This window comes from Scyliorhinus torazame, unplaced genomic scaffold, assembly GCF_047496885.1.
Source record: "Scyliorhinus torazame isolate Kashiwa2021f unplaced genomic scaffold, sScyTor2.1 scaffold_347, whole genome shotgun sequence".
Classification (NCBI taxonomy): Eukaryota; Metazoa; Chordata; class Chondrichthyes; order Carcharhiniformes; family Scyliorhinidae; genus Scyliorhinus; species Scyliorhinus torazame.
Window position 1 is genome coordinate 1,044 of NW_027308074.1, and position 144,179 is coordinate 145,222.

Here is a 144,179-nt window from a genome sequence, read left to right on the forward strand (position 1 = left end):
CAGCCGACGGAGCAGAAACCACTCCGGCGCAGGCCGAGCCCCTTAGGTGAGGGCTTGGCCCCTAAAGGTGCGGAGACTTCCGCATCTTTGGGGCGGGCCGACACCGGAGTGGTTCCCGCCACTCCATTATGCCGGAACCCCCCGCCCCGCCGGGTAGGGGAGAATCCCGCCCATGTTGTTGAAACTTTTTGTCTTGCATTCATCAGCACAAATGTAAGAATTCCAAATTTCAAATAAGTTGCACTACAGGAGAAAAGGGTGCTGATTGGTTGAGATGACGACTCTGATTGGCCAAGGCGCTGTCATGGAGAAAGCAATGGGGAACTATAGGCTCCCCAAATTCCCGGGTAATTCAAAAAAGACACATGCCTGAACATGATTATTTCTGTTTGAAGAGAAAGGGTCCCTGTGAATGAATGTGTGTCATTTCTAGCAAGCATAAATTAATCATGTTACGAGCTTGAGTGATTTTCTTAAATTGGTTGTTAGTATAGCTATTCGCACGCTCAGGGTTGTTCAGCAATTGCTGCCCAATCACAATCACATCCAACAGTTGATATATTGCAAGTGTGAGCTGGTTGAGTAAAGTCTCTGCTGATTATAAGTAGGCCCAGTCAGCGCCTGCAAAGAGAATAGGCAAGAGTGTTGTTTCAGGTTAAGAACTGAAGAAATATCTTTCGCTGAACATTTAACTCTTCACTTTACAAAACACTGCTTATCCTTGCTTGTCCATTGGCATCAATTTTGAGTTTAATTCCACATTTACAATATTTCAAGTTTCCCTGTAATTCTGTGATGGATAGAGATATGAAATGTTCGACCGTGTGTGCAGGGATGCACCAACACAAACTGAAAGCTGATTTTCTAGATTTAGCCGACATTTGCATTTGTCTGAATTCTGCTGGTGAACTGCGCATCCACCTTCCAACTGATTCCAAAGACTTCCACGTCATTGACCGCCAGATGCAACCTCAAAAGGCTGTTGTAATTAGAAGATCCAAACAAATTTTTTAATAGAAATCCTGCCTTTTGTACTTTTTGATTAATTAGACTCAAGGAAGCTGGTCCATTTCAAAGGCCTGCAAATGTAATGATGTCCATTAAGCATGTCTTGGAGTCTGAAATGAATCACAGACCGGTGATCCTGATAATATAAAGTGCAAATTCAGCTGTTAGGATCCAATGCCCTTTGCTAGTATTTTTTTAGTTGCTTATTCCCATTTTTCTTAAGGTATTGTGCAATATCAGACAGTCTGAATACCTTATTCTGAGATAGGTTCTCTTTTCATCATCGGAATGTGAAGATTCCACTCCATAAAGCTGATGAAAATAACCACCGTCTTTAGTTCTTTAAAAAATTAACACATTTCTTTGCATTTACGTGGGTGCTATGCTCTGATGTCTCCACTTACTGTGCACTTTTAATAAGAAAATAAGTAAGCCATATGTTTTCAAGCTGAGATCAAAAGCAGCAGAAAATGGTGTTGATGGTAATATTAAATGACTAAATTGGAACAAACTAATGGAGAGACCAAACGCAGATTGTGTGACCACTTTACAGAATATGTCCATTCAGTCCGCAAGCTACTCGTGGCCTGTCATTTTAATTCTCCCCCTTGCGCTGCAATGTTCCAGTGAAGCTCAGCGTAATCTTGAGGAACAGCGCCTCACCTTTCAGTTAGGCACTTACCAGCCTTCTGGACTCAACACCGAGTTCCACAATTTCAGGTCATCACCTCTACTCCATTATGTTCCTATTCCTTTTTTAAAAAAATGTTTTCTTTCAGACGACAAAGCACATCTGCTCCCGGCATCACCATTCCCTTTGACTTGGGAAAATTAACACCCGTTATTCGACTCTCCTGATTTCCCCCCCAATCAAGGACCTTCCGTTTCCCAGCCACCCCTTGCACAGAAACGATTATCCAATCCTGACTGACCTGAAATGCTAACTCTGTTTCACCCTCCACAGGTGCTGCCATAGCCTACAAAGTATTTCCAGAATTTTCTGGGGGTTTTATCTCAAGATATCCAGCATTTGCAGAATTATGCCTTCCTTTTACATAGCAAGCATCCCAGGTACTTTTAAATAAAGTCAGTGTTCCTTAAAATTCAAATGCAGTAACAGGTTTAGGAATATGCGAAGGTCACATCAACACCAACCAATTCTAAGGATGAAACCCATCTTCTAACCATGTCCCTCAATCACCCCAGAAACACAAATGTTTGTTTCACTATATTTCCCTGTATAACCATAACCATAACTTCTGTCCCTTTGTGAACAATTTACCTGAATAAATGTCATTGGTTCCCTTGCATTTAAACTCTGGCTCTGATTCCAGACACAGAACCCTGTTTACACTGCTTGTTCTCACCAGAGTGGGACTCTCTAGGAGACAAGTTGTGTGTGTATGTGTTTGGGGGAGATGTATGCTGGGATACACATATGGTTAAAAGTTAGAAATGTAGCAGTTAGAGAGCACTTAAGTTGATGGACATCCATGTAGCACCACACTGCATTTCCATTCCTTACGGTGTCAACATGAAGCTGTGAGAATACTGCATCCAAGGAGTCCCACTCCCCTCAGCTTCAGATCGGGAACAGGTCCTGACTACAGATTTAGCCTGGTAACTTCGGTGCAAAGAGGAAATCACTTCACGTCACTCTGCTGGATTTGTAAATAAACCCCAAATATCGCATCATTTTTTTGTTATTTAAAATCATCATTGTTGTTCAATTCTACTTTATCATAGGATCTCCTGCCTACGAATCGGAGTCCTGACTGTTGCATTGCTGCTCTTTGGAAAACTTTCAGAACCCTTGTTTGAATTGTACTGTCTCCGTCTGCAAAGAAAAGTGGTTTCATTGATTAGACCATAAAGCCACAGGACGCAGGAGCAGAAATAGGCCATTCAGCCCATCGGGTCTCCTCATCACCTCAAACCTGGCCTGATCAACATGCTACACCATTGTTTAACAAATACTCTGATTCTTTGCTCTCATGTTAATTATTTTACACTTAGCCACATTGCACCTGCTGTATGTTAGTTCAGTTACATAAAAGATTTAAACGCTACTGAATCTGGTGATTGTTACTGGACTAGTAATCCTGAGAGTGTCAGTTCAAAAACTACCATGGCGCCATGACAATTTGAATTTGGGTTTAAAAAGAATCTGGAAATAAAGGATGGGATTGGTAAAATTGGCCATGAAGTGGGCAGAGTGTCATAAAATCCTTGAGGGAGGGAAATCTGCCATCATTACCCGGTCTGGCCCTCAGTGTAACTCCAGTCCCACACCAACACGATTGACTTTTAAATGCCCTCTGAAGTGGCTCCCCTTTGATTTATGAAACCACTAGTGGTGATCCAAGAAGAAGTCCCATCAACATTTTCTCAGCGCAAGTTGAGATGGCAAATCCTGAGAATGACATTTTTTTAATGGTCCTGTCTTCGATTTGTTACAACCTGAAAATCAGTCCTCAATACTTTGCCTGTTAATTTAAGGACAAGACTGGTTTGTACACATGAGAAAATAATTTACATAGCGAGCATTATGATCTGGAGGGTGCTGCCCGAAAGGGCCGTAGGAACAGATTCAATATTAACTTTGTAAAGGGAATTGGATAAACACTTGGAATGGAAAAAGTCACAGGGCTTTGGGGTAAGAGCAGGGAAGTGGGATTAATTGGGTTGCTCCTTCGAAAAACAGATACAAGCATGATGGGCCAAACGGCCTCCTTCTACACTGAACACATGAAGACAAGAAGTGCGTGCAGCAGTAGATCATTCAGCCCCTCAAGCATGCTCCACCATTCAATAAGATCATGGCTGATTCTATGATTACATGTGATACAAAGCTTTGGTGAGTGGATGGCATGGTGGCACAGTGGTTGCACTGCTGCCTCGCAGACCAGGGACCAGGGTTCAATTCCGGCCTTGGGTGACTGTGTGGAGTTTGCACTTTCTCCTTGTGCCTGCGTGGGTTTCCTCCGGGTACTCCGGTTTTCTCCCACAGTCCAAAGATGTGCAGTGGATTGGCCACAATAAATTTCCCCTTAGTGTCCAAAGATATGCAGGTTAGGTGGGGTTATGGGGTTTCTGGGATAGGGTGGGGGAGTGGATCTCGGTAAGGTGTTCTTTCAGAGGGTCGGTGCAGACTCAATGGGCCAAATGGCCTCCTTCTACACTGTAGGTACTCTAAAGTGCTGTCTTATATCCAGGAGAAATCTGAAAATATATAAAATGTGATAATTGTGTCACTGAACACAGAAGGTTGATAAATGAATGAATGAAGCTCAATCATTTTAAAAATAAATAAATTTAGAGTACCCAATTCATTTTTTCCAATTAAGGGCCAATCCACCTACCCTGCACATCTTTGGGTTGTGGGGGCGAAACCCACGCAGACACGGGGAGAATGTGCAAACTCCACATGGACAGTGACCCAGAGCTGGGATCGAACCTGGGACCTCGGCGCCGTGAGGCAGCAGTGCTACTCACTGCGCCACCATGCTGCCCTGAAACTCAATCATAATGGGAGTGCTACAATCAGACTGAATCCCTCGAACTTGCTACCCCTTGCACTCCCACCCTACTGTTTAGGTAGGATTTCAAGGCTTTGGAGAAGGTGCAAGAAGAGATTTACCAGAATAATACCGGGGTGAGACACTTGTGTTCAGGGGGGAATCTAGCGAAGTTGGGGCTTTTCTTCTCAGAAGAGAGAAGGTCTAGAGTGGACTTTATAAAGATGTTCACAATTACGAAAGGTTTTGATAGACTAAATAACGAGAAGCTGTTTCCAATGACAGAATGGTCAGTGGTAACCAGAGGCACAGATTTAAGATAATCAGCAAAAGAACCAGAGGGGAGATGAGGAGAATTTATTTTACGATGTGTGTTACGCATCTTCCGTTCTATTGAAAGATAATCATGATTGCCAGTGAAATGCTGTAAGCGTATCCGGAATTACATTATGAAATGCTTCTCCATTTAGTAACTGTGTCAACAACTTTGAAAGATGCTGTACCCCGATACACCTCTCCCAGGAGAATGGAAATATAGTTTGTGAACCAGTAGCGCCTGTTCGTCAACATAAGGACCATCAAATCCCCAGTTATGAAGGTGAGAGTACAGATGCTGATTAATCATGATTGTATTGATGGGGAGAAGATTGGGTTACAGCTAAGTACAAATGTGCAAACTGTATTTAAGAAATCTCTGTCTCCTGCAGCCCAGCCTGTTCTATAACTGCAGTATCCCATTCACCTGTATAATCTTGGAATCTATTTCCGGCACAAGCATTGAGAGAACAGTGTTAATATTAAGAACAGTAAAGGCTGGACATTTTTTTAAAAATGTATTTGCATTTTGAGAATGTATTGCCTTCATATATCTTGCACATCTGTACAAATAATACTATGAACTTCAGATTTCTCCACATCCATAGTTACCACACTCGGTGCTATCAGTGCATTTATTTACAAAGAAAATGCCTAGAGTTTCTTGTGTTATTCTTTCAATTATTCACCTTACCCATAGGGTAATATGTCCATATAATCTGCTGAGTGCATCTTGTAATTGCAAAACAGTACAGGTAAAAATACTATGTTAATTAACCATAATGGAAACAGTATACAGAGACACACTAGAGACGGGGTAGAGAGAAATTACTTCTACAAAATAGTCTGTCAAAAATACAATAGAAAAGTAGATAAGCATTTTCACACGTACATAACATAGCTTCTAAGGCACAGCTTTAAGTATCTTAAGGGTTTCTGTGGCTATACACAAAGAACAAGCGAATGAAGTTGCCCAGATGTCCATAGTACTGTACCTCTTCTTGCTGTGCGGTGTGGAGCAGGATCAGATCCAAGTGTAAAATCTTTCTGGCCTTCAGTGTAGAAAGGCAGGTGCACCAATATGCAATAATCCTTGTATTCAGCAAGGCCTGTAGAGCATCAGGCAAAACTGAGGTGTCCTAAAAGTTGCCATCATCACACCAGCCCAGCCAAAAGGCAATACAGGGAGAGAGAGATAAGTCTATCTTGATGATTGGAACTGAGGGGCTTAAAAGTTTAATGGCATTGGATGGCGAGGCAGCTAATGGATCACACTCCCTGCCTGTGGTAAACAGCACCTCCTGTTATTCGGCTGAGAGTTGACGGGGTTACTCCACAGAACGTCCACGGTAGCTTTAACTTCAGACAAGTTGCATATGTTAAATCCCAAAGAGGAGTCAAAAAGAGCATGACACGTGTTAAAGGAATAGGCAACGTTTACATGTGCAGATCTCCACATTGCAGGCAGTGCTACTGCCGAATTTACTGAAAGAAATAATTGTAGTCTCCCCCTCACCCCTCCCCCACCCCCCATTCCCAGGTTTGTTTCTGATCCAACGGATCAGTGACACCATTATGAGCTTTACAGAGATGCTAGTGTCACAAAGGGTTTCTTCAAATCCATAGCGGCAGAAAATAAAAGGTCTTGTTTTCTTCGTGCATTGCTTTCGATAGCAATACATAATCGACCAGGTATATGCGGAATTGTACTTCCACCCTCTGGGTACGGTCATAATTGTGGTAAAGAATTATTTGGCCCACCCAGTGGTCGCTTCCCCGTTGATGTAGGCAAAACCAGGAAAATGCTGGGCATGTTCGTACTCGGCACTCCTCCGCGGGACCAGGGGCGTGTACATCTCATTTGAGTTCCCATACCGTGCCGAGTGCACGGTGGGATTGCTGTAGCAGCTATTGGCTGAAGGCACGTCAGGCCAGCGGGGTGTCACTGCTGTAGAGTGCAGCCGTGGGGCACTGCTCATCAAGCACGGTTCCATCCTCGGGGCCTGGCTGTTGAAAGGATACTGAGAAATACAAAAACAGTGTTAGCTGGCCACCTCCTTGGGAAAATACATCTCTCTTCAAGAATTATTAAATACCTTGACTGGAGCAAAACCAGCAATTAGGAATCGCAGAGTCACAGAATTGTGGCTGCATCTAGGAGGCCATTCAGCCCACAGCTCTCTGTACGAACCAATTTGCCTAGCCCACAATTAATGTCTCCTTTTCAGATACCAATCCAATTCTCCCTCCGTCACACTCTCGGGTCGCCATTGCTTCTTTTGTCAGTTACCTTAAATTTATGTCCTCTGGGTCTCGGTCCTTCCATCAATGGGAACAGTTTCTCCCCATCTGCTCTGTCCAGACCCCTCATGATTTTGAATACCTCTATCTAATCTGATCTCAACCTTCTCTTCTCCAAAGAAAGCAGTCCCAACTTCTCGAATGTATCTATGTAACTGGTGAGGAAGTCAAGTAACGTTTGGGTCAATAAGAGCACCCAAAACAGGTTATGGTAGCACAGGCATTTTGCTACTGTACTAGTATTCTAGAGGGCTGGACTAATGATCCATAAAACATGAACTGAAGTCCCACCATGAGAGTTGGGAAATGTAAATTCAATTAATTAAATCTGGTCTGAAGAGCTATCAATAATGGTCAGGGGTTGCGGGGGATAACCAAACACAAAAATCAAACCATAAATGAATCACCCGGCAAACATTTCACATTCAAGCACGACGGCGCAAATTCTCCACACTTCCGGGGGCTAGGCTGGCGGCGGAGGGGTTGGCGCTACGCCAACCGGCGCCGAAGGACCGCTGTGGGCCGGCACAAGTCGGCGCATGTGCAGAACCACCGGCGTATTTCCTGCGCAGGGGGTTTCTTCTCCGCGCCGGCCATGGCGGAGACTTACAGTGACCGGCGCGGAGGGAAAGAGTGCCCCCACGACACAGGCCCACCCGCAGATCAGTGGGCCCCGATAGCGGGCCAGGCCACCGTGGGGGCCTCCCCCCATGGCCGGATCCCCCGTGCCCCCCCCGAGGACTCCACTAGCCACCCTCTAAGCCAGGTCCCGCCGGGATGTGCCGCCGTGTCCATTTCACGGCGGTGGGATTGGCCGAAAATGGGTGGCCGCTCGGCCCATCGGGACCCGGAAAATTGCCGGGGGGGCTGCTGCCAACGGCCCCCGACCGGCGCGCCGTGATCCCTGCCCATGCCCGAAAACCGGCGCTGGAGAATTCAGCAGCAGGCGTCGGAGCGGCGGGGCGGGATTTACGCCGCCCCCCCCCCCGGCGATTCTCCGATCCGGCGGGAGGTCGGAGAATCCCGCCCGAGATGTAATGGGATGAATTCTCCCCTCCAAATATTTGTCAGAAGCATTCAAACACCAGGGGCTGGATTTTGCCCTTCCTGCCGGCAGCATTGTAGGTAGCGGGAGACAGTGGGCAGGATTCTCCAACCCCCCACTGGGTCAGGGAATCGCCGGGGGGCGGCGTGAATTCTCCGGAGCCGGGGATTTGGCGGTGCCGGGAATCGCGCCGGTCTGCGGCCTCTGGCAGCGGCCCCCAGATTCTCCGGCCCGCGATGGGCCGAGTGGCCACCCGTTTCCGGCGGGTCCCGCTGGCATATGTTACGACAGGTATTTGCCGGCGGGACCTGGCTCCGCGGGCGGCCTCTGGGGTCCTCGGGGGGGGGGGGGGGGGCGTGGGGGGATCTGGCCCCGGGGGGTGCCCCCATGGTGGCCTGGCCCGCGATCGGAACCCACCGATCCGCGGGCGGGCCTGTGCCTTTGGGGCACTCTATTCCTCCGTGCCGGCTGGTGTACCGATCCGCAATGGCCGGCGCGGAGATGGATCCCCTGCGCATGCGCTGGTATGGCGCCAGTAGACGCTGGCGCTCCTGCGCATGCGGCAACTCGCGGCGTCCGGTGTAGGCCCTTCGGCACCGGTTGGCGTGGCGCCAAGCCCCTTACGTGCCGGCTGGCGCGGCGCAAACCACTCCTGCGCCAGCCTAGCCCCTGAAGGTATGGAGGATTCCGCACCTTTGGGGCGGCCCGACGCCGGAGTGATTCACGCCACTCCTTCGCGCCAGAGTTGCCCACCCTGCCGGTTTCCGAAGGATCCCAAACATTAAATCCAGTGGTAGCTTGACCATCACCTACCTACCTACCCCTCCTCCTACTGTAGTTTTACCAATGGCAGGGTGGCATTGGGCAGCGAACGAGCCAATAGAGGCCGTTAAATGGGTAATTCATATCCACTTAAGGGGCTCATCCTGCTGCTGATAGGGCTAAGCTAATGGTGAGAGAGGCACATGCTAAGCACCAGGCCTAACAGCTTGCTCTGTATGGTTTGGTGGTGGATTGCCCGAGGTCCCTCGTTAACAGCCATGCTGGACACACCGAAGGGCACCCTCCCCACCTTCCCCTCCCCCCCCAGTCCCCCCCCCCCCTTCCATGGCCTCTCAAACCCCAACTCCCACCCCTCCCATAATTGGGGCCCATAATTGCAGCAGGGCTCCAATGTACCTTCCAACACTTAACAAGTCCCAATACTGTGCTAAATGTCTCCTCAAGCCCAAGTGCGTTACCAATAGCGGCCAGCACTCCCAATAGCGCTGCAGTTACTGCGGAGTTAACAGCCTCTGACTGACCAGCAGCTCCTTGAGGCAGCTGTCAAATGGCTGCGGGACAACTATTTTTCTGCTGGAAAAGGCTTCCCTTTCCCCCCCTGACCTTTCAGCTGCAGGGAGCGGGAATTACGGTGTCCATTAAATCAAGCCCATGGCGTCCATAAAGATTCAGAAACGATGGGAAAAATGCACGTGTGTGGTACATATAGACCAAATGCTAATGGTGCTTTCATTATTTTTGACTGCTTTGCTTCTTAACTGATGGTCCCCATGCAACCCCAGGTCACATGGACATTTTTTTTGGAACCTTACGATGTAATAATCAAGAAACCAATTAACACACTTTCAGAAAATTCCCTGACCCACTTTGGTCTTAACGGGATAATAGGAAATGTATGCTTCCCGAAGCACATGTGTCATCACATTATATAAATACTGTAGCACAAGTACAGCTCAAAGGCTGGGAACTTAGCAAAGAATAACACACCTCCTGACTACTTAAAGCCAGTCCATCATCTCGGAGGCACAAGTCAAGAATGTGATGGAATACTCTCCCCTTGGATGCACTGGATGAGTCCAGCTCCAACAATGCTCAAGAAGCTCGACACCATCACAAGGTGCACTGCAGAAACTCACCGAGCCTCCTTCAACAGAATCGTCCAAACTCGCAAAATCTATCATCTAGAAGGGCAAGGACAGCAGATGCATGGGAACACCACCAAATGGAGATTCCTCTCCAAGCCACACACCACCCTCATTTGGAAATATATTGCTGTTCCTTCACTGTCACTGGGTCAAAATCTTGGAACTCCCTTCTTAACAACATTGTGGGTGTACCTACACTTTATGGACTGCTGCGGTTCAAGAAGGTGGCTCACCAGCACCTTGTCAAGTGTTAATTAGGCATGGGCAATAAATACTGGCCTAACCAGCAATGCCCACACCACAGGAATCAATGCTTAAAAATCCATCACAGATCCCCAGATGTTCATAAGAACATAAGAACTAGGAACAGGAGTAGGCCACCTGGCCCCTCGAGCCTGCTCCGCCATTCAATGAGATGATGGCTGATCTTTGTGGACTCAGCTCCACTCTCCGGCCCGTACACCATATCCCCGAATCCCTTTATTCTTTAGAAAGGCATCTATCTTTTTCTTAAAAACATTTAAAGAAGGAGCCTCAACTGCTTCACTGGGCAAGGAATTCCAGAAATTCACAACCCTTTGGGTGAAAAAGTTCCTCCTACACTCCATCCTAAATCTACCTCCCCTTATTTTGAGGCTATGCCCCCTAGTTCTGCTTTCCTTGACCAGTGGAAACAACCTGCCCGCATCTATCCTATCTATTCCCTTCATAATTTCATATGTCTCAATAAGATCCCCCCGCATCCTTCTAAACTCCAATGAGTACAGTCCCAGTCTACTCAACCTCTCGTCATAATCTAATCCCCTCAACTCTGGGATCAACCTAGTGAATCTCCTCTGCACTCCCTCCAGTGCCAATATGTCCTTTCTCAGGTAAGGAGACCAAAACTGAACACAATACTCCAGATGCGGCCTCACCAACACCCTATACAATTGCAGCATAACCTCACTAGTCTTGAACTCCATCCCTCTAGCAATGAAAGACAAAACTCGATTAGCCTTCTTAATCACCTCTTGCACCTGCACACCAACTTTTTGCGACTCGTGCACCAGCACACCCAGGTCCCTCAGCACAGCAGCATGTTTTAACATCTTACCGTTTAAATAATAATCCATTCTGCTTTTATTCCTCCCAAAATGGCTAGCCTCACACTTGGCAACATTGAATTCCATCTGCCAGACCCTAGCCCATTCACCTAACCTATCCAAATCCTTCTGCAGGCTTCCGGTATCCTCTGCCCTTTTTGACTTTACCACTCATCTTAGTGTCGTCTGCAAACTTTGACACATTGCACTTGGTCCCCAACTCCAAATCGTCTATGTAAATTGTGAACAACTGCGGGCCCAACACTGATCCTTGAGGGACCCCACTAGTTATAGGTTGCCAACCAAAGAAACACCCATTTATCCCCACTCTCTGCTTCCTGTTAGTTAACCAATCCTCTATCCATGCTACCACTTTACCCTCAATGCCATGCATCTTTAGTTAATGCAGCAACCTTTTGTGTGGCACCTTGTCAAAAGCTTTCTGGAAATCCAGATATACCACATCCATTGGCTCCCCGTTATCTACTGCACTGGTAACGTCCTCAAAAAATTCTACCAAATTAGTCAGACACGACCTACCCTTTGTGAACCCATGCTGCGTCTGCCCAATGGGACAATTTCCCTCCAGGTGCCCCGCTATTTCCTCCTTAATGATAGATTCCAGCATTTTCCCTACAACCGAAGTTAAGCTTACCGGCCTATAATTACCCGCTTTCTGCCGACCTCCTTTTTTAAACAGTGGTGTCACGTTTGCTACTTTCCAATCCTCTGCGACCACCCCAGAGTCTAGTGAATTTTGATAAATTATCACTAGTGCGTTTACAATTTCCCTAGCCATCTCTTTTAACACTCTGGGATGCATCCCATCAGGGCCAGGAGGCTTGTCTACCTTTTGCCCCATTAGCTTGCCCAATACTGCCTCCTTAGTGATTACAATCATCTCAAGGTCCTCACCTATCATATCTTTATTTCCATCAGTCACTGGCATGTTATTTGTGTCCTCCACTGTGAAGACTGACCCAAAAAAACCTGTTCAGCTCCTCAGCCATTTCCCCATCTCCTATTATTAAATCTCCCTTCTCATCTTCCAAAGGACCAATATTTACCTTAGCCACTCTTTTTTGTCTTATATATTTGTAGAAGCTTTTACTATCTGCTTTTATGTTCTGAGCCAGTTTACTTTCATAGTCTACCTTACTCTTCTTTATGGCTTTTTTAGTAGCTTTCTGTTGTCCCCTAAAGACTCCCCAGTCCTCTAGTCTCCCACTAATTTTTGCCACTTTGTATGTTTTTTCCTTCAATTTGATACTCTCCCTCACCTCCTTAGATATCCACGGTCGATTTTTCCCCTTTCTACCGTCTTTCTTTTTTGTCGGTATGAACCTTTTCTGAACACTGTGAAAGATCGCTCGGAAGGTTCTCCACTGTTCCTCAACTGCTTCACCATGAAGTCTTTGCTCCCAGTCTACCTTAGCTAGTTCTTCACTCATCCCATTGTAATCGCCTTTGTTTAAGCACAAAACACTAATGTTTGATTTTACCTTGTCATCCTCCAACTGTATTTTAAATTCCACCATATTGTGGTCGCTCCTTCCAAGAGGATCCCGAACTATGAGATCATTAATCAATCCTGCCTCATGACACAGGACCAGATCTAGGACCGCTTGTTCTCTTGTAGGTTCCATTACATACTGTTCCAGGAAATTATCCCGGGCACATTCTATAAACTCCTCCTCAAGGTTGCCTTTACCAACCTGGTTAAACAAATCGATATGCAGATTAAAATCTCCCATGATAACCACTGTACCATTTCTACATGCATCCATTATTTCTTTGCTTATTGCCTGCCCTACCATCCTGTTACCATTTGGTGGCCTATAGACTACTCCTATCAGTGACCTTTTCGCCTTACTATTCCTGATTTCCACCCAAATTGATTCAACCTTGTCCTCCATAGCACCAATATCATCCCTTACTATTGCCCGGATGCCATCCTTAAACAACAACACAGACTGACAACCTCACAATTTGATTCAACACTATACTGGTCTTAATCTCCCACATCCCCAGACTGAATTGATTTGCAGGGTCCTAATCTTTGTCTTCATTTCCTTCCAGAGCTTTGTTTGTCCATGTTTGAGCAGTCCCCTTCAGCTGTTCGTCCCAGTATCTAACCTCTGTCTGTTTAACTCATGGTTTACCGTGTGCTGTATACGGCCTCAAGAGGTCTTGTGGTGCAGTGGGTAGTGCCCTTGTCTCAGAGACAAAAATTCTGAGTTCAATTCCCATCCTGGGACTTGATGACCAAGGAAGGTGTATTCATGATGCGGCCAAATCGGGTGGTGTGGTAGCTTGACCACATAAAAGTGCGTTGTAAATAAAGTTAATAAGTAAAGTTGATTTCCTTTAATATATGTTGTAATAGTGCTCCTCTGCCTGCTCTGAGCTTTCCAAGTGATGAGCTGTCGACTGAGGCTTCCTTACATTTGAGGTTCTCTGCTCAGCCTTCGACTTTTTCTTAGCACCCCAGCACACCTTCGCTAAGCGCCACTTTTTGTTGCATTGGTGACAAACAGTGTCCATAAACTTGCAATGATTCCCATGGTGTGACCCTCCACACCTAAAACACTCCACTGTTTTCACCTTTTTACTTGCAGCTCCCTTTTCTACTGATGCTGTGCACCTGCCTGCATGCTGCCATTGTCCTTCTGGATGTCTTTTGCATTATTGGCAACCATTTCCATGCCCTGAGAAACATCAAGGGCTGTCTTCAAAGTAAATGTGGCTTCTCGCAACAAACGCCGCTGAATGCTGTCCTCGCTAATGCTACAGACTAGTCTGTCCCAAAGCATGTCTTCCAAAATGCCCCAAACTTGCAATGTTCAGAGAGCTGGTGCAATTCAGCAACAAAGTTAGCAAGAGACTGTCCTGTCTTCTGAAAATCACTATGGAATTTGAAACATTGTACAATTATTGAAGGTTTAGGATTATGATGATTCTGAATGAGTGTAAGTAACTAAATCTGCAAATGAAATATCCCCCCGTTTCCATGATGTAGCTGATTTTCTCACTAGCTTGTCTTTCCACCACACACACTCAGGAGAATTGGGTGCTTTCTAGTCCTATCTGCGATCCCATTTACCAAGAACAAGTATTCCTATCTTTCCATATATTCAGTTTAGTTCTCGTTCTCTTCCACAAACACACTAATAGACCCAAACATAGCCACGATGCTGCTAACTTAGCAAAACCTAGCTTTCAGTGTGCTGAAACTCAAATTTTTAAATTCTCATCATCAAAAGGCATGTCAACTTGACCACAAAAAGATAGTTGAAACACATTGTTAATAAAGTTAATACATAAAGTTAATCCTCTTTAATATATAAAAATAACAAAGTTCAAAATACAGCAAAGTAACCATAGTCCCAGATGACCATACGCAGTGATTTAACCTAAGGATCACCACACCACAGGCAAGGGGCAAGGTTGAGAAGGCCTTGAATAACCTTCATGAATAACCTCAGCCAATACAGGAATTGAACCCCTGATGCTGGCCTTGCTCTGCATCACAAAGCTGTCTAGCCAACTGAGCTAAACCAGACCCCATACAGTATGGACTCAAAAACGGGAGCAGCTAGCTAAATATCGAAATAACAGTAACAGAATAGAATCAGAACTAATGACAGTTAAATACCAATATACTCAGGTAACAACAATAACTAATGATGTCATAGCACTTACTGATAGCATCTGCAATAGTTTTAATTAGAAGATACATAATAATTACACTATAGCAGGCTGATTAGCAACTAGCAAATTCATCTTGTATGCCAATGGCAGGTGGTAAGAGAGGGAGAGGTCAGCAATGTGATAGAAAGAAGTTTGGCACCTCTGCCATCACTATCCATAGCTCCAGACTGCAACATGCATGTATAAGTGCATGTTGACATAGCAACCTGGACTCCCCGAGTGAACTGTAACGCACACGGCGGCATGGTGGCACAGTGGTCAGCACTGCTGCCTCACAGCTCCAAGGTCTCGGGTTCAATTCTGCCCTCGGGTGACTGTCTGTATGGAGTTTGCACTTTCTCCCTGTGGATTTCCTCCGGGTGCCCTGGTTTCCTCCCACAGTCCAAAGATGTGCAGGCTAGGTGGACTGGCCATGCTAAATTGCCCCTTAGTGAACAAAAGGTTAGGTGGGTTACGGGGTTCTGGGGGTCGGGTGGAGGCATGGGCTTAAGTAGGGTGCTCTTCCAAGGGCTGGTGCAGTTGCGATGGGCAAAATGGTCTCCTTCTACACTGTAAATTCTATGATAACATGGCCATACTCCTTCCAGCTTATTATTACTGATAGCCTATCCTTCAGTAACTATACTGCTGCTCCACACAGGTCTCTTTGCAAATAATTTCCTACACTATCCTTCATTATCTCTTTGGGCGGGATTCTCCGGTATCCGGCGGGCGGGCTGTACTGACGCCAAAGAGTGGTGTGAACAACTCCGGCCCGGAAGGTGCGGAATCCTCCACACTCTCGGGGGCTAGGCCAGCGTTGGAGTGATTGGCGCCGCGCTAAACGGCGCCGAAGGGCCTCCGCTGGCCGGCACGAGTTGGCGCATATGCAGGAGCACCAGTGTGCTCCCAGAACCGCTGCCGTGATTCCTGAGCATGCGCAGTGGGTTTCTTCTCCGCGCCGGCCATGACGGAGCTTTACAGCGGCCGGCGCGAAGGGAAAGAGTGCTCCCACGGCACAGGCCCACCCGCAGATCGGTGGGCCCCGATCGCAGGCTGGGCCACCGTGGGCCCCCCCGCCGGGGCCAGTTCCCCCCCGCCCCGAGGACTCCGCAGGCCGCCCGCAGAGCCAGGTCCCGCCGGTTCAGACCTTGTGTAATTTACGCCGGCGGGACAGGCCGAAAATGGCCTGCCTAGCTGAAGGCCACTTCCATCTCTAGGCCAAGTTTGGCCTTTAGATGGCTTCAGTGTCTTAATAGGCTACTTGCCACCAGAAGGGGGGGGGGGTAGCTGTCAAACCCCACCTTTGCAAACCCCCCGCCCCTCCCCACTCCCCCACTCTCCCCCTCACTTCTTTATCCCAGAACGCGAAATCAGAAAACTTTGGAGCTCGAGTTGGCCATTCAACCCCTTGCACTGAACAAACATGCCAGAAATCTGGCACGCCACTCTCTGATGCTAATTTTCACACCCTTCCCGTCTCTGGTTCCTTCTTTTAGGGGAAATTGAAAATCCAGCCCACAATATTAGATATGGAAGCTCAGAATAAAGGCAAACGGAAAGCACCAGCCTGCGTCGGAGTTTCAGTCCAGCTCATTGTGTTTGTGTTTAACTTTTCTGGCACGGCAGCAAGAAAGAAAAGCGGCGCACACTTTTAATCATGAAGGAGGCCAGAGCTGACCCCTCCTGTAAACTCAGCCTAACACTGGCAACTGTGTTGTCGAATGACGCTGACTGGATGTAGACCTTTTCTGTTCCCCAGATCACTGGAAAACATTTCCTAAACACTCCACTCCCCAGCCCCACCATTGCATCAGCTGGTGAAGCAGCTATGTAACCCCACTGAAGTGCACAGAGCATGGCCATCTGTGCGGATGTCTGCCCGCACCGTCACAATTGCCCTTCACACTCTGCATCCGGTTTCATGAAAGAGTTCTTGAACACATTGGGTGTTAAACACTGAGTCCCAGTGATCTTCAGCAAACACAAAGGCAATGGTTGTTGGAGGGCCCTTCACAGGAAGTTACCATTAGACGGGTCAACTCACGATGTGGGCACAAAGTTCGGACGATCTGGCGTTTCAGCTTTCAGTTTGATTGTATCTGGAAACCCATTGAGGAACGGGAAAGATTTGAGGGATGTGTATGGACAAAAGCATAGTAGCAAATGGAGATTATTATAGCTACACGCAGTGTAATGTAAATCTGCACTCCTTCTCCAGAAGTCGGCAATTCCCCAGAACTGAAGTTCATGAGAAAAGAATAAAGTCTCTTATTCAAATTTGCTGGGCCACTCATTATGCAAAGTGTGAATGAGGGCTCTGTTTAAGCAGCAAAACATTTGCCTTCATAGTGCGTCGCTGGGTTCACAGACTCTGAGGCTGTCCTTTCAGAGAGAAGAAAAATGAACTCAGTTGGCTAAATCCCGATTTAACCATTTCCCATTTAATCCCATTCCCCATCACACAGAACAATCCTCTGATAAGAACAATAGTGTTTCTGCACTGACCCAGCACGTAAAGTAGGATTTATAATCTGAACATTTTCAGCTTGGGTGTTTTAACATAATACCAATCTTCCAATATACAGTGGTAATGTTGGAAATGAATTTAATAAAGCCAAACACTTTCACTTTTACCCAGCATTGGCCTCATCAAACATTTTGTTGTAATTTTTTTTGTCTGAATTCAGGGAACAATAGTTTATTTGATGCACCATTTGTCTGTGATGAGCTTTGCACCTATTAATATCTATTCCCTTAACTTGCTTGTCACAAACTGTGCCATCTTAAATACCTCTGATTTACAGATTGCAGGAACATACAGTAACACAGGCTTGAATTAAATAATCTCCAATGTTCCCACAGTCAATTTGCTGCTGACATTGAGTACCCAGGGTCCTAGCGGAAGCATTGATAAATAGGGGCCCACTACAGAAGGATTAGGGTGAAACCTGGAGCAGAAAATATACACAATGACCAATTGTCTGTTTCCACCTTTTATGTTCAATTAGCAATTCATTTACATCTCATTTGAATGCTAACATTAATTTATATTTATATAGCACTTTTAACATAATAAAACATCCTAAGGTGCTTCTGAGGAGCATTATAAAACAAAATATGACGTACAGAGAGATGTTGTGGCTACAAGAGTAGGTCAGATGTTGGGAATTCTGCAGAGAGTAACTCACCTCCTGACTCCCCAAGGCCTGTCCGCCATCTACAAGGCACAAGTCAGGAGTGTGCCTGGATGAGTACAGCTCCAAAACAGCTCAAGAAGTTTGACAACATCCAGGACAAAGCAGCCCACTTTATTGACACACCATCCACCACCTTCAGCATGATGCATAGTGGGAGCAGTGTGTACCATCTACAAGATGTACCACAGCAACTCACCAAGGCTCCTTCCAAACTACTTTCCAAACCTGTGACCTCTACCATCTAGAAGGGCAAGGGCAGCAGACCCATGGGAACACCACCACCTGGAGATTCCCCTCCAAGCTGCACACCACTATGACTTGGAAATATATTGCCATTCCTTCACTGGGAAAAAACCCTCTCGAACAGAAGATGGGCATACCTATACCACTTGGTCTGCATCCGCTCCATAAGGCAGCTCACCATCTTCTCAAGGGAAATTAGCAATGGACAATAAATGTTGGCCTAGCCAGTGATGTCCACATCCCGTGAAAGAATGAAATAGATTAGGTGACAAAAGCTTGGTCAAAGAGGTAGTTTTAAGGAGCATCTTAAAGGAGGAGTGAGAAGCAGAGAGTTTTAGAAAGAGAACTCTGTTAGGAAAGAGTTAAAATACCCTGGTACTTAAGTTTGAATTGGGGATTAATAAATTACACTTATTGTTTAAGCGATTATACCAATATATAAAGGGGCTGCAGATGGCTCTGTTTTGTTGTGGGAAAGTGATTAGTGAATACAGTAAACGTGGAGTCAAAGAAGTCTTATTTCTTCTTATAGAGTTGCTATCGGAGTTTAACAAACTCCAACGGTTCAAGCCTAGGCACGAAGGCACGGCCAGGCATAGTGGAGCAATTAAAATCTTTATATCCAAGAGGCCAGAATTTGAAGGGCACAGAGATTTCAAAGAGATTTGGAGATGGAGGAGGTGACAAGAGATAGGGAGCAGTGAGGCCATGGAGGGATTTGAAAAGAAAGATGAGAATTTTCAAATCATGGAATTGTTTGACTGGAAGCCAAGTTATGTGAGCAAGCACTGGACCAGCCATATAAACACAGCTGAGGAAACAAGGCTTGTGCACCTGAATTTGACAGATTCGAAGTTGCCATTGACTGCTGTCATGTGAGAGTACCTTTAAGAAATGGGTGTTTATAAATGGGTGTGTATATAAATATCTGTAGTGAGAATACCTTTAAGAAATGGGTGTTTACTACTGCAGTGATGTCAGAGTGTGGGTGGAGCTGGGCTGTTTGTCAGCTTTTTACTTTTATTTTTGAGCAGGCTGCAGGGTGTGTTTTAGTTTCGTTTTCCGTGTTGGAGCTGAAGCCAGACCAAGCAGATGTACTGCTGTTCTCTCTGCCATCAAAAGACTATCTCTTGCTCATTTGGTGAATTCAGAATTATAAATGTTTTCAGTAGTGACTTTAACCTGATGTGCTTCTGATAAAGGTTTTGTTTTTAAGTCGTATGGATGTTAAAAAGGAAAGCTTAAAGGTTTACTTAGTGTTGTAGTCTTTGGGGGTTGTATTTAATTAATGGTTGCTAAGAAATGTATGTTTTAAAAAGGTTAACTTGAGTTCATAGAATAATCATTGCTTTGCTTGAAAAAATACTTTTCCATTTCTGCTGTACCACACCTGTAGAGTGGGCCGTGTGCTCCTCATACCACAATCTATTAAAAAGTTGTGGGTCAGGTGAATTCCATGATACACTTTGGGGTTCTCTAAACCCTGGCCCATAACAAATTGGGGGCTCGAGGGGGATAAAAGTCTATCTATTGGATTGGCTTAGTGAACCTAAAGACAGTGAGGGGTGAGCATATTGTGGGTTCTTTTCAGGTGTGGTATTTTAGTTTAAGTAGGGAGTGTGTTGTGGACAATGGTTCTTTCAGAGGCTCTGAAGTTTATGGGGGTGGAGACGGTCACACGCTGTACCTTACGGACAGAGACTAAAAGCAGACTGTTAGATTTGGCAAAAATACTGCAGTTAACATTACGTGACAAAATGCGAAAAGATGAGGTAATTATAGCAGTGGCTAAGCATTTAAAGTTGCCTGAGGTTGACTCATTGGAAATAGCAAAAATTCAGTTGCAAATTAAACAAATGGAACATGAGAAAGAATTAAAGCAGCTTGAATACGAAAGAGAGAGAGGAGAAAGAGAAAGAGAGAGAGAGAAAAAAGAAAGAGAAAGAGAAAGAGAGAGAAAGAGGAAAAAGAGAGAGAAGAAAGGAAAACAGAAAGAATAGCCCGAGCAGAACAAAAAGAAAGAGAAAGGCAGATCCAGATCAGGGAAAAAGATAAAGAGAGAGAGTTTGAACTTCAGAAAATGGCCATGAAACATGACAGTGAGTTAAAATTGGCAGGCATAAAGGGAAATAGGGGATGTTTAGCACAGGGCTAAATCGCTGGCTTTGATAGCAGACCAAGGCAGACCAGCAGCATGGTTCGATTCCCGTAACAGCCTCCCCGAACAGGCACTGGAATGTGGCGACTAGGGGCTTTTCACAGTAACTTCATCTGAAGCCTACTTGTGACAATAAGCGATTTTCATTTCATTCCATTTCATTTTCATTTCAAATGTACAGTTGGATGATAGTGATGAGGATAGTGATAAAGAGCGTCATAGTCGAAGGCTTGGTTGGGATCTATTTAAATATGTCCAAGCATTGTCAAGGTTTGACGAGGAGATAGAAGCCTTTTTCATTTCATTTGAGAAGGTGGCTAAACAAATGAAATGGCCACAGGGCATGTGGGTATTACTGATTCAAACAAAGCTGTAGGTAGGGCTAGTGAAGTGTTTGCATCACCAAAGGGGGAGATATCTGGGATGTATGAGGAGGTGAAAAAAATCTTAGGTGCATATGAACTGGTGCCTGAAGCTTACAGACAAAGGTTTAGAAATTTAAGGAAAGGATTTGGTCAAACATACATGGAGTTTGAAAGGCTCAAACAGAGTAATTTTGATAGGTGGATAAGGGCTTTGAAAATAGACCAAACGTATGAAGCTCTCAGAGAAATTATACTTTTGCAGGAGTTTAAAAATTCAATTCCTGATGTAGTGAGAATTCAGTTGGAAGAGCAGAGGGTTAAAACTGCGAGATTAGCAGCAGAAATGGCAGATGATTATGAATTAGTTTATAAATCAAAGCTTGGTTTCCGACATCAGTTTCAGCCTGTGAGGGATAGAAACTGGGGACATGAGAAATACTCAAGTGGTAAAGGTAAAGGTGATCTGATGGGAGATAATAAGGAGAGTGTACCTCAGATTAAAAAAGAAATCCAGGAGGGTGGAAGAGACATGAAAAGTATCAAATGTTTTCACTGTAATAAACTAGGTCATGTAAAGTCACAGTGTTGGTGGTTGAAGAAAAGCACTGGGAAGGCTGATGTGGTAAAACAGGATAAGACAGTGGGGTTTGTTAAAGGGGTAAAGGAAAGCCCAAGTGAAGCGAAGGAGGTGCAAAAGATTGTACAGCCTGATCAAGAGGTGATTGATAAGAAGGTGCCAGATCTCTTTAAAGAATTTACTTGTGTGGGTAAAGTTTAGTCATGTGTATCAGGAGGAACAGGTAAAGAAGTCACAATTTTAAGAGATACGGAAGCTAGTCAATCTTTTTTTAAATATAAATTTAGAGTGCCCAATTCATTTTTTCCAATTAAGGGGCAATTTAGTGTGTTCAATCCACCTATCCTACACATCTTTGGGTTGTGGGTGCGAAACCCACGCAAACACGGGGAGAATGTGCAAACTCCACAGACAGTGACTCAGAGCTGGGATCGAACTTGGGACCTCAGCGCCGTGACACTGCAGGGCTAACCCACTGCGCCACCATGCTGCCCCTCAATCTTTAATGGTAATAGATGAGGAGTTATATAGTTTGGGAAGAATGTTGCCAGAAAAGATGGTAATCTGTGGAATTCAGGGTGAGAGGAGTATTATTGAATTATATAAGGTAAGGTTGGAAAGTCCAGTGAAGAGTGGTGAAGTGGTAGTAGGAGTAATAGAGAAACTATCTTGTCCAGGAATACAGTTCATCTTGTGTAATGATAAAGCTGGATCGCAGGTGGGATTGATAAGCCAGTGGAAAATCAGACAACTGAAGTGTTGAAGGATGAATATCCTGGGATTTTTCCGGATTGTGTAGTAACAAGGTCGCAAAGTCACAGGTTAAGACAAGAGGAGAAATCAGAGTGAAGGTGAAGTTGAACTGCAATTATCAGAAACGATTTTTGATCAGATGGTTGAAAAAGAACAAGAACAGGTGGAGGGTGAGGCGGATATTTTTAGTTCAGGAAAATTGGCGGAGTTACAACAAAAAGATATAGAAATAAAACGGATGTATCAGAAAACATACACAGAAGAGGAATCTGAGTGTATACCAGTGTTATTACCGTAAAAGTAATGTCTTGATGAGAAAATGGAGACCCTTACATATGCAGGCGGATGAAAAGTGGGCAGAAGTTCATCAAGTAGTATTGCCAGTAGCGTATAGAAAGGAGGTGTTGCGAGTTGCACATGAGGTACCAGTGGGAGGTCATTTGGAAATATGGAAAACTCAAGCTAAAATACAAAAACATTTCTATTGTCCTGGACTACATAAAGATGCAGTTAAATTTTGTCAATCATGTCACACATGTCAAGTGATAGGGAAACCTCAAGCAGTGATAAAACCAGTGCCCTTAAGACCCATTCCAGCATTTGAGGAACCTTTTACAAGGGTCCTAATTGATTGCATAGGATCGCTTCCTAAAACAAAAAGTGGGAATCAATATCTTTTGACAATAATGGATGTGTCTACTAGGTTTCCAGAGGCCATTCCAGTACATAATATTACAGCTAAAAAGATTGTGGAGGAGTTACTTAAATTCTTTACTAGATATAGACTACCCACAGAAATACAATCGGATCAAGGATCACATTTTACCTCAAGGTTATTCAAAGAAGTTATGGATAGCTAAGGAATAAAACAATTTAAATCAACTGCGTACCATCCAGAATCGCAGGGAGCATTAGAAAGGTGGCATCAGACATTAAAGACAATGTTGAGGGCTTATTGTCACGATTATCCAGAGGATTGGGATAAAGGAATTCCATTCGTACTGTTTGCAATTAGGGATGCACCTAATGAGTCAACCAAATTTAGTCCTTTTGAACTAATTTTTGGTCATTCATAGAATTTAGAGTGCAGAAGGAGGCCATTCGGCCCATCAAGTCATAAGGTAAGAGGACCACTTAAAATGATTAAGAAAAAATTGGTGAGTGAGAAATCGGAAATTACATTATTGGATTACGTGTCAAATTTTAGGGAACAATTAAATAGAGCAGGTGAATTGGCAAGACAACATTTAAAAGTTGCACAAATGTGATGAAACGGGTAGCGGACAAGAAATCCAAAGTTCGTAGTTTTGCCAGTGGAGATAAAGTTTTAGTGTTGTTAACAGTGGTAGGTGAACCTTTAAAAGCAAGGTTTTGTGGACCTTATCAGATTGAAAGGAAATTAAGTGAGGTGAATTATGTGGTAAAAACACCAGATAGAAGGAAGACTCACCGAATGTGTCATGTGAATATGCTTAAAAGGTACTTTGAAAGCGAAGGAAAGAAAAAGGAGGAGGTTTTAATGATTCTAACTCAAAGTGACGAACCAAATCCAGATGACTGTGAATTTGACATACCTCAAATTAAATTGGAAAACGACGATGTTCTTAATAATTGGGATGAATTGTTGCGTTAGCTTCCAGAGGAAAAATGGACTAACCTGAAAGAGGTATTGATATCACATGGGCATATTTGTGGCGATAAATTGGGAAGTACTAAAATGGCTATACATGATGTAGATGTGGGGAATGCTGCTCCAATCAAACAACATCCATACAGACTTAACCCTTTAAAATTGGCAGAGGTTAACAAAGAGATTGAGAGTATGCTTAAAAATGGCATAATTGAAGTGGGTTGCAGCCAATGGAGCTCACCCATAGTGATGGTACCAAAACCAGACGGTACCCAACGGTTGGGTATGGACTATAGAAAGGTTAATGCAGTTACAAGAATGGACTCTTACCCTATTTCACGTTTGGAGGATTGCATTGAGAAAGTGGGACAATCAGCTTTTATTTCCGAACTGGATTTACTTAAAGGTTATTGGCAGGTACCTATATCCGAAAGGACGAAGGAGATTTCAACTTTTGTGACTCCAGATGGTATATACCAATTCAAAGTTATGCCATTTGGCATGAAAAACACCCCAGCTACATTTCAACGGTTAACTAACACAGTCGTTTCAGGATTACCCAATTGTGCGGCATACATCGACGATCTGGTAATTTTCAGCCAGACATGGACAGAACATTTGAAACATCTGATGGAGTTATTCGATCGACTTCAGGAGGCGGGTTTGGTGATAAACCTAGCCAAAAGTGAATTTGGAAAAGCCCAAGTCACTTTCCTTGGCCATACAATCGGACAGGGTCGAATGGTCACACGGGATGTGAAACCAACAGTTATTGAGGAGTTTTCAGTACCCTCAAGTCGAAGGGAAATAATGCAATTTCTTGGTATGAGTAGATTTTACCGGAAATTTGTACCCAATTTTAGCAGTGTGATCGCTCCACTGACGGACTTGCTCAAGAAGCGTAACAAATTCCAGTGGACAGCGGAGTGTCAACAGACATTTGACGGCCTGAAGGCTGTGTTAACCACTGCTCCTGAGTTAGCCATCCCAAATTATACCAAACCATTCAAAGTGGCGCTTGATGCGAGTGATGTGGGTGTAGGTGCGTTGCTTCTACAAGACAACGGTGAAGGGCTAGAGCGGCCTATTGGTTATTTTTCAAAGAAATTGAATTCTCACCAGAAAAAGTATTCCGCGATTGAGAAGGAGAGTTTGAGTTTGGTGCTGGCTTTGCAACATTTTCACATTTATGTGACCAGCAATCTGTCTGACACCGTTATATATACTGATCATAATCCATTGACATTTTTGGAGAGATTCCGGAATAACAATGCAAGGCTGTTTCGCTGGATTTTATTGTTGCAGCCATTTCATTTAAAAATAGTACATGTGGCAGGACGGGAAAATGTGATAGCCGATGCTTTGTCACGAATATGATGAATGGAAGCAATTTCAGTTGGAGGAAGTAAAACAAAAAAAAATGAACTATATTATTATACCTGTTTGTGTGTGTTGTTTTTGGAACGATAAAGTATATTTACTGTGTGCATTTCTTAAAGGATAGTGAAAAGGTGAGATATGAAACCATATTGAAGATGATGGTTTATTCTTTTTTTCTTGGGGGGAGGTGTCATGTGAGAGTACCTTTCAGAAATGGGTGTTTATAACTGGGTGTGTATATAAATATCTGTAGTGAGAATACCTTTAAGAAATGGGTGTTTACTACTGCAGTGATGTCAGAGAGTGGATGGAGCTGGGCTGTCTGTCAGCTTTTAACTTTCATTTTTGAGCAGGCTGCAGGGTGTGCTTTAGTTTTGTTTTCAGTGTTGGAGCTGGAGCCAGACCAAGCAGGTGTACTGCTGTTCTCTCTGCTCCTATTCCACGTTTGGAGGATTGCATTGAGAAAGTGGGACAATCAGCTTTTATTTCCGAACTGGATCATTTGGTGAATTCAGAATTATAAATGTTTTCAGTAGTGACTTTAACCAGATGTGCTTCTGATAAAGGTTTTGTTTTTAAGTCGTATGGATGTTAAAAAGGAAAGCTTGAAGCTTTACTTAGTGTTGTAGTCTTTGGGGGTTGTATTTGAATTAATGGTTGCTAAGAAATGTATGTTTTAAAAAGGTTAACTTGAGTTCATAGAATAAACATTGTTTTGCTTTAAAAAATACTTTTCCATTTCTGCAGTACCACACCTGTAGAGTGGGCCGTGTGCTCCCCATACCACAATCAATTAAAAGTTGTGGGTCAGGTGAATTACATGATACACTTTGGGGCTCTCTAAACCCTGGCCCATAACACTGCTGATGAGGAAATCGCCAAAGATGTTCCGATGTGGGGGACAGAGGAAGGATGCACAAGGATGATGGAAACTGAAGCAAAGCAACATTGCAAATGTGGTGGTATTATTGTCTTGGAAGGTTTGCTGCCCACTCCAGTACGATAAGAGAAAGTGAAGGGAAACATCAATCCATCAAAATAATTGAAGATTTTAACAGAATAAATAAAGAGAAACAGGAGGGTCAGTAACCAGACGACACAGTTTTCAAGATAATTAGCAAAATAATCAGGGGTGACTTGATGAGAATTTTTTTTTTTTTACACGGGTTGTTGTGATCTGGAAGGCACTGCAACAGATTTAATAGAAACTTTTAAAAGGGAAGTGGGTATTTGGAGAGAAAACTATTTTTTTATTTATTCTTTCATGGGATGTCACTGGCTAGGCCAGCATGTATTGCCCATCCCTAATTGCCCTTGAGAAGATGATGGTGAGCTTCCTTCTTGTTGTAGGAACATTTGAACAGATATGAGTAAGGAGGATGGGACTAATTGGACAGATTTTTCAAAGAGCCAGTATAGGTGCAATGGCCTCGTCCTATGCTGTATTGCTTTATGATTCAAATAACTATGCTAATCACGCGATGTCAAATGGAGGTGTGCGAAGCTGCTGCCCTGTCAGATTGGACGATTGACGCTTCTGAAGTACAGGTGCATTAGCTGAGAGGAGACATTTTTACGGGCAGAGTATGCATAGCATTGGATGAAGATTCGATCCTTCAGAAGGTGATTGGAACATCCAAACTGCAATGGTAAAACTGAGCAGAGGAATGACAATGGCTGGCAGAGGCATGAAGGCAAGCTCTTGTATCATAGTGATAGCGAGTGACTGATTGAAGATGAGGGGTTGTACATGGGGGAAGAATAAAATAGATATTCTAATTGGTGAACAATTAAACAGACCATTTATAAATGCGTTTATCATCAATGAACTTTGTGTGTGTCTTAAAAATAGTTGCAAGTCTGATAGTTTCAACATTTTGTTCCTTCCTTCAGTTCATAAACCAACCATCAAATTGGCAAGACACTGTACATGCTTGTTCATTATTGCTTAAATAACACATGCCAAGAATAGTTTAGGAATGAGTGATAGCCAAAGTTCCAAGTTGTAATTTAATACACCAGTCTTCATTGTTACATCTATTACTGGTCATGGAAAATCAGTTTTGGAAAATAAAAGGTCCCATTTTGTCTCCTCTCCCTAAACCAGAGGACTTCACAGATATAGCATGCTGTGGGACCAGCAATTGTTGGACACTTCCTGAAATAGATTTTTTTTTGTTCCACATAAATATTCTGATGGTCTCTTTAATCAAAAGACTGATTATTAATTTGACTCAATCCATGTTTTATAAATATAGTACAACAGTGAAAGAACTTTTAACCACAGCCTTATTAAATTGGGTGCCCAGTACATGCCTCTGAACCATGCCACCATGCCAGCAAAGCACATTTCTCCTACATCTGCCGATAGGTGGTTACTTGGAGGTTGTAATTCATGGCGTAACTCTGAATCAACTCAAGTGCTCCTGGTGGGATATGTGGGACCCACCAGTAAGGGTCCAGGGTGTGATCTGAATCCCTGACCATTCAGGTAATACCTGAAAATTCTTTGGTCCACATTAAAAGAGGCTGATGGATTGAAATGTTTTCAGGGAAGCTCCTTCTTCCCACACCCAGTAACCCCACTCCCCCGCAGAGTGATCAGCGCCCTGCCAGAACACCTGGCCTCACCAGATGTGCAGTCCTAATGGCACTTGGCATTGACATTGAAACAGAATGATCTCTCATCAGTTCTGTTTAGTTTTGGTGGGGACAGCACAAAACATCACAGGGATTTACCGAAGGATATCAGTTCCACAGATCTGCATAAAGTTTTAAAGTCTAAACTACAGTGATAAATATTTGGGATCTGTTTTAAATTAACCTTTTTCACATAATAAATCGAAGCAGAAGGAGGCTCCAGTATTCAATACGAACTCCACTTTCAACTCAACTCCACATTCCTGCCAAATCCCTATATCCCTTGATTCCCAAAGTCCTTGGTTAATGAGCAGCAAGTAACATTCATGCCACATACATGCCAGGCAATGACCAACTCCAACAAGAGAGAATCTAACCATCTCTCCATGATATTCAATGGCATTACCATTGCTGAATACCCCACTATCAACAGCCTGAGGGGTTACCATTGACTAGAAATTGAACTGGACCAGCCATATAACCACTGTGGCTGCAAGAGCAAGTCAGAGGCTGGTAATTCTATGGTGAGTAACTCACTTCCTGACTCTCCAAAGCCTGTCCACCATCTACATGGCACAAGTCAGATGTGTGATGGAAAACCTTCCACCTGCCTGGATGAGTGCAACTCTAACAACAATCAAGAAGCTCAATACCTTTGAGGACAAAGCAGTCCCACTTAATTGGCATCACATCCACCATCTTCAATGTTCACTCCCTCCACCCCTGACGCACAGTGGCAGCCATGTGTACCATCTCCAAGAAGCACTGCAGGAACTCACCAAGGCTCCTTCAACGGCATCTTCCAAACTCGTCACCCCTACCATCTAGAAGGACAAGAGCAGCAGATTCATGGGATCCCCGCCACCTGGAGGTTCCTCTTCAAGTCACTCACCATCCTGACTTGGAAATATACCGCCGTTCCTTCACTGCCGTTGGGTCAAAATCCTGGAACTCCCTCCCTAACAGCACTGTCAGTGTACCTACACCACCTAGACTGCAGTGGTTCAAGAAGACGGCTCACCATCACCTTCTCAAGGGAAACTAGGGATGAGCAATAAATGCTGGCCTAACCAACGGTGCCCACATCCCTTAAATGAATGAACAAAATTATCCAAAGATCAACCAACCTCTGTTTTGCATACTCTCAACAAACCTCAACAAGCATCCACAAACATCTTGGATAGAGAATTTCCAAACATTTACAACCTTCTGAGTGTTGAAATGTCTCCTCATCTCAGTTTTAAATGGATGACCCCTTATCCTGAGATTACGTCCCCTAGATCTAGACTCTCCAGTCTGGGGAAACAGCTTCCCAGCATCGACCATCAAGTCCAGTAAAAACGTTACCTGTTTCACTGGCATCTCCTCTCATTCTTCAAAATTCCGGATAATATAGGTTCATTCTACTCAATCTCTCCTCATAACACTTCCTCATACCATGAATCAATCTGCTGAACTTCACATTTACATCAAAGTTATTCGTTCTCTCTGGGTTATTGTTGTTAAGGGATGCTTTATTACATTAAAGGCACCATATTAACGCAATTTGTAGTTGTTAGAGGGGGAAAGGAAGCTTTTTGTTCGGAACAGTAATTGTTATTTGCTTGTCCTGAATTTCAGCTCTGTTGGCATCTCTTCCATGGATACTTTCTTTCTTGTGTAAAATGGGGAAGATTCATGCAGGTGAGAGGATGGATTTCCATGGAGCTGTCCCGAAAGCTCTGCCAGATATGCGTCGTATACCCTGTTTATGCACATTAACAGGATTTCATTCCACCTCCAACCGTGTTACAACACATTGGGAGCAGCTCCCAGGGAACCCACAGCCTTATTGTTATACTGTGCTTGTCCTGAGCATGCAAAGAAAGGCTTCGCTTCCACTGAGGAATTTTTATTGCAATCCTTTTCTTTTTACAGACCAATTCTGCTTCGTCCTTTTCATAGTCCACTTATTAAAAAACTCCCCAAAGCTGAAGAGACTGAAATTCTGAGCAGGTTCATTTACATTCATTTCACATCTGGGACCTGGGTTTCAGTTCAACCAGGAGTAATGAGGCAGCAATAATCTCTCTCTCTCTTTGTCTCTCTTCCTCTCTCTTGTCGCTTTCTTTCTCTACCTTTGTGTATCTGTCTCTCTCTATTTTCGTCTGTCTGTTTCTCGCTGCATCTGTTCCTCTCTTTCCTTCCCTCTCACTGTCTGTCCATCTCACTTTCTCTCTGTCTGTCACTTTCTCTCCCCCTCTTTGTTTGTCTCTTCCTCACTTTCTCAGTTTCTCTGAAGCTGTTAGTTTCTCTCTCCCTCTCCTTTTCTCTGTCATTCTCTGTCCCTCTCTTCCTTTCTCTTTCTTTCCTCTGTCTATCTCTCTTGCTCTGTCTGTCTGTCTTCCTCCAAGTGAAATGAGTTTGGTTAATCTTGATCCATGGATCTAAGTTAATAGCATAAACCAGACTGGATCAATTTATGTGTGTTTAAAGAGCACCTTGTTATAATTGCAAAGTTCTTCATATCCAATGAATCATTTCTGAAATTCAGTATTCTTGTTTTGTAAAGTTGATATTTCCTTTCCATTGTTCATTATAAAACACATTATTACAGACAGATTCATTATCAACAGGGTATTTGCGAAATACGATAATACAAGCCAAAGCAAAGAGAGACAAACCTGTGAGGTACTCCTGTGATAAGCAGGATACGGCAACGGAGAGGAAAGGCTGTCGTGTGTTAGAGCTGGGTACTGACTCTGAATGGGAAGGGGGGGCTGATTGCTGTAACTACCATAGCTGTACCCTCCTGTGTACCTATAAGAAAACAGATTGTCAAAATGATTGCATAATTTGTTGCCATAAACATAAAATTTAAATTGTATGACAGTGCCTGCTTTGGCTCATCAGTTGAGATATCGGCTCTTCATTGAAAGAGCAACACCAAAATCAATTAAATGAAAATTATTACTCATTCCAATTCACATCATGGGGTTGTGTTTGTAACCAAGCTCATCCACTGGAAATGGGCAATGCAATCAGTGTTGGGGCCCCTGCTTTTTCTGATTTATACGAACGGTTTAGAGATGGGTGTTGAGGGCAAAATCTCTAAATTTGCAGATGATACAAAGCTAGGGAGAATAGTGAATTATGAGGATGACACTGAGCGACTTCACAGGGACATTTACAAGTTGGCCAAATAGGTAGACACATGGCAGATGCATTTTAATGTAGAGAAATGTGAGGTAATGCATTTTGGGAGAATAAACACGGGGCGACAATACAGGCTCAATGGTGCAACTTTGAGGGGAGTACAGCAGCAGAGGGACCTCAGGGTTCAAGTGCATAATTTTCTGAAGGTGGCTAGCCAAGTTGAAATAGTTGTTAAAAGCCTGATTGATTCCTTGGGTTTATAAATAGAGGCATAGCATATAAAAGCAGCACCTCTACAATTCAGACCACATTTGGAGTGTTGTGTTCAGTTCTGTGCACCTTATTTAAGGAAGGATGTTAAAGCCCTAGAGAGAGAGTGCAGAGGAGATTTACTAGGGTGACACCAGCAATGAGGAATTTAGAAAGAAGGAAAGATTAGAGAAATTGGGCTTGTTCTTCTTGGAGCAGAGAAGATTAAGAGGTGACCATATTGAGGCATTCAAAATTATGAACAATTTTGACAGGGTAAAGAAGGATATTCCATTTCCACTCGTTGGTAAGTTAGTGACCAGCGGGGGGGGGAGGGGGGGGGGGCTCACAATTTCAAGATGGTCAGCAAGAGAGCTAGGAGTGAGATGAGGAGAAACTTCTTTACTCAGAGTTGTTGGGATTTGGAATGCCCTGCCTGGGAGAATGGTGGAGGTGGCTTCCAATGGAGGTTTCAAAAGAGAGCCAGCTATATATTTGATGAATTTAGAGGGCTATGGAGATGGGGCTGGGGAAAGAGACTAGCTAGGTAGCTCCTTCAGGAGCTGGTGCAGACACGATGGGCTGAATGGCCTCCTTTTGTGCTGTAAAATTCTATGGTTCTATTCTATTAATTCAGTTTTCCATCCTCAATATCCATGCACGTAGGCCAGGGAGGGGTTCCCACTGCCACTTTTTATCGAAGGTCCCCTGTAGGAACACATGCACCAGGAACAACAGGACTAAATGGCCTGCCACTGGTGAACAAAGCCAGTGAGGTGAGACCAAAATGCTGGCGACAGGTGTGAAACTGTCTCTTGACATGAATCTGTAACCTCGGGAGAGGAAGGAAAGTCACTGGAGTTAAATGTTCAAAAGCCACATAATGAAACTGTGTATTACCCATCAACAATTGTAACCTCGTGTTTCTTTTTGTGACCTTAGCACAAGTTTTAAACCTTAGGAATATTCAGCAGCTGACTTTATTTCTAGTATATCGGCTGATGGTACACACAGGACAGAATGTGTACATGCATCAAAAGAATCTATTCCATTCAACGGAAACATGTATCAGCAGCAGTAGCAGGTACACAGGTGTACCAGTGGAGGGAGATACACAGGTTTGCGAGGAGAGGTAACTCTACAGCTATTACAGTGAAGGGAGGTACACAGCTGTTACAGTACAGGGATGTACACAGCCGTTACAGTACAGGGAGGTACACAGCTGTTACAGTACAGGGAGGTACAGAGCTGTTACAGTACAGGGAAGTACACAGCTGTTACAGTACAGGGATGTACACAGCCGTTACAGTACAGGGAGGTACACAGCCGTTACAGTACAGGGATGTACACAGCCGTTTCAGTACAGGGAGGTACACAGCTGTTACAGTACAGGGATGTACACAGCTGTTACAGTGCAGGGAGGTACACAGTTGTTACAGTACAGGGAAGTACACAGCTGTTACAGTACAGGGATGTACACAGCCGTTACAGTACAGGGAGGTACACAGCTGTTACAGTACAGGGATGTACACAGCTGTTACAGTACAGGGAGGTACAGAGCCGTTACAGTACAGGGAAGTACACAGCTGTTACAGTACAGGGAGGTACACAGCCGTTACAGTACAGGGAGGTACAGAGCTGTTACAGTACAGGGAAGTACACAGCTGTTACAGTGAAGGGAGGTACACAGCTGTTACAGTGCAGGGAGGTAAACAGCTGTTACAGTACAGGGAGGTACACAGCTGTTACAGTACAGGGATGTACACAGCTGTTACAGTACAGGGAGGTACAGAGCTGTTACAGTACAGGGAAGTACACAGCTGTTACAGTACAGGGATGTACACAGCTGTTACAGTGCAGGGAGGTACAGAGCTGTTACAGTACAGGGAAGTACACAGCTGTTACAGTACAGGGATGTACACAGCTGTTACAGTACAGGGAAGTACACAGCTGTTACAGTACAAGGAGGTACACAGCTGTTACAGTACAGGGAGGTACACACTGTTACAGTACAGGGAGGTACACAGCTGTTACAGTACAGGGATGTACACAGCTGTTACAGTACAGGGAGGTACACACTGTTACAGTACAGGGAGGTACACAGCTGTTACAGTACAGGGAGGTACAGAGATGTAACAATAGAGGGAGGATATTGTGATATTGAGAGAAAGTCAACTTTATATAGATAAACCAACTATAAAATATCTAAATGGAGGGAGATTGCAAAGGGATTTGGATGTCTAATACAGGGAGTGCAAAAGGTTAGTCTGCAGGGACAACTAGTGATTAGGAAGGTGTTATGACGCCCTGGGCTAGTGCGCGGTCAATTCCAGTCCCAAGTGCCCTGGAGTCATAACACAAGTGAATTAACCAATAATTCTTATCAAAATGCCCAAAGTGTTTGGCCCTTGGCTGCCTAATTATCACAATCACCATGTTTGTAAATGTAAGCATGATTATTGTTTATTTATAAAAAGAACTCAAATGAAATATGCAGTGAACACAACTGGTTAATGACAAGTTAATACCTAATACCCACGCTACCTTGCCCCACCCTCTATACTCACACACAAGACAGGCAAACACAGATAGGTGGAAAGGGCGAAACATCATAATTGGAGGAAAAAAAGAGTCTTTGTTCCAGATGATGGTTTTTAACACACTTTTCTTCACAGAAAGCTTACTGATTAAAGGCCTTGGTTACACAGCCTGTAATGATCTTCTTTGTAGATTCATTCATTCAGCTACTCTGTAGTTCAAAAATGCAGTACTCACAACATTCCTGGATAGGCACCTTACTTCACATCAAACTATCCTTTCAGCTCGTGGTCTGTCTTCTGTAGTCCCAGAAAAACAGCACCCAGAGGCTTTCTGGAGAGAGAGTCATTCCTCACAGTAGCCTTCTGGAGAGAGTTAGCTGGATCTTTCTAGAGAGCGTTAGCTGAATCCTTCTGGAGACAGTTAGCCGGATGCCTTCACTAAGCCAGAATCAAAACTGAAACCTCGGGACTCTCAACAGAATTCCAGTGGAATAATATCCAATCACCACCTGTTACCAGGCAGGGCACAGCTTTTTAGGCCAATTCATTAGCCACCAGCCAAATTAATTAACCGAGTCCCAACCCAGCTCTCTCACTGGTGCCAGCCAGTCTAGAATCTCTGTTTAAACCAGCACAGCCTTTGGATTCTTCTGTTTGAATTAAACATACAGGCTGCTTGGCTTAAAGTCAGATGTCCATTAATCATCCATTGATCAAAATGGCAAAAATAAAGAAAGGATAAACGAATAAACGGAATAAACAGAAAGGACCCATACAAAGGGAAATGGCATGTTGTCATTTCTTACAAGGGGAATGGAATATAAAAGCAGGGATATTTTGCTACACTGTTTGGGTGAGACCACATGTGGAATACCATATATAGTTCTGTTCCCCTTATTTAAGAAAGGACATAATTGGAATAGAAACAGTTCAGAGAAGGTTCACTTGACTGATTCCTGAGATGAACGGGTTACCTTATGATGAAAGGATGGACAGGTTGGGCCTGTATCCATTGGAGTTTAGAAGCATGAGACGTGATCTTAATGAAATATATAAAATCCTGAAGGGCATAGACAGGGTGGATGCTGAATGGATGTCTTACCTTGTAGAGGGAATAGAGCGAAGGAACACTGATTTAAAATTAAGGGGTCTCCCATTTATGACGGAGATGAGAAGAGACCTTTTCGCTCAGAGGGTCATTAGTCTGTGGAATTCCCATCTCCAGAGAGTGGTGGAGGCAGGATCAATTAATATTTTTAAGGCAAAAGTAGATTGACTCCCTTGTTAGCTGATATTGGAAGTAAGCAGGAAAGTGATGTTGAGGCCACAATCAGATCATCCATGATCCTAATGGATGGGGGAGCAGGCCCGAGAGGCCAAATGGCCTATTCTGGCTCCCAATTTGTATGTTCGTATAGTCATACTGCACATCGATTTAGTTCACAATTTCATGTCCAGTTACAAGTCTGCTCCACCATGTTAAGGAACCCAACCAACACCAGAAACCTAATTGAATAAACCATTGGGTGACTAAGAAGTGAAAGACCTACCCATGTTCCTCTCTGTGTGGGTAGACTGGCATTCTGTGAGTTGAGGACACTGCGGGCACATTATTGCTTCTCATACAGGGTAGCGGCTGCGGGCTGTCAGGTGGTGCAGAGCCTGTTGTAACAGTATACGTCAGAGACCAAGTGTATGATTGGACTGCTCCTGGCAAAACAAAGATTCATAAACACCTCGGGACAGCAGACTAAACCATCATACAATTCCTTAAATTTAACGTAATTGCAACAAGAGCAGACGTTTTAACTGGGCACACAATCAGTCCTATTGAAAGAATATTTTTAGAATAACTTAAAAATATACATATGTTTGCTCATGACATTCGGGAGTTCAATACAATTAATTTGTGTGGGGAAATATATAAAGCTGCAACAATCTAATTGGAGATTCTTTGCAATGCAGCTTAATAAAGGAAGGAATATTACTTTTATGGGTTGGACTGTAATCTGGTTAACAATGATAAACAAGAGATGAAGAATATCAACTTGAGTATAAGGTCAAAGGGAAGATTTTCATTTAAAAAGTTTCTTATCATCTCCTCTGTCTGCTCATTCTCATGGTGCACTGCCTCAAACACTAGTGGATGAGGGTGTTCCAAAGCTTTGCTTGACAGACAATCAAGCACTTTTGCAGGGCAGTCATTGTTGCAATGGAGAAAACATGGCAACCAATTTGTTCACAGGAAACTCCCACAAACAGCAAAGACATCATGAGAAGATCATTCGTTTAAGTGTTTGAGGGATAAACATTGTCCAGGACACGTGGAAGAAATCCCCTGCTCTTCTTCGAAATTGTACCGTGGGACCTTTGACGTTCATCTGCGAGAGCAGAAAGAGCCTCATTTTAAATTCTCACCTAAATGACAGCACCTCCAATGGTGCATCAGCTGAGATTATTGTGCTCAGGCCTTTGGAGTAGGGACTTCAACCAAAGAACAAAGAAAAGTACAGCACAGGAACAGGCCTTTCAGCCCTCCAAGCCTGTGCCGACCATGCTGCCCGTCTAAACTAAAATCTTCTGAATTTCCGGGATCCCTATCCCTTTATTCCCATCCTATTCATGTATTTGTCAAGATGCCCCTTAAACATCACTATCATCCCTGCTTCCACCACCTCCTTCGGCAGTGAGTTCCAGGCACCCATTACCCTCTGTGTAAAAACCTTGCCTCGTACATCTAAACCTTGCCTCTCGCACCTTAAACCTATGCCCCCTAGTAATTGACCCCTCTACCCTGGGAAAAAGCCTCTGACTATCCACCCTGTCTATGCCCCTCATAATTTTGTAGACCTCCATCAGGTCGCCTCTCAACCTTCTTCGTTCCAGTGAGAACAAACCGAGTTTATTCAACCTCACCTCACAGCTAATGCCCTCCATCCCAGGCAACATCCTGGTAAATCTCTTCTGCACCCTCTCTAAAGCCTCCACATCCTTCTGGTAATGTGGCGACCAGAATTGAGCACTATACTCCAAGTGTGGCCTAACTAAGGTTCTATACAGCTGCAACATGACTTGCCAATTTTTATATTCAATTCCCTGGCCAATGAAGGCAAGCATGCCGTATGCCTTCTTGACTACCTTCTCCACCTGTGTTGCCCCTTTCAGTGACCCGTGGACCTGTACACCTAGATCTCTCTGACTGTCAATACTGTTGAAGTTTCTACCATTCACTGTATATTCCCTACCGGCATTAGACCTTTCCAAAATGCATTACCTCACATTTGTCCGGATTAAACTCCATCTGTCATCTCTCCGCCCAAGTCTCCAAACAATCTAAATCCTGCTGTATCCTCTGACAGTCCTCATCGCTATCCGCAATTCCACCAACCTTTGTGTCGTCTGCAAACTTACTAATCAGACCAGTTACATTTTCCTCCAAATCATTTATATATACTACGAACAGCAAAGGTCCCAGCACTGATCCCTGCGGAACACCACTAGTCACTGCCCTCCAATCAGAAAGCATCCTTCCATTGCTACTCTCTGCCTTCTATAACCTAGCCAGTTCTTCCATCTTGCCAGCTCACCCCGATCCCATGTGACTTCACCTTTTGTACCAGTCTGCCATGAGGGACCTTGTCAAAGGCTTTACTGAAGTCCATATAGACAACATCCATTGCCCTACCTGCATCAATCATCTTTGTGACCTCCTCAAAAAACTCTATAAAGTTAGTGAGACACGACCTCCCCTTCACAAAACCGTGCTGCCTCTCACTAATACGTCCATTTGCTTCCAAATGGGAGTAGATCCTGTCTCGAAGAATTCTCTCCAGTAATTTCCCCTACCACTGACGTATGGCTCACCGGCCTGTAGTTCCCTGGATTATCCTTGCTACCCTTCTTAAACAAAGGAACAACATTGGCTATTCTCCAGTCCTCCGGGACATCACCTGAAGACAGTGAGGATCCAAAGATTTCTGTCAAGGCCTCAGCAATTTCATCTCTAGCCTCCTTCAGTATTCTGGGGTAGATCCCATCAGGCCCTGGGGACTTATCTACCTTAATATTTTTCAGATGCCCAACACCTCATCTTTTTGAATCTCAATGTGACCCAGGCTATTTACACACCCTTCTCCAGACTCAACATCCACCAATTCCTTCTCTTTGGTGAATACTGATACCACAGCCTTCTGATTCAGAGGCAGGGATACTTCTCACTGAACCACAGCAGGGAGGGCTAAATTGAATTAGATGAGCACTTGAAAAGAAAAGGTTTGTAGGACTCTGGGGAAAGAGCAGCTGAGTGGGTCTGATGGAAAGCTCTGTCAGAGAGCAGACACAATGGGTCACACCAATGCGCAGTAGCTGCAGCATATCTGATCGACAGTCCATGAAAGCCAAGAGCAGCATTTGGCATCTGGTTCTCCTCATCGTCATACATAAGGTACTCGTGTTCTTTCACCATCATTGAGTCACAGAGTCATTACAGCAGAAGAGGGTCCATTTGGACCATCAAGTTCATGCTCCAGCCACTAACATTCCTGCCCCACCCCCTCCCCACGCCTTGCTCCCGCTCTCTACCCCTCCAACCCTACTAGTTTATTTCCCTCAAGAGCCCCTCCAACTCCCTTTTGAAATCACTCACCGTCTCTGCTTCCACCATCCTCAATGGCTTCCCGGTCATTCTCAGTCACTGCGTAAAGTTCTTTCCCACATCCCCTGTATCTCTTGCCCAAAACCTTAAATCTGCATCTTTTTATAATCAGCTGATGGGTACACCTTTTCCTTTGGCTTCCTTATCTAAATCTATCATAATCTTGCCCACCTCTAGCCCGTCAAGCTCCTTTGCTCGAAGGAGAACAACACCAGCTTCTCCAATCTAATCTTGTATTTAAATCCCTCATCCTTGTAAGCATTCTAGTAAAGCTTCTCTGCAACCTCTCAAGGATCCCTCACATCCTTCCTACATATCAGAATTGGATTCAATGCTCTAGTTGTGGAATAACCAGAGCTTTATACAGATTCAGGATGACTTCCCAAGATCGTAAGTAAGTAAGAGGAGGAGGATGCCATTCAGCCCCTCGAGCCTGCTCTGCCAGTCAACAAGATCATGGTTGATCTTCTAACGCAATGTCATTTTCCCACATTATCCCCATATCCCTTGATATCTTTAATATCTACTCAATGCCTTATGCTTTGCTAATTAATCAAATTTACTGTTTGCAACCCCTGGTAAGTCTGTTTCCTGAAATTGCCTATTTAACAGCACTCTGGGAGCTCTGTCAGCAAGAGGCTGCAATGGTCCAGAAGGCCCATGCCCTCCTTTGCAAGGGATTTTAGAGTCACAGAATGCTACAGCACCGAAGAAGACATTCAGCCCATTGTATCTCCGCCAGTTCTTTGGTACAACTACTGCTCATTCTCCATAGCCCTGCAAAAAGGTAAGACTCTTACATCTTCCAAAATGCACGCCCAACCCATGTGTAAATTTGCCCAGGATATTTTACCACAGGTGTGTGAGGACTGTGTGTGCAGAGGTGGGCTGGTTAAAAGGATCGCCTCAGTTCTCTAACACTGCAGCCCCAGTTCCCAAGATTGTTTAAAAGGCCCCTAAACCTCACCCCTCACCCTCCTATCCACCCCAATGCCATCCTATGCCACTTCAGATCATCCATGCAACCCCATGACAGCTCTATGCCTCCATGCCCCCATGAATCTTTTATTTCCACTCACCCATTATGCACCATGTACATGTCCTCAGGGGTCATACAATTGCAATGGGAATTATTTTAAAATATTTTTAAAAAACTAACAATTTAATAAAACTCTGAATTCAAACACACTAACATTGCTGCTAGAAAGAGAAAAATACTACTACCTCCCCCCTAAAAGTTGTAATCCTTTAAGTTCTCATTAGATTTGTAAATAAATAAGAAACAACATCAAAAGCATATTTTATTATTACAGCCTCTTCAAAAAGTCCCAAGTGTTTTTGGTCCAATAGATCACCCGCTGAGCTGAAGCCATTATTGGCTTTTGAAAGCCAGCCAAGCATTCATTAATGCTACAGCTGTCAAAGCAAAAGCTTCCAGCTATATTGCCTGAATATAACAGAACTGAATGGTGTCCCATTCCATTTGCAAAGTTTTTTTCTTTTTTTCATAAATTTAGTGTACCCAATTAATTTTTTCCAATTAAAGGGCAATTTAGCGTGGCCAATTCATCTACCCTGCATATCTTTGGGTTGTGGGGGCGAAACCCATGCAAACACGGGGAGAATGTGCAAACTCCACACGGACAGTGACCCAGAGCCGGGATCGTCCATTTCCAAAGTTGAGTGCCTGTCAATCAATGCAGGGGAGCAAGTGCAGAGATTGTTATCAACTTTTCAAAAGTAGGGTTTTTTAATAGCCAGAGCCGCCAGTCAATTTAAATCATAGCATAAGATGCAACCAGATCATGGTTGATCTTCTACCTCAATGTCATTTTCCCGCATTATCCCCATATACCTTGATATCTTTAATATCTACTCAATACCTCTGACATGACTTGTTTCACGTCACTTTACATTTTAATTCATTATGACACTTTCTTCAAAGGAAAAAGCACTGTTATGAATGACAACACATGCAATGATGGTTAACTTACCTTTGATGAAGAGATCTCTATAATGAATCACTGTACTTAAACACATTTACATGACAATACAGTATCCAATAGTGGCATCCAAAGATGTCAAAACATTTTACATTTACCTTTCAGAGTGTTCCCAACTCCTGAGCAAGCTTCCCTCACAAACCCTCCAAGGAGGTCAGATTTTTTTTTTACAAATGTCATGTGGTGCTCACCTTGGAAGACCCGCAAAAAGGCCACGCCGATAATGACGTGGTGTCGGGAAGGCAGAGGAAAATTGGTTTTCCAGCAAAAAAACGAAATCAACTTTCACAACCCGATTCATATCTCCATTGGGGAGACAGAAATCCGGCCCATTCTCTTCACTATTCATTAATCCCACACTTACGCACTTTCCCTCCCATATTTCCTCGGGACTGTAGCATTCTATTGCTCACCTGGTGCTGTTAATCCAGTGTATTCGGGAGACTGGCTGCTGACAGGTGAGGCCGGTTGAATTTCCGCAGTGACAGATTTTGCAGGAGAGAAAGGGCCTGGTGATTGTGTTTGAGGGCTCTGATCTGACTGTCCCGCATCTTCCCTTCTGTCTCCTGCACATTGATATAAAGATCCAGAGTGTTCATCAGTGATTGGTCAGTGCTGATGGTTAGCCATTGGCATAAACACCTCGCCATGTTTACAGATACAATGGTAACTGTGCAGTGTGCTATACTACAGCGAGGGAATCTAAAGAACTAGGAATGGCAGCAACTTTTACTTGTATAGAGCATAGTAAAATATCTCAAGGAGCTTCTTGGGGATGTTATAATGTGGGGGGAAATGAGTATGTCCACTTGACAGAAAGAATAGAAAAGCAGAAAGCTATTTAAATTGAAAGGAGCTGCAGAATGCTATGGTTCGGAGGGACCTGGGTGTCCTTGTTAATGAATCATAAAAGGTTATCCGGCAGGAAGAACAAGTAATTAAGAAGGCAAATGGAATGTTGGCCTTTGTTTCAAGAGGTTGGAGTATGAAGTAGGGAAGCTTTGCAGCAACTCTGATGGGCAGTGGTGGGACTGCACCTGGAGTACTGTGTATAATTCTGCACTCCTTACTTAAGGAAGGATTGCATTGGAAGCAGTTTAGGGAAGGTTCACTAGGCTGATTCCAGGGATACATAGTTTCTTGTTCGAGGAAAGGTTGGGCTGTTCAGATGAATGAGAGATGGTTTTATTGAAACATTTACAATTCTGAGGGGGGCTTGAAGGGTAGGTAATGATAAGATGGTTCTCCTTGTGGGGGAGTCTAGAATTTGGGGCACAGTTTGAAAATATTGGGTCTCTCATTTAAGAGGGAGATGAGGAGGAATTTCTTCTCTCAGGGGATCATTACTGTGTGGAATTCTCTTCCCCAGTGGGCAGTGGAGTCTGGCCCAGTGAATTTACTCAAGGGTGAGTCAGACAGCTTTTTGATTGACAAGGGAGTCATTGAGGGGAGGGGGGGGGGGAGGCAGTGGTGTAGTGGTATTGTTGGGGAGGAGTAAACTGAGCACCATGGTTATACTCTGGGGACTTGTTTCAAATCCCACCACTGCAGATGGTGAAATTTTGAATTCAATAAAAATCTGAAAATAAAAGTCTAATGCTGACCATGAAACCATTGTCGATTGTTGTAAAAACCCATCTTGTTCACTAATGTCCTTTAGGGAAGAAAATCTTCCATCTTTACCCGGTCTGGCCTACATATGACTCCAGACCCGAAGCAATGTGGTTGACTCCAAGTGCCTCTGAAATTACCCAGAATGCCACTCAGTTCAAGAGCAAGGGCAATTGGGGATGGGACAAAAATGCTGGCCCGCATCCAACGAATAAATCAAAGTCAGGATGGTGGAATTGAGGCCACAATCAGATCAGCCATGATCTTATTGGATGGCGGAGCAGGCTTGAGGAATTCAATGGACGACTCCTGCTCCTCATTTCTATGTTCATATGTTCAAACATAATTTGTCACCAAGAGGATAGATGCCCAAAGATTTGATCAAAGAAATGGGAGAGTTTTAGGACCATAGAGCTATGCAGCACGAAGGAGCCATTCAGCCCATTGTCCCTGTGCCAGCTCTGAAAAAACTATCGAATTAGTCCCATTCTTGCTTTATCCTCAAAGCTGGATAATATCTTTCCTTCAAGTATTTGAAAATTACAATGTGCATTCAACTCACAATATGAAAAAAACATTTCCTCATATTGTTTTTGGTTCTATTGTCTATCACTCTGGTTATTGACCCTTCTGCCACTGAAGGTTTCTCCTTATATGTACTCTATGAAAATAATTCATGACTACCTACAGTTAATCTCCTTTTAGTCTTTTCTACTTCAGATCCCAGCTAGTCCACTCGCTCAATGTAACTGAAATCTCTCATCCCTGCTGCCATTCTATTAAATCTCCTCCGCACCCTCTCCAAGATCTTCACATACTTCTTGAAGGCTGAGACTGAGCCAGTGCTTTATAAAGGTTTAAAATCACTTCCTTGTTTCTGTACTCTCTGCAGCTATTAGTAAAACCAAGTTTTGTGTCATCTACAATCTCTGAAATTTGTGCCCTGTACACCCAAGTCCAGGCCATTTGTAGATAACTTAAAGGAGGTGGAGAGGTTAGGGGAGAAGATTTCAGAGCTTAGGTCCCAGGTAGCTGAAGGTACAGCCGCCAATGGTGGAGCGATGACCATGAAATTCGTAGTAATTTTCAGTCTTTACCTGAACTGCCTTCTCCTTTCATTGCCCTCATTAGTTCGTTCGCTCTCTCCTGACAGTGCAGAGATTCCAGAAGATAAAGTACGTAGTCATCAAATGTCAAGTGGATTAGATGGAACGAGCCTGAAGCAGGTGAAAGACATTTATTGAAACATTTATGATGCACCACCATTTAGCTCAATAATTCTTTGCTGATGGTTCAGTGAAGGCTGTTTTTATTATCCATCTCCAGATGTTCTGAGGGTATTGAGTCATTGGGTTGATTTTGATATTGGACGAACGTGATTCACTCTTAAATGTCTTTTGAAATGGCCTAGCAACCCATTCAGTTCAAGGTAATTACTGAAGGGCAATAAATGCTGGCCCAGCCAGCGATAACCACATCCCACGAATGAATGAAAAAGAAATCATTAATAGCGAGCAGGTGACCCATTTTACATCCCTTCCCATTTTTAGTCTCAGTAACTCAACGGAGAAATATTGAACAGGAAGTCAAGTCATTATTACACTATCACACAATACGAAGACTGACCTGAAATAGCCGAGCTGATAACGGGGTACCCAATTCTGGACAGTAGGTGTGAGCAGGTATAAAGTGTTTTGATTTCTGCATTAAAATTGTTTCAGTCTGTTCCTATTTTCTTGTCTGGGGAGGTGGTGTCATGGGGTAGGTGGGGGGGGGGGGGGAAAGAGGGCAGTGCATGACCCTCCCCCACCTTGGGGCTGTACATACCTGTGTGCCCCTGGCTGGTTCTGCTCAGCAGTTCCCTGTTTTTAAAACCTGTTGTAAACCCCACTGACGTGGCCACACTCCGCCAGTGAGGGGACTTTCCAGCGTGTGGGTGTTGTTTCAGTGGTGTGGCCCACTAATCATATGCAATTGCAGTAAAATGAGGTTTTTGTCGTTGCATGGTAGAACCCTGTTACGTCACTGGTGAAGGGAGTGGGGGCAATCGAGCAGGGGAATTCCACCTGCTTAAATTGTGTTTTGGGACACCCGCTTGAATCTCCCTTCCTTCTGCCATTCTCACCAGCTATAAATTAGGGGGGGTGGAGGCGGAAAATCCCCCCCCCCCACCCCAAAGTATGACACTGAAGCATTGTTTGACCAGGAGCTGAGCAATTACATTTGGATGAAGTCCCAATTCCGCTATTACCCTTGTGCTCACTGATTTATATTGCCTCCTGAACAAGCAGCGGCTTGACAAGCAGCGGTCTCTCCTCATCTCAATGTTAAAGGCCTGTCCCTTATTCTAAGACTGCACCCCTGGTTTTAGATTCACCATTCGATCCACATCTACCCTGTCACGCCCTGTAAAAATGTTGAGTGTTTCAAGAAGATCACCTCTCATTCCTTCAAACTCTAGAGAACACAGGCCCAGTTTCCTCATAAAACAATCTCATCACCCCGCGGATTAGTCTGGTGAACGTTCAGCGCACTTCCTCCATGGCAATTATATCCTCCCTTAGATAAGGAGACCAATGCTGCACCCAATACCCCAGGTGTGGTCTCACCAAGGCTTTATACAATTGCAGCAAGAAATCTTTACTCCTGCACTGAAATCCCCTTGCAATTAAGGGCAACATACCATTTATCTTCTTAATTGCTTGCTGAACCTGCATGCTAGCTTTTAGCAACTCATGAACAAAGATACCCAGGCCTCTTTGGACATCAACATGTCCCAATCTTTCACCATTTAAGAAATACTTTCTGATTTTCCTACTAAAGTGGATCATTTCACACTTATTCACACTATCTTCCATCTTGCCCATTCACTTAGCCCAAGAAGTCCTGAGTTGTAGCTTTGCCAGTTTGAAACTTCATTTTTAGGTATGCCTGGTGTTGCTCCTGACATGCTCTCCTGTTCTCTTCATTGAACCAGGGTTGATCCCCTGGCTCAGTGGTAATCGTAGATTGGGGGATATGCCTGGCCATGAGGTTACAGATTATGGTCGAGTGCAATTCTGCTGCTGGTGATGGGCCACAGAGTCTCATAGATGCCCAGTTTTGCGTGCCTAGATCTGTTTTATATCTATCCCACTTAGCACGGTGGTCGTGTCACATAACACGATGGATGGTGCCCTCAATGTGAAGATGGGACTTTGTGGTGGTCACTCTTACTGCCATGGACATGTGTCCGTGACAGGTAGATTGGTGAGAACGAGGCCAAGTAGTTTTGTACCTCTTGTTGGCTCCCTGATCACCTGCTGCAGACCCAGTAAAGCAGCTGTGTCCTTTAGGACTCGGCCAGCTCGGTCAGCAGGGATGCTACATGATGGACATTGAAGCCCTCCACCCAGAGTAATTATCACTGAGACTAGCCTTGCCACCCTCAGTCATTTCTCCAAGTGGTGTTCAGCACAGAGGAGTACTGATTCATCAACTGAGGGGCAGGGGGATTGATAAGTGGCAACCAGCAGGAGGTTTCCTTGCTCATGTTTGATGTCATGAGATCCAGAGTTGGTGCTGAGGCAACTCCCCCATGACTGTAAACCACTGTGCTGCCCACCACCTCTGGTGAGTCTGTCCTGGTGTGGGGGCAGCACATACCCAAGGATGGTGAGAGTGGTGTCTGGGACATTATATGTAAGGTATGGTTCCATGAGTATGACTATTTCAGGCTGTTGCTTGACTAGTCTGTGAGACAACATTCCCATTTTTGGCACATGCCCCCAGAGGTTAGTGAGGGGAACTTGGCAGGGTCGACAGGGCTGCATTTGCCATTGTCATTTCCGATGCCTAGGTCAATGCCAGATGATCTGCCCGGTTTCATTCCTTACACAATTGAATGACTTGCTCGGCCATTTCAGAGAGCAGTTGAGTCAAACTCATTGCTGTGGATGTAGAGTCACATGTAGGCCAGACAAGGTAAGGACGTCAGATTTCCTTCCCTAAAGGGCGTTAGGGAACCAGATGGTTTTTACGACAATCTACAATGATTTCACGGTCATCATTAATAAGACTAGCTTTATATTCCAGATTAATTCATTGAATTTGAATTCCACCATCTGCCTTGGTGGGATGCTGCCAAGTTGAGCCCTTCTCTTGTTATTCCTGCAAGGCTAGGTGCCTGCTCACCATAGAATCCATACAGTACAGAAGGCATACAGTACAGAAGGAGACCATTCAATCTACAGCAACCCTCCGAAAGAACGCCCTAACCTAGGTCCACGGCCCCAACCTATCCCCATAACCTTGCGCATTAATCATGCCCAATCCACCTAACTGCACATCTTTGGACAGTGGGAGGAAAGTGGAGCACCTGGAGGGAAACCCACACAAACACGGGGATTACGCACAAACTCCACACAGACAGTGATCCAAGGCTGGAATTGAACCCGGGTTCCTAGTGCTGTGAGGCAGCAGTGCTAACCACTATGTCACGGTGCCACCCCATGTAGTTCCTTTAAAATTCCCATTTACTCCTTTGTTTCTTGGGACTTTTACTGGGGCCTATCTTTACTGTTGGTTTTCCCAGCCTCAAAATTATCAGAATAAAGCATTATTATTCATAATCTTTCCCTTGGCGCCAATAGGTGTTTTCTTGTGACAAAGGAATTCCCGTGGATTTTGTTTCAATTGAAATATGAATGCGATAAGTTGCATTAAACCAGTCACTTTTAATTAAAATGCACAGGCTAATGTATTAAAAATGACGGATTGACTGAATAGAACAGCAAGAAAGGGCTTGAGCAACACTAAACGAGAAAGGTTCTTAACCAGATGGGACCAGGGAATTGGATCTGAAAGGGACTTCATGCTATTAAGTTGCACTGGATAATACAATTTCCATATATGGGTTACCAACTGTAAACATCAGTGACAACTCACAAAGAGAGCGACACGCAGCCCCATAAAACACCAACATGCAGCGATTCTTGGAGGGTGGCTATTGTCAATTAGTCATTTCTGAAGGAGGAGACCTTTATCAAAATACTCCCCCAACCCCGACTGTGCCTTTGAAATGCCGAGACGGAGGGGGCAGCCCTTTGTTGGAAACTGGCTGCCTTCACTGCTGCAGCCACCATAAGAACAAAGTCAGCAAGATTTGACAAGGTTTACCAGCTTGTATGCAAAACAGATTTTTCGTTCAAAAGAAATGGCAATTTTTAAAACTGCGCACAAAACCCCAAAGTCTGAAGGGGGAAGAAAATGCAAAGATGTTGAAAGACGGCATCAAATTCAATTACGTAGATAGACTGGTGAAGTTGGGATGGTTCTCTTGGAGAAGAGTAGGTTGTGAGGAGATTTGATGGTCATTCAGAATCATGAGGGGCCTGGACAGAGTGGATAGGGGTAAAGCTATTCCCATTGGTGGAAGGGTCGAGCATGTGAGGGCGCAGATTTAAGGTGATTGGCAAAAGAAGCAACAGAGACAGGGGGAGAATCTTCTTCACACAGCAAATAGCTAGGATCTGGACTGCGCTGCCTGAGAATGTGGTGGAGGAAGGTTCAATGGGGGTATTCAAGAGGGAACTGGATTATTATCTGAAAAGGAGGACTGTGGAGGGTTACAAGGCGAATCCAAAGGAATGGCACTTGGTGAATTGCTCATTCAGAGGGCCTGTGCACTGAAGATGGGTTGAATGGACTCGGTCTGTGCTTTCACAATTCTGTGAGTCTAGAGGTCCAACAAGATTGTGGTGTAAAGTACCGTCGCACATCATCAGGGCAAAGAATGGTTTTAGAAGGAATATAGAATATAGAACATACAGTGCAGAAGGAGGCCATTTGGTCCATCGAGTCTGCATCAACCCACTTAAGCCCTCACTTCCACCCTATAATCGTAGCCCAAGAACTCCTCCTAACCTTTTTGGCCTCTAAGGGCAATTTAGCATGGCCAATCCACCTAACCTGCACGTATTTGGAATGTGGGAGGAAACCGGAGCACCCGGAGGAAACCCATGCAGACACGGTGAGGACGTGCACACACCGCACAGACAGTGACCCAGCGGGGAATTGAACCTGGGACCCTGGCGCTGTGAAGCCACAGTGCTAGCCACTTGTGCTACCGTGAAGGAGGTTATATAATTACCTTTTATACACCATGATTTAAAATTTATTTTAGAATACCCAATTATTTTTTTCCAATCAAGGGGCAATTTAGCGTGGCCAATCCACCTAACCTGCACATCTTTGGGTTGTGGGGGTGAAACCCACGCAGACATGGGGAGAATGGTAAACCATGATTGAATCTGCCTCCACCACACTCTCAGGCAGTGCATTCCATTCACTGCGAATAAACATTTTTCCTCATGTTGCCTTTGGTTCATTTGCCAGTCATTTTAAATTTTTGTCCTTTGGTTTTTGACCTTTGCACCAATGGGAACAGTTTCTCTTTATCTAGCCTGCCCAGACCTCTCATGATTCTATAAATAGCACTTCTATAAAATCACCTCTCAAACTTCTCTCCTCCAAGGAGAACAGCCTCAACTTCTCCACTCTATCTACATGACTCAAGTCCCTTTTTCCTGGAACCATTTTTGTAAATCTTTTCTCTGCCCTATCGAAAGGCTACCCATCTTCCTAAAGTGTAGTGCCCAGAATTGGACATTTTATAAAGGATCACCATAACTTTCATGCTTATATACTCTTCGCCTCTATTTACAAAACCTAGGTTCCCACATCCTTTTTCAACCTTCCCCGCCACCTTCAATGATGTGTGCACATAATCCCCCTCCACCTCTGTTCCTGTAGCCCCTTTAGAGTTGTACCCCTCATTTTATGTTGTCTCTCCTCATTCTTCCTACCAAAATATATCACTTTACAGTTCTCGGTGTCAAATTTTATTTGCCACGTGTCTGCCCATTCCAGCTTGTCTATGCCCTCTTGAAGTTTATCACTCTCCTTCACACAGTTCACAATGAAGTTTTGTGCCGTCTGCAATCTTTGAACCTTGCAAATTTGTACCCTGCAGCCCAAGCCCAAGACATTAAGATAGATCAAGAAAAGCAGCGGTGGGCCTCAAACCGATGTATACCTTCCTCCATTCCCAAAAACTGTCCCCCACTATTCTGTTTCCTGTCACTCACCCAACTTCATATACATGCCCTCACTGTCCCGTTTGTTCCATGATCTTCAACTTTGCTGAAAAGCCTGTCATGTGAGACTTCATCAAATGTCTTTTGGAAGTTCATGTACGCCACATCAATCAAATTACCTCATCAATCCTGTGTTACCTCATCAGAAAACTCAGTTAAACACAATTTGCTCATAACATATCCATACTGAATCTCTTCTATGTTAGCTACCAGTTTTTGTACATGTTCCCTCTTTGTCCCTCTCATTTCCTTTTTTACTTCCGTTCTGAACATCACTTCAGGCAGATGATATGGGACAATGTTTCCCCAGCTGAAAACCCTAGAACATGGGGTCACAGTCTCAAAATAAGAGGTTGTCCATTTAGGACTGTGATGAGGAGAAATCTCTTCACCCAGTAGACTGAATCTTTGAAATCCTTTACCCCAGAAAGCTGTGAATGTTCAGACGTTGAATATATCAAGGCTGAGATCAATAGATTTTTGGACTTTAAAGGGATCAAGGTTTACGGGGATTGGGCAAGCAATGGACTTGAGGTTGAATATCAGCCATGACTTTATTAAATAGCGGAGTAGGCTTGAGGGGCTAAATCGCGTTTTCGTGTTCTTAATACCTACTTTGTTATGTTTGCTACCTTCCAACTCGTGAAAACGTTTCTACAATGTGGCAAATTCTGGAACATCAAAACCAATGCATCCATTTTCTCTGTAGTTAGCACCTCGGATGCACCTCATCTGGTCCAGGGGATTTGTCGATTTTTAGCCCCATTTACATCTCCAAAGCTATTTCTTTGCTAGTTTAAGTTCCTCATTCTCAACAACCCACGGTTTCCCATTATTTCTGGAAGTGTCTTTTGTTTCTGCTACCCTGAGGATAACCGACAAAGAATTTGTTTGATAGCTCTGCCATGTCCTTATTCCCTATTACCATTTCTCCAGTCTCTTTCTCAAAGGGAAATTGACTAAACTCTTCATTTCACATGTATACAGAAGTTTTTTTCAATTTGTTTTGATGTTTCTTGCTAGTTTACTCTATATTTTGTTTTCTCTTTTCCACTGGTAGAAGCCTGCAGTTGCGGTGAAATAAGAACATAAAAATCAGGCGCCATTTGGCCCATCGATCCTGCTCCCCCATTCAAAAAGATCACGGCAGATCTAATTGTGGCCTTAACTCCACTTTCCTGCCCCCCACCCCCGCCAACCTGACTTGCTCCTGGATCAGAAATCTGTCTAATTCAGCTTTTAAAGTATTCAGCGATTCAGCCTCTAGTGCACTCTGGGGGAAGATATTGACACGGCAATGAAGATCAAATTAGAAATGAGTTCCGCTCTGTGATGTAGTTTATTCTGCGTGAATGTACTGAAGGTCAGGGCTCTGTTAACTAGGATGAACCAACACAAAAGTGAACTCGGGGCAGCTTACCAAAACTCGGCGCGCTGTGCAAGGTCATGTCCCGAATAACTCTCGTCCCGAAGCAGGACCACATCAAGAGGAACTGCCGAGCCACTCTCTTCAGGCTCCCAGGCCTCAATGCTGCAACCTACAAAATAAACATTCTCTATTGGTTCATCGGAATGGAGGAGAGCGGGTCTTTGTGAATTATCTTGAAATCAAAAGTACTTCTTTCCCCCCTCCTCTTCAGTGATGACCTATAATTGGCAAATCACTTCATTCAGATTAACAAATCTATCCTCTCGCTGAAAAACATTTCTGGATGAAAACTGTCAGCAGTAAGTGCCTCTAGTGAAAACAGTCACCGACCTGCACTCTAATACATTCTATGAGAAGGCACTCTCTGAATATGAAATTTTCTTTCTCTCAAGAAAATCATAATGAGCAGCACAGAAGGAGGCCATTCAGCCGATTACATTTCTTCACTACAATTCCATCTGTGTGCATGACATCTTTCCCAAGACCCATTTATGTAGGGGCAAACCACAACTTGCAAAAGCACAATAGGAGCAAGAGTAGATCATAAAGCCCCTCGAGCCTGCTCCACCATTCAATGTGATCATGGGCTTCAACTCCACTTTCCTGCCCATTCCCCATGCCCATTGACCCCTGAAGGACCAATTCTCTGTCTATCTCAGCCTTAAATATAGTCAATTAATCTTGGATTAGAAAGTGAGGTCAACTTCTGTTTACCAACCTTGACAACACATCTGTCCACCATGGAATCCAGCCACTCAATGTAGGACTCAGTGGGTGACTGTTCCTCTAAAAGATTATCAAATTCCTGATACACTAGGGAGACAAAAAGGTACAGAATAGATGAGTGAGCCCGTGGTGATTAAAAAGCACAGGAACATCACTGTCAATTACACAGATATTCACAAAGCAAATACTGCAGAGAGTGATCCAGTCTCCCTGCAGGGGGAGATCCGGACTCGCTGCAGAGGGAGATCCAGACTCGCTACAGAGGGAGATCCGGACTCGCTGCAGGAGGAGATCCGGACTCGCTGCAGAGGGAGAACCGGACTCGCTGCAGGAGGAGATCCGGACTCGCTGCAGAGGGAGATCTGGACTGCTGCAGGGGGAGGTCCGGACGCGCTGCAGAGGGAGATCCGGACTCGATGCAGAGGGAGGTCCGGACGCGCTGCAGAGGGAGATCCGGACTCGATGCAGAGGGAGATCCGGACTCGCTGCAGAGGGAAATCCGGACTCGCTGCAGAGGGAGATCCGGACTGAGTGCAGAGGGAGATCCGGACTCGCTGCAGAGGGAGATCCGGACTCGCTGCAGGAGGAGATCCGGACTCGCTGCAGAGGGAGAACCGGACTCGCTGCAGGAGGAGATCCGGACTCGCTGCAGAGGGAGATCCGGACTCGCTGCAGAGGGAGAACCGGACTCACTGCAGGGGAGATCCGGACTCGCTGCAGAGGGAGATACGGACTCGCTGCAGAGGGAGATCCGGACTCGCTGCAGAGGAAGATCCGGACTCGCTGCAGAGGGAGATCCGGACTAGCTGCAGAGGGAGATCCGGACTAGCTGCAGAGGGAGATCCGGACTCACTGCAGGGGAGATCCGGACTCGCTGCAGAGGGAGATCGGGACTCGCAGCAGAGGGAGATCGGGACTCGCTGCAGAGGGAGATCCGGACTAGCTGCAGAGGGAGATCCGGACTAGCTGCAGAGGGAGATCCGGACTCACTGCAGGGGAGATCCGGACTCGCTGCAGAGGGAGATCGGGACTCGCAGCAGAGGGAGATCCGGACTCGCTGCAGAGGGAGATCCGGACTCGCAGCAGAGGGAGATCTGGACTAGCTGCAGAGGGAGATCCGGACTCACTGCAGGGGAGATCCGGACTCGCTGCAGAGGGAGATCGGGACTCGCAGCAGAGGGAGATCCGGACTCGCTGCAGAGGGAGATCCGGACTCGCAGCAGAGGGAGATCTGGACTAGCTGCAGAGGGAGATCCGGACTCGCAGCAGAGGGAGATCCGGACTCGCTGCAGAGGGAGATCCGGACTCGCAGCAGAGGGAGATCCGGACTCGCAGCAGAGGGAGATCCGGATTCGCTGCAGAGGGAGGTCCGGACTCGCAGCAGAGGGAGATCCGGACTCGCTGCAGAGGGAGATCCGGACTCGCGGCAGAGGGAGATCCGGACTCGCTGCAGAGGGAGATCCGGACTCGCAGCAGAGGGAGATCCGGACTACTGCAGAGGGAGGTCCGGACTCACTGCAGAGGGAGATCCGGACTCACTGCAGAGGGAGATCCGGACTCGCTGCAGAGGGAGATCCGGACTCACTGCAGGGGGTGATCCGGACTCGCTACAGGAGGAGGTCCGGACTGGCTGCAGAGGGAGATCCGGACTCGCTGCAGAGGGAGATACGGACTCGCTGCAAGGGGAGACCGCACTAGCTGCAGAGGGAGATCCGGACTCGCAGCAGAGGGAGATCCGGACTAGCTGCAGAGGGAGATCCGGACTCGCTGCAGAGGGAGATCCGGACTCGCAGCAGAGGGAGATACGGACTAGCTGCAGGTGGTGATCCGGACTCGCTGCAGAGGGAGATCCGGACTCGCTGCAGGGGAGATCCGGACTCGCTGCAGGGGAGATCCGGACTCGATGCAGAGGGAGATCCGGACTCGCTGCAGAGGGAGATCCGGACACGCTGCAGAGGGAGATCCGGACTCGCTGCAGAGGGAGATCCGGACTCGCTGCAGAGGGAGATCCGGACTCGCTGCAGAGGGAGATCCGGACTCGCTGCAGAGGGAGATCCGGACTCGCAGCAGAGGGAGACCCGGACTCGCTGCAGAGGGAGATCCGGACTCGCTGCAGAGGGAGATCCGGACTCGCAGCAGAGGGAGACCCGGACTCGCTGCAGAGGGAGATCCGGACTCGCTGCAGAGGGAGATCGGGACTCGCTGCAGGGGGAGATCCGGACTCGCAGCAGAGGGAGATCCGGTCTCGCTGCAGAGGGAGATCCGGACTCGCAGCAGAGGGAGATCCGGACTCGCTGCAGAGGGAGATCCGGAATCGCTGCAGAGGGAGATCCGGACTCGCTGCAGAGGGAGATCCGGACTAGATGCAGGGGAGGTCCGGACTCGCTGCAGGAGGAGATCCGGACTCGCAGCAGAGGGAGATCCGGACTCGCAGCAGAGGGAGATCTGGACTAGATGCAGGGGAGGTCCGGACTCGCTGCAGGAGGAGATCCGGACTCGCTGCAGAGGGAGATCCGGACTCGCTGCAGAGGGAGATCCGGACTCGCTGCAGAGGGAGATCCAGTCTCGCTGCAGGGGGAGATCCAGTCTCAATGCAGGGTGAGATCCAGACACACTGCAGGGGAGATCCAGTCTCACTGCGGGGAGATCCAGTCTCGCTGCGGGGGAATTCCAGTCTCACCACATAGGGGGGATCCAGTCTCAATGCAGAGAGAGATCCAGCCTCACTGTGGGGGGGTCCAGTCTCACTGCTGGGGAGAACCAGTCTCACTGCAGGGGGACCCAGTCTCGCTGCGGGGGGATCCAGTCTCACCACATAGTGGGGATCCAGTCTCAATACAGAGAGAGAGATCCAGCCTCACTGTGGGGATCCAGTCTCACTTTGGGGGGACCCAGTCTCGATGCGGGGGGAATCCAGTCTCGCCACATAGGGGGGATCCAGTCTCAATACAGAGAGAGATCCAGCCTCACCGTGGGGGACCCAGTCTTGCTGTGGGGGGATCCAGTCTTGCAGTGGGGGGATCCAGTCTCACCACATAGGGAGGTACAGTCTCAATGCAGAGAGAGATCCGGCCTCACTATGGGGGATCCAGTCTCACTGCAGGGGGATCCAGTCTCAATACAGAGAGAGAGATCCAGCCTCACTGTGGGGGATCCAGTCTCGCTGCGGGGGGATCCAGTCTCACCACATAGGGAGGTACAGTCTCAATGCAGAGAGAGATCCAGCCTCACTATGGGGGATCCAGTCTCACTGCAGGGGGATCCAGTCTCAATACAGAGAGAGAGATCCAGCCTCACTGTGGGGGATCCAGTCTCACTGCGGGGGATTCAGTCTCGCTGTGGGGGATCCAGTCTCACCACATAGGGAGATACAGTCTCAATGCAGAGAGAGATCCAGCCTCACTGTGGTGGGGGGGGGAGATCCAGCCTCACCACAGAGGGAGATCTGGTCTCACCACAGAGAGAGACCCAGTCTCACCACAGAGGTAGATACGGTCTTATAGCAGAGGGAGATCCAGTCTCACTGCGGGAGGATGTGCAGTCTCACCATAGAGAGAGATCCAGTCTCAATGCAGAGGGAGTTCCAGTCTCACTGCGGGGGGGGGGGGGGGGGGGCGGTCCAGTCTCACCAAAGAGGGAGTTCCAGTCTCACTGCGGGGGGCGGGGTCCAGTCTCACCACAGAGGGAGATCCAGTCTCAATGCAGAGGGAGTTCCAGTCTCACTGCGGGGGGAGATCCAGTCTTACCACAGAGGTTGATCCGGGCTCGCTCCGGGGGAGGGGGGGAGTCCAGTCTCACTGCAGGGGGAGATCCAGTCTCACTGTGAGGGGGAGATCCAGTCTCAATGCAGAGAGAAATCCAGTCTCAATGCAGAGAGATCCAGTCTCAATGCAGAGAGAGATCCAGTCTCACTGCAGAGAGAGATTCAGTCTCGTTGTGGGGGAGGTCCAGTCTTGCTGCGGGGGGTGATCCAGTCTCACCGCAGGGGGAGATCCAGTCTCAATGCAGAGGGAGATCCAGTCTCTCTCCGGGGGAAATCCAGTCTCACTACAGGGGAGATCCAGTCTTGCTGCGGGGGAGACCCAGTCTTGCTGCAGAGGGAGATCCAGTCTTGCTGCGGCGAGATGCAGTCTCAATGCAGGGGGAGATCCAGTATCAATGCAGAGGGAGACACAGTCGTGCTGCGGGGAGATGCAGTCTCGCTGCAGGGGAGATCCAGTCTCGCTGCAGGGGAGATCCAGTCTCAATGCAGGGGGAGATCCAGTCTCAATGCAGAGGGAGGCCCAGTCTTGCTGCGGGGAGATGCAGCCTCGCTGCAGGGGAGATCCGGGCTCACTGCTGGGGAGATCCGGGCTCGCTGCTGGGGGAGATCCAGTCTCAATGCAGAGGGAGGCACAGTCGTGCTGCGGGGAGATGCAGTCTCGCTGCAGGGGAGATCCAGTCTCGCTGCAGGGGGAGATCCAGTCTCAATGCAGGGGGAGATCCAGTCTCAATGCAGAGGGAGGCCCAGTCTTGCTGCGGGGAGATGCAGTCTCGCCGCAGGGGAGATCCGGGCTCACTGCTGGGGAGATCCGGGCTCGCTGCTGGGGGAGATCCAGTCTCACCGTGAGGGGAGATCCAGTCTCACTATGGGGAAGATCCAGTCTCACCACTGAGGGAGATCCAGTCTCACCACAGAGGGAGATCCAGGCTAGCTGCTGGGGAGATCCAGTCTCACTGTGGGGGAGATCAGTCTCAATGTGGGGGAGATCCAGTCTCACCACAGAGGGAGATCCGGGCTCGCTGCTGGGGGAGATCCAGTCTCAATGCAGAGGTATATCCAGTCTCACTGTGGGGGGAGATCCAGTCTCACTGCGGGGGGGTCCAGTCTCAATGCAGAGGGAGATCCAGTCTCACTGCAGAGGGAGATCCAGTCTTACCACAGAGATAGATACAGTCTTATAGCAGTGGGAGATCCAGTCTCGACACAGAGAGAGATCCAGTCTCACCACAGAGGGAGATCTAGTCTCACCACAGAGGGAGATCCGGTCTCACTTAAGACACCATTGCCGCAAATGTTTCTGGGCCTGTCTTCAAGTCTGGAATTGGTTACAACACAAAACTCAGCTATAGGGTTCCAGGCTGGCCTGTAATAGAGAATCTGTCTTCTCTGATGGAATCAACAGATCCCTGGGCACCGTTCACCATTTGGTAAGCCTTTGAAATTTGGGGCATTTGCTGCATTGTGTTTTTGGAGAAATGATCACACACACACTCTGTTTATCAATGCTGCTCAGTCTTTATGACAATGATTTAATAGAGAATGTTTCAGATAAAATTTCCCCCTTGTGGTTATTTCATTCTTACATTTCACGATGAGTTTCCTGTGCTCCTCTCGGGAATTTTCCATGGTGTACAGGGTCTGTTTGGTAATGCTGTTCAGGTCCACATTCCGCCAGTCTTCTAACATTTGGAAAGTGATATCCGCGCTGTGGATCACTGCCCGCGATGCCTACAGGGGTCAAAGAGCAGTCTTCTTTAGTCTGAGATGGTTATATCCTGGTCTTTTATACTAAAGGGAGACTTGTACAAAGCAAATATGATTAATATACATGTTAATATATTTATAAATGTTGCTGAAACATTTCATCTTGCACTGCTCAGGAAAAACACAAGGATGCCAAATTTCAAACAATCACAACAATTCATACAACAGGAGAAAAGGATGATGATTAGTTGGCAAGTCAACTCTGACTGGCTGAGATGTTACCATGGAGAAAATAATGAGGAACTATAGACTCCCCAAGTACAATACTCCCCGAGTATTGTGAAAAAGCAGAATGCTTGGACATATTCCTTTTGTTTGCAGAGAATAGATCCCTGTGTATCAATGTATGTCGCTTCCAGCAAGTATAAATGAGCCACATTATAAGCTTGATTGATTATTTTAGTGTAGCTATTAGCACACTCAGAGTTGTTCAGAAAGTGCTGCCCAATTACATAACCACACCTAGCAGTAGATGTTTTGTTTTGGGTTTTGAAAGCACAAGTGGGTTGAACACGGTCTGTACTCTGCTTATTATGAATAAAGAGTATCACTTTGGAATAATGGCAGCATCCTGTTAGCGGAAAATACCACTCGCATAGCCGTTGCATAGTAGCAGTGTGACATGGCTTGAACAACAGGTAAAGCTGATCAAGATGTCTACTGTGATTCTGCGATTGGGCAACAATTGTTGAACAATCCTGAGTGTGAAAATAACTGCACTAACAACCAATCACATCCAATTCATGCACCATTTTATATTTGTCTAAAATCATCACTGCTATATCCTCTATGCATCATCATGGAAGCATCATCGCTACACAACTCCAGTGATTCAAGAAGATGCATCATCACCTTCTCTAGGTGACTAGCGATGTCATATCCAGAGAATGAATAAAATAAATGCTGAATTTTCTAAAACAAAAATATTCAATTCAGAAACAAACATAGAAGGAGATGTGATTTTAGGAAAGACATACTAGCATTACATAGGATATGTGGTACAGAAACAGGCCATTTGGCCCAACCAGATTGTGCGGCATTTATGTTCCACTCAAGCCTCCTTATGTCTTTCCTCATCCAAATTGATCAGTGTAACCCTCTATTCCCTTCTCCTTCACATGCTTGTCTATCCTCCGCTTAAATGCATATATATTATTTGCTTCAACTACTCTCTGTGGGAACGAGTTCCACATTCTCACCACTCTCTGGGTAAAGAAGTTCCTTCTGAATTGCCTGTTGAATTTCTTGGTGACTATTTCATTTGACATGTTCTAGTTTCCCTCTTCCCCATATTCACTCCATCAAAACCCTTCAGATTTTTATTATGTCACCCATCAGCCTTTTTTCAAGAGAACGGAGATGCAGCCTGTTCTTCATTTCCTTACACACCCTTACATTTCTGGTATCATCCTTATAAAGGACCTGCATCCTCTCCAGGGCCTCCATATCCTTTTTATAATACGGAGACCAGAATTGCACGCAGTACTCTAAAGCATGACCTAACCAAGGTTCGATACAGGTTTAGCCTAACTTCACTACTTTGCAATTCTATTGTTCTAGAAATATACCCTCGTGCCTATTTTTGTTTACAGCCTTGCTAACCTATGGCACAACTTAAAGTGATTGGTAAATGTCCCTGTCACTTTATGCTTTATCATAATTTTAGATGCTCATTCTATAACTTTATTTACCCCCTTAATTGTCAGAATAATCTTTTGTGACTTCATTTTTCCAATGCATTCATTTTCATGTTTTGATCACGTGGCCTTCTTAAAACCTTGAGGATATCTCACATTTTTGCGATTTTCAGAACTGGTACAAGCCTCAAGGTGTTGCATCGTGATCCTTAATATTCAAACTGCTTCTTTTCAGTTTTATTTTATCATTAAGGGGAATAAAGTGATTCACAGTGCCAAAATCAGACAATGAACATTGGTGGGAGAACTGATGAAACAGACGGACTCTCTCCTCTCAAAAAAGGTTCACAAGTGGAAAATAAAGTTCGTAAAAATTCTGAAATTGTTTTGCAGGGTAGATGTAAGGATAATCTTTCCACCTGTTGGGGGAGTCCAAATTTGGAGGTCATAAATATAAGAGGGTCACTAATCAATTCATCAAGGAATTCATGAGGAGTTTCTTTACCCAGGGAGTGGTGAGATTGCAGGATTTGCTACCACATGGAATTGTTGAGGTGAATAGCAGAGATGTATTTCAGGGAAAGTTGAATAAACACATGAGGGACTAAAGAATGGAGTGATATGTTGATGGAGTGGGATGAAGCAAGGTGGGAGGAACATAGAGAGGGCAGCATGGTTGAATGATTTGTTTCTATACTGTACATTCTATGTAACCCTGTGTAAAATGATTATGTGACCAAAGCAGAAGGTTGTCAGGAAGCGAGGAAGTTAGTAAAGGGGGAGAGGTTCATGGTGGGGCATGGCCATGGAGGGTAACGTAGTGGTTGTGTTACTGGAATAGTAATGTAGAGGCCTAGACCATTAATCCAGAGAACAGGGTTCAAGTCCCATCATGAATTTGAATTGATTTTAACAAATCTGGAAGCAGAAAGCTGTTGTCAGAATGGCCATGAAATTGTTAGATTATCATAAAAACCCAACTGGTTTGTCTACATCCTTTCGGGAAATGAATATGGTAATCTGGTCCTATATTTGTCTCCAAATCCATACCAACCTGGTAGAACCTGGATTGTCTTCTGAAGCGGTGTTGCAAAGTTCTTAAGGGCAACTAAGAATGAGCAATAATTCCGACCTTGCCAGCAACAATCACAGCCAACAGCCACATATCAAATAACTTGTAGCTGAGAATTAGGATTCATAATCTATTGCTTTTGAGGTGGTGGTTGTAGTAAAGGCTGGGTGATGATGTGGGAAGTAGGGGTGTGGATGAGTTAGTGGACGAGTTACATTTCACTTAGGCTAAATGCCCACACATACAGCGACAAAATAGTTCATTTGAAAACTTCTCAATTACTTATTTTATAAGAAACCTGAAGTTAAAAACAGGAAATGCTGGAAATGCAGGTCAGCCAGCCACGGTGAAGGGTAAAGGCAGGTTCATGTTTCAATTGAATGCTTTACCTGACAGAGGTGATTTAATGAGGTCTGGCGTCTGAGAACCTGTGAAAATCTTCTTGCCACTGAAAGGGAAACGCAAAGAGACTTCAGATAAATACATAACTGCTACATGTGTAAAATTCCAATAGATCAATCCACTTATCATTCTCTCCAGTCGAGATCACAATAAATCAGTGCAGGAATAGACCATATGACCATCAGTAAGATCATGGTCAATCTCAGGCTCCAACTCCACTTTCCCATCCATTTCACGTATTCCTTGATTCTCTGAAAGACCAAAAATCAGCCTATCTCAGCCTTAAAGATATTGAACAAATACATTGCTCCACAGTTTAATGTAGATAATTATGAGGTTATTCATTGGCTGAAAAAATAGTCAGGCAAATTATTATCTAAATGGAAAGCAGATTCAAAATACATTTGGGCAGTGGGATTTGGGTCTCTTTGTTCATGAATCGCAAAAAGATGGTATGCAAGTACAGAATGTAATAAGAGAAGCAAATGGAATGTTAGCGTTTATTGCAAAAGGACTGCAGTATAAAAGTAGAGAAGTGTTGTTGCAATTGTATGTGGTGTTGGTGAGACCAAATCTGAAGTATTGTATCCAGTTTTGGTCTCGTTATTTGAGGCAGGATGTGGTGCATTGGAAGCAGCTCAGACGAGGTTCACAGTAGTGATTCCGGGGATGAAGGGGTTAACGTATGAGGAGAGATTAAATAGTTTGGGCTCATACTCGCTGGAGTTTCGAAGGATGAGAGGGGATCTGATCGAGGTATATAAAATACTAAAAGGGATTGATAAAGTAAATGTATACCAAATGGTCCCTCTTGTGGGGCAATCTAGAATAGATATAGGTTGAGAGGCGGTTAATTTAAAACTGAGATAAAGAGGAACGACTTCTCGCAGAGGGTGGTGAATTTGTGGAACTCACTGCCTCATAGTGCGGTGGTGTCCGAATCTATAAATAGTTTCAAGAGGGAGATAGATATATTTCTGATTTTAAAAACGGGTGAAAGGGAGGTGGATTTGAGATCAGGAAGAGATTGGCCATGATGTGATTGAATGCCGGAGCAGGCCCGATGGGCTGAATTGCCTATTTCTGCTCCTAATTCCTATATTCCTATATATCACTTCCAATGCAAGTATATCCATTCTTAAGCAATCTTAGAACTTCCTGGGCATCAGAAAATATCTCCTTAATTATCAGTTTCTTAATGCTCAGCACATTAAAGTGACCAATCAACCTTCGATTGTCACCCAGAGATAACAGCACTGCAACAAACCCCGAAATGGGTGGAGTAAGGATGAGAGCTCTTTGTGACTCCTTCCAGACAGTCACTGTTGTATTATGTTGTACACGGCCATTGTAACATTGTAACATGGTAACATGGTAACATAAAGGTGCTCGGCGGAGCAAAGGTTAATGTGTGACTGAAGAATAGTACCGCCCATGGTATGATGTATAACAGCATGTGGTAACAGACTCGTAGAATGCTCTAGAAGCAGCTTGCATGGAGAAGCAACATCATGCATGTCAGTAACTGGGATCTGTAAATACTTAAAGGTTAGCAATAAACCGTTAATGTTGAAACATACAAGTCTCAAGATCTCATCATTGAGACACCATAGCACAATATTGTGCTCAGCGGTGGCACCATAATACATACACGTGGGTTTCACCCCCCACAACCCAAAGATGTGCAGGGTAGGTGGATTGGCCATGCTAAATTGCCCCTTAACTGGAAAAAAATAATTGGGTACTCTAAATTTATTATAAAAAAGCAAGGCGAAAGCTGTATTACGTTGCATGTGCCTGCATGCCATTGTAATGTAATGGCGCTCAGCAGAGCAAGGATTAACATTCAGCCGGAGACTAACACTGCCCACGATATGATGTATAGAGTAACATAGTATTAGACTCATAGTACACTCTGAAAGAAACCTGCATGAAGACATTTATGGCAATATCTTGGATATTTAAATCATTAAAGATTAGCAATAAACGGTTCATGTTTAAACATACAAATCGAGGATCGCATCATTCCGATCATTTTGTTAAAGGTGGTCCGAGTTAACACGATTTGGCTTACTACAAGTCATTAATCTGCTTTATTCCACTGCATGTGAAAATACAGAGCAAAGGTTATGACTGGAATCGTGTTGGTCATTTTCCATTTCTGCTGCTGGCAAATTATGTGGCCAATTGAACAGCCTCCCATTATAGAAACCGCCCACTATTTATTCCATTGATTTCAATGGGTCGAGAAACGGACAAGTCTCTAAGTGTTGGGCAATCCCCCACAATCCCTTTGTACTATCCCACCTAGTTCAATCAGGCCTGTCCTTGAGCCACTGAGAACTTTCTTGGCTGTGGGTCATTGCTTTTCAGCGCAAAGTCCACATTCTTATTGGATCACGAGACCTGCCTCTTCCATGAGTTTTGCCCTCTGTGGTTGACTGGCTCCACTGATAATACTGCTGACAACACCTTCTGCTGGGTGCAATTAATTGAATAGATTTCATCTTCACGTTGCCTTGCGGAGGTCTTGTGTACAGTGGGTGGTCTGGGTTCTTCTTCCACTCCAGGGCTTGATGAAGGTGCGTTCATAGCATGGCCAAACAGATTGATTCTTCCACCTCATGCCAATGACAGTCAGCCATGTGATGGAAAGAGTTTTGGAACCTCTACCATTACTATCCATAGCTCCAGACTACAACATGCATGTAAAAGTGTATGTTTCCACAGCAACTCGGACTCTTGGGCCTCAATTGGCTGCTGCAGATCAAAATAGTACCAAGAGCAGCGAGTTTGATTCCCTGTTCCAGCTGGGGTGGATTAGGGGCCTGGTCTACCTTTGGTGTAGGTTGAGCCATCTGTGGGTTGGGCATGTCTTCAGACAGAGCAATAAAGGAAAGGAATATTGTAGATCACAATCTCCAAATGCTTCTTCAGGTCTGACTGCAAAGCTCCCATAGACGTGACAGGAACATTCATGAGAGATGCTCCAATTGTGTAACAGTGGTTATTGGTGCTGCCAGGTGTTCCATTGCCGACAAACTGCCCTCCATGTGAGGGGGCAAGTGAGTCATCACCCTCACAAACTCCTGTCTCTATACTGCTCCATTTTATTTATTCTTTCATGGAGTATGAGCATCACAGGCTAGGCCAACATTTATTGGGTGGTGGCGAGCTGCCTTCTTGAACTGCCATAGTCCATTTTGGGCAGGTACTGTCTCAGTGTGAGGACCTTTCTTGTATCAGAGTTAGGGTGGCAGATGGTTGTGTGAGTGGGTCAGGGATGAAATTGGTGGGTGAGGGTGCAGCAGTTTGGTACAACTGAGTGGCTCGCTCGGCAACTTAGAAGTGAAGTTAAGAATCAACCACATTGTTGTGGGTCGGGAACCACCCATAGGCCAAACAGCAGATTTCCTTCCCTAAAGGGATACTAGTGAAGCAGATGTTTTTTTCTTTGAAGCAACAATGGATGATAGTTTCATCATGACTGAGACTAACTTTTAATTACAGAATTGAATTTAAATTTTGCCAGCTGCTGTTCTGGGAGTTGAACCCTTGCTCCTCGCACATTAGCCTGTGAACCTGCATTATAGTCCATTGACATGATCACTTTGCCACCATATCCCCTGGATGTGACGATGTGACGAGGCGCTGGGGACTCCAAAGGACTTCCCTCATCCATTTCTTGTGAAAGGAATCTTCTCGCTCCTCCTGTGAAGGGAAGATATTGTGGGTTAATAGTGTACTTGTGGACATTATAACAAACATTATTGTGCTCAATCACTATAGGTAGATATGTCTGTCCAATTATAGAATGTTTGATCAATATGGTACATACCACACATTCTGCCCTGTCCTCCAATGTCTTCCAACCTTTTTTTCCAAAGGTTTAATGATCCCGCCGAAACAGAACTTTGCTTTGTTCCGTTGTGCGCTTGTTTTGCCTTTAAACATAAGAGCAGTGCAGATTGAGGCAGGGAGAATTGGATAATGTCGTTGGCTTCCTCCAGGAATTCTCTCTCCTATAATCATGTTATTCCTCCTTGCCTGCCAGTATGGTTCTTGTTTTATATGCCTTTTACAAGTGATATATCAGAGTGTGTATGCATGTAAAGTTGAGCTGCAAGTTTACTGTAATATTTAGGCATTACCTCAATGACAGAGAAGACTTGTGTTTATGTAAACCCAATCAATATCGTTCAGAAATAGCCCAAAACGTGGAGAGCTTTACAGTGTGCAGTTATATGAATAAGCATGCCATTCATTTTCCATGTGATGACTTCACATAATCAGCAAATTAATGAGTAACCAGTTCATTTCTGTCTTGTTACAGATTGACTACGGAAACAGCTTGTTACTGCAGCAGTGCCTCACCAGAGCGAGAGCAACAACATAACGTACAGAATGTCTGCACTTCTGACAATGTTGCTATCTCTGAGTACCGCACTGTGGTATCAGAGCCTGGATTGAGAGCTCAGATAGGGATTAAAGTGAAAGTGCACTTGCTGAGGAAGGCTCCTTCAAGTCTATCATTGTTTCTCTCACTTCCTGACAGGATACTGAGACAGTTTTCCTTGCCTACCAAAAAATATAATTCTGATGATTCCATTACGGTGCTAGCAGAAGCCAGTCGAACATGATTGTTGTAACAAAACAGATTGGTTGCCTTTAGGCCGTTCTCACAGTGCCTCAGCAGTTGGTTAAGGCAGGGTTTTTCAAAGTGTGGATCACGACCCGTTGCCGGCGAGTTTTGGGAGTGTCGAGGAGTGATGGGCTGCGCCGTTTCTGCGGTGGTCCCGATCACGTGAGACGCGCCCAATGGATACTACCGGCTTTTAATAATAATGATGTTTTATTGTCACAAGTAGGCTTACGTTAACACTGCAATGAGGTTATTGTGAAAAGCCCCTAGAATTGAACCCCTGCTGCCGGCCTTGATCTGCATTACAAACCAGCTGTCTAGCCCACTGAGCTAGAAGCTGCAGCAGAGTTAAGGAGGCAGTGGCATAGCGGTATTGTCGCAGTACTAGTAATCCAGAGACCCAGGGTAATGATCTGGGGACCCAGGTTCGAATCCAACCAGGGCAGGTTGTGGAATTTAAAACTCAATAAAGTATCTGTAATTAAAAGTCTAATGATTGCCCAGGATCGGACGATCCAGAAGCTGGGGAAGGAGCTGGAGGAGCAGGAGGATCACCAAATGGTGGTGGAGATGGAGATGGGGAGGCTGAAAGACCAACAAAAAAGGCTTCTGGAGAAGGTGGAGGACCTGGAAAATAGGTCCCGTCGGCAGAATTTAAGGATCGTTGGTCTCCCGGAGGGGGCTGAGGGAGTGGATGCTGCCGCGTATGTGGCAGACATGTTCCAGAAGCTGTTGGGGAATTATGTCTTCCCACGCCCGTTGGAGGTGGACAGGGCGCACAGGGCGCTGGCGAGGCAGTCGCGAGCAGGGCCCCCCCCGAGCGATGTGGGGCAATCGCACGGGGAGCTGCAATTGGCGCATCTGCCAGGACCTGAGCGTGGAGATGGCCAGTAGGAGGGCAGGCTACAGACAAGTCAAAGAGATTTTGTTTAAGAAGCAGGTGATGTTTGGGCTGCTATACCCGGCGCGCCTTTGGGTCACGCACGAGGGACAGCCCCATTATTTTGAGGAGCCCGAGGACGCGATGGACTTCGCCAAGAGAGAAGGGCTGGTGCCGAACTGAGGACTTTTGGACTTAAGTTAAAAAGTTATTGAGTGATGTTTTTATGTTTTTCTTGTTTGGTGTTTTTTTCTTCTATATTCGAGTTTTTGTTGGAAGGAGAGGGAAGTTAAGGTATTTGGTTCTGGGGCTTTTTGTGTTCTGATGGGGGTGGTTGGAAGTGCCTATTACTTACTTTGTATTACTTGAACTGCACTACTGTCGGGGTTTTCTTTGTTCCTTGCGATTTCTTTCAGAGCCATTGCTGAAGGATGGCTGGTTTGGGGCAGTGGTGTCGATGGGCGGGGGGGATGGGACAGAGGGAACAATAGGTGGGAGACTTGTTGGTGCCGGAGTCGAGAGTCACCAGGCTAGCTGGGTGAGCTGGTCTACGGAAGCCAGGTGGGGGGTGTGCATATAGCTAGTTTATGGCAGAGGTTAGGTTACAAGGTGTTGTTGCTGGGGGGGGGTGACTTGGGTTGAGTAACATGGAGGAGGTCGAAGGTGGGGGCTGCCAGGAGGTGGGCCAGGGAAGGCGTGACAAAGGGGCTAGGGGCGGGCCCAAGAAAGGAGATGGCTGATCGGTGGAGGGGGGGCACGGTGCCCCCAACCAGGCTGATCACCTGGAACGTTAGAGGGTTAAACGGGCCGGTAAAGAGGTCACGTGTGTTCGCGCATCTGAGGGCGCTGAAGGCGGACGTAATTATGCTACAGGAGACTCATCTGAAAGTAGCTGACCAGGTCAGATTAAGGAAGGGCTGGATTAGCCAGGTCTTCCACTCGGGGCTGGATACTAAGACCAGAGGGGTCGCGATTTTGGTTAACAAACGGGTGCAATTCGAGGTGGGTAGCACAATTTCAGATGGGGGAGGTAGATTTTTCATGGTGAGTGGCAAGCTCGAGGGGGTGAGGGTAGTTTTGGTCAATGTATATGCCCTAAATTGGGACGATGTGGATTTTATTAAGAGACTGCTGGGGAAGATACCTGATCTGGACTCGCACATGCTGATTATGGGAGGGGATTTTAACACAGTCCTTGACCCCGGCCTAGACCGGTCGTGTTCAAAAACGGGTAGAGTGCAGGCAATGGGTTGACCCATGGAGGGCTAGTCGGCTGACGGGGAAGAGTTTTTGTTCTATTCACATGTTCATAAGGTTTATTCCCGAATTGATCATGAGCAAGGATTTGTTGGCGGGGGTGATGGACGTAGAATACTCGGCGATCGCTATTTCGGACCATGCTCCACATTGGGTTGATCTGCAGGTCTGTAAGGAAAGCTTTCAGCGCCCTCAATGGAGGCTGGAGGTCGGTTTGTTGGCGGACGAGGCGGTGTGTGAGAGGGTGAGGGAATGTACGCAAAACTACCTGCAGGTCAATGACACAGGAGAAGTCTCAGCTGCGGTGCTCTGGGAGGCGCTGAAGGCAGTGGTGAGAGGGGAGCTGATCTCGATTCGAGCACATAGGGACAGGGCGGACAGAGCAGAAATGGACCGGCTGGTAAAGGAGATTACAGATAGACAGGAGCTATGCGGAGACCCCGAGGGCAGAGCTATTAAGGGACCGACGAAGGCTACAGTCGGAGTTTGGGGTGTTGTCCACAGGTAAGGCGGTGGAGCAGCTTAGGAAGGTGAGGGGCGCGATCTATGAGCATGGGGAGAAAGCCAGCAACTGAGGAAGAGGGAGGCGGCTAGGGAATCAGGGAAGGTAGTCGACGGGGGGGGGGGGGGGAGGGGGGTAAACTTGGTAGGAGATCCGGCAGGGCTGAACAAGGTGTTCAGGGACTTCGAATGTGTGCTTTATACCTCAGAACTCCCCGCGGGGCAGGAGGGGATGAGGCGCTTTTTGGACGGACTGACCTTCCCAAAAGTGGGTAGGGGGTTGGTAGATGGGCTGGGGGCCCCGATTAGGACCGAAGAAATATTGGAGGGCTTGAGGGCCATGCAATTGGGTAAAGCCCCGGGGCCGGATGGCTATCCGGTGGAGTTCTATAAAAAGTTCTCTGAGATAGTGGGGCCGGTGCTGGTTAGGGTTTTCAATGAGGCAAGAGACAGGGTGGTTTTACCCCCGATCATGGCGCAGGCCACCATCTCCCTGACAAAGACCCGGAGGCATGTGGGTCCTTTAGGCCAATCTGTCTGCTCAATGTAGATGCAAAATTACTGGCCAAGCTCTTGGCTGCTAGGATTGAGGACTGTGTGCCGGACGTTATTACGGAAGACCAAACCGGGTTCATCAAGGGCAGGCAGCTGGTGGCCAACCTAAGAAGGCTGCTGAATGTGATCATGATGCCCCCGGAGAGTAGGGAGGTAGAGGTCATTGCGGCAATGGATGCCGAGAAGGCTTTCGACCGGGTTGAGTGGGCCTATTTATGGGAGGTGTTGGGACGATTTGGGTTCGGTGAGGGCTTTATCGACTGGGTTAGGCTGCTGTACCAGGCTCCGGAGGCTAGTGTAAGGATGAACAGGATGACGTCTGACTATTTTAGACTGCACTGGGGGACAAGGCAGGGTTGCCCCCTCTCCCCACTGCTGTTTGCGCTAGCAATAGAGCTGCTGGCAATTGCCCTGATAGCTTCTAGGGGTTGGAAGGGGCTGGTACGGGAGGGGGGATAACAGAGTCTCGTTATATGCTGTCGACCTGCTCTTATACATCACGGATCCAGTGGCTGGGATGGATGAAATCATGGGAATCTTGTGGGAATTCGGCCGGTTCTCGGGGTATAAACTGAACATGGCAAAAAGTGAGTTGTTTGTAGTCCAGGCGAGGGGCCAGGAGGATCGGCTGAGGGGGCTGCCGTTTATGTTAGTAGGGGATAGTTTCAGATACTTAGGGATACAGGTGGTGCGGGACTGGGGCCGGTTGCACAAGTTGAACTTATCTCGGTTGGTGGAGCAAATGAGGGTCGAGTTCCGGAGGTGGGATGCACTCCCACTGACACTAGCGGGGAGAGTGCAGGCGGTTAAAATGACGATCCTCCCGAGATTCCTGTTCCAGTGTCTCCCCATTTTCAAGAAGGTTAATAAAATGATTATGGGATTTGTGTGGGTGGGTAAGTCCCCGCGGGTGAAGAGGGTGATGCTCGAGAGGAACCGAGGGGAAGGGGGACTGGCGCTGCCAAACTTTAGTAATTACTACTGGGCGACCAACATAGCTATGATAAGGAAGTGGATGGTGGGTGCGGGGTCGGTTTGGGGGCGGATGGAGGCCGCTTCATGCAGGGGCACCAGTTTGGCAGCCCTGGTTACGGCGCCCCTGCCGCTCCCTGGCGCCTGTATACAACACACCGACACATACACCCATACACACACACACACAAAGCCATACACAGACATACATAAACATACACACATATACACACAAAGACATATACAGACATACATAAACACACACAGACACATACACAGACACTCATACACACAGCCATACACTGACATACATAAACACAGACACGTACACACACAGACACTTACACACCCCGACACACACACAGACACATACACAGAGATACATATACAGTGGGGGATTCAAACATACACACACAAGGGGCTGTTTAGCACAGGGCTAAATCGCTGGCTTTGAAAGCAGACCAAGGCAGGCCAGCAGCACGGTTCAATTCCTGTAACAGCCTCCCCGAACAGGCGCCGGAGTGTGGCGACTAGGGGCTTTTCACAGTAACTTCATTGAAGCCTACTTGTGACAATAAGTGATTTTCATTTCATTTTTCATTCATACACACAAACACACACACAGGCACACAGACACATACACAGACATACATACACACAGACACACACACAGACATACATACAGACACCCACCCACACAAACATACATACACACACAGAGGCTCACACAGACACATGCAAACACACACACATACACACACAGATAAACACTACACACACATACATACATGCAGCATTGATACAATGAGCGCTATGCTGCCATGTGAAATGTGATAGATCACAGCAGCGGTGTGCTGAAACAGTGTTTCTGCTGCCTGGCCTCTCTGGATGACTGCAGAACCACAAGGAACCTCTGCTGCAGGCGACACAACCTTGCCAGTGGTGATGACTGGATGGGTAAGAGTGACGAGGGCAGTCCATTCAGCTGGAAAATGGGGAGGCAATTGGTAATTTATTTAATAGCTGCAGCCACACACATTCACATAGCTGGTGAAAGAGGCCCTGTCCATGGTGCTTACACAGAGAAATGGGCATTAATACAGCATCTTTCATAATCACCAGGCAGCTCAAATGCTTCTCAACCAATGAATTCCTTCTGATGTAAGAAACACAGCAGCTAATGTGCGCCCAGCAAGATCCTGCAAACAGCAATGTGTTCATGACCAGATGACCTGTTTTTGTGATGTTGATTGAGAGATAAACATTGAACAGAACACCAGGGATAACAGCCCGTCACATCTTCAAATAGCGCTCTGGGATCTTTTACTACCACCTGTTAGGGCAGACGGGATCCTGGTATAACAGCATCTCTCCCTCAGCACTGCAATTTCACCCTTGACTATAATGCTCAAATCATGGAGTGGGACTTGAACCTGGAACCTGCTGAGACAGAGGCAAGAATGCCACCCACTGAATCACAGCTAACAATGATCAAAGGACAACATATAACCAGCAGTGTAACTCCAGTCCACCAATTGTAAATGTATCAGAGACTGGACAATAAAAGGGAATTGATGATTTTTCTGGTGGGGATGGGGAGGGGGGGGGGGGGGGGGGGGGGGGGGGCGGGGGGGGGGGGGGGGGGGGGGAGAAGGGGGGGGGGGAGGGGGGGTAGATTTCTTTTGATAATCTTTAGGTTAAAGATTTGTGGTTTGTTCTCAGGAAATGAGATGGGTAGGTCAAAGTGCAAGATTGCGTATACATTTCTGAATGTATATATATTATTCACCTCTTACCATTCAATATGATGCAAGCTCACAGGGTGTTTGCGTTTACTTTAGTCAAGTCGCACAGTAACAAAGTGTTAACAGGTAAGTCATCCGGGCGTTTATTTCACACCTGTGTTGTGCAAGCATGTCCCAGGCAATATTTACTCTGATCTACAACTTACATTCAAATTTGATATTTCTTAAATTTTCAGGAAGTTCGTGAAGCGCAACTTTTAGCCACTCATCCAGCTGTTTAGCAAATTTGCGAATCACCTGTGTCAAACTGAAATGAGAGATAAAGTGAATGAATGAATCATGTCCTGTAGGGTATTCTTTCACGAAAACAACTTGCATTTATATAACACACCTATAACATACTGGAACATTCATATATTACACACTAGGCCTCACACATTGCTACAGATGTAAAAATAATCTTCTCTTTGCAAAAAGAGGAAGGCAGTCAGCCATTGAACTGAAAAGTCATATACAGACCTGGCCTTTGGAAGGGATAACCTCGTGTAAACCTAATCACTACCATTATCCACTAATATTGGAAATTAAGGCATTTGGTGAATTGTTAACCTGCCTCTTCTCTTTCTAAGTGCTGAGTAACCTGCAATGCGTTTCCAACATTTTCTGTACTCTCTACTCCATCGACAGTCAGGACTGTGCAGTGGCAAAGGACAGATTTTCATGTGTGACTTCTCATGTGGTGACTTCCTAATCTTGGTCATGCTGCAAGTGCATTGCTTTATTGGTGGTGGGTGTTTTCACAAAGGAAGGCCAGAATCTGATGATGGTTGCTGGAAGAGGACCCTAAGTTGTTGAGCACCTGATCTGACTATCCTGTTGACTTCATGAGTGTCAGGTCTAGTTCAATGCCTGGGAGTTAGAGTGTGCTGAGTTCAAGTTTCACTCCAGAGACCAGTTGACACTCCCAGTGCAGCACAAAGAAAGCACTGCATTATGGGATGGTCAGGACTGAGGGAGCACTACACCAATCTCCAATGGACGGTCAATACAGAGGGAGCGCTGCATTGTCAAAGAGTCAGTATTGAGGGAGTGCTGCACTGTTGGAGGGGCAACGCTGAGGGAGCGATGCACTGTTGAAGGGGCAGCATTGAGAGAGCACTGTACTGTCAGAGGAGTAGTAATGATGGAGTGTTGCTTTGTAGGAAGAGCAATACTGGGGGAACATTTCATTGTTGAGGGAATGTTGCACTTACAGAGGTGTAGTACTGGAGATACCGTCTTTCCAATGAGACATTAAATTGAGGTCTCATCTGAACTCTCAGGTAGATGTAAAGGTTTCTACAACTTTATTTTGAAGAGCGGGGTCATAAATTCGAACATTAAACTAATAATAAGCAGATTCATTTGCATCTATAGCAAAGTGTGACATGTGGAGTGCACTAGAAACAATTACACAAAGGAATATACAGTAATTAATTGCTCCCAGATTAATTTGGACATAAAACACTACCACAAATGAATCTTCATTCGTTGGTTTAGATTCAATAGTTACAAGAATTGCTGCTCTGTCTAACTCTCAAAAGGACCATTACAACCTGTTGGAAGGAATGGACCCTCCAGGCAGGAAACTCACAGTACATGAAGAATGGATTTCTAATATAAACTCACTAAAGTGTATACGCACTCCTGTGCAATCATGGTTTAGGAAAACAAGGTAGAAACATCACAGGATAACCGGAGTCCCGTTGGATTTTACCCACAATTGTTTCCAACTCTGGAAATAAATTAGGAATGAAAGTAAATACTTGCAGGAGTGTAAAACTGGTGACAGTGGGTTGATCATCCACCAGAGGCTGGTCCTGATTTTCCTGTCCATTGACTTCAATGGGAGCTCATGAGGGGGTGGATATATAATGGGCGAGTGCCTGGCAGGAAAGATGCCTGATTGGTAAAGTGTGTAATAGCCGACTGATCCACTGTCCCTTGTACACCCTGGCTGGAATTGGACTTTCCCCTGCTTGAAGTCTGGAATTGTGGATGCTGTAGATATGGACGATGGTTTGACCAACCTGTCTGGTAATGCCTGTAGAACAGTGGGCATCAAAACCCCGGAGATTGCCTTGTACAATATGGAGTCACAAACACCTACAATGTTCACGACAGTGGTAGAGCCCAGGACTGGGAGCATGTGTGGAGGCATTCCTTGCCAGAAATGTAGAAGAAAACTTTGAACCTGGTTCACACAGGGAAGGAAAAGAAAGGAGCTTATAAATGTGGCTTTAGCCCTGAGTGAGCAGATGAGAGTTGGGCTCAAAGAGAAGTGCTCACCTCATCGAAATTTGCCCTGATCACTGTGTCTAGGATTCTCTGACAGTGAGTTCGATACATCATAATAAAGGTGGAAACCTAGACGTTAAAAAAAGGCAGAATAATCTGGTAATATTCACAAACACCAAACTTTGTCCAACGCTACATCCTAGTTTGATATTATTTGCAACAATAAGGCAAACTTTTATATCAAGGGATTGTGTAAACCATGGATCATTAGATACCATTCTCACCACAAAGTCCGAAAGATTTAGGTTTTCAATTCTCATTCCAAAAACTTAAGTCCTTTGTCACGAAATGTATCATGACAGTATTATAAATCATGAAACGCCTATTTTTTAAAAAGATTATTTTTAAACGAATGTCAAAACGGCTCCAAGAACTGTCAACCAGGTTTGTGGATCAGACTATGGTTATTTTATGAGGGGACAAAGTCACTGTTTCTGATATTGACTCAATGTTCGTCAGACTGGAAGACGAACAAAACTCCACTGACACCTTCATTGTCAACAAAATACAAATTTACCTTTTCAAAAACAGATGTTTTTGGTGTACTGGACCACAAGTGAGAGAAAGAGTCTAACTACCTAATGGGATTAAAACAAGACCTATTTGGACCATGACTCGGCACTGATACTGGGTCACATGATATAGCGGCCATATTTACTCCCTGTTTAAAATATAGTGAACTGCGACAGACAGAACTCCAGGACGGAATTACATCACACAGGGAGAGAGGGACCAACAAGCACAGCTATCGAACTAATGGACTCAAGCTGGCTAAAAAAAGGGCCACACTGCAGTTCCCTGAAAGGGAAATAAAGAACTTCCTCTCTCCCCACCATCTCGTTCCATCTCCAAGCTTACCCGAAAAAACTAACCTCCTTCAGATATACTACAGCAGTCATTGCAACAGAATCACAGCATCTTTACAGTGCAGAAGGGGGCCATTGAGTCGGCACTGGCTCCCTCAAAGAGCATTCTACCTTGTCCCACTCCCCTCCCTGTCTTATCCCCGTAACCTTGCACATTCTTTCTTTTCAGATAGCAGTCCAACTCCCCTTTGAATACCTCGATGGAACCTGCTTTCTCCAGCCTCTCAGCAGGTTCAATTCCAGACTCCAACCACCCCAAAGTACATTTTTGTTACCTCCTCGCAACTTCTGAGACATCTCTGCAAATCCTTCACATCAGACAACTTAACAACGTAATTATAACAATCACAGGCCTACGTTGAAACAGAGCCTGAGATCCATTCTATTTTTGTAAGTATTGTTTTATCTTCATCTGTTTTGTGTGCATGTGTGAGAGTGCGAGTGGAAGAGTGAGGGAAACAAAGGTAGGGACTTTCCAGCCCCGCAGTGTGTCTTCCCTCAGCTCACCATTGACCAACGGCGTGATCTTCCGGATCCGCCAAAGTCTACGGCATTTTGCCCCGTTGATGTGGGGAGTCACCTTCGGCAAGGCCAGAAGATCCAGCTGGTTGAAAGGGCCGGAAAAGACGTCCATAGTTTTCCTTATTAACCTCCAGCCGACTGAAACAGCTTGCTGCTGGGTCATTTAAAATTGATGTTCTCATTCCAAGGGTTAGAAATACAAACACGCTCACAAACAGATATAAATAATCACAGGCGATAAAAGGTAACACCTTAATATTGTCCATGACACCATATTCCAGGCTGATAATTAGGGTTTCCAACCCTTTGGTATTGGCCTGGAGTTTCCAGGGGTTGAAGATCAATCTCCAGGGCACTGCTGTGTGTAACCCTGGAGAAAAATCATCAGGACAATTTTGTCATTTTGTTTGAACATTTCTCTTTACCAGATATAAAAATATTTAAAATGAGAGAAAAAAAAGGCCCTTTGGCTGACAGTAAAGCATCATCCCATTGGGTAATGAGTCTTTTTGCTTTTTAATTGGTGTAGGAAGACAGCGTGTCACAAGGATGGATATTTCATAGAATTTACAATGCAGAAGGAGGCCATTCGGCCCATCGAGTCTGCACCGGCTCTTGGAAAGAGCACCCCACCCTAGGTCCACACCTCCACCCTATCCCCATAACCCAGTAACCCCACCCAACACTAAGGGCAATTTGGACACTAAGGACAATTTATCATGGCCAATCCACCTAACCTGCACATCTTTGGACTGTGGGAGGAAACCGGAGCACCTGGAGGAAACCCACGCACACTCGGGGAGGATGAGCAGACTCCGCACAGACAGTGACCCAAGCCGGAATCGAACCTGGGACCCTGGAGCTGTGAAGCAATTGTGCTATCCACAATGCTACCGTGCTGCCAACTAATGGCTGGAGCTTGAGGGAAGGTCATGTGATGAAACCTCCAGGAATACATCGAATCACAATTGATAAGCCGACTGACAACCCTAGTGTAGAACTGAAGGAGCGCTGCGCCGTCCCTCAAATGCAATATTAAATTATGACTCCCTCAACTTGTTCAGGTGGCTGCAAACAATCCCATGACACCTGTAAAGAGCTGGAACTGACTTCTGGTATCCTGGCCAACTTTCCTGCTTCAATTATACTTATTATTGTCTGTGGAACCTTGACCATTGCACTTGCTAATGAGGATTTGCTAATGAGAGTGTAATAGTGGTAACCACTGTTGCTTCACAGCACCAGGGTCCGGGTCGATTCCCGGCTTGGGTCACTGTCTGTGCGGAGTCTGCACCTTCTCCCCGTGTCTGCGTGGGTCTCCTCTGAGTGCTCTAGTTTCCTCCCTCAAGTCTCGAAAGACATGCTGTTAGGTAATTTGGATATTCTGAATTCTCCCTCCGTATCCCTGAACAGGTGCCGGAATGTGGCCACTAGGGGCTTTTCACGGTAACTTCTTTGCAGTGTTAATGTAAGCCTACTTGTGACAATAAAGATTATTATTATTATTATTATTATTATTAAGTGGATTTACGCACGTGTGTGAAATGAATATTATTGTGAGGCAGTGGAAGGCAAACCACCACTGACAAAAATTGCCAAGAAAAATGGTTGAGAGTTCAGGATCAGGTCAACAGACTGCAAGCCAAGGAGCTACCTTCAGGCAGACACCTGTAGTATACCATATAATGGGATACCTGTATAAGGTAAAGTTGCCATAGTCTCAGATGACCATAAGCTGCTTTTCCCTTTGAGGGGGAGAGCTGACTGGTGGTGGTTTAACTTGAGGATCACCACACCTCCGGCAAGGAGCAAGGTTGAGAGAAGGGGGCCTTCATAGGTAATTGGACAATGTATCACTAACAATTTATGCTTGTATTTCTCAGGTCACACCAGTATAGTCCTCCCAGTCCTTTTACAGATGAGTTTAAACTTTTCCACCTTCTGGATACGGTGGGATTGGAATAACACTCGGAAGAAAACTGGAATCCCCTGTGCTAGACAAGGTGAAACAGCTTGACATGGTTGTCAGTCCCTTTACAATCCAAAATACAGCAAGCAGATCATTGCTCAATCTACACTCCCCCAATGCCTCACTTATATATTCGCTCCTGATAACCCAGTCTTCCGTTCCCTAAACCATCTGTTTTCTCTCCGCATCCATGATCGAATAGTCCCAGAATGTCACTGGACTAGCAATCCAGGTAGTTGGTGGAATTTAAATTAAATGAATAAATCTGGAACATCAATAGTCTCAGTAATGCTGGCCATGCAACTCTCATCGATTGTTGGAAAAACCCATCTGGTTGACTAATGTCCTTTAGGGAAGGACATTTTCCATCCTTACTGGTGACTCCAGATCCAAAGCAATGTGGTTGACTCTTAACTATCCTCTGAAATGGTTCCATTCAGGGCTGGATTCGAAGACCAGGGGGGTAGCAATTCCGATCAGCAAGGGTGTGGCATTCGAGGCTGGGAGAATTGTGGCAGATAAAGGGGCAGGTATATAATGGTGAGTGGAAAGTGGGAGAGGGTCCGGGTGGTGTTTGTGAACGTCTACGCTCCGAATTGGGATGATGTGGAATTTATGAGACGCATGCTCGACAAAATCCCGGACTTAGAGTCACACAACCTGATCATGGGGGGAGACTTTAACACAGTCATTGACCCCGAGCTGGACCGGTTGAAATCCAGGACAGGGAAGCGACCGGCAGTGGCTAAGGAACTGAAGGGTTTTATGGAGCAGATGGGGGGGGGGGGGGGGGGGGGGGGGGGATCCCTGGAGGTTCGCGCGGCCGAGAGCGAAGGAGTTCTCTTTTTTCTTCCACGTTCATAAGGTTTATTCCCGCATAGACTTCTTTGTCTTGAGCAGGGCGTTAATCCCAAAGGTGGCGGGGACAGAATACTCAGCAATCACAGTCTTGGACCATGTCCTGCACTGGGTGGACCTGCGGCTGAGTGAGGGGAGAGGGCGGCGCCCACTCTGCAGACTGGATGTGGGGCTGCTGGCGGACGAAGAGGTTTGAGGGGGGATTAGCAGGAACATCCAGGATTACCTGGAAACATATGATACGGGTGAGGTAGCAGCGGCAACGGTCTGGGAGGCTCTGAAGGCAGTTGTCAGAGGGGAGCTCATCTCAATTCGATCCCATAGGGAAAAGAGAGAAAGAGTGGAGAGGGAGAGACTGGTGGAGGAGATACTCCGAGTGGACAGGAGATACGCAGAGGCCCCCGAGGCGGGGCTACCGAGGGAGCGGCGGAGTCTGCACGCGGAGTTTGAACTGCTGACCATAGGGAAAGCGGTAGCACAGCTGAGGAAGGCAAGGGGGGCAGTCTGTGAGTACGGGGAGAAAGCGAGTAGAATGCTGGCACACCAACAGCGAAAGAGGGAGGCGGCCAGGGAAATCGGGGGAGTAAAGAATAAGGAGGGTAACATGGTCTTGGATCCAGGGGTGGTGAACGGAGGAGTCTTTAAGGAGTTCTATAGTAAACTATATGAGTCGGAGTCCCCGGCTGGAGCGGAAGGCATGAGGCAATTTTTGGACCAGTTGAGGTTTCCAAAGGTGGAAGAGGACCTGGTGTAGGGGCTGGGGCCCCCAATTGAATTGGAGGAGATTGTCAAGCGTATAGAGGGCATGCAATCGGGTAAAGCACCGGGGCCGGACGGTTACCAGGTAGAATTCCATAAGAAATTTTCGAAATATTGAGCCCACTCCTGATGAGGACCTTCAATGAGGCTAGAGCGAAAGGAACCCTCCTCCCAACAATGTCACAGGCCTTGATCTCACTCATTCTTAAACAAGGGAAGGACCCGGAACATTGCGGGTCATACAGGCCGATTTCGCTTTTAAACGTGGATGACAAATTGCTCGCTAAGATTCTGGCCACAAGAATTGAGGATTGCGTCCCATGGGTGATAGAGGAAGACCAGACTGGGTTTGTGAAAGGCAGCCAACTCAGTACCAATGTCCGGAGACTTTTGAATATTATTATGATGCCCTCAGAGGGAGGGGAGGCGGAGGTGGTAACAGCGATGGGCGCAGAGAAAGCCTTTGACCAGGTGGAGTGGGAGTACCTGTGGGAAACGCTGGAGAGGTTCGGGTTTGGTGACGGCTTTATTGGCTGGGTGAAATTGCTGTACCAGGCGCCTGTAGCAAGTGTTATGTACAAACCGGCTGAGGTCGTGGTACTTCGAACTTCACCGGAGAACGAGGCAGGGGTGTCCCCTCTCCCCGTTACGATTTGCCCTAGCTATAGAACCACTAGCTATGGCGCTGAGAGCCTTGAAGAACTGGCAGAGACTGGTTCGGAGGGGGGGTGGAACATCGGGTCTCACTATACGCGGGTGATTTGCTCCTGTACATCTCGGACCCTGTGAAGGGGATGGGGGAGGTTCTGCAGATCCTGAGGGATTTTGGTAGTTTTTCAGGGTACAAATTGAACATGGGAAAGAGCGAGTTGTTTGTGATCCAGGCCAAGGGGCAGGAGGAGAGACTGAAAGAGCTGCCGCTCAGGGTGGTAGAGAAAGGTTTTCGTTACCTGGGTATACAGGTGGTCAGGAAATGGGAGGCCCTGCACAGGCTCAACCTGACCCGGTTGGTGGAGCAAATGGAAGGGGACTTTAAAAGGTGGGACATGCTCCCGCTGTCACTGGCAGGGGGGGTGCAGACCGTGAATATGACTGTCCTCCCCAGATTTTTGTTTGTCTTTCAGTGCCTCCCCATCTTCATCCCTAAGGCCTTTTTTAAGCGGGTGAGTAGGATCATTACGGGCTTTGTGTGGGCAAATAAGACCCCACGAGTAAGGAGATCGCTGTTGGAACGCAGTCGGGGGTTGGGTGGGTTGGCGCTGCCGAACATTCGCAACTACTACTGGGCGGCCAATATAGCTATGATTAGGAAGTGGGCGATGGGGGGCGCGGCGTGGGAGCAGCTGGAAATGGCGTCATGTAAAGGTACTAGTCTGGGAGTTTCGATAACGGCTTCTTTGCCGTTCTCGCCGACCCGTTACTCCACAAGTCCGGTGGTGGTGGCGACACTGCGGATCTGGGGACAGTGGAGGAGGTACAAGAAGGTGGAGGGAGCGTCGGTCTGGACCCCGATATGTGACAACCACAGGTTTGTCCCGGGTAGGATGGATGGTGGGTTCCAGAGTTGGCAGAGGGCAGGCATCAGAAGGATGGGAGATCTGTTCATAGACGGAAGCTTTCCCAGTTTGAAGGCGCTAGAGGACAAATTTAATCTGCCTCCAGGAAACGCCTTTAAATATCTGCAAGTACGAGCCTTCCTGAAAAAACAGGTAGTGGCCTTTCCAACGCTGCCGCCACTGAGAATACAGGACAGGGTGGTCTCCGGCACGTGGGTGGGGGAGGGGAAGGTGTCGGTTATCTACCAGGAACTACAGAAGGTGGAGGAAACCTCGGTGGAGGAGCTCAAGGGCAAGTGGGAGGAGGAGCTAGGTGAGGAGTTGGAAGCGGGTCTGTGGGCAGAGGTCCTGGGCAGGGTTAATTCCTACTCATCATGTGCCAGGCTCAGTCTAATTCAATTTAAGGTGGTCCACCGGGCACACATGACGGCAGCGAGAATGAGCAAGTTTTTTGGGGTAGAAGACAGTTGTATGAGGTGCAAGGGTAGCCCTGCAAACCATGTCCACATGTTATGGGCATGCCCGGAGCTTAGAGAGTTCTGGCAAGGGTTTGCGAGGGCAATGTCCAAGGTGCTTAACACACAGGTGGTGCCGAGTCCAGAGATAGCGATCTTTAGAGTGTCAGAAGACTCGGGAGTTCAGGGGCGAAAGAGGCCGATGTCTTGGCCTTTGCCTCCCTAGTAGCCCGGAGACGGATTTTATTAATGTGGAAGGACTCGAAGCCCCCCGAGTGTAGAGACTTGGGTTAACGACATGGCTGGGTTTCTCAGCCTCGAGAAAATAAAGTTTGCCTTAAGAGGGTCTACGCGAGGGTTCTCTCGGAGGTGGCAGCCGTTCGTCGACTTTCTCGGGGAAAATTAAAATTACAGCAGCAGCAGCATTCTGAGGGGGGGGGGGGTGGAGGTGAGTGCTTCATTGGGATGGTGTGGGATGATTGAGTCGCATGGGGTAATGTCTATTTAATTGTTATTGTATATTCGCTTTTTGCACTGTGTTAATATTCACTCTAATTTGTTTTGTTATTATTGTTACTACTGTTTTATTGTGAAAAATTCTGCAAAACCTTAATAAAAATACTTTAAAAAAAAACTATCCTCTGAAATGGCCGAGCGAGCCACTCAGTTCAAGGGCAATTAGGGATGAGCAAGGAATGCTGCTCTTGCCAATGTCACCCACATCCCATGAAAGATTAATTTTAAAAAAGCAATGACTAGCAAGGCTGAGCAGGACATGGTACAGGGGCAGCTGAATATTCTTGGGAATAAGGCAGTAAATTAAACTAAATGTAGAGAAATACATCACACAAAGCCAAAAATATCCAAGAAGGTACAGTGACTTAACTGGAACGTGGGCAGCACAGTAGCCTAGTGGTTAGCACAATTGCTTCACAGCTCCAGGGTCCCAGGTTCGATTCCCGGCTTGGGTCACTGTCTGTGCGGAGTCTGCACGTTCTCCCTGTGTCTGCGTAGGTTTCCTCCGGGTGTTCCTGTTTCCTCCCACAGTCCAAAGATGTGCAGGTTAGGTGGATTGGCCATGATAAATTGCCCTTAGTGTCCAAAATTGCCCTTAGTGTTGGGTGGGGTTACTGGGTTATGGGGATAGGGTGGGTGTGTGGGCCTGGGAAGGGAGGCCGAATGGCCTCCTTCTGCACTGTAAATTCTATCTATAAAATAATGTGAGTGGGAAGCGAACGACATCTGCTCATCCTGATTGATCGAAGCAACCACAAAATTGCTCCACATTGAGTAAAGCAAATCAGATTTCAGGAAATGGTCACCATTGAGTTGAGAAAGTTAAGCCATCCTGCCCACTTTATAAATCATTGGGGTGTACAGTTCTGGTCACCGCAGTGCAAAAGGGATAACGGAGCTATTGAAACGATACAGAGGGTCACCCAAGGTGGTTGAGGAGATGGAGGGAGTGGAAAAAAGATATAAATTGAGTATGTTGTCACTGGAAAAGGGGGTAAGACATGATACAATTGCTGTATTTAGGATTATAAAGTGATTAGATAGTATTGGTCATCATGAACTGGTTCACCTTGTCCAGAACAATAGATCCAGAGGCCTGCACCAGAAGGGAGTGAAATTCAAAACCAATCTTATGAAGGAGAGAGAGTAGTATGCTGTTGTTGGTTGTCATGTACTGTTGCCGTCTGAGATATAGATATTTGTATGATTTTTTATTTAGGGTACCCAATTATTTTTTTTTCCAATTAAGGGGCAATTTAACGTGGTCAATCCACCTAACCTGCACATATTTGGGCTGTGGGGGTGAGACCCATGCAGACGTGGAGAGAATGTGCAAACTCCACAGACACTGACTCGGAGCCAGGATCGAACCCAGGTCCTCAGCACCATGGGCAGCAGTGCTAACCACTGCGCCACCGTGCCGCCCTGCCACCATCTACAAGGCGCAAGTCAGGATTGTGATGGAATGCTCTCCACTTGCCTGGATGAGCGCAGCTGCAAAAACACTCTGGAAGCTGGACACAATCCCGGACACACCACCCCATTTGATTTGCACCCCTTCCACAAACATTCACTCCCTCCATAGTGACCACAGTGTGTAGGATCTCACCAACTCTCCTCCAATGGCACCTTCCAAACCCACAACCACTAATATGGAAAGACAAGAGCAGCAGATACCTGGAAACTCCACCACCTGGAGGTTCCCATCCAAGTCACACATCATCTTGACTTGCAAATATCTCGCTGTTCCTTTACTGTCGCTGGGTCAAAATCCTGGAACCCCTCCCTAACAAAACTGTGGGTGCATCTACACTACATGGACTGCAGTGGTTCAAGAAGGCAGCTCGTCACACTTTCCCGAGGGAAATCCCGACAGTGCAGAAGGAGGCCATTCAGCCCATTGAGTCTGCATTGACCCTTTGAAAGAGCACTCCACCCAAGCCCACTCCCCTGCCCTATCGCTAAATTCCTTAACCTAACCTGCACATCTTTGGACAGTGGGAGGAAACCAGAGCACCCGGAGGAAACCCACGCAGACACGGGGAGAAAGTGCAAACTTCACACAGTCAACCAAGGCCAGAATTGAACCTGTGTCCCTGGCGCTGTGAGGCAGCAATGCTAATCACTGTGCCACCGTGCGCCGGACCAGCAGTCAGCAATAAATGCTGGCCTAACGAGCAACACCCACATCACATGAATGAATAAAAAAAGCATGAGGTCTTTCTTTGTGATACATTTCCCAAAGACAGGTACGTTTGCAGATACTTCATCATGGACAAAACCATTTGATGTTCATTCCAAAAATCCAAATCAGCTACTTATTAGTAGATTGGGACATACAGATTGCGTCACTGTAACTTTGCTCGTGAGGTCAGAAATCAGATCACCTCCTGACCTCCTGAAGACTCCAATCTTCATGGCCAATAAGGTGAGCTCATTCTGAACTCCTTTTGCCATTGGTTAGCACCAAAATAGGAGTCACACATTGACGTATTGGGAACTTGAGGGGAGAGGAATTACTTAGTGGAAATGCAAAATGGGTGAGCCTTGTTTGAGCCCTTTCCCAGATCCTCAACATAAAGCCTTGTTTCTTTTCCAAGACATGGGCAGGATTCTCCATTAGGGAGACCATCTTCTCCCACCGGAGCTGAATCGCACCTGCGCGAGGATCGGCACCCAGAGGCGATACGCTATCCCTTGCCATGCAATTGTATGCATGGTGGGGATTGTGAGGGATTCCATCGCAAAACACGCTATCGGCCCGCCATTTTGAGCGGGTGGCCCGATAGCAAGGTCTGGTGGATGGCTCCCCTCCCCCCTCAACATAAGCCCTGCCACCCCACCACAGGAATTCGAACATAGAACATTACAGCGCAGTACAGGCCCTTCGGCCCTCGATGTTGCGCCGACCTGTGAAACCACTCTAAAACCCATCTACACTATTCCCTTATCGTCCATATGTCTATCCAATGACCATTTGAATGCCCTTAGTGTTGGCGAGTCCACTACTGTTGCAAGCAGGGCATTCCACGCCCTTACTACTCTCTGAGTAAAGAACCTATCTCTGACATTTGTCCTATATCTATCTCCCCTCAATTAAAGCTATGTCCCCTCGTACTAGACATCACCATCCGAGGAAAAAGGCTCTCATTGTCCACCCTATCTGGATCCACCCTTGCTGGGTAACCCCCCCCCCCCACACAGTACACATGCATGGGAATGACTCATCCCCCCCCCCAGAGACCCCCACCAGAGGTTCCCATCAGACTCCTGAACAAAAGACCACCACCAGAGACCCGCAGCAGGGACTTGCACCACAGACCACCAATAGACCCCCACCAAAAACCCCTATCAGAGACCATCCACAGACCCCCCGCACCAGATACCCTCATCAGAGACCCCCACCAGACACCCCCATCAGAGACTTCCCTCAGAGGCCCCCACCAAAGACCCCCACCAGAGATCCCCACGAGAGTCGCCCACCATAACAAGGAATCCTCCATAACAGGGAATCCCCATATCAGAGAACCCCCCCCCCCCCCAACCATATCAGTTACTCCTGCCTGGAAGTTGCAGAGCAGTCCAGTTGGCGAAAACAGTGAAAACAATAATTGCTTTAAAACTAACCTATCCCTAAACTTGCTTCCACAGGCAGCGAAAGCAGCAGCTGTAACTTCATGGAAAACAAAAAATCACATCACCATGGTGTAAAGCCTCTCAGATCCTTTGATCTGCATGACTTCTATTCACTTCCAAGATAAATTGCTTTTACTAGACTGTAATTAACAGCTTCCACACAGCCCGATGTCTGGATTGTTTAATTTAGTTTCCCTTCACGCTTAAATGGATCACAAGTACCCTGCTGTGAAATGAACCGCAATGTTTATAAACATCATGCCATGATTGACAGCTCACGACCACATCAAAAGCATTTAAGTTTTGTCTGCTGAGAAAAAGATGAAGTGAAAGCACTGAATTCTTAGATGTTTGCAAACATTGTGGTCAGGTTCAAAGCAGGGTACTTGAGAGCCATTCAAGCATGAAGGAAAATGAAATTAAACAATCCAGACATCTGAACCTCCACTGATCCGTTTTTTTCCAGACATTGGATTCTCCGCTGCATCAGGAACTCCACTACTCGTGGCGACCGGCTGAGAATCCAGCCCATGTTCTTATACCAGAACAATTCCCCTTATCTGGCTATAATACATCCCATCTATTTATTCTGCACTTCAAACAAAACAGAAATGACTAATGCATTGCCACAATTACTAACACAATGCTACAATTACTAACACAATACTACAATGACCAATGCAATGTTACAATGCCCAATGCAATACTACAATGACCAATGCAATGCTACAATGACTAATGCATTGTTAAAATGACCAATGCAATAGTACAATGACTAATGCAATACTACAATGACCAATGCAATGCTACAATGACTAATACAATGATGCAATGATTAATGCAATGCTGTACTTACAAATGCAATGCTACAAAGACTAATGTTGTGCTACAATTACTAATACAATACTACAATGACTAATTCAATGATACAATGATTAATGCAATGCTACAATGACTAATGTCATGCTACAATTACTAATGCAATGCTACAATGACTAATACAATGCTACAATGACTAATGCAATGCCACAATGACCAATGCAATACTGCAATAATTAATGCAATGCTACAATGACCAATGCAATGCTACAGTTACTAATGCAATGCTACAATGATTAATGTAATGCTATACTTACAAATACAATGCTACAATGACTAATGCAATGCTACAATGACCAATACAATGCTACAATTACTAACGCAATGCTACAATGATTAATGCAATGCTACACTTACAAATGCAATGCTACAATGACTAATGTTGTGCTACAATTACTTGCTGCCCTCCTCGACCTTCCTAAAATTGAGGGCCATAAATTGAAGATCAGTACTCTCGTGATAAAGTTTTTTATGTTTGATTTGGTGAGTCTGTTTACTATTGATGCTCACTATGATTGTTTGGTTAACCTGATTGTAGACGAGGAGAAAAGGAAAACAAAGCTGTCCAAAAAGCTGGACGTCAGACTTGAAGCATGAAGTAGATATTTTAAAGCATTGTGAATACAATCTGTTACACACATATACTATCTCCCGATAGCCCTGAGATATAAAATATATAAGTCACATGGTTAGAATGTGGAGCTGGCTACCACATGGAGTAGCTGAAGTGAACAGCATTGATGCATTTAAATGGAAGCAAGGCAAATGTATATTGGAGAAGGAAATAGAAGGAATTTCTGGGATGATGAAATGGGGAATGGGAAGAGGATCGGGCAGCATGGCGGCACAGTGGTTAGCTCTGCTGCCTCACAGCCCTAGGGACCCGGGTTTGATTCTGGCCTTAGGTGACTGTCTGCGTGGAGTTTGCACTTTCTCCCAGTGTCTGTGTGGGTTTCCTTCAGATGCTCCAGTTTCCTCCCACAGTCCAAAGATATGCTGTTTAGGTGGATTGACTATGCAAAATTGCATCTTAATGTCCAGGGATATGGGGGTTAGGTGGGATTACAGGGATAGGATGGGAGCTTGGTTAGGGTGCTCTTTCAGAGAGTTGGTGCAGACTCAGTGGGCCGAGTGGCCTCCTTCTGCACTGTAGGGATTCTGTGTTCTGTGACTTCTATGTGCAGCAGAAACACCAGCATGAACCAGTTGGGCCAAATGACCTGTATCCCTGCTGTATATTGGATGTAATGCTATAGTTAACTTTTCCATTTTGTCAAGTCTGTTATTCTCCTCCCTCGGATGGATGGAAATAGGCAGCTCCTGAATTCTCATTAAAAACTGCGTGGTTCTGTTTGTAAAAAGGCTGCACAGTTTTTGTCCCTCGCATTTTATCTGTGAGACAAGGATGATCTACATTTAATTTGTGCATTGGCATGAAGCAGCATAGATAATGGATCATTGTGTGTTTACCTTCTCCTCCGAGAGGCTCGCTGGCAGATTTAGGTCTTTGACATTTGGAAACTCTGGCAGCAAGGTGCCCAGCTTGGAACGTGGTGAATATGCCACCGTCTGCTTTGCCACTTCTTTCTTCCCCGTTTCGTTTACCCAGGCTGCTCCTTTCTTGGAATACATCACATCGTAATACGGGGAGCTCTCCTTCACAGCTATCCCATAATAATGGTATCTGTTAGCGGCAATCACACACACACACACACACACACACCAGGGTTACTGTTAAATAATTAGACAAATGGTTCTCTAAATTCAGAACAAACAAATCAACCAGCTCATTGATGGCCCTGACAAGGTGCCAGCACAAGGCACAATGGGCTGAATGGCCCTCTTCTGATTCAGTTTACACAGGAAGTGCCGAGAGTGGCAGCATTCTCCCAACAGGAGTCAAACTGTGCAGGGTGAGTAAAGCGGAAATTATTTTTCATTATTTTGTAACTTTCTAGATCAGATCCGCATACGACTTCTAGTGCACACCCACTTTCATGTTTGAGAAGGAGGGGCCTTCATGAATATCCTCAGCCGGTACGGGAATTGAACCCACGCTGCTGTCCTCGCTCTGCGCCACAAACCAGCCATCCAGCTAACGGAGCTAAACCAGTTGGTGTCACACCCACTTTCATTGTACATTCAGTGAAAAGCAGCTGTGAAGTCACTACAGTGTAAGGACAATGTAACCCTGGCGTCAAAGCTGACGCTGAACAGATCCCAGTTCAGGCATTGATGCGATGTCCAGTCTCCATGTTGAATGACCCAGCAAAGGACTGCTGACATTAACCACCCATTTCTAACTCTGCTTCTCTCCATTAGTACAATTCCTCACAGTAAGAGACAGGGATCAGACAAGCTCTCTTTGTGGAGACACTTCCAGATAAATCTACACAATCTCCCAGTGGAATACTGCATTGATCTGGAGCTTGCTGTCACAGTCAGGGAGATAGACCTGAAGAGTAAATTGTTAACAGTGAGTCTGATATGAATGGAGATACAACATGTTACAGTGTAACTGCGCTAGTTGGCTCCAACGCAGGACTAATGATCTAACATTTGAATTGAGGAAAAACAGAAGTATGGTTGGGTATTGTGGGATTGTAGTGGAGATTCCACCTTAAAGAGATTGAAACGCTGCCCAGGATCGAACACCAGACACATTCTGATCTTCTCCCATCGATACAAGCCTCCTTATGGGCAGACAGGAACATAGGAACAGGAGGAGGCCATTCGGCCCCTTGAGTCTGTTCCACCATTCAATGAGATCATGGCTGATTATCCATCTAATGTTTTTGTTAGCGTATCTTCACACCCAAACACAGTTTGTTACCTTTTGCCGATTAGTGGGGAAGTGATGGAAGGATTCCTGAGCCCGATATCTGCCCTTTGAACCAAGTTATCAATGCTCTTTCCGTGACCAACAAGTCCTGGGGTTGGCCTTGAATCCGGAGCTTCTGACCAGAGGTAAGGATGCTGCCCACTGTACCACAAGGCCTCCTATCCACCTAAGTGCATCTGCTTGATATTCCTTAATACCTTTACATAACGATAATGGATCGATATTAGATTTTAAATTAACAAGGGATCAAATGATCTATTATTATTTGCAGGAGAAAGTTCTAAAATTATATCACCCATTGTGGGTGGAAGTGTTTCCTAATTTCACTCCCGAAAGTATTGCCTCTAATTTTTAGATTATGGCCCTTAGTCTAGACGGCCCAAGCGATGGAAATAATTTAAATCTATTTTATCTGTTCCCATTAATATCCTGAAATCTTTGATCAAATCACCCTTTAGCCGTCTGAATTTCAGGGAATACACCCCTAGTTTGTGTTAATCTCCCTTTGAAAATTAACCCTTGATTTCCAGGTTTCAGTCTGGTGAATCACCCTCCATGGTCAATATACCCTTCCTAAGGCGTGGTGCCCAGAACTGCTCACAGTAACTCCGGATGTGGTCTAACCAGGGCTTTGTACAACCGCAGTATGACGTCTACTCTCTTATATTCTAGTCCTCTAGGTGAATATGAGCAGGACTTGGAAGTACAATACCAGGAACCTCAGGGTCACATTGTTCTGATGGTGCTTTGAGCAAATCTCTAGCTTGGCTTAACATCAAAATGATGCCCATCTAGATCCTAGTAGGCATGGTAACCAATCTAGTGATCTTGCTATGATGTGATCAATCGAATGACCTTGGTGTGCAACCAATCTGGTAGCAATGGGCTGAATTCTCCGCCTCCAGACGCTGGCAGCTTTAAAATTGCGATCGGACAGAGTATAATGGGTAATGTAAAAATTGTGATTTTGCAACCAATCTGGTAACAATACCTCCATGAAAACCATACTATGATCAGGTTGACTTTATTTAATGTTAGACAGGAGGCAGAAGTGTGAAATTTACATGGCTCTGAAGAATGACGTGTGCATTTAGACTGCAATGTTACCATTGGTGGCAAGTGACAGTCCAGCATTCCACTAGCCTGATAATCCCATTCCCAGAATCCCAGTCTCTTTTGGTCACAATGAAATTGCCTGGGTCAAAACGTGTCCAGCCCCAAAGGAAACCCATCGCTCCCTATGTGCAGGAGCAGCTAGTTCCTCACTGGGGAGAGGGACAGCTCCACCGTTTAGGTATTGGGGGACATCACCACCTGCTCAAAGGCAATTAGGGATGGGCAACAAATGTTGGCCCAGCCAGTGACACCCACAGCCTGTGAAATGTGCTCTATGAATGAGAAAATGATGACCAGCGATGTGTTTTTGCATGTAGTTCTGGACACCAACACTGAGCTCACATCATGGGGGCAAGTAATGGGACAGTAACCAGATATCAGGACTGTTTACACCACTTGGTGGAAAACCATTATATGTCTTGCGGGACCTTTCCACAAACAGATGCCCAAGAATTCCACTGTTCTGTTAGGAGAAAATTTAACACAAGCAGGGGCGTGTCTCTCTTCCAAGATTTAGAATGTTGAAATGTTATGGTAGTGAGGAAGGGACCATTGTTACTCTCGAAGCAATTAACCTGAAAGTGGTAGGCTCAGCAGACTTTGTAAACCAGGTTTGATACTACACTGGATTTATATTCCAAAGCAGTGGAACACTACCCAGCTCCAGAGTCAACCCGATTCACTCCTGGTGCAGTTTAGCAAACCACTTGCCATCAGTCGTAATCTTGCAATGTAAATGTACACGTCATTCTTTTTTTTAATATAAATTTAGAGTACCCAATTATTTTTTTTCCAATTAAGGGGCAATTAAGCAGGGCCAATCCACCTAACCTGCACATCTTTGGGTTGTGAGGGTGAAACCCGAGCAGACACGGGGAGAATGTGCAAACTCCACACGGAACGGGACCCAGGGCCGGCCACATGCCGCCCTGTACACGTCATTCTTAAGCTGTGTACCAATTTTACACTCCAACCACCTGCCCAACATTAATTAAAGACAAACCGATACCGGTGTCCGTAACGTTCCAGGCGAGCGGCCACACGGAAGTGATGACTGTTAGAAAACTCATTATTTATTTTACATACTAGAATACAAATCCTACTCCCTGAAGGGTTTCCCATGCCCAGCCCACACTTGGGTTGGGGTATTTATGTCCCGGTGAACCCTTGCTTAGGGTTCCGCCCCCTTGTCTGGGGCAATCATATTCAGGTGAGGCCACTGGCACTCTGATGTTGCAGACCCCGTGGCCTCCAGTCGGGTTATAACAGTGTTGTAGACTGATTTCTATGGAGATGGGCTGAATTCTCTGTTTGGGAGGCTGAGGGGTGAATTCTCCGCCTCCCCAGCTGTGTGTTTCTCCGCGCCGTCGCTGGCAGCGGGATTCTCCATACCCGCCGCTGGCCAATGGAATTTCCCATTGTAGGCACCCCCCCTGCCACCGGGAACCCTAGGTGGGGGTGCACTGCCAGCGGAACAGAGAATCCCGCTGGCGGAGAATTCACCCCTCAGTGTTCCTGCCGGACCGCATGCAGTTCACGTTCCTGTTAGGAGCGCTGTTTGTTCTGGAATTTGGGACATGAAAATGGGCATGAATTGAAAGCAATTCCCATCCCCAGTGGCGGCATTTCTGCTGGGGCCGGAGTTCTGGCTAAAGAGCCTGACAAGCTAGAGCTGCTTATAGGCTCCCCACTCACCACACACACACACACTCATCCCAGACATGAATATGACTCAGAGAAGGTTTGCCCCCTGCCTGTTTCAGGAGTCTGAGTTGGACCCACTGCCTAACCAATGCCATTGAGGAGAGGAGGGACAGCCTCTTCCCCAGGATGGGCCAAAGTCTCAAGTCTCCCCTCCTGAACAGCACCTGGGAGGAGGTGGCAGAGGCAGTCAGTGCTGCCAGCCTCACAAGGAGGAGGCAGCTCATGATCCTGAGGGATGGGGATCACTGGTGAGGCCTCAACTCTGAGAGAGGCAGTGTGCCAGAGAGGGTACCAAAGGTCACGGTGCAGCTGTCCTTTGGTTGGGGTGAGCTCTGCTAATCCCTTGCTTCCTCTGCAGTGGAGCAGCGCTTCTGAGGAGTGCAATGAGGATTGGTGGGCAGGTGACCTCCCTTGGTGAGTCAGCTGGGGCCTGAGGGTTTCCAGAGGGGTGACCTGGGTCAGCTCGCACATGACCAGAGGCTCTCTGAACATTTATAGGACAGAGTGAACAGTCAGCAGGGTGAACAGCCAGGAGCCTGTATGTAGCACCTTAATTAATAACATACTGCAGCATTGGCGGTCTGGGCCACAGCACCCTGATCTCGAGGGGGATACCCGAGTGCATGGACATGGCACTAAGTTACTCCCCCGATACTCCCTCCGGCTTAGGCAGCCACGCTCAGCAAGCCCACCATATTTTGAGAGTTTATTTTAGAGTTTTTTTACCCTCTTGCTCCTCCTCAACAGCTCTTGGGCCTTGGCCCCACTTGTAAATACGTATATCAATTTACATCCTCGTGACCTCCGCCTGGGAGGGGTGGAGCATCGTGAAGGGGTGGAGCATAAAGTGTCCAACCCACTAATGAGATCTAAATCCATGCAACTGACAGTTTTGCATGGACCTGCAGGAGCCGAGAGTGAACTTCACTGATGCCGCTGGCAGAGGACCGGAGCATGGCATCGGAATCGACACCGCACACAAATCACAAATTTTACATTACCCATTATTCTCTGCCCGATCGCAACTTTAGCTGCCAGCGTCTGGAGGCGGAGAATTCAGCCCATTGCTACCAGATTAGTTACACACCAAGATAACATCATACCAAGATCACTAGATTGGTTACCATGCCTACCCAGGGTCTAGCTGGGCATCATTTTGATGCTTTGCCAAGTTAGAGACTTGCTCAAAGCAATATCAGGACATTGTGACCACAAAAGCTCCTGACATTGTACTTCCAAGTCCTGCTCGTCACTCTGGATCACTCTCAAGCTGAGACAAGGTAAACTCCATTTGTCCATAACTGTTACAGTCAGCAGCTTATAAAGAAATTTAACACCTGAACAAATTCCTTCAGGGTTTTTGTTTAGGTTGAATTTTATCCTAAAACAACGATCTTTGAAGAGTCTAAAACACGAGAAATCTGCAAATGAGTTCTCCCTCCACTGTGAACCTGCTCTTTGTGTATTTCTGGAAGAAGCAACTCGGATACAATCTGGATTTCACAAAATGTCGTCAACCACAGACACATCGATCAACAAAGTTTTTTGTACATTTAAATATTCCCCATTTAACTTCCCTTCCTTTGACCTTTAAAATCATCACATCCACTGACTCTCCCACCATCAACATCTCGGAGATTACTATTGAAATTTAACTGGAACAATTGTATCGACACTATGGTTATTAGAGCTGCTGGATACTCTGTGAGAGTGGTTCACCTCCTGGCAAACAAAACCTCTCCACCATCCACAAGACTTGAGTTAGGAACGTGATGCATATTCACCACTTACTCTGGACACTAACACCAACACTCAAGAGGTTCACCGCCAGCCAGGACAGAACAGTTATTTGGCCAGTGCCCCTTTCCCTGGACTCAACAGCCACTTTGTTTCTATACTGTGAAGATCAATATACTGTGGAAGGGAGTTTTTCAGAATGGAGATCTCTAACTAGTGGTGTTTCACAGGGATCAGTGCTCGGACCACTGTTGTTTGTAATATATATAAATGATCTGGAGGAAAATGTCAATGGTCTGATTAACAAATTTTCAGATGACACTAAGATAGGTGGAGTTGCAGATAATGAAGAGGACTTTCAGAGAATACTGCAGAATATAGATAGGTTGGAGAGTCGGGCAGAGAAGTGGCAGATGGAGTTCAAACCGGACAAATGTAAGGTGATGCATTTTGGAAGATCAAATTCAGGTGTGAATTATACAGTAATTAGGAGCATTGACATACAGAGGGATGTGGGTGTTCAGGTCCATAGTTGCATGAAAGTGGCAATGCAGGTGGATAAGGTGGTCAAGAAGGCTTACAGCATGCTTGCCTTCATCGGCCGGGGTATTGAGTACAAGAGGTGACAGATCATGTTACAGTTGTATAAAACTTTAGTTCGGCCACATTTCGAATATTGCGTGCAGTTCTGGTCGCCACACTACCAGAAGGACGTGGATGCTTTGGAGAGAGTGCAAAGAAGGATTACTAGGATGTTTCCTGGTTAGCTATGAGAAGGGGTTGAATAAACGTGGATTGTTTTCGTTGGAAAGACAGAGGATGAGGGTAGACCTGATTGAGGCCTGCAAAATTATGAGGGGTATAGTCAGGGCGAATAGTCAGAAGCTTTTTCCCAGGGCGGAAGACTCAATTACAAGGGGGCACAGGTTCAAGGTGAGAGGGGGAAAGTTTAGGGGAGATGTGCGGGGAAAGTGGTGGGTGCCTGGAACGCGTTGCCAGTGGAGGTGGTGAAGGCAGGCATGATAGCAACATTTAAGATTTTTCTTGATAGACACATGAATGGGCGGGGAATGGAGGAGACAGATTGTTTGGGCAATAAGTAGTAGGTCTAAATAAGAAATCTGGATCGGCGCAGGATGGTTGGCCGAAGGGCCTGTTCCTGTGCTGTAATGTTCTTCGTTCTTGTTCTTTGTTATCACCGGACTGGTTACACCATGCCAATATTATTGGGTTGATTACTGGGAAGGAATCACTGATACACCATGACTGCAGTGTGTACAATTTACAAAATGCACTGCAGTAACTCACCAACGTTACACTGGTAGCACCTCACAGTATCACCGAATCATAGAATGGTTACAAAACAGAGAAGGCCATTTGGTCCATAATATCCATGATAGCTCTCTGCGAGAGAATCTAAGCTAGTCTCAGCCTCCTGCCTTCCCATGTAGCAAGTGGAATGTTGGCCTTTATTTCAAAGGGAATAGAGTAGAAAAATAGGGAAGTCTTGCTAAAACTGTACAAGGCACTAGTTAGACCACACTTGGAATACTGTGAACAGTTTTGGTCCTCTTATCTCAGGAAAGATATACTGGCATTGGAGGCAGTTCAGAGAAGGTGCACTAGGTTGATCCTGAATATGGAGGGATTTTCTTATAAGGAGAGGTTGAGTAGGTTGGGTTTGTACTGATTGAAGTTTAGAAGAATGAGAGGCGATCTTATTGGGATATATAGGATTCTCAGGGGGCTTGAAGGGTAGATGCTGACAGGTTGTTGTCCATTCTGGGAGATTCTAGGACCAGAGGGCATAATCTCAGAGTAAGGGGTCACCCATTTAAGACAGAGATGAGGAGGAATTTCTTCTCTCCGGAGGTAGTGAATCTGTGGAATTCTTTACCACAGTGGGCTGTAGAGCTGGGTCATTTTGTATGTTCCAGAGTGAGATGGACAGATTTTTAATCAGGAAGAGAATCGAGGGTTATAGGGCTCAGGCGGAATTGAGGATTATCATGTCAGATCAGTCATGATCTCATTGAATGGCAGAGCAGACTCAATGAGCTGAATGGCCTACTTTTGCCCCACGTCTTATGGTCTTATGGTAATTGAGGATGGGCAATAAATATGACATTATCAGTGATTCCCATATCCTGAGAAGGAATTAAAAATACCAATTCACCTGCTCTCAGCTGCAGTTTCTAGACTCTTGTTTATAGGAGCCTCCACTCGAGCACGCCAGGTAATCATTTCTCAGAAATAAAAGGACACAGAATTGGAGGTGACTTTGTGCCACATTTTGATTGTGGATTGGTAGATAGGAGACAGAGAGTAGGGATGGTGAGAATGAACTCTGATTGCAGAATGTAATGTTCCCCAGAAACCCACCCCGGGGTCCTGGCTTTCCTTCGTATTTACGACAAGCTTGGATGAAGGATTTGACAGTTGTTCATCCTGCTTTGCAGATGACATCAAGTTACGAGGTAGAGTAAGTTGTGATTAAGTAGTTTCAAAGAAACATGACAGATTTAGCCACTGGTTGACCGAGTTCAATGTGGGAAAATATGAGGTCACCCACATTGCAAAATGGAATATTCCAATGGTGAAAGATTCAGAACTCTGGAGCAGCGAAGGGATTTCCAAGCCCGTGTACATGTTCACGTTCATGAGGGGGTAGCGGGAACGTCACTGACCCAGTAATCCAGAGGCTCAGGCTAATGCTCTGGCAGCGTGGGTTCAAATCCCACCATGGCAGCTTGTGGAATTTAAATCAATTAATAAAATCTGGAATTGGAAGCTAGTCTCAGTAATGGTGACCATGACATTATCATCGATTTGTCGTTAAAAACCCATCTGGTTCACCAATGTTCTTTAGGGAAGGAAATCTGCCGTCCTTACCCGGTCTGGCCTACATGTGACTCCAGACCCACAGCAATGTGATTGACTCTTAACTGCCCCCTGAAATGGCCGAGCAAGATTCTCCGTTCAAGGGCAATTAGGGACAGGCAACAAATGCTGGCCTTGCTAGTGATGCCCACATTCCATTATAGAATCACTAAGCCACAGGGTTAAAATTGGACACACAGTTCTCAAGGCAGAACTGAAAGATCACAACTCTCCTTATTGAAGATGTCCACAAATAAAGACCCATCAGTTCATGGATGGGGGCCAAAGTCATAATTGGAGATGGCTAGGCCACCCTGCTGGTTGACACCTATTCTATTGACTGCTCGCATGGGTTTTTAGCTTGAAGGAAATTAATTTTAATGACTATTTTCATTGACTTCGCCCACGGGGCACAGTTTGAGGTTCTGACTTTACGTTTTCTCAGGCCTCCCACCCAACCCGTGTCACAACTTTGGCAGAAATCCCCTATTTCCGTACGGAACTGGGTTAATCACTGAGGCACATGAAAATCTATTTTATAAAAAAAACACTCCTGACATCGATCCTGAGAGCAGTCCAGGCAAAATTCCCGTTAAACGTTGGTTCCTTACTTTGACTGGCCTCTTGTTCCTAATCTTCTCGTCGTTAACTGTGGAAATTGCTGACGAATTATCTAAAGGGAGAAAGAAAAGTCTGTCAGAGAGGATTTCATTTGGTGCCGCTCATGATGCTTACCTGAGATCTATCTGCCGATGTCAGGAGTGGCTCGCTTAGCGGGTTGAGTATTCAAGTCCCACACCGAGACCTGAGCACAGAAATCAAAGCTGACACTCCCGTGCAGTACTGAGGGAGAGCTGAACTGTCGGAGGTTGACCCATCAGGTGAGACATCAAGCCGAGACCCTGACTGTCCTCTCAGGTGGATATAAAAAATTCTGTGACATGATTTTGAGGAAGAGCCAGCGGGTTATCCTGCACAGCCCCATGATCTAGCCAATATTTTTTACTGTATCAAGATCACAAAGATGGATCATCCAGTAATTATCACATTGTTTTTGTGGAAGTTTGCTATGTGCAGACTGGCTGCTGTGTTTCCTACATTACATTTCCAAAGTACTTTGGGATTTCCGGTGGTTGTGGAAGGCACTAAGGCCTTCTTTTACGTTTATTAATAAAATATGCATTGATCGTTAGTGATATTTTGAAAAATAGAATTCTATTAAGAATAAAAAAGTTCATATTAAAAATCTTTTATCTGCATGCACTTTGTTATAAATTCTTAGAATCATAATAATAATCTGTGAAAATCCCCTAGTCGCCACATTCCGGCGCCTGTTTGGGTATACAGAGAGAGAATTCAGGGGGCGCGATTCTCCGACCCTCCCACCGGGTCAGAGAATCGCCGGTGGCCGGCGTGAATCCCGCCCCCGCCGTGTCCCGAATTCTCCGTCACCGGAGATTCGGCGGGGGCGGGAATCGCGCCGCGCCGGTCGGCGGAAATCGCGGCAGTCGGCGGGCCCACCCCCGGCGATTCTCCGGTCCGCGATGGGCCAAAGTCCCGCCGCTGTCAACCCACGCCAGCCGGCGTGGATTTAACCACCTTTTCGAACGGTGGGACAAGGCGGCGCGGGCGGGCTCTGGGGTCCTGGGGGGGGGGGGGGCGCGGGGCGATCTGGCCCCGGGGGTGCCCCCACGGTGGCCAGGCCCGCGATTGGGGCCCACCGAACTGCGGGCGGGCCTGTGTCGTGGGGGCACTCTTTTCCTTCCGCCTTCGCCTTGGTCTTCACTATGGCGGAGGCAGAAGAGATCCCCTCCACTGCGGATGCGCGGGGATGCCGTGAGCGGCCGCTGACGCTCCCGCGCATGCGTCGCACGGCAAAGTAATTTCCGCGCCAGCTGGCAGGGCGGAAATCACTCCAGCGTGGGCCAAGCCCGTCAAGGTGAGCGCTCGGCCCCTCAAGATGCGGAGAATTCCACACCTTGGGGGCGGCGTGATGCCGGACTGATTCGCGCCATTTTTGGCGCTGGTCGGCGGACATCGCGCCAATTGCGGAGAATCCCGCCCAGGATGTCCAATTCACCTAATAAGCACATCTTGCTGGACTTGTGGGAATAAACTGGAACAGCCGGCCAGAGGAAACCCACGCAGACACAGGGAGAACGTGCAGACTCCGCACAGACAGTGACGCAAGCCAGGAATCAAACTCAGGTCCCTGGTACTGTGAAGCAACAGTGCTAACCACTGTGCGACCGTGCCACCCATTTGGAACCTCTACAGTGCAGAAGGAGGCCATTCAGCCCATCGGGTCTGCGCCGACCCTCTGAAAAAGCACCCTAACCTAGGCCCAATCCCCCATCCTATCCCTGTAACCCCATCCAGGGACAATTTAGCATTTCCAATCCACCTACCCCACACATCTTTGGACATTGAGAAGAAACCGGAGCACCCAGAGGAAACTCCAGCAGACATGGGAAGAATGTGTAAACTCACATAGTCGCCGAGGTCAGAATCAAACTCGGGTCCCTGGTGCTGTGAGGCAGCAGTGCTAACCACTGTGCCACTACGTTACCCGCCCACCAAGACGATATTTATAACAGAAATTATGGGCCAAATTTAATGCCCTCCACTTTAGCGAGTTTGATGCAGGGAGCATTTAATCAGGCGGGAGGGTGGCAGGTGAGATCCCCACCGACTTTCCACCTTCACCCCATTGAGTCCATGGATGGTCTTCCCACGTCACCACAAACTGAGACCGTTCAGTGGGGAATTAACGCCCATTTACCATCTCTGGAATTCAACCAGCAGGGGGTGGGAAACTCGCCATGCAAGAAGCCCGAAAAGCAAAATCTGGCATGTTTGCTTGTGGGCATCTGGGGAGGTCCCTCGCTGTCAGGCAATCGGTGTCTCATCAAGGGACCCAGCATCAGGAAGGGGGGGGCCCTTGCTGCTAAGAAACTCCGCAGCAACCTCAATCCTGCGACCCTCCCACTTTTACTCACATGTGCCTGTATCCTAGCCCTCAGCTGGGTGTACTAACTCTGAGTGGCCGGCGGTTTTCAGTGGGCAAGACTTTCACCGCTGGGGTCTTTGGACACAAGGAAGGCACACTAACTATGTCTGGTTAATGCCTCACTGGCGCTGAATGTAATGGGCCTTCACAAAAAGCAGGGCTCTCACCGGTTATCCAGCTAGCAGGCACGACCCCATCACCTCCATCATATACCACCCTACCTATGTAAATGAGTCACATTGCAATTACAGCCTCCCACCAGCGATGGGATCTTTACTGATAGGCGGATGGTCATTACAGTGTGACATGTTTACATTGTCTGTTCCATTACAAATATAGACATAGGAACTTGGATTGGAAAATTCAAATAAGGCCGGAATTTCTGACTTTAAAATAGTGACTGAGCTGTGCTGGGGGTCTCTAATTCTGTTTGCCCTGGATTAAGTTTTGCGTGGAATCTCAGTATCAGTCCCCCAGGAGATCGAGGCTGGAATTCTCTGGCCGTTTGCTGGCGGTGGGATTTTCTGGTCCCGCTGCCAGCGCAACCTGCGGGTTTCCCAGTGGCGTGGCAGAGAATCCCACTGCCAGTGAACGTCCAGAGAAGTTGGTGGGGATCGCAGCTGCCACCCTCCTGCCCGATTAAATGCCCCCTGTCACCAAACTCGCTATAGAGGAGGGCATTAAATTCTGCCCATAATTTCCGTTAGTGCACCGCCAACTGTTGCTGAGAAACACACGGCTGGAAGGCCAGAGAATCCCATCGTGACTCACATTTGGCTCCCTCTATTTCATATCCACATGCTGCATCTCAGTGACATCATCCAAAAACACTACATTCACTTGTCCCCCCCCCCCTCCTGGGGTTACGGGTATAGGGCGGGACGATCTGCATGAGGCTGAAACCAAACCAGTCTTCACTGCCGCTGGGTCAGAATCCTGAAACTCCCTCCCTAACAGCACATTGGGTGTACCTACACCACGTGGACTGCAGCGGTTCAAGAAGGCAGCTCACCACCTTCTCAAGGGGCAATTAGGGATGGGCTGTGACACCCACATCCCATGAACGAGTAAGAGTAAATACGTCCTGACAGTTGGATGCCTCCGAGTGAGCCTAACATAGTGACAAAGATCCACACTGGACACATTAACCTGTCCAATCTCTCCATGGAACCGCCCTGACCTGCAAACTGTTTCCAGTAACTTCTATTTCGATTTCAATTTGCAAGTGTCTGTAGATATTTTCTATTAGAAAAAAAAGCTTCTTGCACCTGTATATATTTTTCTGTCACTCTCCACATATTAGGCTGTGAGAAAGTTTCTTATTCCCATAGTGAAAAATCTGGGCTGAAATGCTGAAACCTCTCAGTAAGTACATGCTGGGAGATTAAAAGGGATATTGCTTATTTGCATATTTTCCACAAGTAAACGTATCCCAGGAATAATTTCACTTATGTAAATTTATGTAAATCGCAGCTATCCTGGTGGAACAAAGGCTTGAAATTATATTGCGTGAGTGAGGGAGAGGGAGAGAGAGAGAGAGAGACCCCGTTTACAGCGGAATGTAATAAAATCCATGTAAAGCAGCGAAGCAGATTCTCTGGGAAATGGTTCGGGTGGAAATGTTCCCTAGTGAAAAGCGAGTTTGCTCAGAACTGGCAGTGCATCTTGTTTTAATTTTGTTGCTGAAAGTTTTACAAACAGGACATGGGAGCTTGAAGGTTGCTGGAGTTTGCCCGGCTGTGTGATAAATGAGCAGACACAGAGACAGTCCTCGCTTTTTGTACAAATTCAATGGAGCTTGGCTAAAGGACACCCCTGCTGTTCCAGCTACTGATCTAACATTCCAGAACATCAGTGCCTTCGACTGCCTCTTTAATTGCACATTAATCCCTCCCCCTATCCTTTAAGATCCACATGTACAGTCTTAGTGAACTTCCCAAAGCTGTCGGAAAACACAACCTACACTGGCCAACTTTGCAGACAAAGAACTTTCTCTCGCATCCAGAATCCCTGGATTCTGGTTGCTGCTTCTTCTGGAGAGGCTTAAATTGTAAATTCCCTTCTGCAGCCGGTATGACCATCCAAACTGAACCACCAGAATTCTGTCACAGACATTTTCAAGTCAGGAGTGAGCCAAGTTTTAGTAAGTGAGGTGTGCAGGATGTAAGAGTCAGTTCTGGATGATACCCTTGGGAGATCTGCTCTGGGACTTTAAGCAGGTGGGTTAGCACGATAGCATAGTGGTTAGCACTGTTGCTTCACAGCTCTAGGGTCCCAGGTTCGATTCCTGGCTTGGGTCACTGTCTGTGTGGAGTATGCACGTTCTCCCCGTGACTGCATGGGTTTCCTCCGGGTGCTCCGGCTTCCTCCCACTAGTCCCAAAAGACGTGCTGTTCGGTAATTTGGACATTCTGAATTCTTCCTCTGTAGATCCGAACAGGCGCCGGAGCTTGACAACTAGAGGGTTTTCACAGTCACTTCATTGCAGTGTTAATGTAAACCTACTTGTGGCAATAAAGATTGTTATGTAGACAGCCTCGCCATATGGGCAGCACGGTAGCATTGTGGATAGCACAATTGCTTCACAGTTCCAGGGTCCCAGGTTCGATACCGGCTTGGGTCACTGTCTGTGCGGAGTCTGCACATCCTCACTGTGTGTGCGTGGGTTTCCTCCGGGTGCTCCGGTTTCCTCCCACAGTCCAAAGATGTGCGGGTTAGGTGGATTGGCCATGCTAAATTGCCCATAGTGTCCAAAATTGTTGGGTGGGGTTACTGGGTTATGGGGATAGGGTGGAGGTGTGGACCTTTCCAAGAGCCGGTGCAGACTCGATGGGCCGAATGGCCTCCTTCTGCACTGTAAATTCTATGATTCTATGATTACTGATTTAAAATTAGTCCATAAACCCAACCGTGCAATCATCCACTTTGCTTTATGATCTGGGATTCCACCTTTGTTTAAAGAAGTGTTGCTCTGAAATTAATGTAATTTAAATTTGTAAACATTCGGCAGATAGGGGCTCCCTTTCATTGATTTAGTCTGAGAAAACTCAAAAGTCAGAATAATAAAGCAGGCTGGAAATATATTTCTTACAAAAGTTGTGGTTTCCACAACAATTGGGTTTGAACAAGAATCTCCGTCACAAAGAGAGAGAGGGAGACAGAGAATTACAGAAAGAGCCATGCAGGCAGTCAAAGCATGAGAGAGACAAACAGACAGGGTAACAGGCACAGGGAAATATTGAGATTCACAGAATCACAATCAGAGACACACAGGGAGACACAATCACAGAGAAAGAGTGTATCAGGCAGGGGAGGAGGCACACAATCAGAGAATCACAGATAGAGAAAAAAAGAGAGAAAGAGATAGGCAGGCAGAGTTACAGCGAAAGAGAGAGAGAGAGACAGAGCGGGAGAATGAGACTGAAAGGAAGACAACGAGACGATGAGACAGAGAGAATGAGGCAGAGAGAGAGAAGAGATTGACGTAGATTCCAAGGTAGTAACAATGAGAGCGAAAGCACCAACAGGGAGTAAGAGTTCCCCTTGTTGATAATCGGACTATATCTCTCGGAGATTAGAGAGCCGACAGAATTCATTGGTCTATTTAAATGTCTGGGGCGCGATTCTTCGTTGGCCGGCGGTGAAATCGGGCAATGCAATTGGGCAGAGAATCGGTTTCGACGCCGAAATCATGGCTGGCTGGTTTTACGCCAAATCGCAATTCTCCGTCGCCTCGACAGCGGCCTCAATGTGTTCTGGAACGCTTGTACAGTAAACACCGTTGTCATATCATTAGCCAGCCTGACCCGGTATTCTCCGGGGTCTCCGCGATTCTCCGCCAACAATGGGCTGAATTACCAATGGCGAGGTTCACTTGTGCTTTTAGAAATCGTGAAACTGGCGCTGTGGCTGCTGAGAGAGCGAGAGGGGGGACGGAAGGTGTCCAACATCACCATAGTTTCCTGACAGTTGTGCCGCTGGCCGGGTGCTTCTGCCAGGGCTGGGAGGAGTAGCGGGTGGTGGCCAGGAGGTGGGCTGTGAGGTCGGGGTGGACGGGCACGGAACACCATTGCTGCAGCCAGCAAGGCAGCCATGCAACTGTGCGTACCACTGACTGCCCACGGGTCGTATGGGTCCCCCCAGGCCACCCCCCAGTTGCACTCTGGCCCCAGTCAACCCATCAGTGGGATGGGCCCGCTCCAGCGCAACCAGAGCCATCTTGTTGGCTGGGATGGTGTGTGTGGAGGTGGGGAGCCATTGGGGGGGGGGGGGGGGGGGGGGGGGTGTCTTGTCAGCCTCCTGAGTGTCAATCGTGTATCTGGTGAATCCAGTACTGTTTCCCATTGGAATCGATTGTATTCCATGTAGCGCCAATGCTAATCCCTTAACAGTCGCTGAATGGATCTAGGTGTGGTGCCATTTTGCTGTCGTGGAAGTCCACAAATCCTGCCCCGGCATCAACACTTAGGGCTGGATTCTCCGATTTTGAGGCTATGTCCGGAGCATGTGTCTAGTCTTACGACGGAAAAGTCGGCACCGTCCGCGCCCCGATGCTTCGTCCAGTGAGGGCCTAGTAAAAGCCCCGGCATTCCCTGCAGGTATGACCGGAAAATTGCCATGTCCGTGGCCGCGCATGTGCACGGCGGTGACCTGCAGCGGTCGCGCCGCACAACATCGTGCCGACCGCGCGCGGACCCAGCCTGCCAGATAGTGCCCCCCGTAACTCCCCTTGCCACCCCCGGACTACCCCCACCAATCCCCCCAGCCCCCACCGAAGCCCCCAGGCCAGCGGAACGGCTCCCCTCCCCCCCAATCTGTGGTGGCGGTGGACACAGTTCACAGCCGCCGCGCGAGGTTGACAAAACCTCAGAGCGCAAGTGATCCACGCTGTTGGGAAGATGCCCCATCAGGGGAGGAGCGCCAGGAGAGGACATTCAGGTGACGTCCTGAGGCCATCCCAACGGTGTGCAGCGGACTCACCAACGATGCCGTTTTGGAGAGTGCACAGCATCTGAAAATAGGCACCATCCCCGATTTCGGTGTCAAAAGGGATTCTCCGCCCAATCGCCGAATTCCATTTCGGCATCGTCAATCGGAGAATCCGCCCTTAGTCTCAGGAACAGGTAATCCAGCCGCTGCCATTTCATTAACCTGACTTCACAGAGAATTTAATGATAGATACTTATTTAAGAATACTGCACGAATATTAACTAATAATTAGTCCATTTGAAGTATTTCCTGGTGTGTTTACAACATTCTCCATCCCCCCAGCTCCGTTTTCCGGTGCGACGCACCCTCGCCGGCAGTGGGATTCTCCATTCCCACAGCCGGCCAATAGGGTTTCCCATCATGGCCACCACTCGACGTCGGGAAACCCACGGGTGTGTGTGCGCTGCCGGCGGAGCGGAGGGTCCGGCTGTCGGAGGATCCCACGGGGCACGTTTCAATATGATGGAACGTTTCAGAGGAACTGTTTGATTTCCATTTTCACAATCAGGCCAAGAAGAAGTTTTTAAATAGCAGCTCACTCGCAGTCACCTGGTTATGGAGTCAGCTAACTTCCCCAGAAACTGAGTCAGCTCACTCCCAATTACCGAGTCAGCTCACTCCCAATTACCGAGTCAGCTCACTCCCAGTTACCGAGTCAGCTCACTCCCGGTTACCGAGTCAGCTCACTCCCGGTTCCCGAGTCAGCTCACTCCCAATTACCGAGTCAACTCACTCCCAATTACCGAGTCAGTTCACTCCCAATTACCGAGTCAGTTCACTCTCTGTTACCGAGTCAGCTCACTCCCGGTTCCCGAGTCAACTCACTCCATGTTACCGAGTCAGCTCACTCCCAATTACCGAGTCAGCTCACTCCTATGTTATTCTCTAAGTCTGAATAAAGATTGTCTTCCAGTTAACACAAATACTTTATTCAATAGGTTCGTTCTGTTTCCAGAGCTTAACTAGATATAATACAGTCAAGAGGTATGACCTGTGAAGCTAAGGTAAACTGCCTATGCTGAGCTGTCTCTGTCGCTGCTGCTCACTAGCCCTGTGCTTCTGAAAGAGGCGGATCCTTCCTTGGGCTGGACTCTTTATACCCATCTCTGATGCTGCCTCTAGTGATGCTGTGGCTGTTACATCTGTCTGTAGTCCCTGGTGTATGTGCAGATGTATGTACAGATGTACAGATCACTACATCCCCCCCTTTTATTTGACATGTAATCTAGACTGGCCTCAAGAAAACTGTACATAACAAGGGGTGAGAATATGCAAATCTGCACACTGTGAAAATGATAAAAGTAATCCAGAAACAATTAACTGTTGGGAATCATTCGTGAGAAATGTCCATATCCGTCTTGTGCGTGTGTTGAAGTGTCGTTACAAATCTAGCCGGTCGGGTGCATTACGGCTTCTGCTAGAGCGCCTTAACGGTGGTAGTAGGGATGATGGTTTGAAGTCAACAAGAGTACTGTCTGGCGTTGTGTGGCGAGGAACGTCCTGTGGACAAATGGACTCGGTCAAGTCCAGTGTGGAAAATATTGGCATTGTAGGTCGAATCTCTAATAGATCCCGGCGGTTATGGCGAAAAAGTATTCCCGAAGACGATTTGACAATGTAGGCCCGCGGTGCCTCCTGCCTGATCACCGTGGCTGACTCAGACCATCCGCCTCCTGGGTCCCTGATTCTGATGGTATCACCTATTGTCAGTGGCTTGAGTGGGATCGCATGTTGATCGTAGTATAGTTTTTGTTTGGAGCAAAGCGTCCACATGTCGTCGAGAACCGATGCGTTGCCGGGGTCTCGGAATTGCTTTGCCGGTAGGGTTGTCCGGATGTCTCTGCCGAAGAGCATTTGCACTGGCGACAGTCCTGAGCTCAATGGGGTTGCTCGGTACGATAACAGAGCTAGGTTGATGTGGGAACGTGACTCGGCTGCTTTGCTGATGAGTCGTTTAATGATGTGGACACCTTTTTCCCCTGTTCCATTTGATTGGGGGTAGCGATTCTGTGTCGCACCGTTGTCTGACCTCGACTGTTTCCTGTGTTTGTGGTATTGATTCTGTGTGTCATCGTTCGTGAAAGCTGTTTTGCTTGTTTGTTCTGGAGCAGATGTGAATTTGTGAGATTCTTTATCATGCCATGGCATGTTTGTAGTCTTGTCATTGTTTTGCAGTGTGCTGTGGCATTGTCCTTCACGTGCAGAGTTGTACCATGTTGTACAGGTCATTGTTTCATTGTTGTGTTTCTGTCATTTCTGTCTTGGTTGTTTTCGTTGGCGTTCTTGTTGTTGTCGTTCTTGTTGTTCTTTTGGTCGCACTTGTTGATTCTGTTTTTGTTGTTTTCGCTTTTAATCTTTTTCTTGTCGTGCTTGTTGTTTCTGGGATGCTTCTTGGTGCTTTTGTCGTTCTTGTTGCGCTGCATGTTGTTTTTGTTGTTGCTGTTCTTGTTTCTGCTGCGCTGCTTGCGGTTTTTGTTGTTCTTGTTGCGCTCAATGAGTGTGCCATGTGGATAATTTGAGTCCTTGTCACAGTTATTGGTGTCAGTGTCCTTTGTGGTATCTGCTACATTGAATGTTTCTTCTTGAGAATTGTGAGAATGATCTGATGTTGCATTGATGTTGGTGACATCAGTCATTTGTGGTGGATTTGATTCCTTTTTTTTGCTTCCTTGGTACTCCTCTTCCAGAGTCATTTCTGGTTCACTTGAATCATCATTGATTTCTAGATGCTCCTCTTTTGGAGTCATTTCAGGTTCACTTGAATTATCATTGATTTCTTGGTGCTCCTCTTTTGGAGTCATTTCAGGTTGATTTGAATCATCTGTGATCTCTTTGTGCTCCTTTTCTGGAGTCAAAATCTTCAGGATTTCTATTGACGTGGTCTCTCTGGACCCATGGGTGGCCGTCCTCTGGTTATTGAGTGCTTCTGTGCAGACGAGCTGAGATATGTCAGTCTCGCTGTGATCCTGCACATTCTGTATGGGAATTGTGATTTCTTCGTTACTTGTCTCACATACAGTGGGTAGACATTTAGTGTCTTCTTCTGGTGGCTCAAATAAGCTTGATCGATCTTCATAGTCTTGTTCATGCATGGCGTTCGCTATGGAGTGTTTGCTTGCTTCCATTTTTGAGTCTGTCACTGAGCTGTCTGTGGAGGCTTGCGTCGCTCTCTTTGTGGAGGCTCGCGTCGCTCTCTTTGTGGAGGCTTGTGTCGCTCTCTTTGTGGAGTCCTTCATTGCTCTCTCTGTGGAGTCCTTCATCGCTCTCTGTGTGGAGTCTGTCATCGCTCTCTCTGTGGAGTCGTGCAGTGTTCTCGCTGTAGAGTCGATCTGTGCTCTCTCAACGGAGTCGTTCTGTGCTCTCTGTGTGGCGCTGTCTTCGTCTTGGGTATTGCTGTCATCCAATGTACCGACGATCTGCCATGGCATCATGGTATTGGATTCATCTACCATGAGAAGAGTCGTATTGAGCTTTTCAACCGTGTTGCTGATGCTATGATCAGGATCTCCGAATAACTCAGCCATGTCTGAGCAGTATTGTGTGTATTGTTCGATGGACAAATCATCACTTTTTGTTTCGGAGTTGTGATCGTTCTCTTCATGTTCAATGAACAAATCATCTTCTTGTGTGGAGGCTGGGACCCTTCGTGGTGCGTGAACCACTCTCTGTTTCTTGGCGTCAGGCCGCAGCATAATCCTGCACTCAGGAGTCGGGATGTCATATATGCTGGGCTGATGATTCCCCATTCCGAAGAAGTAATCGTCGGGGTCTTCACGGTACAACACTAGTTGTGGTTCGGATTTGGTACTGGGGTAGCCATCTCCCAAGATGAAATCTTCGTCTGAGTCGTAGTCTACAAGGACCATATCATCTTCTAGGGCGGTGCTAACTGCTTGTTCCAGGGTGTTGTGAAAGGTATTTTCAACTGCTGGTGTAAGTTCGGGCATTGTTCTCTCTTTTGAGGCAAGAAAATTGGGTTTTGCAGCTTTAAATTTCTTTCCGTTCGTTTCCGTGCATTTCCCTTTTAAGTGGGTGTGTCTTGGTCCTCTGACATCATGACGCACGTGACGTCATGCGTAGGACTCGATTGCCCATGCGCACACCGAGTTTCCTGTACTGTGCCCTCTTTTCGCAACTGAGCTTGTGCGACTCCTTTCTCAAGATGGCTGCCGCTCAGAACCTCCGTCTTTTTCCAATTCAACCCTGCCTCCGCCTCGTGGTGAGTGTTCACGCCATTTTTACCGATTTTGTTTTCTAACTGATGATTCTGTGTTTGTAGAGACTCAAAGTACTGATTTTGTTTTTGTTCATAAGCAAGGCATTTTTGTATAGTGATTTCTAGAGTTAGATATTAATTTTGTGAAAGTTCTTCCCTCAAATTTTTGTCAGATAGTCCAGAAATTAATTGAAGCATTATCACAGTGTCTCTGAAATCAGCATAATCACAGCCTTGTGGTATTAACTTGAGATTTGTAATAAAATCAGAGATGGGCCCTCCGTTTCTCTGACAAGAGTTAAATCTTTCCAGCATCTCACCGGACTGACCGTTACAAAGTTCAGCAAATTTTCTGAGTATAACATCTACTTTGGTGTTGTCCTCACCTTCTAAGTAATTAAAGCAATTATAGATTCCTCTAGCTTCATGCCCTCCTGTTGAGAGTGGTAGGGCTATTTTTGTTGCGTCAGAGGCAGTGCTTAAATCATTAGCTGTGATAAATATTTGGAACTGCTGTTCAAACATTTTCCAGTTATAACTTAAATTACCAGTGTTTCCAGCTGCCATGGAGTTCCAACAAGTTCCATCGAATCAGTTAGTCATCGAGGATCCATTTGCTGCGAAGTCTTCCACAGTCGAATATCCGGTTTAAGTTTTTCTTCTCTTGCTGGTGTCTAGCTAGATTTCTTAATCACTCCTGGTATCATATGTTATTCTCTAAGTCTGAATAAAGATTGTAGACTTCCAGTTAACACAAATACTTTATTCAGTGGGTTCATTCTGTTTCCAGAGCTCAACTAGATATAATACAGTAAAGAGGTATGACCAGTGAAGCTAAGGTAAACTGCCAATGCTGAGCTGTCTCTGTCGCTACTGCTCACTAGCCCTGTGCTTCTGAAATAGGTGGATCCTTCCTTGGGCTGACCCCTTTATATGCTGCCCTCCAGTGATGCTGTGGCTGTTACATCTGTCTGTAGTCCCTGGTGTATGTGCAGATGTATGTACAGATGTACAGATGACTGTAACTCCCAATTACCGACTCAGTTAACTCCCAATTACCGTGTCAGTTCACTCCCGGTTACCGAGTCAGCTTACACCCAATTACCGAGTCAGCTCACTCCCAATTACCGAGTCAGCTCACTCCCAATTACCGAGTCAGCTCACTCCCGGTGACCGAGTCAGCTCACTCCCGATTACTGAGTCAGCTCACTCCCAATTACTGAGTCAGCTCACTCCCAATTACCGAGTCAGATCACTATCGGTTAACGAGTCACCTCACTCCCAATTACCGTGTCAGCTCACTCCTGGTTCCTGAGTCAGCTCTCCCCCAGTTACCGAGTCAACTCTCTCCGAATTACCGAGTCAGCTCACTCCCAATTTCCAACTCTGCTCACTCCCAATTACTGAGTCAGCTCACTCCCAATCACCGAGTCAGCTCACTCCCGGTTACCGGTCAGTTCGCTCCCAATTACCGAGTCAGCTCACTCCTAATTACCGAGTTAGTTCACTCCCAATTACCGAGTCAGCTCACTCCCAATTACCGAGTCAGCTCACTCCCGGTTACCGAGTCAGCTCATACTCAGTTACCGAGTCAGCTCACAACCAATTACCGAGTCAGCTCTCCCGGTTACCGAGTCAGCTCACTCCCAATTGCCGAGTTAGTTCACTCCCAATTACCGAGTCAGCTCACTCCCAATTACCGAGTCAGCTCACTCCCGGTTACCGAGTCATCTCAAACTCAGTTACCGAGTCAGCTCACTCCCAATTACCGAGTCAGCTCTCCCCGGTTACCGAGTCAGCTCACTCCCAATTGCCGCGTTAGCTCACTCCCGGTTACCGAGTTAGCTCACTCCCAATTGCCGAGTTAGCTCACTCCCGGTTACCGAGTTAGCTCACTCCCAATTACCGAGACAGCTCTCCCCGGTTACCGAGTCAGCTCACTCCCAATTACCGAGTCAGCTCACTCCCGGTTACCGAGTCAGCTCACTCCCGGTTAAAGAGTCAGCTCACTCCCGGTTAAAGAGTCAGCTCTCTCCCAAATACCGTGTAAGCTCTCTCCCAATTAGCGAGTCAGCTCACTCCCGGTTACCGAGTCACCTCATGCCCAGTTACCGAGTCACCTCACTCCCAAATACCGAGTCAGCTCTCCCCGGTTACCGAGTCACTCACTCCCAATTGCCGAGTTAGCTCACCCCCGGTTACCGAGTTAGCTCACTCCCAATTACCGAGTCAGCTCTCCCCGGTTACCGAGTCAGCTCACTCCCAAATACCGAGTCAGCTCACTCCCGGTTACCGAGTCAGCTCACTCCCGGTTACTGAGTCAGCTCACTCCCAATTACTGGGTCAGCTCACTCCCAATTACCGAGTCAGATCACTATCGGTTAACGAGTCACCTCACTCCCAATTACCGAGTCAGCTCACTCCCGGTTCCTGAGTCAGCTCTCCCCCAGTTACCGAGTCAACTCTCTCCGAATTACCGAGTCAGCTCACTCCCAATTTCCAACTCTGCTCACTCCCAATTACTGAGTCAGCTCACTCCCAATCACCGAGTCAGCTCACTCCCGGTTACCGGTCAGTTCGCTCCCAATTACCGAGTCAGCTCACTCCTAATTACCGAGTTAGTTCACTCCCAATTACCGAGTCAGCTCACTCCCAATTACCGAGTCAGCTCACTCCCGATTACCGAGCCAGCTCATACTCAGTTACCGAGTCAGCTCACTCCCAATTACCGAGTCAGCTCTCCCCGCTTACCGAGTCAGCTCACTCCCAATTGCCGAGTTAGTTCACTCCCAATTACCGAGTCAGCTCACTACCAATTACCGAGTCAGCTCATTCCCGGTTACCGAGTCAGCTCAAACTCAGTTACCGAGTCAGCTCGCTCCCAATTACCAAGTCAGCTCTCCCCGGTTACCGAGTCAGCTCACTCCCAATTGCCGCGTTAGCTCACTCCCGGTTACCGAGTTAGCTCACTCCCAATTGCGGAGTTAGCTCGCTCCCGGTTACCGAGTTAGCCACTCCCAATTACCGAGTCAGCTCACTCCCAATTACCGAGTCAGCTCACTCCCGGTTACCGAGTCAGCTCACTCCCGGTTAAAGAGTCAGCTCACTCCCGGTTATAGAGTCAGCTCTCTCCCAAATACCGTGTAAGCTCTCTCCCAATTACCGAGTCAGCTCACTCCCGGTTACCGAGTCACCTCATGCCCAGTTACCGAGTCACCTCACTCCCAAATACCGAGTCAGCTCTCCCCGGTTACCGAGTCACTCACTCCCAATTGCCGAGTTAGCTCACCCCCGGTTACCGAGTTAGCTCACTCCCAATTACCGAGTCAGCTCTCCCCGGTTACCGAGTTAGCTCACTCCCAATTACCGAGTCAGCTCACTCCCGGTTACCGAGTGAGCTCACTCCCGGTGACCGAGTCAGCTCACTCCCGGTTACTGAGTCAGCTCACTCCCAATTACTGAGTCAGCTCACTCCCAATTACCGAGTCAGATCACTATCGGTTAACGAGTCACCTCACTCCCAATTACCGAGTCAGCTCACTCCCGGTTCCTGAGTCAGCTCTCCCCGTTACCGAGTCAACTCTCTCCGAAATAATGAGTCAGCTCACGCCCAATTTCCAACTCTGCTCACTCCCAATTACTGAGTCAGCTCACTCCCAATCACCGAGTCAGCTCACTCCCGGTTACCGGTCAGTTCGCTTCCAATACCGGTCAGCTCACTCCTAATTACCGAGTTAGTTCACTCCCAATTACCGAGTCAGCTCACTCCCAATTACCGAGTCAGCTCGTACTCAGTTACCAAGTCAGCTCACTCCCAATTACCGAGTCAGCTCTCCCCGGTTACCGAGTCAGATCACTCCCAATTGCCGAGTTAGTTCACTCCCAATTACCGAGTCAGCTCACTCCCAATTACCGAGTCAGCTCATACTCAGTTACCGAGTCAGCTCACTCCCAATTACCGAGTCAGCTCTCCCCGGTTACCGAGTCAGCTCACTCCCAATTGCCGAGTTAGCTCACTCACGGTTACCGAGTTAGCTCACTCCCAATTACCGATTCAGCTCTCCCCGGTTACCGAGTCAGCTCATTCCCAATTACCGAGTTAGCTCACTCCCGGTTACCGAGTCAGCTCACGCACGGTTAAAGAGTCAGCTCACTCCCGGTTAAAGAGTCAGCTCTCTCCCAAATACCGTGTAAGCTCTCTCCCAAATACCGAGTCAGCTCACACCCGGTTACCGAGTCACCTCATGCCCAGTTACCGAGTCACCTCACTCCCAAATACCGAGTCAGCTCTCCCCGGTTACCGAGTCACTCACTCCCAATTGCCGAGTTAGCTCAACCCCGGTTACCGAATTAGCTCACTCCCAATTACCGAGTCAGCTCTCCCCGGTTACCGAGTCAGCTCTCTCCCAAATACCGTGTAAGCTCGCTCCCAATTACCGAGTCAGTTCACTCCCGGTTACCGAGTCACCTCACGCTCAGTTACCGAGTCACCTCACTCCCAATTACCGAGTCTGCTTTCCCCGGTTACCGAGTCAGCTCACGCCCAGTTACAGAGTCACCTCACTCCCAATTACTGAGTCAGCTCTCCCCGGTTACCGAGTCAGCTCACTCCCAATTACCGAGTCAGCTCACTCCCAGTTACCGAGTCAGCTCACTCCCGGTTTAAGAGTCAGCTCACTCCCGGTTAAAGAGTCAGCTCACTCCCAATTACCGAGTCAGCTCTCCCCGGTTACCGAGTCAGCTCACTCCCGGTTACCGAGTCAGCTCACTCCCGGTTAAAGAGTCAGCTCACTCCCGGTTAAAGAGTCAGCTCACTCCCGGTTAAAGAGTCAGCTCTCTCCCAAATACCGTGTAAGCTCGCTCCCAATTACCGAGTCAGCTCAATTACGGTTACCGAGTCACCTCACGCCCAGTTACCGAGTCACCTCACTCCCAATTACCGAGTCAGCTCACACCTGGTTACCGAGACAGCTCACTCTCAGTTACCGCGTCAGCCCACTACCAGTTACCGAATCAGATTACTACCGGTTAACGAGTCAGCTCACTCCCAATTACCGAGTTAGCTCGTACTCAGTTACCAAGTCAGCACACTCCCAATTACCGAGTCAGCTCTCCCCGGTTACCGAGTCAGATCACTCCCAATTGCCGAGTTAGTTCACTCCCAATTACCGAGTCAGCTCACTCCTAATTACCGAGTTAGTTCACTCCCAATTACCGAGTCAGCTCACTCCCAATTACCGAGTCAGCTCGTACTCAGTTACCAAGTCAGCTCACTCCCAATTACCGAGTCAGCTCTCCCCGGTTACCGAGTCAGATCACTCCCAATTGCCGAGTTAGTTCACTCCCAATTACCGAGTCAGCTCACTCCCAATTACCGAGTCAGCTCATACTCAGTTACCGAGTCAGCTCACTCCCAATTACCGAGTCAGCTCTCCCCGGTTACCGAGTCAGCTCACTCCCAATTGCCGAGTTAGCTCACTCACGGTTACCGAGTTAGCTCACTCCCAATTACCGATTCAGCTCTCCCCGGTTACCGAGTCAGCTCATTCCCAATTACCGAGTTAGCTCACTCCCGGTTACCGAGTCAGCTCACGCACGGTTAAAGAGTCAGCTCACTCCCGGTTAAAGAGTCAGCTCTCTCCCAAATACCGTGTAAGCTCTCTCCCAAATACCGAGTCAGCTCACACCCGGTTACCGAGTCACCTCATGCCCAGTTACCGAGTCACCTCACTCCCAAATACCGAGTCAGCTCTCCCCGGTTACCGAGTCACTCACTCCCAATTGCCGAGTTAGCTCAACTCCGGTTACCGAATTAGCTCACTCCCAATTACCGAGTCAGCTCTCCCCGGTTACCGAGTCAGCTCTCTCCCAAATACCGTGTAAGCTCGCTCCCAATTACCGAGTCAGTTCACTCCCGGTTACCGAGTCACCTCACGCTCAGTTACCGAGTCACCTCACTCCCAATTACCGAGTCTGCTCTCCCCGGTTACCGAGTCAGCTCACGCCCAGTTACAGAGTCACCTCACTCCCAATTACTGAGTCAGCTCTCCCCGGTTACCGAGTCAGCTCACTCCCAATTACCGAGTCAGCTCACTCCCAGTTACCGAGTCAGCTCACTCCCGGTTTAAGAGTCAGCTCACTCCCGGTTAAAGAGTCAGCTCACTCCCAATTACCGAGTCAGCTCTCCCCGGTTACCGAGTCAGCTCACTCCCGGTTACCGAGTCAGCTCACTCCCGGTTAAAGAGTCAGCTCACTCCCGGTTAAAGAGTCAGCTCACTCCCGGTTAAAGAGTCAGCTCTCTCCCAAATACCGTGTAAGCTCGCTCCCAATTACCGAGTCAGCTCAATTACGGTTACCGAGTCACCTCACGCCCAGTTACCGAGTCACCTCACTCCCAATTACCGAGTCAGCTCACACCTGGTTACCGAGACAGCTCACTCTCAGTTACCGCGTCAGCCCACTACCAGTTACCGAATCAGATTACTACCGGTTAACGAGTCAGCTCACTCCCAATTACCGAGTTAGCTCACTCCCGGTTCCTGAGTCAGCTCTCTCCCAGTTACCGAGTCAGCTCTCTCCGAATTACCGATTCAGCTCACTCCCGGTTACTGAGTCACCTCACTCCCAGTTACCGTGTCAGCTCACTCAAAATTACGGAGACAGCTCACCCCCGGTTAGCGAGTCAGTTCGCTCCCGGTTACCGAGTCAGCTCAGTTCCGGTTTCCGAGTCAGCTCACTCCCAATTACCGAGTCAGCTCACTCCCGGTTCCTGAGTCAGCTCTCCCCCAGTTACCGAGTCAACTCTCTCCGAATTACCGAGTCAGCTCACTCCCAATTTCCATCTCTGCTCACTCCCAATTACTGAGTCAGCTCACTCCCAATCACCGAGTCAGCTCACTCCCGGTTACCGGTCAGCTCGCTCCCAATTACCGAGTCAGCTCACTCCTAATTACCGAGTTAGTTCACTCCCAATTACCGAGTCAGCTCACTCCCAATTACCGAGTCAGCTCACTCCCGGTTACCGAGTCAGCTCATACTCAGTTACCGAGTCAGCTCACTCCCAATTACCGAGTCAGCTCACCCCGGTTACCGAGACAGCTAACTCTCAGTTACCGCGTCAGCCCACTACCAGTTACCGAGTCAGATTACTACCGGTAAACGAGTCAGCTCACTCCCAATTACCGAGTTAGCTCACACCCGGTTCCTGAGTCAGCTCTCTCCCAGTTACCGAGTCAGCTCTCCCGAATTACCGATTCAGCTCACTCCCGGTTACTGAGTCACCTCACTCCAAGTTACCGTGTCTGCGCACTCAAAATTACGGAGACAGCTCACCCCGGTTAGCGAGTCAGTTCGCTCCCGGTTACCGAGTCAGCTCACTTCCGGTTACCGAGTCAGCTCACTCCCAATTACCGAGTCAGCTCACTCCCGGTTCCTGAGTCAGCTCTCCCCCAGTTACCGAGTCAACTCTCTCCGAATTACCGAGTCAGCTCACTCCCAATTTCCACCTCTGTTCACTCCCAATTACTGAGTCAGCTCACTCCCAATCACCGAGTCAGCTCACTCCCGGTTAGCGGTCAGTTCGCTCCCAATTACTGAGTCAGCTCACTCCTAATTACCGAGTTAGTTCACTCCCAATTACCGAGTCAGCTCACTCCCAATTGCCGAGTCAGCTCACTCCCGGTTACCGAGTCAGCTCATACTCAGTTACCGAGTCAGCTCACTCCCAATTACCGAGACAGCTCTCCCCGGTTACCGAGTCAGCTCACTCCCAATTGCCGAGTTAGTTCACTCCCAATTACCGAGTCAGCTCACTCCCAATTACCGAGTCAGCTCACTCCTGGTTACCGAGTCAGCTCATACTCAGTTACCGAGTCAGCTCACTCCCAATTACCGAGTCAGCTCTCCCCGGTTACCGAGTCAGCTCGCTCCCAATTGCCGAGTTAGTTCACTCCCAATTACCGAGTCAGCTCACTCCTAATTACCGAGTCAGCTCACTCCCGGTTACCGAGTCAGCCATTACTCATTTACCGAGTCAGCTAACTCCCAATTACCGAGTCAGTTCTCCCCGGTTACAGAGTCAGCTCACTCCCAATTGCCGAGTTAGCTCACTCGCGGTTACCGAGTTAGCTCACTCCCAATTGCCGAGTTAGCTCACTCCCGATTACCGAGTTAGCTCACTCCCAATTACCGAGTCAGGTCTCCCAGTTAGCTCACTCCCAATTACCGAGTCAGCTCACTCCCGGTTACCGAGTCAGCTCACTACCGGTTAAAGAGTCAGCTCACTCCCGGTTAAAGAGTCAGCTCTCTCCCAAATACCGTGTAAGCTCCCTCCCAATTACCGAGTCAGCTCACTCCCGGTTACCGAGTCACCTCATGCCCAGTTACCGAGTCACCTCACTCCCAAATACCGAGTCAGCTGTCCACGGTTACCGAGTCACTCACTCCCAATTGCCGAGTTAGCTATCTCCCGGTTACCGAGTTAGCTCACTCCCAATTACCGAGTCAGCTCTCCCCGGTTACCGAGTCAGCTCACTCCCAATTACCGAGTCAGCTCACTCCCGGTTAACGAGTCAGCTCACTCCCGGTTAAAGAGTCAGCTCACTCCCGGTTAAAGAGTCAGCTCTCTCCCAAATATCGTGTAAGCTCGTTCCCAATTACCGAGTCAGCTCACTCCCGGTTACCGAGTCACCTCACGCCCAGTTACCGAGTCACCTCACTCCCAATTACCGAGTCAGCTCACGCCTGGTTACCGAGACAGCTCACTCTCAGTTACCGCGTCAGCCCACTACCAGTTACCGAGTCAGATTACTACCGGTAAGCGAGTCAGCTCACTCCCAAATACCGAGTTAGCTCACTCCCGGTTCCTGAGTCAGCTCTCTCCCAGTTACCGAGTCAGCTCTCTCCGAATTACCGATTCAGCTCACTCCCGGTTACTGAGTCACCTCACTCCTAGTTACCGTGTCAGCTCACTCAAAATTTGGGAGACAGCTCACCCCCGGTTAGCGAGTCAGTTCACTCCCGGTTACCGAGTCAGCTCACTTCCGGTTACCGAGTCAGCTCACTCCCAATTACCGAGTCAGCTCACTTCCAATTATCGAGTCAGCTCACTTCCGGTTCCCAAGTCAGCGAATACCCGGTTCCCGGTGCGGCTCACTCCATGTTACCGAGTCAGTTCACTCCCAATTTCCAACTCAGCTCACTCCCGGTTACCGAGTCAGCTCACTCCCAATTACCGAGTCAGCTCACTTCCAATTATCGAGTCAGCTCACTTCCGGTTCCCAAGTCAGCGAATACCCGGTTCCCGGTGCGGCTCACTCCATGTTACCGAGTCAGTTCACTCCCAATTTCCAACTCAGCTCACTCCTAATTACCGAGTCAGCTCACTCCCGGTTACCGAGTCAGCCATTACTCATTTACCGAGTCAGCTAACTCCCAATTACCGAGTCAGTTCTCCCCGGTTACAGAGTCAGCTCACTCCCAATTGCCGAGTTAGCTCACTCGCGGTTACCGAGTTAGCTCACTCCCAATTGCCGAGTTAGCTCACTCCCGATTACCGAGTTAGCTCACTCCCAATTACCGAGTCAGGTCTCCCAGTTAGCTCACTCCCAATTACCGAGTCAGCTCACTCCCGGTTACCGAGTCAGCTCACTACCGGTTAAAGAGTCAGCTCACTCCCGGTTAAAGAGTCAGCTCTCTCCCAAATACCGTGTAAGCTCCCTCCCAATTACCGAGTCAGCTCACTCCCGGTTACCGAGTCACCTCATGCCCAGTTACCGAGTCACCTCACTCCCAAATACCGAGTCAGCTGTCCACGGTTACCGAGTCACTCACTCCCAATTGCCGAGTTAGCTATCTCCCGGTTACCGAGTTAGCTCACTCCCAATTACCGAGTCAGCTCTCCCCGGTTACCGAGTCAGCTCACTCCCAATTACCGAGTCAGCTCACTCCCGGTTAACGAGTCAGCTCACTCCCGGTTAAAGAGTCAGCTCACTCCCGGTTAAAGAGTCAGCTCTCTCCCAAATATCGTGTAAGCTCGTTCCCAATTACCGAGTCAGCTCACTCCCGGTTACCGAGTCACCTCACGCCCAGTTACCGAGTCACCTCACTCCCAATTACCGAGTCAGCTCACGCCTGGTTACCGAGACAGCTCACTCTCAGTTACCGCGTCAGCCCACTACCAGTTACCGAGTCAGATTACTACCGGTAAGCGAGTCAGCTCACTCCCAAATACCGAGTTAGCTCACTCCCGGTTCCTGAGTCAGCTCTCTCCCAGTTACCGAGTCAGCTCTCTCCGAATTACCGATTCAGCTCACTCCCGGTTACTGAGTCACCTCACTCCTAGTTACCGTGTCAGCTCACTCAAAATTTGGGAGACAGCTCACCCCCGGTTAGCGAGTCAGTTCACTCCCGGTTACCGAGTCAGCTCACTTCCGGTTACCGAGTCAGCTCACTCCCAATTACCGAGTCAGCTCACTTCCAATTATCGAGTCAGCTCACTTCCGGTTCCCAAGTCAGCGAATACCCGGTTCCCGGTGCGGCTCACTCCATGTTACCGAGTCAGTTCACTCCCAATTTCCAACTCAGCTCACTCCCAATTACCGAGTCAGCTCACTCCCAATTACCGAGTCAGCTCACTCCCGGTTCCTGAGTCAGCTCTCCCCCAGTTACCGAGTCAACTCTCTCCGAATTACCGAGTCAGCTCACTCCCAATTTCCACCTCTGCTCACTCCCAATTACTGAGTCAGCTCACTCCCAGTCACCGAGTCAGCTCACTCCCGGTTAGCGGTCAGTTCGCTCCCAATTACTGAGTCAGCTCACTCCTAATTACCGAGTTAGTTCACTCCCAATTACCGAGTCAGCTCACTCCCAATTACCGAGTCAGCTCACTCCCGGTTACCGAGTCAGCTCATACTCAGTTACCGAGTCAGCTCACTCCCAATTACCGAGTCAGCTCTCCCCGGTTACCGAGTCAGCTCACTCCCAATTGCCGAGTTAGTTCACTCCCAATTACCGAGTCAGCTCACTCCCAATTACCGAGTCAGCTCACTCCCGGTTACCGAGTCAGCTCATACTCAGTTACCGAGTCAGCTCACTCCCAATTACCGAGTCAGCTCTCCCCGGTTACCGAGTCAGCTCACTCCCAATTGCCGAGTTAGTTCACTCCCAATTACCGAGTCAGCTCACTCCCAATTACCGAGTCAGCTCACTCCCGGTTACCGAGTCAGCCATTACTCATTTACCGAGTCAGCTCATACTCAGTTACCGAGTCAGCTCACTCCCAATTACCGAGTCAGCTCTCCCCGGTTACCGAGTCAGCTCACTCCCAATTGCCGAGTTAGTTCACTCCCAATTACCGAGTCAGCTCACTCCCAATTGCCGGGTTAGCTCACTCCCGGTTACCGAGTTAGCTCACTCCCAATTGCCGAGTTAGCTCACTCCCGGTTACCGAGTTAGCTCACTCCCAATTACCGAGTCAGGTCTCCCAGTTAGCTCACTCCCAATTACCGAGTCAGCTCACTCCCGGTTACCGAGTCAGCTCACTACCGGTTAAAGAGTCAGCTCACTCCCGGTTAAAGAGTCAGCTCTCTCCCAAATACCGTGTAAGCTCCCTCCCAATTACCGAGTCAGCTCACTCCCGGTTACCGAGTCACCTCATGCCCAGTTACCGAGTCACCTCACTCCCAAATACCGAGTCAGCTGTCCACGGTTACCGAGTCACTCACTCCCAATTGCCGAGTTAGCTATCTCCCGGTTACCGAGTTAGCTCACTCCCAATTACCGAGTCAGCTCTCCCCGGTTACCGAGTCAGCTCACTCCCAATTACCGAGTCAGCTCACTCCCGGTTAACGAGTCAGCTCACTCCCGGTTAAAGAGTCAGCTCTCTCCCGGTTAAAGAGTCAGCTCTCTCCCAAATATCGTGTAAGCTCGCTCCCAATTACCGAGTCAGCTCACTCCCGGTTACCGAGTCACCTCACGCCCAGTTACCGAGTCACCTCACTCCCAATTACCGAGTCAGCTCACGCCTGGTTACCGAGACAGCTCACTCTCAGTTACCGCGTCAGCCGACTACCAGTTACCGAGTCAGATTACTACCGGTAAGCGAGTCAGCTCACTCCCAAATACCGAGTTAGCTCACTCCCGGTTCCTGAGTCAGCTCTCTCCCAGTTACCGAGTCAGCTCTCTCCGAATTACCGATTCAGCTCACTCCCGGTTACTGAGTCACCTCACTCCCAGTTACCGTGTCAGCTCACTCAAAATTTGGGAGACAGCTCACCCCCGGTTAGCGAGTCAGTTCACTCCCGGTTACCGAGTCAGCTCACTTCCGGTTACCGAGTCAGCTCACTCCCAATTACCGAGTCAGCTCACTTCCAATTATCGAGTCAGCTCACTTCCGGTTCCCAAGTCAGCGAATACCCGGTTCCCGGTGCGGCTCACTCCATGTTACCGAGTCAGTTCACTCCCAATTTCCAACTCAGCTCACTCCCAATTACCGAGTCAGCTCACTCCCGGTTCCCGAGTCAGTTCGCTCCCAATTACCGAGTCAACTCACTCCTAATTACCGAGACAGCTCATTCCCGGTAACCGAGTGAGTTCCAACTCAGTTATCGAGTCAGTTGACTCCGGGTTACCGAGTTAGTTCACTCCCAATTACCGAGTCATCTCACCCCGGTTACCGAGTCAGCTCACTCGTAATTACTGAGTCAGCTCGCTCCCAGTTACCGAGTCAGCTCACTCACAGTTACCGAGTAAGCTCACTCCCGGTTACCGAGTTAGCTCACTCCCAATTGCCGAGTTAGCTCACTCCCGGTTACCGAGTTAGCTCACTCCCAATTACCGAGTCAGCTCTCCCCAGTTACCGAGTTAGCTCACTCCCAATTACCAAGTCAGCTCACTCCCGGTCACCGAGTCAGCTCACTCCCGGTTAAAGAGTCAGCTCACTCCCGGTTAAAGAGTCAGCTCTCTCCCAAATACCGTGTAAGCTCCCTCCCAATTACCGACTCAGCTCACTCCCGGTTACCGAGTCACCTCATGCCCAGTTACCGAGTCACCTCACTCCCAAATACCGAGTCAGCTCTCCCCGGTTACCGAGTCACTCACTCCCAATTGCCGAGTTAGCTCACTCCCGGTTACCGAGTTAGCTCACTCCCAATTACCGAGTCAGCTCTCCCCGGTTACCGAGTCAGCTCACTCCCAATTACCGAGTCAGCTCACTCCCGGTTACCGAGTCAGCTCACTACCGGTTAAAGAGTCAGCTCACTCCCGGTTAAAGAGTCAGCTCTCTCCCAAATACCGTGTAAGCTCCCTCCCAATTACCGAGTCAGCTCACTCCCGGTTACCGAGTCACCTCATGCCCAGTTACCGAGTCACCTCACTCCCAAATACCGAGTCAGCTGTCCACGGTTACCGAGTCACTCACTCCCAATTGCCGAGTTAGCTATCTCCCGGTTACCGAGTTAGCTCACTCCCAATTACCGAGTCAGCTCTCCCCGGTTACCGAGTCAGCTCACTCCCAATTACCGAGTCAGCTCACTCCCGGTTAACGAGTCAGCTCACTCCCGGTTAAAGAGTCAGCTCTCTCCCGGTTAAAGAGTCAGCTCTCTCCCAAATATCGTGTGAGCTCGCTCCCAATTACCGAGTCAGCTCACTCCCGGTTACCGAGTCACCTCACGCCCAGTTACCGAGTCACCTCACTCCCAATTACCGAGTCAGCTCACGCCTGGTTACCGAGACAGCTCACTCTCAGTTACCGCGTCAGCCGACTACCAGTTACCGAGTCAGATTACTACCGGTAAGCGAGTCAGCTCACTCCCAAATACCGAGTTAGCTCACTCCCGGTTCCTGAGTCAGCTCTCTCCCAGTTACCGAGTCAGCTCTCTCCGAATTACCGATTCAGCTCACTCCCGGTTACTGAGTCACCTCACTCCCAGTTACCGTGTCAGCTCACTCAAAATTTGGGAGACAGCTCACCCCCGGTTAGCGAGTCAGTTCACTCCCGGTTACCGAGTCAGCTCACTTCCGGTTACCGAGTCAGCTCACTCCCAATTACCGAGTCAGCTCACTTCCAATTATCGAGTCAGCTCACTTCCGGTTCCCAAGTCAGCGAATACCCGGTTCCCGGTGCGGCTCACTCCATGTTACAGAGTCAGTTCACTCCCAATTTCCAACTCAGCTCACTCCCAATTACCGAGTCAGCTCACTCCCGGTTCCCGAGTCAGTTCGCTCCCAATTACCGAGTCAACTCACTCCTAATTACCGAGACAGCTCATTCCCGGTAACCGAGTGAGTTCCAACTCAGTTATCGAGTCAGTTGACTCCGGGTTACCGAGTTAGTTCACTCCCAATTACCGAGTCATCTCACCCCGGTTACCGAGTCAGCTCACTCGTAATTACTGAGTCAGCTCGCTCCCAGTTACCGAGTCAGCTCACTCACAGTTACCGAGTAAGCTCACTCCCGGTTACCGAGTTAGCTCACTCCCAATTGCCGAGTTAGCTCACTCCCGGTTACCGAGTTAGCTCACTCCCAATTACCGAGTCAGCTCTCCCCAGTTACCGAGTTAGCTCACTCCCAATTACCAAGTCAGCTCACTCCCGGTCACCGAGTCAGCTCACTCCCGGTTAAAGAGTCAGCTCACTCCCGGTTAAAGAGTCAGCTCTCTCCCAAATACCGTGTAAGCTCCCTCCCAATTACCGACTCAGCTCACTCCCGGTTACCGAGTCACCTCATGCCCAGTTACCGAGTCACCTCACTCCCAAATACCGAGTCAGCTCTCCCCGGTTACCGAGTCACTCACTCCCAATTGCCGAGTTAGCTCACTCCCGGTTACCGAGTTAGCTCACTCCCAATTACCGAGTCAGCTCTCCCCGGTTACCGAGTCAGCTCACTCCCAATTACCGAGTCAGCTCACTCCCGGTTACCGAGTCAGCTCACTCCCGGTTAGAGTCAGCTCACTCCCGGTTAAAGAGTCAGCTCTCTCCCAAATATCGTGTAAGCTCGCTCCCAATTACCGAGTCAGCTCACTCCCGGTTACCGAGTCACCTCACGCCCAGTTACCGAGTCACCTCACTGCCAAATACCGAGTCAGCTCTCCCCGGTTACCGAGTCACTCACTCCCAATTGCCGAGTTAGCTCACTCCCGGTTACCGAGTTGGCTCACTCCCAATTACCGCGTCAGCTCTCCCCGGTTACCGAGTCAGCTCACTCCCAATTACCAAGTCAGCTCACTCCTAATTACCGAGACAGCTCATTCCCGGTTAACGAGTGAGTTCCCACTCAGTTATCGAGTCAGCTGATTCCGGGTTACGAGCCAGTTCACTCCCAATTACCGAGTCAGCTCACTCCCGGTTACCGAGTCCGCTGACTCCCAGTTACCGAGTCCGCTCACTCCCGGTTACCGAGCCACCTCACTCCCAATTACCGAGTCAGCTCACTCAGGGTTTCTGAGTCAGCTCATTCCCGGTTCCCGAATGAGTTCCCACTCAGTTATCGAGTCAGTTGACTCCGGGTTACGAGTCAGCTCACTCCCAATTACCGAGTCAGCTCACTCCCGGTTACCGAGTTAGTTCACTCCCAATGACCGAGTCATCTCACCCCGGTTACCGAGTGAGCTCACTCGCAATTACCGAGTCAGCTCGCTCCCAGTTACCGAGTCAGCTCACTCACAGTTACCGAGTAACTCACTCCCGGTTACCGAGTCAGCTCACTCCCGGTTTCCGAATCAGCTCACACCCAATTACCGAGTCAGCTCCCTGCCAATTACCGAGTCAGCTCACTCCCGGTTACCGAGTCAGCTCCCTCCCAATTACCGAGTCCGCTCACTCCCGGTTACCGAGTCAGTTCACTCCCAATTACCAAGTCATCTCACCCCAGTTACCGAGTCAGCTCACTCCCGGTTACCGAGTCCGCTCACTCCTTGTTACCGAGCCACCTCACTCCCAATTACCGAGTCAGCTCACTCCCGGTTTCTGAGTCAGCTCATTCCCGGTTCCCGAGACTGCTCACTCCATGTTACAGAGTATGTTCACTCCCAATTTCGAACTCAGCTCACTCCCGGTTACCGAGTCAGCTCACTCCCAATTACCGAGTCAGCTCAATCCCGGTTATCGAGTCAGCTCACTCCCAATTCCCGAGTCAGGACACTCCCAGTTACCGAGTCAGTTCGCTCCCAATTACCGAGTCATCTCACCCCAGTTACCGAGTCAGCTCACTTCCACTTACCGGGTCAGCTCTATCCCGGTTACCGACTCAGCTCACTCCCGGTTACCGAGTCAGCTCACTCCCGGTTAAAGAGTCAGCTCACTCCCGGGTAAAGAGTCAGCTCTCTCCCAAATATCGTGGATGCTCGCTTCCAATTACCGAGTCAGCTCACTCCCGGTTACTAAGTCACCTCACGCCCAGTTATCGAGTCACCTCACTCCCAATTACCGAGTCAGCTCACGCCTGGTTACCGAGACAGCTCACTCTCAGTTACCGCGTCAGCCCACTACCAGTTACCTAGTCAGATTACCACCAGTAAACGAGTCAGCTCACTCCCAAATACCGAGTTAGCTCACTCCCGGTTCCTGAATCAGCTCTCTCCCAGTTACCGAGTCAGCTCTCTCCGAATTACCGATTCAGCTCACTCCCGGTTACTGAGTCACCTCACTCCCAGTTACCGTGTCAGCTCACTCAAAATTACGGAGACAGCTCACCCCCAGTTAGCGAGTCAGTTCACTCCCAGTTACCGAGTCAGCTCACTTCCGGTTACCGAGTCAGCTCACTCCCAATTACCGAGTCAGCTCACATCCAATTATCGAGTCAGCTCACTTCCGGTTCCCAAGTCAGCTAACACCCGGTTCCCGGTCCAGCTCACTCCATGTTACCGAGTCAGTTCACTCCCAATTTCCAACTCAGCTCACTCCCAATTACCGAGTCAGCTCACTCCCGGTTCCCGAGTCAGCTCACTCCTGGTTACCGAGCCACCTCACTCCCAATTACCGAGTCACCTCACTCCCGGTTTCTGAGTCAGCTCATTCCCGGTTCCCGAGACTGCTCACTCCATGTTACCGAGTAAGTTCACTCCCAATTTCGAACACAGCTCACTCCCGGTTACCGAGTCAGCTCACTCCCAATTACCGAGTCAGTTCCCTCCCGGTTACCGAGTCAGTTCACTCCCAATTACCGAGTCAGCTCACTCCATGTTACCGAGTCAGTTCACTCCCAATTTCGAACTCAGCTCACTCCCAATTACCGAGTCAACTCACTCCTGGTAACCGAGTCAGCTCACTCCCAGTTACCGAGTCAGCTCACTATCAGTTACCGAGTCAGCTCACTCCCAATTTCCAACTAAGCTCACTCCCATTACCGAGTCCGCTGACTCCCAGTTACCGAGTCCGCTCACTCCCGGTTACCGAGCCACCTCACTCCCAATTACCGAGTCAGCTCACTCAGGGTTTCTGAGTCAGCTCATTCCCGGTTCCCGAATGAGTTCCCACTCAGTTATCGAGTCAGTTGACTCCGGGTTACGAGTCAGCTCACTCCCAATTACCGAGTCAGCTCACTCCCGGTTACCGAGTTAGTTCACTCCTAATTACCGAGTCATCTCACCCCGGTTACCGAGTCAGCTCACTCGCAATTACCGAGTCAGCTCGCTCCCAGTTACCGAGTCAGCTCACTCACAGTTACCGAGTAAGCTCCCTCCCGGTTACCGAGTTAGCTCACTCCCAATTGTCGAGTTAGCTCACTCCCGGTTACCGAGTGAGCTCACTCCCAATTACCGAGTCAGCTCTCCCCAGTTACCGAGTTAGCTCATTCCCAATTACCAAGTCAGCTCACTCCCGGTTACCGAGTCAGCTCACTCCCGGTTAAAGAGTCAGCTCACTCCCGGTTAAAGAGTCAGCTCACTCCCGGTTAAAGAGTCAGCTCTCTCCCAAATACCGTGTAAGCTCCCTCCCAATTACCGAGTCAGCTCACTCCCGGTTACCGAGTCACCTCATGCCCAGTTACCGAGTCACCTCACTCCCAAATACCGAGTCAGCTCTCCCCGGTTACCGAGTCACTCACTCTCAATTGCCGAGTTAGCTCACTCCCGGTTACCGAGTTAGCTCACTCCCAATTACCGAGTCAGCTCTCCCCGGTTACCGTGTCAGCTCATTCCCAATTACCGAGTCAGCTCACTCCCGGTTACCGAGTCAGCTCACTCCCGGTTAAAGAGTCAGCTCACTCCCGGTTAAAGAGTCAGCTCTCTCCCAAATATCGTGTAAGCTCGCTCCAAATTACCGAGTCAGCTCACTCCCGCTTACCGAGTCACCTCACGCCCAGTCACCGAGTCACCTCACTCCCAAATACCGAGTCAGCTCTCCCCGGTGACCGAGTCACTCACTCCCAATTGCCGAGTTAGCTCACTCCCAATTTCCAACTCAGCTCACTCCCAATTACCGAGTCAGCTCACTCCCGGTTCCCGAGTCAGTTCGCTCCCAATTACCGAGTCAGCTCACTCCCGGTTACCGAGTTAGTTCACTCCCAATTACCGAGTCATCTCACCCCGGTTACCGAGTCAGCTCACTCGCAATTACCGAGTCAGCTCGCTCCCAGTTACCGAGTCAGCTCACTCACAGTTACCGAGTAACTCACTCCCGGTTACCGAGTCAGCTCACTCCCAGTTTCCGAATCAGCTCACACCCAATTACCGAGTCAGCTCCCTGCCAATTACCGAGTCAGCTCACTCCCGGTTACCGAGTCAGCTCCCTCCCAATTACCGAGTCCGCTCACTCCCGGTTACCGAGTCAGATCACTCCCAATTACCAAGTCATCTCACCCCAGTTACCGAGTCAGCTCACCCCCGGTTACCGAGTCAGCTCACTCCTGGTTACCGAGCCACCTCACTCCCAATTACCGAGTCAGCTCACTCCCGGTTTCTGAGTCAGCTCATTCCCGGTTCCCGAGACTGCTCACTCCATGTTACCGAGTATGTTCACTCCCAATTTCGAACTCAGCTCACTCCCCGTTACCGAGTCAGCTCACTCACAATTACCGAGTCAGCTCAATCCCGGTTATCGAGTCAGCTCACTCCCAATTCCCGAGTCAGGACACTCCCAGTTACCGAGTCAGTTAGCTCCCAATTACCGAGTCATCTCACCCCAGTTACCGAGTCAGCTCACTTCCACTTACCGGGTCAGCTCTATCCCGGTTACCGACTCAGCTCACTCCCAGTTACGGAGTCAGCTCACTCCCGGTTAAAGCGTCAGCTCACTCCCAATTACCGAGTCAGCTCACTCCCGGTTACCGAGTCAGCTCACTCCCGGTTAAAGCGTCAGCTCACTCCCGGTTAAAGCGTCAGCTCACTCCCGGTTAAAGAGTCAGCTCACTCCCGGTTAAAGAGTCAGCTCTCTCCCAAATATCGTGGAAGCTCGCTTCCAATTACCGAGTCAGCTCACTCCCGGTTACCAAGTCACCTCACGCCCAGTTACCGAGTCACCTCACTCCCAATTACCGAGTCAGCTCACGCCTGGTTACCGAGACAGCTCACTCTCAGTTACCGCGTCAGCCCACTACCAGTTACCGAGTCAGATTACTACCAGTAAACGAGTCAGCTCACTCCCAAATACAGAGTTAGCTCACTCCCGGTTCCTGAATCAGCTCTCTCCCAGTTACCGAGTCAGCTCTCTCCGAATTACCGATTCAGCTCACTCCCGGTTACTGAGTCACCTCACTCCCAGTTACCGTGTCAGCTCACTCAAAATTACGGAGACAGCTCACCCCCGGTTAGCGAGTCAGTTCACTCCCGGTTACCGAGTCAGCTCACTTCCGGTTACCGAGTCAGCTCACTCCCAATTACCGAGTCAGCTCACATCCAATTATCGAGTCAGCTCACTTCCGTTTCCCAAGTCAGCTAACACCCGGTTCCCGGTCCAGCTCACTCCATGTTACCGAGTCAGTTCACTCCCAATTTCCAACTCAGCTCACTCCCAATTACCGAGTCAGCTCACTCCCGGTTCCCGAGTCAGTTCGCTCCCAATTACCGAGTCAGCTCACTCCTAATTACCGAGACAGCTCATTCCCGGTTACCGAGTGAGTTCCCACTCAGTTATCGAGTCAGCTGACTCCGGGTTACGAGTCAGCTCACTCCCAATTACCGAGTCAGCACACTCCCGGTTACCGAGTCAGTTCACTCCCAATTACCGAGTATTCTCACCCCGGTTACCGAGTCAGCTCACTCGCAATTACCGAGTCAGCTCGCTCCCAGTTACCGAGTCAGCTCACTCAGAGTTACCGAGTAAGCTCACTCCCGGTTACCGAGTCAGCTCACTCCCAGTTTCCGAATCAGCTCACACCCAATTACCGAGTCAGCTCCCTGCCAATTACCGAGTCAGCTCACTCCCGGTTACCGAGTCAGCTCCCTCCCAATTACAGAGTCCACTCACTCCCGGTTACCGAGTCAGTTCACTCCCAATTACCGAGTCATCTCACCCCAGTTACCGAGTCAGCTCACTCCCGGTTACCGAGTCAGCTCACTCCTGGTTACCGAGCCACCTCACTCCCAATTACCGAGTCAGCTCACTCCCGGTTTCTGAGTCAGCTCATTCCCGGTTCCCGAGACTGCTCACTCCATGTTACCGAGTAAGTTCACTCCCAATTTCGAACTCAGCTCACTCCCAATTACCGAGTCAGTTCCCTCCCGGTTACCGAGTCAGTTCACTCCCAATTACCGAGTCAGCTCACTCCACGTTACCGAGTCAGTTCACTCCCAATTTCGAACTCAGCTCACTCCCAATTACCGAGTCAACTCACTCCTGGTAACCGAGTCAACTCACTCCTGGTAACCGAGTCAGCTCACTCCCAGTTACCGAGTCAGCTCACTATCAGTTACCGAGTCAGCTCACTCCCAATTTCCAACTCAGCTCACTCCCATTACCGAGTCCGCTGACTCCCAGTTACCGAGTCCGCTCACTCCCGGTTACCGAGCCACCTCACTCCCAATTACCGAGTCAGCTCACTCGGGGTTTCGGAGTCAGCTCATTCCCGGTTCCCGAGTGAGTTCCCACTCAGTTATCGAGTCAGTTGACTCCGGGTTACGAGTCAGCTCACTCCCAATTACCGAGTCAGCTCACTCCCGGTTACCGAGTTAGTTCACTCCCAATTACCGATTCATCTCACCCCGGTTACCGAGTCAGCTCACTCGCAATTACCGAGTCAGCTCGCTCCGAGTTACCGAGTCAGCTCACTCACAGTTACCGAGTAAGCTCCCTCCCGGTTACCGAGTTAGCTCACTCCCAATTGTCGAGTTAGCTCACTCCCGGTTACCGAGTTAGCTCACTCCCAATTACCGAGTCAGCTCTCCCCAGTTACCGAGTTAGCTCACTCCCAATTACCAAGTCAGCTCACTCCCGGTTACCGAGTCAGCTCACTTCCGGTTAAAGAGTCAGCTCACTCCCGGTTAAAGAGTCAGCTCTCTCCCGGTTAAAGAGTCAGCTCTCTCCCAAATACCGTGTAAGCTCCCTCCCAATTGCCGAGTCAGCTCACTCCCGGTTCCCGAGTCACCTCATGCCCAGTTACCGAGTCACCTCACTCCCAAATACCGAGTCAGCTCTCCCCGGTTACCGAGTCACTCACTCCCAATTGCCGAGTTAGCTCACTCCCGGTTACCGAGTTAGCTCACTCCCAATTACCGAGTCAGCTCTCCCCGGTTACCGAGTCAGCTCATTCCCAATTACCGAGTCAGCTCACTCCCGGTTACCGAGTCAGCTCACTCCCGGTTAAAGAGTCAGCTCACTCCCGGTTAAAGAGTCAGCTCTCTCCCAAATATCGTGTAAGCTCGCTCCCAATTACCGAGTCAGCTCACTCCCGCTTACCGAGTCACCTCACGCCCAGTCACCGAGTCACCTCACTCCCAAATACCGAGTCAGCTCTCCCCGGTTACCGAGTCACTCACTCCCAATTGCCGAGTTAGCTCACTCCCAATTTCCAACTCAGCTCACTCCCAATTACAGAGTCAGCTCACTCCCGGTTCCCGAGTCAGTTCGCTCCCAATTACCGAGTCAGCTCACTCCTAATTACCGAGACAGCTCATTCCCGGTTACCGAGTGAGTTCCCACTCAGTTATCGAGTCAGCTGACTCCGGGTTACGAGTCAGCTCACTCCCAATTACCGAGTCAGCTCACTCCCGGTTACCGAGTTAGTTCACTCCCAATTACCGAGTCATCTCACCCCGGTTACCGAGTCAGCTCACTCGCAATTACCGAGTCAGCTCGCTCCCAGTTACCGAGTCAGCTCACTCCCGGTTACCGAGTCAGCTCCCTCCCAATTACAGAGTCCACTCACTCCCGGTTACCGAGTCAGTTCACTCCCAATTACCGAGTCATCTCACCCCAGTTACCGAGTCAGCTCACTCCCGGTTACCGAGTCAGCTCACTCCTGGTTACCGAGCCACCTCACTCCCAATTACCGAGTCAGCTCATTCCCGGTTTCTGAGTCAGCTCATTCCCGGTTCCCGAGACTGCTCACTCCATGTTACCGAGTAAGTTCACTCCCAATTTCGAACTCAGCTCACTCCCGGTTACCGAGTCAGCTCACTACCAATTACCGAGTCAGTTCCCTCCCGGTTACCGAGTCAGTTCACTCCCAATTACCGAGTCAGCTCACTCCATGTTACCGAGTCAGTTCACTCCCAATTTCGAACTCAGCTCACTCCCAATTACCGAGTCAACTCACTCCTGGTAACCGAGTCAACTCACTCCTGGTAACCGAGTCAGCTCACTCCCAGTTACCGAGTCAGCTCACTATCAGTTACCGAGTCAGCTCACTCCCAATTTCCAACTCAGCTCACTCCCATTACCGAGTCCGCTGACTCCCAGTTACCGAGTCCGCTCACTCCCGGTTACCGAGCCACCTCACTCCCAATTACCGAGTCAGCTCACTCCGGGTTTCTGAGTCAGCTCATTCCCGGTTCCCGAGTGAGTTCCCACTCAGTTATCGAGTCAGTTGTCTCCGGGTTACGAGTCAGCTCACTCCCAATTACCGAGTCAGCTCACTCCCGGTTACCGAGTTAGTTCACTCCCAATTACCGATTCATCTCACCCCGGTTACCGAGTCAGCTCACTCGCAATTACCGAGTCAGCTCGCTCCCAGTTACCGAGTCAGCTCACTCACAGTTACCGAGTAAGCTCCCTCCCGGTTACCGAGTTAGCTCACTCCCAATTGTCGAGTTAGCACACTCCCGGTTACCGAGTTAGCTCACTCCCAATTACCGAGTCAGCTCTCCCCAGTTACCGAGTTAGCTCACTCCCAATTACCAAGTCAGCTCACTCCCGGTTACCGAGTCAGCTCACTTCCGGTTAAAGAGTCAGCTCACTCCCGGTTAAAGAGTCAGCTCTCTCCCAAATACCGTGTAAGCTCCCTCCCAATTGCCGAGTCAGCTCACTCCCGGTTACCGAGTCACCTCATGCCCAGTTACCGAGTCACCTCACTCCCAAATACCGAGTCAGCTCTCCCCGGTTACCGAGTCACTCACTCCCAATTGCCGAGTTAGCTCACTCCCGGTTACCGAGTTAGCTCACTCCCAACTACCGAGTCTGCTCTCCCCGGTTACCGAGTCAGCTCATTCCCAATTACCGAGTCAGCTCACTCCCGGTTACCGAATCAGCTCACTCCCGGTTAAAGAGTCAGCTCTCTCCCAAATATCGTGTAAGCTCGCTCCCAATTACCGAGTCAGCTCACTCCCGCTTACCGAGTCACCTCACGCCCAGTCACCGAGTCACCTCACTCCCAAATACCGAGTCAGCTCTCCCCGGTTACCGAGTCACTCACTCCCAATTGCCGAGTTAGCTCACCCCCAATTTCCAACTCAGCTCACTCCCAATTACCGAGTCAGCTCACTCCCGGTTCCCGAGTCAGTTCGCTCCCAATTACCGAGTCAGCTCACTCCTAATTACCGAGACAGCTCATTCCCGGTTACCGAGTGAGTTCCCACTCAGTTATCGAGTCAGCTGACTCCGGGTTACGAGTCAGCTCACTCCCAATTACCGAGTCAGCTCACTCCCGGTTACCGAGTTAGTTCACTCCTGGTTACCGAGCCACCTCACTCCCAATTACCGAGTCAGCTCACTCCCGGTTACCGAGTTAGTTCACTCCCAATTACCGAGTCATCTCACCCCGGTTACCGAGTCAGCTCACTCGCAATTACCGAGTCAGCTCGCTCCCAGTTACCGAGTCAGCTCACTCACAGTTACAGAGTAACTCACTCCCGGTTACCGAGTCAGCTCACTCCCAGTTTCCGAATCAGCTCACACCCAATTACCGAGTCAGCTCCCTGCCAATTACCGAGTCAGCTCACTCCCGGTTACCGAGTCAGCTCCCTCCCAATTACCGAGTCCGCTCACTCCCAATTACCGAGTCCGCTCACTCCCGGTTACCGAGTCAGTTCACTCCCAATTACCAAGTCATCTCACCCCAGTTACCGAGTCAGCTCACTCCCAATTACCGAGTCAGCTCACTCCTGGTTACCGAGCCACCTCACTCCCAATTACCGAGTCAGCTCACTCCCGGTTTCTGAGTCAGCTCACTCCCGGTTTCTGAGTCAGCTCATTCCCGGTTCCCGAGACTGCTCACTCCATGTTACCGAGTATGTTCACTCCCAATTTCGAACTCACCTCACTCCCGGTTACCGAGTCAGCTCACTCCCAATTACCGAGTCAGCTCAATCCCGGTTATCGAGTCAGCTCACTCCCAATTCCCGAGTCAGGACACTCCCAGTTACCGAGTCAGTTCGCTCCCAATTACCGAGTCATCTCACCCCAGTTACCGAGTCAGCTCACTTCCACTTACCGGGTCAGCTCTATCCCGGTTACCGACTCAGCTCACTCCCAGTTCCCAAGTCAGCTCACTCCCAATTACCGAGTCAGCTCACTCCCGGTTACCGAGTCAGCTCACTCCCGGTTAAAGAGTCAGCTCACTCCCGGTTAAAGAGTCAGCTCTCTCCCAAATATCGTGTAAGCTCGCTTCCAATTACCGAGTCAGCTCACTCCCGGTTACCAAGTCACCTCACGCCCAGTTACCGAGTCACCTCACTCCCAATTACCGAGTCAGCTCACGCCTGGTTACAGAGACAGCTCACTCTCAGTTACCGCGTCAGCCCACTGCCAGTTACCGAGTCAGATTACTACCGGTAAACGAGTCAGCTCACTCCCAAATACCGAGTTAGCTCACTCCCGGTTCCTGAGTCAGCTCTCTCCCAGTTACCGAGTCAGCTCTCTCCGAATTACCGATTCAGCTCACTCCCGGTCACTGAGTCACCTCACTCCCAGTTACCGTGTCAGCTCACTCAAAATTACGGAGACAGCTCACCCCCGGTTAGCGAGTCAGTTCACTCCCGGTTACCGAGTCAGCTCACTTCCGGTTACCGAGTCAGCTCACTCCCAATTACCGAGTCAGCTCACTTCCAATTATCGAGTCAGCTCACTTCCGGTTCCCAAGTCAGCTAACACCCGGTTCCCGGTCCAGCTCACTCCATGTTACCGAGTCAGTTCACTCTCAATTTCCAACTCAGCTCACTCCCAATTACCGAGTCAGCTCACTCCCGGTTCCCGAGTCAGTTCGCTCCCAATTACCGAGTCAGCTCACTCCTAATTACCGAGACAGCTCATTCCCGGTTACCGAGTGAGTTCCCACTCAGTTATCGAGTCAGCTGACTCCGGGTTACGAGTCAGCTCACTCCCAATTACAGAGTCAGCTCACTCCCGGTTACCGAGTTAGTTCACTCCCAATTACCGAGTCATCTCACCCCGGTTACCGAGTCAGCTCACTCGCAATTACCGAGTCAGCTCGCTCCCAGTTACCGAGTCAGCTCACTCACAGTTACCGAGTAACTCACTCCCGGTTACCGAGTCAGCTCACTCCCAGTTTCCGAATCAGCTCACACCCAATTACCGAGTCAGCTCCCTGCCAATTACCGAGTCAGCTCACTCCCGGTTACCGAGTCAGCTCCCTCCCAATTACCGAGTCCGCTCACTCCCGGTTACCGAGTCAGTTCGCTCCCAATTACCAAGTCATCTCACCCCAGTTACCGAGTCAGCTCACTCCCGGTTACCGAGTCAGCTCACTCCTGGTTACCGAGCCACCTCACTCCCAATTACCGAGTCAGCTCACTCCCGGTTTCTGAGTCAGCTCATTCCCTGTTCCCGAGACTGCTCACTCCATGTTACCGAGTATGTTCACTCCCAATTTCGAACTCAGCTCACTCCCGGTTACCGAGTCAGCTCACTCCCAATTACCGAGTCAGCTCAATCCCGGTTATCGAGTCAGCTCACTCCCAATTCCCGAGTCAGGACACTCCCAGTTACCGAGTCAGTTCGCTCCCAATTACCGAGTCATCTCACCTAAGTTACCGAGTCAGCTCACTTCCACTTACCGGGTCAGCTCTATCCCGGTTACCGACTCAGCTCACTCCCAGTTCCCAAGTCAGCTCACTCCCAATTACCGAGTCAGCTCAATCCCGGTTATCGAGTCAGCTCACTCCCAATTCCCGAGTCAGGACACTCCCAGTTACCGAGTCAGCTCACCCCAGTTACCGAGTCAGCTCACTTCCACTTACCGGGTCAGCTCTATCCCGGTTACCGACTCAGCTCACTCCCGGTTACCGAGTCAGCTCACTCCCGGTTAAAGAGTCAGCTCTCTCCCAAATATCGTGTAAGCTCGCTTCCAATTACCGAGTCAGCTCACTCCCGGTTACCAAGTCACCTCACGCCCAGTTACCGAGTCACCTCACTCCCAATTACCGAGTCAGCTCACGCCTGGTTACCGAGACAGCTCACTCTCAGTTACCGCGTCAGCCCACTACCAGTTACCGAGTCAGATTACTACCAGTAAACGAGTCAGCTCACTCCCAATTCCCGAGTCAGGACACTCCCAGTTACCGAGTCAGTTCGCTCCCAATTACCGAGTCATCTCACCCCAGTTACCGAGTCAGCTCACTTCCACTTACCGGGTCAGCTCTATCCCGGTTACCGACTCAGCTCACTCCCAGTTCCCAAGTCAGCTCACTCCCAATTACCGAGTCAGCTCACTCCCGGTTACCGAGTCAGCTCACTCCCGGTTAAAGAGTCAGCTCACTCCCGGTTAAAGAGTCAGCTCTCTCCCAAATATCGTGTAAGCTCGCTTCCAATTACCGAGTCAGCTCACTCCCGGTTACCAAGTCACCTCACGCCCAGTTACCGAGTCACCTCACTCCCAATTACCGAGTCAGCTCACGCCTGGTTACAGAGACAGCTCACTCTCAGTTACCGCGTCAGCCCACTGCCAGTTACCGAGTCAGATTACTACCGGTAAACGAGTCAGCTCACTCCCAAATACCGAGTTAGCTCACTCCCGGTTCCTGAGTCAGCTCTCTCCCAGTTACCGAGTCAGCTCTCTCCGAATTACCGATTCAGCTCACTCCCGGTCACTGAGTCACCTCACTCCCAGTTACCGTGTCAGCTCACTCAAAATTACGGAGACAGCTCACCCCCGGTTAGCGAGTCAGTTCACTCCCGGTTACCGAGTCAGCTCACTTCCGGTTACCGAGTCAGCTCACTCCCAATTACCGAGTCAGCTCACTTCCAATTATCGAGTCAGCTCACTTCCGGTTCCCAAGTCAGCTAACACCCGGTTCCCGGTCCAGCTCACTCCATGTTACCGAGTCAGTTCACTCTCAATTTCCAACTCAGCTCACTCCCAATTACCGAGTCAGCTCACTCCCGGTTCCCGAGTCAGTTCGCTCCCAATTACCGAGTCAGCTCACTCCTAATTACCGAGACAGCTCATTCCCGGTTACCGAGTGAGTTCCCACTCAGTTATCGAGTCAGCTGACTCCGGGTTACGAGTCAGCTCACTCCCAATTACAGAGTCAGCTCACTCCCGGTTACCGAGTTAGTTCACTCCCAATTACCGAGTCATCTCACCCCGGTTACCGAGTCAGCTCACTCGCAATTACCGAGTCAGCTCGCTCCCAGTTACCGAGTCAGCTCACCCCCGGTTAGCGAGTCAGTTCACTCCCGGTTACCGAGTCAGCTCACTTCCGGTTACCGAGTCAGCTCACTCCCAATTACCGAGTCAGCTCACATCCAATTATCGAGTCAGCTCACTTCCGGTTCCCAAGTCAGCTAACACCCGGTTCCCGGTCCAGCTCACTCCATGTTACCGAGTCAGTTCACTCCCAATTTCCAACTCAGCTCACTCCCAATTACCGAGTCAGCTCACTCCCGGTTCCCGAGTCAGCTCACTCCTGGTTACCGAGCCACCTCACTCCCAATTACCGAGTCACCTCACTCCCGGTTTCTGAGTCAGCTCATTCCCGGTTCCCGAGACTGCTCACTCCATGTTACCGAGTAAGTTCACTCCCAATTTCGAACACAGCTCACTCCCGGTTACCGAGTCAGCTCACTCCCAATTACCGAGTCAGTTCCCTCCCGGTTACCGAGTCAGTTCACTCCCAATTACCGAGACAGCTCACTCCATGTTACCGAGTCAGTTCACTCCCAATTTCGAACTCAGCTCACTCCCAATTACCGAGTCAACTCACTCCTGGTAACCGAGTCAGCTCACTCCCAGTTACCGAGTCAGCTCACTATCAGTTACCGAGTCAGCTCACTCCCAATTTCCAACTAAGCTCACTCCCATTACCGAGTCCGCTGACTCCCAGTTACCGAGTCCGCTCACTCCCGGTTACCGAGCCACCTCACTCCCAATTACCGAGTCAGCTCACTCAGGGTTTCTGAGTCAGCTCATTCCCGGTTCCCGAATGAGTTCCCACTCAGTTATCGAGTCAGTTGACTCCGGGTTACGAGTCAGCTCACTCCCAATTACCGAGTCAGCTCACTCCCGGTTACCGAGTTAGTTCACTCCTAATTACCGAGTCATCTCACCCCGGTTACCGAGTCAGCTCACTCGCAATTACCGAGTCAGCTCGCTCCCAGTTACCGAGTCAGCTCACTCACAGTTACCGAGTAAGCTCCCTCCCGGTTACCGAGTTAGCTCACTCCCAATTGTCGAGTTAGCTCACTCCCGGTTACCGAGTTAGCTCACTCCCAATTACCGAGTCAGCTCTCCCCAGTTACCGAGTTAGCTCATTCCCAATTACCAAGTCAGCTCACTCCCGGTTACCGAGTCAGCTCACTCCCGGTTAAAGAGTCAGCTCACTCCCGGTTAAAGAGTCAGCTCACTCCCGGTTAAAGAGTCAGCTCTCTCCCAAATACCGTGTAAGCTCCCTCCCAATTACCGAGTCAGCTCACTCCCGGTTACCGAGTCACCTCATGCCCAGTTACCGAGTCACCTCACTCCCAAATACCGAGTCAGCTCTCCCCGGTTACCGAGTCACTCACTCTCAATTGCCGAGTTAGCTCACTCCCGGTTACCGAGTTAGCTCACTCCCAATTACCGAGTCAGCTCTCCCCGGTTACCGTGTCAGCTCATTCCCAATTACCGAGTCAGCTCACTCCCGGTTACCGAGTCAGCTCACTCCCGGTTAAAGAGTCAGCTCACTCCCGGTTAAAGAGTCAGCTCTCTCCCAAATATCGTGTAAGCTCGCTCCAAATTACCGAGTCAGCTCACTCCCGCTTACCGAGTCACCTCACGCCCAGTCACCGAGTCACCTCACTCCCAAATACCGAGTCAGCTCTCCCCGGTGACCGAGTCACTCACTCCCAATTGCCGAGTTAGCTCACTCCCAATTTCCAACTCAGCTCACTCCCAATTACCGAGTCAGCTCACTCCCGGTTCCCGAGTCAGTTCGCTCCCAATTACCGAGTCAGCTCACTCCCGGTTACCGAGTTAGTTCACTCCCAATTACCGAGTCATCTCACCCCGGTTACCGAGTCAGCTCACTCGCAATTACCGAGTCAGCTCGCTCCCAGTTACCGAGTCAGCTCACTCACAGTTACCGAGTAACTCACTCCCGGTTACCGAGTCAGCTCACTCCCAGTTTCCGAATCAGCTCACACCCAATTACCGAGTCAGCTCCCTGCCAATTACCGAGTCAGCTCACTCCCGGTTACCGAGTCAGCTCCCTCCCAATTACCGAGTCCGCTCACTCCCGGTTACCGAGTCAGATCACTCCCAATTACCAAGTCATCTCACCCCAGTTACCGAGTCAGCTCACCCCCGGTTACCGAGTCAGCTCACTCCTGGTTACCGAGCCACCTCACTCCCAATTACCGAGTCAGCTCACTCCCGGTTTCTGAGTCAGCTCATTCCCGGTTCCCGAGACTGCTCACTCCATGTTACCGAGTATGTTCACTCCCAATTTCGAACTCAGCTCACTCCCCGTTACCGAGTCAGCTCACTCACAATTACCGAGTCAGCTCAATCCCGGTTATCGAGTCAGCTCACTCCCAATTCCCGAGTCAGGACACTCCCAGTTACCGAGTCAGTTAGCTCCCAATTACCGAGTCATCTCACCCCAGTTACCGAGTCAGCTCACTTCCACTTACCGGGTCAGCTCTATCCCGGTTACCGACTCAGCTCACTCCCAGTTACGAGGTCAGCTCACTCCCGGTTAAAGCGTCAGCTCACTCCCAATTACCGAGTCAGCTCACTCCCGGTTACCGAGTCAGCTCACTCCCGGTTAAAGCGTCAGCTCACTCCCGGTTAAAGCGTCAGCTCACTCCCGGTTAAAGAGTCAGCTCACTCCCGGTTAAAGAGTCAGCTCTCTCCCAAATATCGTGGAAGCTCGCTTCCAATTACCGAGTCAGCTCACTCCCGGTTACCAAGTCACCTCACGCCCAGTTACCGAGTCACCTCACTCCCAATTACCGAGTCAGCTCACGCCTGGTTACCGAGACAGCTCACTCTCAGTTACCGCGTCAGCCCACTACCAGTTACCGAGTCAGATTACTACCAGTAAACGAGTCAGCTCACTCCCAAATACAGAGTTAGCTCACTCCCGGTTCCTGAATCAGCTCTCTCCCAGTTACCGAGTCAGCTCTCTCCGAATTACCGATTCAGCTCACTCCCGGTTACTGAGTCACCTCACTCCCAGTTACCGTGTCAGCTCACTCAAAATTACGGAGACAGCTCACCCCCGGTTAGCGAGTCAGTTCACTCCCGGTTACCGAGTCAGCTCACTTCCGGTTACCGAGTCAGCTCACTCCCAATTACCGAGTCAGCTCACATCCAATTATCGAGTCAGCTCACTTCCGTTTCCCAAGTCAGCTAACACCCGGTTCCCGGTCCAGCTCACTCCATGTTACCGAGTCAGTTCACTCCCAATTTCCAACTCAGCTCACTCCCAATTACCGAGTCAGCTCACTCCCGGTTCCCGAGTCAGTTCGCTCCCAATTACCGAGTCAGCTCACTCCTAATTACCGAGACAGCTCATTCCCGGTTACCGAGTGAGTTCCCACTCAGTTATCGAGTCAGCTGACTCCGGGTTACGAGTCAGCTCACTCCCAATTACCGAGTCAGCACACTCCCGGTTACCGAGTCAGTTCACTCCCAATTACCGAGTATTCTCACCCCGGTTACCGAGTCAGCTCACTCGCAATTACCGAGTCAGCTCGCTCCCAGTTACCGAGTCAGCTCACTCAGAGTTACCGAGTAAGCTCACTCCCGGTTACCGAGTCAGCTCACTCCCAGTTTCCGAATCAGCTCACACCCAATTACCGAGTCAGCTCCCTGCCAATTACCGAGTCAGCTCACTCCCGGTTACCGAGTCAGCTCCCTCCCAATTACAGAGTCCACTCACTCCCGGTTACCGAGTCAGTTCACTCCCAATTACCGAGTCATCTCACCCCAGTTACCGAGTCAGCTCACTCCCGGTTACCGAGTCAGCTCACTCCTGGTTACCGAGCCACCTCACTCCCAATTACCGAGTCAGCTCACTCCCGGTTTCTGAGTCAGCTCATTCCCGGTTCCCGAGACTGCTCACTCCATGTTACCGAGTAAGTTCACTCCCAATTTCGAACTCAGCTCACTCCCAATTACCGAGTCAGTTCCCTCCCGGTTACCGAGTCAGTTCACTCCCAATTACCGAGTCAGCTCACTCCACGTTACCGAGTCAGTTCACTCCCAATTTCGAACTCAGCTCACTCCCAATTACCGAGTCAACTCACTCCTGGTAACCGAGTCAACTCACTCCTGGTAACCGAGTCAGCTCACTCCCAGTTACCGAGTCAGCTCACTATCAGTTACCGAGTCAGCTCACTCCCAATTTCCAACTCAGCTCACTCCCATTACCGAGTCCGCTGACTCCCAGTTACCGAGTCCGCTCACTCCCGGTTACCGAGCCACCTCACTCCCAATTACCGAGTCAGCTCACTCGGGGTTTCGGAGTCAGCTCATTCCCGGTTCCCGAGTGAGTTCCCACTCAGTTATCGAGTCAGTTGACTCCGGGTTACGAGTCAGCTCACTCCCAATTACCGAGTCAGCTCACTCCCGGTTACCGAGTTAGTTCACTCCCAATTACCGATTCATCTCACCCCGGTTACCGAGTCAGCTCACTCGCAATTACCGAGTCAGCTCGCTCCGAGTTACCGAGTCAGCTCACTCACAGTTACCGAGTAAGCTCCCTCCCGGTTACCGAGTTAGCTCACTCCCAATTGTCGAGTTAGCTCACTCCCGGTTACCGAGTTAGCTCACTCCCAATTACCGAGTCAGCTCTCCCCAGTTACCGAGTTAGCTCACTCCCAATTACCAAGTCAGCTCACTCCCGGTTACCGAGTCAGCTCACTTCCGGTTAAAGAGTCAGCTCACTCCCGGTTAAAGAGTCAGCTCTCTCCCGGTTAAAGAGTCAGCTCTCTCCCAAATACCGTGTAAGCTCCCTCCCAATTGCCGAGTCAGCTCACTCCCGGTTCCCGAGTCACCTCATGCCCAGTTACCGAGTCACCTCACTCCCAAATACCGAGTCAGCTCTCCCCGGTTACCGAGTCACTCACTCCCAATTGCCGAGTTAGCTCACTCCCGGTTACCGAGTTAGCTCACTCCCAATTACCGAGTCAGCTCTCCCCGGTTACCGAGTCAGCTCATTCCCAATTACCGAGTCAGCTCACTCCCGGTTACCGAGTCAGCTCACTCCCGGTTAAAGAGTCAGCTCACTCCCGGTTAAAGAGTCAGCTCTCTCCCAAATATCGTGTAAGCTCGCTCCCAATTACCGAGTCAGCTCACTCCCGCTTACCGAGTCACCTCACGCCCAGTCACCGAGTCACCTCACTCCCAAATACCGAGTCAGCTCTCCCCGGTTACCGAGTCACTCACTCCCAATTGCCGAGTTAGCTCACTCCCAATTTCCAACTCAGCTCACTCCCAATTACAGAGTCAGCTCACTCCCGGTTCCCGAGTCAGTTCGCTCCCAATTACCGAGTCAGCTCACTCCTAATTACCGAGACAGCTCATTCCCGGTTACCGAGTGAGTTCCCACTCAGTTATCGAGTCAGCTGACTCCGGGTTACGAGTCAGCTCACTCCCAATTACCGAGTCAGCTCACTCCCGGTTACCGAGTTAGTTCACTCCCAATTACCGAGTCATCTCACCCCGGTTACCGAGTCAGCTCACTCGCAATTACCGAGTCAGCTCGCTCCCAGTTACCGAGTCAGCTCACTCCCGGTTACCGAGTCAGCTCCCTCCCAATTACAGAGTCCACTCACTCCCGGTTACCGAGTCAGTTCACTCCCAATTACCGAGTCATCTCACCCCAGTTACCGAGTCAGCTCACTCCCGGTTACCGAGTCAGCTCACTCCTGGTTACCGAGCCACCTCACTCCCAATTACCGAGTCAGCTCATTCCCGGTTTCTGAGTCAGCTCATTCCCGGTTCCCGAGACTGCTCACTCCATGTTACCGAGTAAGTTCACTCCCAATTTCGAACTCAGCTCACTCCCGGTTACCGAGTCAGCTCACTACCAATTACCGAGTCAGTTCCCTCCCGGTTACCGAGTCAGTTCACTCCCAATTACCGAGTCAGCTCACTCCATGTTACCGAGTCAGTTCACTCCCAATTTCGAACTCAGCTCACTCCCAATTACCGAGTCAACTCACTCCTGGTAACCGAGTCAACTCACTCCTGGTAACCGAGTCAGCTCACTCCCAGTTACCGAGTCAGCTCACTATCAGTTACCGAGTCAGCTCACTCCCAATTTCCAACTCAGCTCACTCCCATTACCGAGTCCGCTGACTCCCAGTTACCGAGTCCGCTCACTCCCGGTTACCGAGCCACCTCACTCCCAATTACCGAGTCAGCTCACTCCGGGTTTCTGAGTCAGCTCATTCCCGGTTCCCGAGTGAGTTCCCACTCAGTTATCGAGTCAGTTGTCTCCGGGTTACGAGTCAGCTCACTCCCAATTACCGAGTCAGCTCACTCCCGGTTACCGAGTTAGTTCACTCCCAATTACCGATTCATCTCACCCCGGTTACCGAGTCAGCTCACTCGCAATTACCGAGTCAGCTCGCTCCCAGTTACCGAGTCAGCTCACTCACAGTTACCGAGTAAGCTCCCTCCCGGTTACCGAGTCAGCTCATTCCCAATTACCGAGTCAGCTCACTCCCGGTTACCGAATCAGCTCACTCCCGGTTAAAGAGTCAGCTCTCTCCCAAATATCGTGTAAGCTCGCTCCCAATTACCGAGTCAGCTCACTCCCGCTTACCGAGTCACCTCACGCCCAGTCACCGAGTCACCTCACTCCCAAATACCGAGTCAGCTCTCCCCGGTTACCGAGTCACTCACTCCCAATTGCCGAGTTAGCTCACCCCCAATTTCCAACTCAGCTCACTCCCAATTACCGAGTCAGCTCACTCCCGGTTCCCGAGTCAGTTCGCTCCCAATTACCGAGTCAGCTCACTCCTAATTACCGAGACAGCTCATTCCCGGTTACCGAGTGAGTTCCCACTCAGTTATCGAGTCAGCTGACTCCGGGTTACGAGTCAGCTCACTCCCAATTACCGAGTCAGCTCACTCCCGGTTACCGAGTTAGTTCACTCCTGGTTACCGAGCCACCTCACTCCCAATTACCGAGTCAGCTCACTCCCGGTTACCGAGTTAGTTCACTCCCAATTACCGAGTCATCTCACCCCGGTTACCGAGTCAGCTCACTCGCAATTACCGAGTCAGCTCGCTCCCAGTTACCGAGTCAGCTCACTCACAGTTACAGAGTAACTCACTCCCGGTTACCGAGTCAGCTCACTCCCAGTTTCCGAATCAGCTCACACCCAATTACCGAGTCAGCTCCCTGCCAATTACCGAGTCAGCTCACTCCCGGTTACCGAGTCAGCTCCCTCCCAATTACCGAGTCCGCTCACTCCCAATTACCGAGTCCGCTCACTCCCGGTTACCGAGTCAGTTCACTCCCAATTACCAAGTCATCTCACCCCAGTTACCGAGTCAGCTCACTCCCAATTACCGAGTCAGCTCACTCCTGGTTACCGAGCCACCTCACTCCCAATTACCGAGTCAGCTCACTCCCGGTTTCTGAGTCAGCTCACTCCCGGTTTCTGAGTCAGCTCATTCCCGGTTCCCGAGACTGCTCACTCCATGTTACCGAGTATGTTCACTCCCAATTTCGAACTCACCTCACTCCCGGTTACCGAGTCAGCTCACTCCCAATTACCGAGTCAGCTCAATCCCGGTTATCGAGTCAGCTCACTCCCAATTCCCGAGTCAGGACACTCCCAGTTACCGAGTCAGTTCGCTCCCAATTACCGAGTCATCTCACCCCAGTTACCGAGTCAGCTCACTTCCACTTACCGGGTCAGCTCTATCCCGGTTACCGACTCAGCTCACTCCCAGTTCCCAAGTCAGCTCACTCCCAATTACCGAGTCAGCTCACTCCCGGTTACCGAGTCAGCTCACTCCCGGTTAAAGAGTCAGCTCACTCCCGGTTAAAGAGTCAGCTCTCTCCCAAATATCGTGTAAGCTCGCTTCCAATTACCGAGTCAGCTCACTCCCGGTTACCAACTCACCTCACGCCCAGTTACCGAGTCACCTCACTCCCAATTACCGAGTCAGCTCACGCCTGGTTACAGAGACAGCTCACTCTCAGTTACCGTGTCAGCCCACTGCCAGTTACCGAGTCAGATTACTACCGGTAAACGAGTCAGCTCACTCCCAAATACCGAGTTAGCTCACTCCCGGTTCCTGAGTCAGCTCTCTCCCAGTTACCGAGTCAGCTCTCTCCGAATTACCGATTCAGCTCACTCCCGGTCACTGAGTCACCTCACTCCCAGTTACCGTGTCAGCTCACTCAAAATTACGGAGACAGCTCACCCCCGGTTAGCGAGTCAGTTCACTCCCGGTTACCGAGTCAGCTCACTTCCGGTTACCGAGTCAGCTCACTCCCAATTACCGAGTCAGCTCACTTCCAATTATCGAGTCAGCTCACTTCCGGTTCCCAAGTCAGCTAACACCCGGTTCCCGGTCCAGCTCACTCCATGTTACCGAGTCAGTTCACTCTCAATTTCCAACTCAGCTCACTCCCAATTACCGAGTCAGCTCACTCCCGGTTCCCGAGTCAGTTCGCTCCCAATTACCGAGTCAGCTCACTCCTAATTACCGAGACAGCTCATTCCCGGTTACCGAGTGAGTTCCCACTCAGTTATCGAGTCAGCTGACTCCGGGTTACGAGTCAGCTCACTCCCAATTACAGAGTCAGCTCACTCCCGGTTACCGAGTTAGTTCACTCCCAATTACCGAGTCATCTCACCCCGGTTACCGAGTCAGCTCACTCGCAATTACCGAGTCAGCTCGCTCCCAGTTACCGAGTCAGCTCACTCACAGTTACCGAGTAACTCACTCCCGGTTACCGAGTCAGCTCACTCCCAGTTTCCGAATCAGCTCACACCCAATTACCGAGTCAGCTCCCTGCCAATTACCGAGTCAGCTCACTCCCGGTTA

The 144,179-nt window shown here is 48.2% G+C and overlaps 1 protein-coding gene across 5 annotated transcripts; it reads right to left on the reverse strand.

The window, feature by feature from the left end:
• Window positions 1-1,032: 1,032 nt before the first annotated feature.
• Window positions 1,033-108,058, reverse strand: LOC140406188 (transcription factor RFX4-like). Of its 5 annotated transcripts, none has more exons than XM_072494329.1 (15): window positions 107,905-108,057; window positions 95,753-95,814; window positions 86,333-86,546; window positions 72,838-72,915; window positions 72,579-72,742; window positions 70,716-70,816; window positions 59,945-60,003; window positions 56,666-56,810; window positions 51,312-51,406; window positions 50,585-50,702; window positions 43,126-43,245; window positions 40,831-40,983; window positions 35,311-35,422; window positions 30,500-30,635; window positions 1,034-6,862 (listed from the first exon to the last, which is right to left on the reverse strand). In XM_072494329.1, the coding sequence occupies exons 1-15, from the start codon at window positions 107,941-107,943 to the stop codon at window positions 6,590-6,592; spliced, it is 1,869 nt and encodes a 622-aa protein (XP_072350430.1). In that variant the 5' UTR covers window positions 107,944-108,057; the 3' UTR covers window positions 1,034-6,589. The 5 variants fall into 5 exon arrangements, with proteins under 5 accessions (XP_072350431.1, XP_072350430.1, XP_072350428.1 ...); XM_072494327.1 differs by having other exon boundaries at window positions 35,311-35,464; XM_072494326.1 differs by having other exon boundaries at window positions 1,035-6,862; window positions 35,311-35,470; window positions 107,905-108,056.
• Window positions 108,059-144,179: the final 36,121 nt, after the last annotated feature.

Bases quoted from the DNA above. Each gene is read 5' to 3' on its own strand.
- LOC140406188 (XM_072494326.1), bottom strand. From the start codon at position 107,943: ATGGAACTTGTTGGAACTCCATGGCAGCTGGAAACACTG. The intron at 86,547-95,752 runs GTAAGGAACCAA...TGCCGCTAACAG, and splicing joins GGAACAAGAGGCCAGTCAAA to ATACCATTATTATGGGATAG. The intron at 56,811-59,944 runs GTAAAGCATTCA...TGACCCCTGTAG, and splicing joins CATTAAATCACCTCTGTCAG to GCATCGCGGGCAGTGATCCA.